At 32.1% G+C, this 136,555-nt stretch overlaps 6 protein-coding genes across 13 annotated transcripts in view; 4 read left to right on the top strand and 2 right to left on the bottom strand.

Moving 5' to 3' along the window:
- Positions 1 to 8,220, top strand: part of LOC148619105 (ubiquitin-conjugating enzyme E2-17 kDa) — a 10,897-nt gene extending 2,677 nt beyond the window's left edge. Inside the window, exons 3-6 of one of the 3 annotated variants that reach the window (XM_088578664.1) lie at positions 1,416 to 1,447; positions 1,729 to 1,806; positions 4,009 to 4,114; positions 7,407 to 8,220. In XM_088578664.1, coding sequence (XP_088434790.1) covers positions 1,416 to 1,447; positions 1,729 to 1,806; positions 4,009 to 4,114; positions 7,407 to 7,546 — 356 coding nt within the window. In that variant the 3' untranslated portion in view covers positions 7,547 to 8,220. Of the gene's footprint in view, positions 1 to 1,415; positions 1,448 to 1,728; positions 1,807 to 4,008; positions 4,115 to 5,187 lie in introns of all 3 variants that reach the window. The other 2 variants (XM_088578662.1, XM_088578663.1) reach the window with 2 other exon arrangements.
- A 10,898-nt stretch (positions 8,221 to 19,118) lies between these two features.
- Positions 19,119 to 67,499, top strand: LOC148619104 (uncharacterized). The gene is made up of 20 exons (XM_088578661.1): positions 19,119 to 19,193; positions 21,870 to 21,964; positions 39,722 to 41,216; positions 44,298 to 44,549; positions 46,515 to 46,775; positions 47,038 to 47,274; positions 50,902 to 51,150; positions 51,955 to 52,176; positions 52,579 to 52,860; positions 53,858 to 54,055; positions 54,283 to 54,449; positions 56,610 to 56,727; positions 57,276 to 57,437; positions 58,126 to 58,245; positions 58,539 to 58,825; positions 60,564 to 60,749; positions 61,140 to 61,320; positions 61,807 to 61,986; positions 62,449 to 62,613; positions 64,445 to 67,499. Exons 2-20 carry the CDS (start codon positions 21,884 to 21,886, stop codon positions 64,651 to 64,653), a joined length of 5,052 nt encoding a protein of 1,683 aa, XP_088434787.1. The 5' UTR covers positions 19,119 to 19,193; positions 21,870 to 21,883; the 3' UTR covers positions 64,654 to 67,499.
- Positions 67,500 to 76,273: 8,774 nt separating this feature from the next.
- LOC148619103 (transcription factor MafK-like) lies at positions 76,274 to 84,556 on the bottom strand. Its single transcript, XM_088578659.1, has 2 exons — positions 84,293 to 84,556; positions 76,274 to 80,916 (listed from the first exon to the last, which is right to left on the bottom strand). Exons 1-2 carry the CDS (start codon positions 84,302 to 84,304, stop codon positions 80,449 to 80,451), a joined length of 480 nt encoding a protein of 159 aa, XP_088434785.1. The 5' UTR covers positions 84,305 to 84,556; the 3' UTR covers positions 76,274 to 80,448.
- Positions 84,557 to 93,140: 8,584 nt separating this feature from the next.
- LOC148619102 (coiled-coil domain-containing protein 137-like) lies at positions 93,141 to 114,053 on the top strand. Its single transcript, XM_088578658.1, has 7 exons — positions 93,141 to 93,299; positions 102,722 to 102,858; positions 103,448 to 103,605; positions 105,058 to 105,125; positions 106,679 to 106,761; positions 111,512 to 111,600; positions 113,825 to 114,053. Exons 1-7 carry the CDS (start codon positions 93,220 to 93,222, stop codon positions 114,032 to 114,034), a joined length of 825 nt encoding a protein of 274 aa, XP_088434784.1. The 5' UTR covers positions 93,141 to 93,219; the 3' UTR covers positions 114,035 to 114,053.
- Positions 114,054 to 117,299: 3,246 nt separating this feature from the next.
- On the bottom strand, positions 117,300 to 118,654 carry LOC148619101 (uncharacterized). The gene is made up of 2 exons (XM_088578657.1): positions 118,083 to 118,654; positions 117,300 to 117,533 (listed from the first exon to the last, which is right to left on the bottom strand). The coding sequence occupies exons 1-2, from the start codon at positions 118,614 to 118,616 to the stop codon at positions 117,477 to 117,479; spliced, it is 591 nt and encodes a 196-aa protein (XP_088434783.1). The 5' UTR covers positions 118,617 to 118,654; the 3' UTR covers positions 117,300 to 117,476.
- Positions 118,655 to 119,644: 990 nt separating this feature from the next.
- LOC148619100 (uncharacterized) overlaps positions 119,645 to 136,555 on the top strand; it is an 87,416-nt gene continuing 70,505 nt past the window's right edge. For 2 of the 6 annotated variants that reach the window (XR_015921543.1, XM_088578636.1), the window contains exons 1-7: positions 119,645 to 120,362; positions 123,151 to 123,217; positions 123,741 to 123,822; positions 124,424 to 124,518; positions 126,943 to 127,044; positions 127,626 to 127,847; positions 135,359 to 135,489. Coding sequence is in view for 5 of the 6 variants with exons in the window: in XM_088578636.1 (XP_088434762.1) it covers positions 120,279 to 120,362; positions 123,151 to 123,217; positions 123,741 to 123,822; positions 124,424 to 124,518; positions 126,943 to 127,044; positions 127,626 to 127,847; positions 135,359 to 135,489 (783 nt within the window). In the remaining variant the exon portion in view is untranslated. The remainder of the gene's footprint in view (positions 120,363 to 123,150; positions 123,218 to 123,740; positions 123,823 to 124,423; positions 124,519 to 126,942; positions 127,045 to 127,625; positions 127,848 to 135,358; positions 135,490 to 136,555) is intronic. The other 4 variants (XM_088578634.1, XM_088578635.1, XM_088578637.1 and 1 more) reach the window with 4 other exon arrangements.

Here is a 136,555-nt window from a genome sequence, read left to right as displayed (position 1 = left end):
ACTTAATATATTTAAGTTTATAGATACAGACATAACAATAAATATAATAAATGTTATAATAAAATAACTGTTATTTTCTATAAGAAAACGTGTTACATAATAAAATAAAATAATTACTGTTAGAATAATAGGTTTTTAAACATCATGACAAAGCTTTGATGCGTTACGTCTAGAAATAGTTACTATTTTGTCAAAAGCTACTATTATGGCATGAGAAAATCCTCCTATCCTTTCCCAAACACCACACCTCAAAAGCCCTCTTCAACCTAAAACTCCTCAAATCAGAGGGATGGATACAGATCTTTAGAAGAGAATAGACTGATGAAACCTTGTTCCTACGATACATGTAGGTCTTGATCAGATTGTACCTACTAAATCCCCTCTCATGGTCTCCAGATGATAAAGCGGAAACTAGACCGATAGAAAGGAGCTTGGCCACATTGACAAAGTCATTTTGAACTCTGTAAGCGGTTGCTCCATGATGTCTTGCTGCTGGGTGGCAATTTTTTAGTAACCTTTGACCCCTGATAATGAGTCGAATTGAAGAAGTCCGTAATCATTGTGATTTCGTTTCAAGAAGAAAGAGAATCGTAAAATAAATATGTATCGTTGATTAATACTTTCTAACTATCCAGTTATTGCGTTAAAAAATCTATTCGAAATCCATTAGATGACCAGTCACACATTGGAGACACTGTTTATATAGTGTGTGCATTTAAATTCCTAAACATAGATAGCTATATATGTGACCTGGTAATTACCAAGTGTGGGGTCATACACTTGTCAAAGCGTTAGGCCAGGTGAAATTATGTAACTTGCGATTGACAGATTTAACAACATTTATATTTAAGGTGACGAAATTGTCAAAAATTGATCTGAAATACTTTTTAAATGGATTTTTTTTATACACTTTTCAAATTTTAAGTGACGAAAACTATCAAAAATATTTTCGTCATCTATGAAATCCTTTTGTAAATGGCGAAAATGACGAGTGCTAGCTAAATCACTGCATATAGTGCTTCATGATTATTTTTGTAGTCTTAGAACATGTATCACCATTAGCAGGGTTTTAGCCAGGATATTTTTACTATTAATCACTTTTGCATACACACTTGTAGTCTGTTTAGATTAGGGTGACAGTGTTAGAAACTGATTTTTTGTCAACATGGACCCATCATAATATTACATAGACAGCACTGTACATTTTAAAGCAACTTAAGCCAATTTCATCATAGACCTGCTTGATTTTACATAGACTCAATCCATAGGTCTACTGCTTAATTCTTTCACTGTGGTAAGGTCTTGAAAGATGGAAGTTATTACATGTATTTCTCTCAGTCTAAAATGTTCGATTTGCATTTTACTTAACAAGTTCATTAAAATGATATGCATTTGTTTTTTTTTCTTTATTTCAGTATTTCATTGGCAAGCCACTATCATGGGTCCAGTAAGTATATATAGCTGGTCATTAAAACGTGTTGATTTGGGTATTTACTTTCTTCAAAATTATGCAGTTTGTGATTTCTCAAATCTGTATAACTTAATGTGCATGGAGAATAAAGTAGAATTCATAGAAACCTTGTATGACTGGCTTTTATACAGTAAATTATCTTATTATTGTGTCCAAATGGGCTAAAAATAGGACAAAACCGAAACCATATAAGGAACTTATAATATATTGACTATCAGTTATAGCATGCAATATGATTCAACAAATTTATTTTGCAGCCTGACAGTCCTTACCAGGGAGGAGTATTTTTCCTAACAATACATTTTCCAACAGATTATCCTTTCAAACCCCCAAAGGTAAGTTCAATGTAAGCTCCTTCATAGAGCCAAACAAAGCTCATAAAGACAGGTGACAGTCTATTGACTGACTTGAGATTGTTTGCCATATTTTGGTTGTCAGTCCCCATCATGCATAGAAATATTAATACTGCTGACATTTTCATGCCGGTGGAGTTGTTGTCTCCTTGACATCTACACCATACCTATTCTCGTTATAACAAAACTGGTAAGGAGTACTGAATGTAGAGGCAGTTTTTTTCTCTTGGCAATTTAAATAGCTGATAGGCCGAAAAAAAAATTCTGGGGTCAGTGATATTGTTACCCTTTTATTGCAGCTGAATATCGGCAGTTTCCCTGGAGACTTTTCCCAAAATGTTGAAAAATAGTTATCCCAAATGGAGGAAATTCCCAATTGTCAGGCATATTTTATGTTAAAGATTAGATAAAGAAGCCAGTGAAATGTTCCTCGAGACAATTTCTTGGCTCGGTACTTAGTTCACTTCTGGGCAATGTTTTTTTTTCTTTTTTCGGCATGTTGTAACCTAATTGGGAGTACGTATTTGTCAGTTCGGTATCAGTTTTCAGTTTCAATCAGCAAATGACCTGTTTATGTCCCCCTTTCCATATTTTCCCAATGTGTTGAAAATACTGCAAAAATTTCCCGAAATTAAACAGTTGGGACTGCTTTTAAAACCAGGAACAAAATCATTGAGTTTCCGCTAGAATCTTTTTCAACATTAGGGTCGGTACACATTTTTTTTTTTTTTAAATTTATAGATTTGCGGGACATTAAATTCTACTGGCTTTGCTCCCTCTATTATGACACCCAGTGCTTTCATTAAGAGCCGGTACCCGGAACTTTTACCCGGCTACAGTAGTGTCTGGTACCGGCAGAATGAAATAAAAGCAAAAAATAATCATGAGGAAAAATCTAGTAAATAGATCCTTCTGTGTGTAGGCTGTCTCCAAAATCGTGATCTCCTGTTTATGGGTGTCTACGTCAAGGTCCGCATTGGAATCTAATCGGTAAAGTGCTCTAACCTACGACGATTTAACGTACAGTGTCCATAAAAGAAAACATGGTGACTTAACAAGTGACTTAACAATGTCTAGATTAAACAAGACAATGTTGTATTTTCATGAAAAAAAAACTAAATTGTTATAAACACTGTGATTCACAGGGTGTTTTTGAAGTTTCCTCATACCAGTCGAAGAGATTCACAATAAGACACATGCAATTGCACTACATGTCACAGTAATGATTAGGCAATAAACAACAACAAAGTTTTATTATGAAAATTATTTAATCAGGATGAGGAACCACCTCATGTTATTGAATTTCATTTGATAAATGATTAGTTTTGTTCCTATGCTTTTATTTGTGTGTGTTAGTGTTCAAATTTTGTAACAGGCAAATAAAAGCCTAAGAACAAAATATGACGTTTATCAAAATTTCATATAAAATGAGATAGTATTAAATAGTCAACAAAGTTTATCAGCATTAGTCTAGAAATGGATCTGGTGGGAATCATGGGGAGCTCTGGATTTCAGGGTTTATATTCAAGTCAAAATTTAAATCTCAAAAAGGCTAACATCCAGGAACTTCTGAGTGGCTTCGGGCCCCCACCAGGCCATTGCCCTTGACCCACTGGGGGCCTTTTTTGGCCCCCAGACCCCTTGCCAAATTTATTTGGTTCCTCCTACTTTCTGTAAAGTACCTCCTGCCTGAAAAATTAATGAAACCCCTGGACATTGCCGAATTCTGAACTTATCGAAACCACTGTTTCATTTTTGTAATAAATTTTGATCCTCTACATTGGAGAGCAAGGCAATTCTATTAGAAAATCAATGAGGGGAATGTTGAAAATCCATTTTTTGGGGGTTGGGTTTTAACACCATAGAAAAAAGAAGGTTGGTCAGGTTACTGGAAAGAATTTTTTTTTTAAGCCTTAGAAACATTTTACTTATATTCATTCTTAGTTCTGTCTTAAATTTCTTGTATTCTCATTTATTCTGCTGCACTCCAGATATAAAGCTACTGAATTTCTCAATTAAGTAGCATGGTATCTCATCATTATTTACAGTTAAGCATATAGGTTTCAAGTAAAAACTTTTACATGTTCAAAAGTAATGATTAGAAGAAGTGATGATAAAAACCTTATTTGTTTCAATTTACACTTTATTAGAATAATTTATTTAAATCAAAACTTTTTTTTTCAGGTTTCATTTACAACAAAGATATATCACCCTAACATAAACAGTAATGGTAGCATATGCCTTGATATATTAAGGTCACAGTGGTCTCCTGCTTTAACCATATCTAAAGGTAACTCATACTATGCTATGAAATAGATTTCTTTTGATTTGTTTTTTCTTATTTAAGCACTGATTAGTATTCCCTACTGCTTTCTCAAAAAGGTAATTCATTGGTAAATGGTAAGAAGCATTCCTTTACTGAACGTAGAAAATGATTGTCCTTCCAATTTTTGGAATTACTTTCTTTGGGATATTAATGAACAATAATATACTGCATCAGAAATCACTTGTCTTTTACATAGCCTGAAAATGTATAAAATAGATGTGACCCCACATTCTTTGATATTGTAAGTAGGGAATGCAATGTTTTCCAATGAAATGCACCAGTCTTCTGATAGTCTTATACACAAAGAAAAACCCAATTTCACCAAATCCCTTAAGTTTCATGACTATCCAGTAGTAAATATAAAAGCATTGGCTTTAGGACATTTGGTTTATTGTAAAGGCTTTTTCAAAGATTAATATACTTATGTATGCTTTAATGGTTCTTATCACTAGAAATAAAGCACAGGAAATAAATTGAAACTGGATTAAAGCTGAAATCATATTTACAAAGACAGGACTGAACGAGGTTGTCTTGTTGGAAACCTACAATTAATGCCTCCTGGTAACAGTAATAGATGGTTAAATTTTATAAATGATTTAGAGATTTTATCTTTTCTAAGAAATTGAGCGGTATTTTTATGTTAAACAGTCAGAAAATATGATTTCTTAAGAGATCTCATACAATGTTATTTTACCCAAAAAAAATTTTCAGTGTTATGGTCACTATTCAATCACTCATTTCAAGTTTATACCATGAATTAGACAATATAAATTACCGTGAATTAACTCTTGTATATATATAAACCTTACAGTTCACTATTTCTGTATAGAAGCTTTACATTATACTATTTCTCTATTAGAAAGCATTGTTCATCATTCATATTCCTTTGCATGACTTTCAGAGTTATAGTTTTCATGGATACTTCACTGTACAGTACATCTCAACTGATTCTGTATATCTTGTAGAATTTTAATTAGCTACATGTATATCATTAACCACATGTTCTAGCATGTAAGGATATGTTATATGTGTTTCAGTCCTTCTGTCCATTTGTTCGTTACTAACAGACCCCAACCCAGATGACCCGCTAGTACCAGATATAGCTAGAATTTATAAAACTGACAAACCCAAGTATACTGAACTTGCTAAAGAATGGACAAGAAAATATGCTCAGTGAATCTATAGACTGCATACATTTGATAATGGAAGCTGATTAACACTTAGTGGACCATATACTACATCTTTTATGTTAATACTGTAATCATAGAACTGTTCTTTCTTGAAATAACAAGATTCTAAAATTATTGTTTTTTTAGGGGATAAGCATTTTGGTTTGCTTCCCAGTTTAGTGCTATTTTGTCTTTATTTTTAATGAACAAAAGTGACAAGTGACCATAGCTAGCTTTCTAATTATTGTGTTCTGATTGTATTCTGTTTATTATTATTCTCCTTATATGTGCCTCTTGTTTTGGGCAAATGTATGCAGCCATAGTTATCTTTTGTTATGTCTCCTTTAAAAGAAAACATTTAGAGTATATCATATTTAATTATTCAACTTCATTTGTAGCGCTGCTACACAATATGGCTTATACTTACTTTGTGCACTGCATTTCATATACAAAACTAATGTCATATATAAACACAACTTACATGACCAATTATTTAATTGACTTTTAACTTGATAATGGCTAGATTCAATTGGAATATTAATCACAAGCTGATAAATCAGTATTGTTATTTGATTAAAAAAAAAAACCCATATTTTTCTAAAGTTCTAATTATTTGTTCATGCATTTATTGTAAAAAATGTTGCCCAAAAGTCAAAAAAATATTTAAATTTTATCAAGGCTTGTATTCCTATTACAACATTATTTTCTTTATGCTAGTAGAGTATTATTTTGATGGAAGCTTATTTCTTTTTGTATAAGCATATAATTAGCATAGTGATTTCTTATTCATGTTTTGTGTGATATATTTATATCAAGCAATTTCTGAAAGGAGTGTGGTTAAAAAGCAATTTACTTTTGTCTTTTAAATGACTGCACGTCAGTTGTCTTGAAAAACATTTTTTTAAAATTCAGATTTCAACAAAATGAACAAAATGCAAAAGAAAACAGTAAAAAAAAAATGTTTGTGACTTTGTTCAAGATTTTAGAAAATTTTGAAAATGAAAGTAAACTATCAATAATACAGTTTTCAAAAATTTTATTTCTATGATTGCATTAAAGTGAAAGATGTGTAAGGAAGTTGTTCCAATCTTTATGTATGGACATATGGACAGTTATATTTATTGTCACATACCAGTATGTCATAAGTAATATAGGTCTGGCATATTTTAAGCATCCAGAATATTTAGGGTTTTTTGCTTGGGTTGTGTTCTTTTTTTCTTCATTTTTTTGTGCATTTTGTAAATCATTTTTATGAAAGTCGTACAGAAAAACAAAATTATTTGTCTGGTGAAGTTAATTCTTCATATATTTTCAGTTCTTCTTTCAATATGCTCGTTACTCACTGACCCAAACCCAGATGATCCATTAGTGCCAGACATAGCAAGAATATTTAAAACCGATAAACAAAAGTACGCAGAGTTGGCAAAAGAGTGGACGAGGAAATATGCCATGTGATTCTACAGAAAGCAACTTTTTTTACACAGATTTGAAAATATATGAAGAATTATTATGTACATTGTCGAATGTTAGAAATGAGAAGCATTGCAACTTATGCATACCAGTTCATTATTGACCATTTGCTGGTATTTTTACCAAGTACATATTTAAAGATAGATTTTCAGTGTAAAAAATAACATTCTAAACAATAAACAATTCTGTAAATATTATGTGTACAATGTATTAATCATTTTGAAAAGGTCTTTTTATTTTTGTAACATTTCCAATCATTAAATATGTACTTTCGTCACTTGCTTCCAATATCTGCATAAAATCTAATTTTGACTTCTAAAAATATTTTTCTTTGTTTTGAATTATATTTGAAATCTTTCATAATAATATTGTGATATTGAAGGCTACAACTGATTAAATATCATACCTCTCGATGTTGTGATAATTTTGTATTCATTTTTTGAGATGATACAATTCAGGTATTTTTAGAAGTTGAATTAGGTAGTGTTCAATGTTCCCATGTTTTTGCATGTCAAACAGTTTGTATACATGTTCCAATCTGTGTGTAACAATTTAGTTCAGTCTCTTGTTGGCTCTGTTTGTATAAAGTAAGTCTCTTTTTCTAAATACTTTTTCAGTGCTTCTCTCCATATGCTCGCTATTAAATGACCCAAATCCAGATGACCCTTTAGTACCAGATATTGCCAGAACATACAAAACAGACAGACCAAAGTATAATGAAATAGCAAAAGAATGGACACAGAAATATGCTCAGTAATTTATAGTAAACACTAAAACAAATCTGTATTTAAACAATTTTTCTTTTTTGTTTTTTTGTTTTTTTTTTTTAAGTTTCTCGACAAGAACCTTAATGTAAGTGCTAGAATAAGTTAGTGCAAGGATGAATATCCAATTTGTTTAAGTTATTTTTGTTTTTATAGAATATCAAATTGAATATATCTCTTAAATTTGGACTGAAAGAAATTCCTTAGTGTAATGTTATCTTTTCATGGGTGATTCGGCATTAAGTCCTTAATATTGACCCACAGATTTGTCCTGATACTTTCATTTGTGTTCAGTCGTCAATGGATATGAAGTAAACAATGATATATATTAATGATATGTATGACTAATATAGTACACTTTGTACTATACTGTACTATTGTTTAACACCTCTTTGTTCACTGAGATGAGGAGTGATCATTTTGTACATGAGGAATCTGAATGTTAACCATTAAAATTGTACAAAAATGTGGAAAAAAACATGAACAGTCAAAGATTGTAATGATTGCACAATTGAGGTATTGTTTTCTCAGAATTTAAAATGAAAATAAATAGACTATTATTCCTTAAGTTAGCTTTGTAATTGATGCAATACTTTATTGAAGTTTGTACATTTCTGTGGTTACATTGTCACCTTCATGTTTGAATAAAATCTGATTTCATTTATAATGTTGTTATTCAAATGTTTCCAAATAGACAACTGGATTTTGTATACACAATAATGTACAAAGAACTTCTAGAATGTTCATATTAAGGTCTCAACTACTAACATGCTGGAGATTGGCTTTTTTTGGTTCAATTTACCAGTAGATTCAAGTAGACAGTAGAAGTACAGTACTCTTATACATGTAAATTGTATAAAATATAATACATGAATTCAAGATCATCACTGGCTAGACAATTTGAAAAAGTAAATTCAGCAAACTGCATTGCCATATCCCTTACTAATAATCCACGAAAATACTGAGGGAAAACTTAAGTAGAATCTAACCTGAATACAAAAGGGTACAAGGTTTCTTACATTTACTGGTATGTGCCTGATGTATCAGTAATGGCTGAAGTGGTATAGAATTTGTATTTCCATGACAATATAACTACAATTGTTCCATTTAGGGGCTACATCCAATCTGCTTTTTGTCCCCTTTCAGCAAATGCTGAAGGGGACTTAGGTCTGCACTCCGTCCATCAGTCAGTCAGTCCATCAGTCACACTTGGTTTTTCTAGACTTTTTTTTGTAATGCCTCATCCAATTGATTTCATATTTGGTATATAGTCTTATCATAACAAGTTACAAGTTAAGTTCAAATGACATTATGGTTGAACGATTTTTACAGAAGTTTTGGCCCTTGGACATAGAAAATTTCATGAAATTTTATGTTTTCTGGACTTTTTTTGTAATGCCTCATCCAATTGATTTCATATTTGGTATATAATCTTATCATGACAAGTTACAAGTTAAGTTCAAATGATGTTACAGTTGAATGATTTTTACAGAAGTTGTGTCCCTTGGACATAGAAAATTTCATAAAATTTTGTTTTCTAGACTTTTTTTTGTAATGCCTCATCCATTTGATTTCATATTTGTTAGCTAGTCTTATCCTGACAAGTTACAAATTAAATTTGAATATTATTGCGGCAAAATGGTTTATATAGAACTTATGGCCCTTTGACATAGAAAATTACGTAAAATTTTATGTTTCATCATTTTGATGCAAATTGCTGCTGTCATTCTAGAGTTATTTGCCCTTTAATTCATAATAACGAAGTTTTTTTCAACTTTCCAGGTGATAGAAAGAGAATGTCTTTATGCAGATTTCTGTAATGCAAAAATGTTATTATCTACTGTAAAATGAAGCTCAGGTTTGATTTTGATGGAATTTGCTTTTGCTGTTCAAGAGTTATTTTCTCTTGATTGTTAAAAAATAACACCATCCATTGTTAGTTCACATATATAAAAAAAAATCTCATAAAGGCAATGAGTTCAAAGGCCGAAAGGGGACGCTGTATTGCATCAGCAATACTGTCAGAATGCTTGTTTAAGATGAACTATTCAGGTAGAAGGGTATATTTGTACTATTAAATACATTTTATATGATTTCTAGGAATTAAAGGGTGCCATTAGCAGGCAATAGGGGAGACTTTTACCCCAAACATCTGCTTCCAAGTAAACAAAAGTAAACTTGTTTTGTTATGACTTAGCACAGTTTTATCTAGGAAAATGAAGAGTCACAATTGAAAGAAAAAATCGGTAGCACTGTCATTGTTTTAAGAGGATAAATTTTAAAAGTTTTACTTTTGTCGCCTATGGGGAAAAATAGTACCATTCTACCTTTTGAATTCTTGGGTTTTTCCCTTTTATTAATGAAAGCTGATGTGTGATTTACTGATAAATGGTTTTCTTGTCATGTCTAAGTGGTATTAAAATGGTGTGTTTTCTTTTGTCTTTTTTTACAAACTAATGGTTTGTCAAAAAATATGAACTATAACTTATAGAATATAGCAAAAAACACTATAACAGGACAAACTTTTTGATAGGAAATTTTGCCTTGCCTGATGGTACCAGTATCGTATTGCATATCCCTGGGCGGGTGTACATCAAAACATGGATGCTATAAAAATATAGTGCATTTTCTTTTTGCCTCTCTACAAACTAATGTTTTGTCAAAAGATATGAACAATGACTTATAGAATAGAGCAAACATCACACTGTAAGATGAAGAACTTTTTTCAAAGAAAATCTAACATAGTAACATGAATATGTTCCACTGGAAAGGTTGGTTTGGTGAGTGCAAAACGAAAGTGAAAGTAGGGAAAATGGCTATTTATAGTTCAAGACTACTTCTCTGTCCGATCTTCGTGGACTCGCCCTATTTTCTTTGCGGGAAATTTTTTTTTCACATGTCCTTAGAAATGCTACATAAGTGAAAGTTTTATTGAATCAATTTACATATTTTTTTTTAAAAATCCTAAAAATATGCACTTCACTATATAAGTCTATGGGAAAATTAATACGATACTGAGAGCTAATGTTCGGGTATGGTTAATGAGTGCAGAACGAAAGTGAAGTATAGAAAGGCTATTTGTAGATTTAGAATACTCGGTGAGCACCCCTTTATTTTATTTTTTGTGGGACCCTGTTTGTTGACATTATGAATCTAATACATGTAAGGCGAAAAGTAGGCGTAGCTTATTACTTAGGGTAGCCGACACGTAATTTTCTGTTAGATTCCGGTTTTAAAGCCGACATATCAATACCCACATAAAAAAGAGGAGGGTTGCTGGTTCAGAGGAAATTCGGACTAAGTGGATTGTAAAAAAAGTTGACGTTTTTTATTTATTATTTTTTTTTCAGTATTTATCTTATATCTTAAAAACGATGATAGATTGAAAAAAAACAAACCTTTCATTCGATGTAATGATTCTTATAGTAATCCTTCAAAAAACTCTTTCAAACGATGTTTGGATGTGCATCTGTAAATAAACAAGAGGCTTTAGAAGAGTCTGTTTTGCTCACTTGCAAACCATGCCCTATTAACTAATTAAGTAAATGTATCGATCATGCTTTGTTGCCATGCTTGACAAAAAACTGTTGAAAAAGAGCATATAAGATGTGAATGCTTTAAGTTCAACTGAGTATCTAAGGCATTGTAAAATGTTGAAATTGCCTTCAATATGTTTTTAGAACCTCTGGGAAAAAATTGGACAGAGGTCCCCCTATGCGTTGTTATTCTACCGTGTCAGAGGGGGTATCAGCCCACTATTTTTTTGCTCCAAAAGAACATAAAATGGCTATTCATTTTCATCATCACCCTTTAACTCAGGAGACCATGTTTACTATTTAAACCAAAAATTGTTGAAATCAAAGCAGATTTAAAAAAAAAAAATATGCGGAAAAATGACCATCTATAGCAAATTTTCGTCATCACCATTCAACTTAAGACACAATATTCCCTTGAGAAACCAAAATTATTGGAATCCGAGCATCGGTGAAAATGGCCATCAAATGGCCGGCTAAAAATTCAATACTACCGGTCAAGTCAGAACATTATGTTTTATCTTATGAGTAGCTTCCATCTTCATAATTCTTCCATAGTTGAGGGGAAAAAAAATAGCAAAAAAAGCCAAAGTATTTTGACCCCTATGTTTTATTTCTAGTAACAACGGCCATGGTTTGACCGATGAAAAAAATCAAATAATCATTTGGTGCAGGATACCCTAAAAATAATTATGCCAACGTTCATTGAATTTTCTAGCATGGTTTCTGGGAAGATTTTCAAAGTTGTTCGTGTGAAAAACGACAAAACAGTCTGTTTCAGGGGCCATAACTCCTACATCTTCTGATGGTGAACAATATTTCCTTCCATCAGAATTTTTTCAACTTTTTTGGGGGGTATTTGCAAAAAAAAAACTATTTTGACCCCTATGTTCTATTGTCAGTAATAGCGGCCATATTTTTTTCACAGATCATAAATCAAAGCGGTCATTTTTTGCAGGATACCCTTAGAAACAACCATACCTATTTTTATTTAATTCTGTACAGCAGTTTCTGAGTAATAACATTAAAAACAGCAAAACGTCAAAAAAGGGGCGATAACTTCAACATATGTCAACAGATTTTCACCAAAATTTGACCACAGATAGATCTCATTGTATGCTAGACACTTTTACCGTCACATCAGAATTTAGTTAACATTTAGGGAGGTATATGCAAAAGACTGTATTTTGATTCCAATTTTCTATTTTTAGAAACGGCGGCCATATTTTTTTTTATTGGATCAAAATTCCAACATTATTTTGTGCGGGATACCATAAGAGACAAACAAACCAACTTTCATTGATTTCTGTACTGTAGTTTTTGAGGAGAATATTTTTTAAAGTAATAACATCAAAATCAGCAAAAACCGTCCAAAAAGTAGATTTCATCATGCTGAACACTTTACCGCCATCTCAGAATTTTGTTTAAGCTGACGGTTTTTGAGATATATGTCAGCAAAACAGCTGTCACGCCCAAACGTTCTATTTTTAGTAACGACGGCCATGTTTTTTTCACGAATTAAAAATCCAAACAGTCATTTTGTGCGAAATAACCCAAGGAACAATCATGCTAAGTTTCATCAAAATCCATTTTGTAGTTCAGAGATGTTTGAAAAATTGTTAACGATGACGACGACAAACGACGCCGACGACGGACGTCAAGTGATGGCAATACCTAACACGGTTTACAGCAAGGTTTAGCTAAATTAAGGTGATTCATACTATGGCAACAATATTTCTAATTTTCTAATTGGATATATATAGGAATTACCTCATGACCTCTTTTTTTGGCTATGTATCTTGCTTAACAAACACTTTCCTAACATTCTGGTAAAATTTAATTAAAGTGTTACACTATTATGGCAACTTAGTGTGTGTGATATAATGTTGCATGTTTTATAGAACAGTAAGTACAGTTATTGACCAAGGCCGAAATTTAAAAAAAAAGTGATTTGGCACTTAAATTTAAAGGAAGAGATCATTACTTGATCACTTCCATTCATATTGTGTAAATCCAAATAGGGAACTGTATCAAATTTGAATGTTGTGTCTACACTTGTCCCAACTGTTCAGAGTTCTACATCTGTGGTCGTATCAACCTGCGCAATGCGAAGCATTTTATTTTCATTTAGAATTCAGATATTCATTTGTTTGTAGGATTAGGTGGACAAGTAAGTTTAAAAATTGTGCAGACGAAAATACCTTCTTAAGTATTGAACTCTGTGATGATTCAAACAAACAAATAAAGATTTAAATTCTACAATGATTTCTAGGTAAATTTTGTTTTATCTGGTGTCTTTTCTGTCGAATAAAATGCAGTGGCGGAACCAGAGTTTTAGGTAAAAAAAATTCTTGACATGATCACCGGTGAGGATGATGAAGTGATCCGAATTTGTTAGAGAGTTTGGGGGCATGCCCCCCTCGCTCAAGAACATTTTGAAATATTAAACCTCAAATCCTGCATCCTTAGGGTATCTTGAACAATTTCTCAACGATTTTTAATAATTGCAACTTTCTAAGGGGGCAAAGACCACCGAGGCCCCCACCTGGTTCCGCCACTGAAACGATCGAGTGTTTAAAATATGGAACACAGACTGGTCGTAGCAGGGTGTGCTCAGAATGTAGGGAGAACATTTTTATACAGACTGTAGCGCAGATGTTGGACAGATTGGGGCAGTTTATTGCCTATAGTGTTATTAAGATGGGTCAAATGACAAGAAATGGCGTCGAAAAGTTCTTCAAAATATTGCAAACTTTTTTCCGTTTGTTTACATTTTCAAGCATACATAACTCGAATCGGATTTGAAAAAAAAAAAAAATTAATGCAAGTGCCAGTTGAGAAAAAATATACTACATGTATTTAATAGATAACAACGTCCTTTGGGGTTGTTCCGGAAAGATATGGTGGACCATTAAACTTCAGTAGTAATTAAAACCAAAACGTACCCAAATTATTGGGCATGTAGGAAGTGAAAACATACATTCCTTAACTGTGTAACAGACACAATTTTTTTTTGTTCCAAGTATCTTATTCAGTTAATATATTGTACTTATATCATAACATTTTAAAGAAAAATATAAGGCTCAGAACAATATTAATATTCAAGAATATGTTACACCAAATCGACGAACCCTGTATTTTTCATTAAAACGGTTGAGAAAGCAGTTCTTGCTATAAAAAGGTGGAAAACACATGTTCTAAGATATAGAAACCAAGAGTTAGCGAGATCAAAGTTAGTTCAGAACATGACAGAGACTGAAGTTATTATCACATGCGATTGGGCTATGTTTCTACCTCGGAAATATAGAGAGGGGTAAGACATTTTGATGATTCTGTGAATACAGTGAAACTTATCTAAACCGAACCCTAAATAACCTGAACACCTGTCTTGGTTGTCAAATCTTCCTACTAAATTTCATCCAAATCTGTTAAGCAGTATAGGCCAAGTTTAGCTGACAAGAAATGTAGACAGGCAGACCGAGTAATTCAAATATACATCTAAAATTTATTATTATGGGTATAAAAAAAACACAGTCATTTATCTCTTAAATATTAAAAGTGTTTCTTTCATGTACTGAGATTATTATGCTTATTATGGATGGTTTCAGATAATATTTTTTATTGGTTTTATTTAAATAATTAAAAAAATATTATGAATATAAAAATATAATTTTCTTGGGGACAATACTGCTCCTACAACTTTAGTGAGGCGCAAAATTAAAAAAGATAGGTTATGCAAATTAAAGTATACAATGAAAACAATATTCATCATTCGTTGTTAAGCATAAAAAATAAGATTTTACTATATGTTCTCATCTCTTTTTGGTTTGATGTCTTTCATTTGTTTTATTTGTTTTATCTGGTTTCAGCCAATTATTTCCTTTTAATATTGTAGTCAGTTGGTCGAAAGTCAAGTTAAAATACCGAATCAAATATATTATTTTAAGGGACAACGTAACTTCAGTTAGCATTAGGGAATTAGAACTTATTTTGCAGTGATTACTGTATGATGAAGCAAAAGGGATTATTGATAAATGTGTAACCTTTGGATTAAGCACAAGGTCACCTAAACTGGAAATATATTTCTAGGCAAGGTTGACCATCTGTCATGCTTTTATTTAATAAAGCAACCAAGTAGACTTGGTGATTTTGACAAAATCCACCACAAAGATGAATTTTAGATAAAATAAAAACTGAGTGACCTGGATGAAATATCAGTCTTTCATCATTTATATATTGTAGGACCTTGCGATAGACATCACATATAAAGTCAATCATTTCACGACATATAAATAAAGGCAATGATGTCACTTTAGCATTTTACACGGGGAAAGTATGAGACTTAATCAGTTTTTATTTGCAGAAAGAAACAAAAATAAGTTTGCATTAAAGGACAAGTAGCTTTTATAACCACAGAGACAATAAATATGTTCGTTGTACGTTTTAAAGTGTTAGTCCTCCATATTACTTAGTATTTTTTATATTTCCATTGGGTTTTGCTGTGGACAGGGATATATGATCAACTGGAAATCAGGTTGATCCATATAAAGCAGCAGAAGAAATGAGAATGTCTTGAAAGTTTAATAGAAATGAATATTTTTCTGGTCAGCAGATTTCTTCATTTTTGTCGACTTCCCAGCAAGACAAGAAAATGAATGATAAGGATTATTTGCTGCTGTCAGTGAGGAAAAGATCCAAAGTCTAAAGGCTGAAATTCAGAACATTATTTCCTAAACTATTGTTAACTATCAATTATTTTTCTTTACTAGCAAATTTCCATTATGAGATTGGTTAAACTTTGAAAACTTGTTTGGCTTTGCACTGAAGTTTTATGCATAATTATACCACCCACAAACAAAATTTTCGGGGTTTTATAGGTTTCACCCTGTCTGTCTGTCCGTTCGTCTGTAACTATTTCCTAGCAGCTTGCAAAATTGTCATTGAACTTTGTGGTATGTAGTTAACCACGTGGAGAATGCATACTGTAAGGAATTAGTTTGGGCAAATATTGTAGAAATAGTGGCTAATGGACTTAGGGTTTTTTCCAGCAATATTTGATCAGATGCGTTGTCCGCAATTCCTCAATGATTTGCAGGCTTGTTGTGAAACTTGGTGGCATATTTTAGAAATTACCATATTGGGGTGTGCATTTTGTCAGAAATTTATGTTTGCCCTTAGAAATGACGGCTGTTGGACTTAGGCGTTTGTCAGCGAATCTTGGTATGACACGTTGCCCTCAATGACTTGTAGGCTTTGTATGAAACTTGTTGGCATGTTAAATTACCATTTTGGAATGTGCATATTGTCGGATTTTATATTAGGGCAAAAACTGTAAAAATAACGGCTGTTGGACAGGCGTTTTCAGCAAATCTTGGTTCTGGTGCGTTATCTGCAACTCCTCCTTAATGACTTGCAGGAATGTATTGAAACTCAATGGAGTGTGAGATTAACACAGAAACTTGTTAATATTGTCAGTAATTTATATTTAAAGTAAATTTGCGGTCAAGTTCAGTTATTGTGTTGTCAACAACAACAAAAATATAGTGCAGATTTTCTTTTGTTTTTAGTTGGGTGTAATAGAAAGGCAGCAAAATTGTGTACAATCTGCTGCGTTTGCTCACTACATATTGAAAGCCCCCCTTACGACCGTTTTTCTTCTTCAAAAATATATTTTGTTATAGACGTATGTCTGTAAATGGAGATAATTCAACGTAGGCGTAAGTGTTATATATATATATATATATATATATATAAATTGCAAACAGAAATCCTCAGTAAGTTGGACACCATCAAACTTTCAAAAACTAAACGAATGTAGTTCACTTTGGAAGCAACAATTAAAATAATTGAACTCTTAGTTCTACCTAAAAATGAATACCTAAAATTGTTCTCTTGTTTGTTTTGTTTTGTTTTTTGTTTTTTGTTTTTTGTTTGTTTTGCTGATTTAAAACATCAATTATACACAATTGTACTCCCAAGTTGGTAAAAATAACTTTAATTTCAATAAAAATTGTTTCCGGAGATCATTGTTATGTAATTATGATGAATTAACACCGTTCTCTAAATTATTTATACCGCCAGTACTGCCTCTCTTATTGCAAGTTTTTTTCATAAACTTTTATCAATATTTTATCCCGTGTCAAACATATCCAAAATCAGGGCTGTATCAAGTTATAATGATGTTCTGTTTATACTAGCCCGTGCAACAGTTCGGGCTAGGGTCAAGCTGCGGCCGGTTTACAGGTGCACCAGTAGTATTGGACGTCGACTCTGACACCCGCTGAGTTGCTCATGTCACTGTTCTACTCCAGCAATGCTAGAGATTGCCTGGCAAGCTATTTTCTGACTTGGTGCCATACGGAATTCCAACTACGGCCTCTTATGTTGTAGGAGTAATATCAGGTCATAGTCTTCAAAATTAAAAAAAAAGTAATGTGCCTAAAAAAGTTTGTATACTTTCAGCAAGCCCTTGAATACCCATTAATTCAAAGATGAAAATTTCATAAACATGGGTAAATCAGTATTTTTATTAACAGATAATTGCCCCAGAGAAAATTAATGAATTTGGTCAACTTCACATGGTTAAACAAACAGAAGGGCGCAATGGCTAACAGCTTACTGGGGTATAGTTTATGAGGCTACGCCTCAGTCCAATATGGCTAGACTCGGACCAACAACTAAGCCAATATGGAAAACCTTACGCAATAATGCTATAATACAAGTGACTTCTTCCTCCAATACACACTCCCCGTTAGTTACCTCAAATACATTTTGTCTATGGTGAGTACTACACACATGATATTTGAATTTCTCGAAAATCTTTCAAGGATTTTAATAGAAAACTAAAAAAATCACCGATAATTGAAAGAAAAAGGTGTGAGTTTGCATGTGGTGTTTGAAAAGACCTCATTCTGTTATTATTCTCCCCACAGGCTGCCGCTTCTGTAGTAAAACTTCAATTTTCAGATCTCATGAGTATTTGCGATATGAAACTACATGTTTCCAAGAGTAATCTAGGGAACCAAGGTTATAGTGGTAATAAAAAGAATGTAATCCAGGGACAAAGACCAGACATGGAAAATAGACACACACAACAAAGAACATAAAGTAACTAAAAGCATACATACAAAGTAACAAAAGCAAATGAGCAACTAGGGCTCCACTAAAAACTGGGAGCATGGACCAGGTGCACCGGTAGGGTAAGCGTCCTCTGCTTTTCTAGAAACAACCGCCGAGTTGCTCTTAAAAAGTCAAGTCCGGGGTAGACGAAAGAGGAAAGAAAAACTATGACAACGGTTGAACAAATCAGTTTTCATGGCGCAGATGGATACACCGTAACGATCCACGAGTTCATGATGACGGCCATAAAACTTTTGTTGTGCTGACTTCAATCTTGTATCAATATAACCCTGTTCCAGAAGCCTATTTGTTAGAATTCTAGCGCGATACAAGTCTGCGTAGTCTCGGCAAGCTCTGGTATTACGTATGAGTTGTGATATGAACACTCCATACGCAAGTTCTGAAGAGATGTTGCCACAGATGAAAGGAAAATTGACAATTTTGAATGAAAAGTCATCACGTTGGTCGTAAAGTTTGATCAATAGTTTTCCTGTACCGTCGATTTCTAAGTGTAGGTCAAGATATGAGGCCGACTTCACAGTGTATGTAGTATCCTTTATCTCAAGTTCTTTGGAGTAGATGCGATGTATCAAATCCCCAAACTTAGGACTGTTTAAAGATAATACGTCATCTATATAGCGGAAACTGAGATTAAAGGATATAGCTAAACGATATTCTAAATTATGTATAAAGTTTTATTAGAGTTACCCCTCTTTGAACGTTCACTTATTAGTTTTGAAATTTGGATAACATATTTATTTGCCTTGATAGAAATCGTTTTATAATTTTATTACAATTTATTTGCGATTTTGATGTTTATGCTTCCTGTAACATATAAATTTTAAGAATTGGAGATCTTTGCAAAAAGATCTTTATTCGAAGCGATATAATTATATTCAAAAATCGATTCCGGATAAAAATAACGGTCCGGTAGCCATTTTACATTTATAATCATTAGTCAGTGCTTGCAGCAGCAACAAGGAGGCAGGTGAGAAAATGTCACATTAATATCATATTTATACCTTAATTCTTCACGAAATCATAATTTAGAGTTTCTCATAGTCACACAATCAAATTTAGGTTGGTGACTGTTCGGTTACTATTTTCGATTTATTGCCGAAAATCCTTGAATCTTGCCAATTCTAACAAAAAATAAATAAGAAAAAGGAAATAACAAGAAACAAAGCAATGAAGACTATGGTTTTATCATTAAACTATTCTTATGGAATTTTTTATTATTAATTTTTGTTATTAATTTCTTATATCCCAGAAAACTGTTCCTTGTTTTTTAAAAGGATAATAAAATATCTGAATATAACATTTGATCTTTGCATGTGTTTTTGATCGTCATGTGAAATCAATCATAAAAAAACATGCATTTAACAGCACGCACTGACTTACTTCTTTAAATTTGCTAAGTTTGATAATGCTGTAATGCAGCAGAGTTGCTTTATGTCTGAATCAGACAAAATTTTAGAATTAAACAGGTACAAAAAAATGTAAAACATTTATAATTTTTTTCCTCTCTCAATGTTTTTATAACAATTTACTTAATTACATTCTATTTGTAACTTTGTGCCTTAATGCTCTGAACTTTCCCATTCTGTTTGTCTGCAGACTTTTTTTAAATAGGCCTAATGTACTTGTCAAGAAAATCATAGGGCCATTCAGACCAGTGAACTTTTCCTTTTTCAACAAGGATCTTATGGAGAAGGATCTAGATGTAAATATTTAATTTGATCTTGTTCTTTAGTCGAAGTTCATTTTTTAACTTTCATTGAGTTTTATTTTGTGAAGTTACCTAACTTGTTTTTAACTTTCCTTTGTCCTCTTCTCAATCTCTAAAAATCCGAATTTAGAGATACAGAAAATTCAGAAAAAAATCTTTATATGGTTTAAAACTTATCTTATATATCTTTATATTGACTAGACATACATTTTGTACACATTTAGCATATTGACTGCATATTCATTGCAATTGCTAGATGTGTGTTTTCTATTTCAATACCCCACCCAGTGTGGGAAACCACCGCTCGCCAGCTCGCCAAATACAAGTAGATGTGTAATTTGGCGAGTTCTCATTAGCTTACACTCATCAATTTGGCAACCGTCATTAGATTGGCAAGTTCCAAGGAAAGTTAACCAGCCAACAGATTATTTAGTTAAACATCCCTTAACATCATACATTAAAAAAATGTTCCTTACATTTTAAGAAGTATAGCTTGAATATGTCAAGTGAATTTTGCACAATTTTATTGATTTGCAAAGCATTGTTTACGATCTGCCATTTTAATTTCTGGTATTAGGGATGTGCCAAAACCTATGCAACGGTCCCGATCTTGTATTAGTAGTCAAACGAAATTATCTTGGTAATTTATGAAATGTTTCCTTGCAAATTAGTTGTTTATTGTCAAAATAAAAATGAACAGGAAGCAAATGATAAACATTTTCTTGTTTCATGATGATGAATCTGTTGAAATGTAATTTTATTTTAAAATATGCGTTCAGAAATGGAGTACTTTAAGTACTTGAAAAACTTAAATGGGAGGGAATATTCAAAAATGGAAAAGTTCTTGATAAATTTAGAAACAAGTGAAAAGATAGTTGAAGAAAGAAAAAGAAAGGCAGAAGATCATCAAATCCAAGAGAAAACAGTGTTCTAGGATTCCTATTTCCCATTACCCGGAGCAAGTGAAATTTGGGTCAGGGAAAGTAAGGTACTTATTTACACTTTCCCGTAGCAAGTTGAGTACTCCAAATAATTTTCATTGCTTTTTTTCCTTCAGGTAATCATAGCATAGTGTTCACCCCATGAAATGGAAATAGATAAGTGCTTACTGGCAAAGCACAGCTTTTAAATTTTTTAGACATTTTTTCTGAAACCAAAACACAGTATCCCTAGGGCATTCTTCCTTATATTATTTCCAGGTAGCACAGTGCTGAAAATTATTGCACTGTCAAGCTCAGCACAGTTGTTGCTCAGAGAGAACATTGATGGCCATAGAGTTCCTTACATTTTCTTTGTGAATGGAGGCTAGTTCAATATAGTCTATTTTAGAAGTCATTAAAGCTGAGTCATTCGGAGCTGGGCACATACTTAACCATTGGATTTCCCATCCCAATTTGTATTGCATCAAACTTAATAATGAATAAAACATAATTTTTGATGTGGGTTATTGAGACTGCCATATCATTCAGTAAAAAGATTTAGGAAAAAAAAACCTTTATATGTTAGAGCAAAAGACAATCTAATAAAAATTAGATTGGACCAGTGGTCAGTAATAGTTTATGCTCTTTGTGTCCAGTAGTGTTTTGGACCTCATATTCTATTCCGTGAAACATGTTACTGTCAAATAAGGTCCGTACTAGGCTGAATATAAAAAAAAACTTTGAATGTATAATGATATCTGAATTTGGCATGCACAAAGTTTACTTCATATATTTGATATCAAATATACGTAACATGCATTTATTGCAGCTAGCAAGTATAGATTTGCTATCATTACTTGTCAGAAATTTGTTAATTCTGTTATTGGAAATAAAACCATTGGATATCCCTACTGTAGAGCTGTAGTCAGTGAAGTAGAGAAAACAGGATAATTGATCTTCTGTATAGGATTGTAGTGCAACAAAAGGGAATCATCATTTATTGTTTCTGTTTTAGATGAAACCGTTGCCATGGCTGCGGCAAGATATACTCTAGTCACGGTCACTGTGTTGTGTTGTCTGTCTGTCGTCCTGTCTCGACCACATGGAAAGGTCAGTACTCTAATACTTTTATTATTCATTAAATGAGATTACATGTATATATACATTAATGATAATCATGACAGTCTTTCATATTGTCTGGAAACTTTAAGAATTGCTGTTTTATTGCCATGACACCTCTTTAAGATAAGAGATTTGTGTGCCACAAAGAAACTTTGATGAAATCTTTACAGTTCCCAGGATCTTAAGAAACTTAGCTCTCAAGTGAAAACATGAATGTTAATAATGTAAATGATAATTTAAATCTGAATATTACTGTGTACCACTTGATTTGTATGTAGCACTCCAGCTAAAAATCATGCAGAATGTGGGTGAAAAACCTACATATTTTTATTTCTGCTATTATGTTTGGATTGCCAGATTTTGCACGATTCTTACAAAAACTGCTACTTAAATATCAAATCCTTTCTTCCTGGTAACAATACTAAACAGCTGTTTACTCTTGTAGAAATCATAGTAATGGTCAGTGGTTTGTAATGTATAGCATAGGCCTGAGGTTTTATAAGGTATCCTTGTTATTAATCACAGCAAAGAACAGTATGAATTTTAACTGTATTTAGGGCTGTATCAGCACCAGTCATTTCTTTCCAGACACAGATTAGATTTTTGCAAGCTATTTATGTTTGTAGTTTCTTGTCCAATAAAATGTTGATCTGTAAATTATAGTTATGATTGATTGGTTGTGGACCAAATTTCTTACATATACCCCTGAAATAGAATTATGTTAGATTTCACTATTATTGGAAAAATAATTTTTGTTTCATTTAAAATCATTTGTTATTGAAATGACCCCAGCTTCTCCTTCACCTCTACAGTGTTAAAACTAACTCTATGAACTTAACCTTTAACTCCCAGGATTCATTTTAATAAGGAGGGCCAAAAAGATGGACTTTTTATGAAGAGACAGCTTTTTTCTCAAAAAGTACATATTTTATCCCTTACACATTTATGATCCAACTACTTGTATGTTTTAATATGTATGTCTGAAAGAGGGATCAAAATGATAAATGAATAACTTACATGTATACATATATAAATATATATTACACCATACTTCAATGACAATATTGCATGATCCCAAATAATGAAATGCTATCTTTGTAGAACTCAAATAGAAGAATTAGTCTTACACTTCCTTTGAATTAATCAACTCATCAAGGGTTCAAATTAGCAGTGGTCCAAGGTCCAACACCCTTAATTTCTGAACCTTTGGATTCACCTTAGTCCTGGATTTTCAAATCCTTACCTGGACACATTATGTAGGAACTTTCATTTTCCTTTAGTAGTCCGAAGATGTTATGGACCTATTTGTCTCTTTGAACCCCTGCTCTATAGCTACTGAACCAACAGCTAACATATTCATCTGAAGTTCAGCCACACTAGGAAATGTTTTGTTTGGTAAGGATGAAATTCTGAAAGCTACAATGGTGAAACTTGTACCTGTCAAGTAAAGACAAATTGATTAAGAAAGAGCTTTTAGTTTTCTTATCCAATTTTAATTTGTAATAATCTTAGAACATGTTTCCGTGTAATGTTGAACTTCTTCCATTTAATCATAGTGTTTCAGCAGAGTGACTGACTGTCAGAAAAAAAGATGTCAGAATAGGTCGTATATTTTCCATCAAGTTGTCAACGTCAGTTGTTGTATATCTTTTCCATTCTGTTGTTAGACATTTAGGTAATCATGAGACTAGATTTGACCACAATTTAAGAATTCCTGACTGGAAATCAATTTCCTGACAATTTGTAAACCACTACCATTATTTCAGATGGTCAGCATGTATAAATCACAATATTTTGCAGAATTTAATATGATGTTTTTGATGCAGAATAATTTGATAGGGATAGATATTGGCAATAATGGTTTCACTGTGGAATATCTCATTTATCATCCAGACCATATTAACTTCAAATTATATCAGCAGTCAGACAGACCAGAGAAAGAAGCTCAGCTTTCTAATCTAATTTGCCTAAAATATGATTTATTATTGTTAGGTACTATAGCCACTATTTCTAAGACTAATCATTCCACACAAGAGCAGGATTCTCAACTTTTATACACCTGCCCTTATGCCCAATGGGCATTAACTTTTTTACTGCTGTCCATTTAACAAATGAAGACATATTACTACATACTGTTACATGTGAGTCTGTGTTCCATCAAACAAGAGTGGATATTTCAATTTCGATTGAGTACAGGCCCACGTTGAAATGATGATTTCCAATTAATCTCCTCGAAAATAGTGACTGATTGACAAACAATTTCCGACCATAGTCTTTTATTTTGCATTTTGTGTATTTGTCTCATCAATTTTTATTAGGTAAAATTTTGCTTAGCAGTATTATCTCTACATGTTTCTGTTACCAAACATCTTTTTATGTACCCAGCATCAAGTTTGATATATATGTTTTATGGATACATTTCTTTTTATTACTGGTTTATCATTCATACATATAATTTTTTTTATAAGTTGGAAGTACACATGTAGTTTATGACTCTTATATGTTTCACACATTTTAAAGTTTGGAGTCAATTAGTTTTTATATTCAAAAAGAATTCATTTCACCAGAATAATTTGAATAAGTTTGTTTTTATCAGTAGAAATGTATTGTGGCCCAACATGTGAAAAGGTCTCAACAGAAAAAATCTACAAACAATCTCTTTATGACTAGAGACCCTCAAATACTGATCTACAATAATTTAATGCAAATATGAATTGTTATATGATTTTAGGCTTTGTCTATTAGGCAAGGAACTATTTCAACTTAACTTTGTTAATAGTGAACGTACCACCATGTTTTGTTGTATTGGTAATGTCTACACAGAAAGGAGTATACAAGATTTCCTAGAACTGTTCTCAGCCTGCATTGAAATTTATACAAATACATCCAAATTATGTATGCCATTTCCAACAGGACCATTTTGAACCATTCATGTGTGAGACTCCTACATATATAGAACATTGCTAACACTCTATCCCTATCAGTGTTAGAACAATGTAGATTTATTTGGAATTCTCATTACTTGAAAAAGAAGAACCAAGTGGGATGGTTTCATGTTAATAAGGTTTCTCTGTATGATAAACAAGTCATGTAAGATACCAGTAATCTGACCATAATAGATTCAGTTTGTAATTCAATTTCATTGTTTGATATTTTACCAATCAACCCAACAAAGTCAGGATAGCAGATATTTGTTGAAGTTTGGCTCATGTTAATTGTCAGTAGTAAATCACAGTCCAATTTTGAATTGAACAAGTGCTTAATACTTGCCTGGAATCAATAAGATCCTGTGTTTTATGCCGTTCTAATAACAATCATTACCATAATTGTTTGATTCAGGTTTAAACAGCCATTGGTAGGAATACTTGTGCTTGGTAATTTGTAAATGCCTCATTTCCTCTTTGCATCATGACTGGTTGTAAGACATTTCTTAACATACAGATAATTATTTGTTCCAACAAGTCTTTGTCTTAGGGCTAATATAAAAATCATCCTTATACTACTGTCCTGGTAGAAGCCAATTAAATTTGCATGCAACAAAAAGTTTCCAAATTTTGTATTACTGAAAACCTCTTAGAAGTTCTTAATAAGTTTATTTGTTAACTAAAATTTCAATTAGGGTTCATTCAAGTTTTTGTTGGTAAATGGCTTCGGGAGTAGTAAATCAGGGACAATGTACATTATTTTGTAAGTTCCTTACTTCCTATTGGTTTAATCATTATGTTTCTGCTGGTGGAATGGAAAGGAGTTATGGTATTCCCCACACAATTCAGTGTTGCTTTGCTAAACCTTAGTTCTGTTGGTAGATTGGAAACGAGTTATGGTATTCCCCACACAATTCAGTGTTGCTTTGCTAAACCTTAGTTCTGCTGGTAGATTGGAAACGAGTTCTGGTATTTCCCACACAATTCAGTGTTGCTTTGCTAAACCTTAGTTCTGCTGGTAGATTGGAAACGAGTTCTGGTATTTCCCACACAATTCAGTGTTGCTTTGCTAAACCTTAGTTCTGCTGGTAGATTGGAAACGAGTTCTGGTATTTCCCACACAATTCAGTGTTGCTTTGCTAAACCTTAGTTCTGCTGGTGGAATGGAAAGGAGTTATGGTATTCCCCACACAATTCAGTGTTGCTTTGCTAAACCTTAGTTCTGCTGGTAAACGAGTTATGGTATTCTTACTACAATATTGTTTTGCTGTTTTTTTTGTATGGGAAAACATTGACTTAAGCTGTAAACAATGTACAACAGGGTATATTACAATAATATCAGTCATTGTCTAGACTAAGAACTGAATTTGAACTTGGTTGTATTTAAAACTTTATCATAGAAGCATTGATAAAGTCCTTTATAATAGATTTGATTTCCCTTCTCTTTGCCTTACTGAGCAACAAAGCTTATATTTGACAGATTTAGATTGAGAAGAGAAATGCGATTTATTTTATTGCTGAACTTCTTGACAGTTCTGAATTGGTGAAAATTATAGTCTATTGATTTAGACTTTATATTCAATATTAACCATTAGAGCTATTGTTTTTTTCTCCCTAGCCTTTAGATTAATACAATATTCTGCTCCTGCATACTGCTAACTGTAATGCTTTCCCTGGTCAGGTTTGTAATGGAAGTTCAATGGCTAGGGGCCATCCTAATGGCTATTATTATTTTAACATATGACTGTGTTTGGAATATATCCTTAATTTGTTTAATTTTTTAATGATTTAAGTTCAAGGGAAGTCAATTTCTGTAGTTAAACCATTTTGAATTTACTCAAATTTAGGGATAATGCCATTGTGCACCTGACTTAATGAACATGGGGTTCAGTAGTATAACATGGTTGATTAAATGGCTTGAAGTTTGTGGTAGAACAGAACATTTTTGATGTACATGTATCTTTGTCACTTTAAAAAAAAAATTATCCACTGTAAATGAAGCTTTGGTGGTATATAGGTTTCACCCTGTCATGTCGGTGTATCCATCTGTCTGAATTATTTTCTAAGCAGGTTGGAACATAGTTATGAAACTGTTGGATGTAATATAACCACAATGAAATGTGCATACTGTCAGTAATTTATGTTAGAACAAAAATTGTACAAGTGATGGCTATTGACCATAGTATTTTTCAGCAAAACTTGGTCTGATGGTTTTTCTCCAACACCTCCTCAATGACTTGCAGTATTGTTATGAAACTATTGAGTGTTAGATTATCATATTTGGATGTGCATATTGTCAGGAATTTATGTTTGAACAAAAAGTGTAGAAATGATGACTGTTACTGAACAGCAAAACTTGGTCTGATGTGTTGACCACAACTCCTCCTTAAAGACTTGCAAAATTTATGGAGATGTGCATATTGTTAGGAATTAGTCATATTCTATTATTGTGTTGTCAACAAGAAATAGTACTGATTGCTGTTTGGAGTGGGGTGTTTTAGAAATGGCAGCAAATGTGTGTGAAAAGTGGGTTGTCTATCCACCATTAAAATTGTGTCCAATGTGAATCCTATGTCCATATTGGTCCCCAAATGTACAGGGTTCAACAGGCTGCGGGGGTGTAAGTCCTGTTAGGGACTATTTCTAGTTGAATCTTAATTACATGTATATGAAGGTCTACTGTGTGTTGCATCATTTTAGAATAATTGTCTGTCCCCAGTTCTAATCTGCAACTCCTTTTAAACAGCTGAATGGAAATTGAAGAAACTTTTACAAAATTTTCCATCTTAAAGACTGATGGGATTCTATGGAAGGAACTGGGGGTATCAGCAAGAGAGTTGTGCTCAGTTTTCTTCTTTTTGTAACAATGCGATTGCGATTCAACAAATTTTTATTCAAGTTAAAAGGTTGTAAATTGATCACAATTTATCAGTATCAATAATGAAGTCTTTGATTTCTAGTACAATATGGCAGGATTCCACACTGTAAATACTGATTCCATGTTTACTCGATATTGATTAATGATAAATTCAGAACTATTTTATTCGATAATATAATATCGATGAATGAAGTTGAATTATGTAGTCCTTAAAGACTGGTTATGATAAATGTTGATATCACTGCAATAATGGGTGATACTGTGTGACATTCAGTAATGATTTCATGTTCCTGATCAGATTATTATCCTTCTGTCCTCAGGCTTAGTCTCTAATCACCGGTCTTTACATTATATTTTCATGATATTGTGCAATTTATATTTTAAAGAGCACTTTTCTTCCTTCCACCATACTGTAAATTTAGCACTTTTATAGTGTACTACTGATAGTTTTCACAATTTTTGCATTGGACAAAACCAGAAAATATGTTTAGTAGTTCAAAGAAAGTAAAAGAATCAGTTGAAATTTCTGTTTTTGCAGTATATTAGTAATATTCATCTTGGTTTATTCAAGTATTTATACTGTCTGTAAACCACTTTCATATTTTCAGTAATGTTTACTTCTGACCAGACTAATAGTGTAGATTTATTTTGTCATCAGGATTTGGAGCTTATATACTATTCAGTTTAGGGAAAATTTTCTATCAAATCCTCCTGTTTCATTCTTGTCTGATTCTCATGATTTCCTTTGTGGCAAAACATTTTAATAGTAGATTCACACTTAATTAGCAATGACTTAGCTCTGATGAAGAAAGTACTCCCAACTCTTCAGTCTACTGTACTATTGGGACTGTTTGATAAATCACTTTCTCCATTCCAATTTTCCGTCAGTTTTATTGCTGTTTTACTATCGCCATAATCTTGATGAAGTTTCCTGCTTTTGTTCCTTATATAGCTACAGACATGACAGAGTAAAAGATCAGGGTCTATTCTCATTTATCAGTAACAAGTTATTCAGAGATGATACTATGGAGCATACCTGCTCAACCAATATGACAGATAGATATACATGTACATGTACTAGCTCTGTTTCTGTTTTTTTTTTTTATTTACAGCCCATATAATGATAATGTTCAAGGGATAGATATGGTCTTTTCTTGGTAAAATAAAGATTACCTGATAGACTAAACTGAATAAATGAGAAGAAGATTTAAAGATATCATATCATGCATATTCAAAGGGTATTTAAATCTGAAAGTCTAAATTTTCCAGGTAATTGTCCTTAGAAAGTTCATCAGATGTTGATTTCTCAAAGGAATACCAAGTCTATCAGGGCCTAATCTAGATTTCAATGACAAAGAGAAGTTTTAATTAATTCTTTTCAAAAAAATTATTTTGACAGTTTGGCTTTATAATCAATTACAAAAACTTCTCCCTGTCAAAAACAATGGGAGAAGTGAGAACAATAGGAGAAGTTTTTACTCATTTCTCCCTCTGGATTATCCTCTATCACCTTGACATCATTGTTGTTCTTACAATAATTTGTCAATTATTAGACATTGTGCTCCCCCCAAAAAAGTTTCTTAGGATCAAATTGATTTTTATTTGAGGCAGAGTTGTAAAAAAAATTATTTGAATTTAAAAGATAACTCAAACATTTGATAAAAAACTAGTGTAAACAGTACATGTATTACATTTTTTTTTCAATCCCACTATTCAGCCATTTCAGCTACATTAATACCAGAAATCCCTATGAGTTCTGCTGGATGTAACTTCCTGACAGACTGAAATCAGGCTCTCAGTAGTTCTATATTTATATTGATCACAATTATGAAGACTTTTTCCTCTATCTAGTTGCTTTATACTATAATTTCTCAACATTGGGATTTGAACAAAGCAATAGTTTTCCTTATTGGCTTTGATTTTATTAATTGGTTTGTTTTGACATCACCAGAGAAACATTTCAAGGTGACATTTACAAGGTTTTTATGAGAGCCCCACATTGTGGATGCAGTTGTTTAATGGCTGTTACTTTGTCTGTGCATTTCACATCAGTTCTTGTGAAACCATATACCCAAAAATATACAAAATGGCAAACTTGAATCTCTCATTTGCATATTAGGGTTTTGAATCAAAATGGTATGCATGTGTAATTGTGGTTTTGAGTGAAAAAAGAAACCAATTTTGAAAGCAAAAAAGCTTAAAAGGCTCCATATTAGTTCAATTTGTACATTACTTTATTACAGTATGAAAATATCAATTTTGAACTAAGGTTGAAGTTGGTAAATAACTATTTGTAAACACTTCATATGAAAAGTTTCCACTATTTTATTACCAGTGATTTAAATCTTAGTAGACCTTTCATGCAACCAGACTTTTTATTTGATACTGTTTTGGCACTAAATCATACTAGAAAATGAATTCAACTTACATTAGATGATTTTTTTTGCATGTTGACTTTAATGACCAAATTAAACATCTGAATAGATTAACTTCTGAACATGATGAGCCAGGATCATGGTATAATTTTGGTTTCCTTACTAGAATCAATGCATTAATTATGCTATACTGAAATTTACTGTAGAAACTGGTACGGAACAGGAAATTTCTGAATATCATGTGTCCCATTTGGTTAATCATACAAATGAGAATGGACAACCTATCAAAGACTAGCTAAACACAATACCAATATATAGCTGAGCTAATTGGGAATACATTGTAGGAATTCTGATAAAGATTATGGTTAATATTTTATTTATTTTGTGATGTTTATTGATTTAATGATCTTTATTGGCAATAGATAGGAGAACCATGAATAGATAGGACTAAGAAGGCCATTTATCACAGTAGAACATCCTGGATTTACTCCCAACTCCTTTTGAACTGGCCACTTTTTAAGCCCATTTTCACAAGTCCATCAGAATTAGGGATGGGTTGGGTGTGATCACAACCCTCTCAACAATTCATGAAATATCAGGCTCGTAAAGCATAATTTAGAAGTGCCATAAGTGCCCAAAATTATTCTGTTTTTATTTAAAAAAAAAATTAATATTTGCAAGGGGATTGCCCTCATAAACTATCTCTTGACCCCCACCCCTTTTTGGCAAAATCAGGAAATGGCCCTGGCATCAAAATGAGACATGGTAATAGTGTCTGTCCAATTGTTGATCTGTTCATTCATCTGTTACTCTTTATAGATGTTCTGTGAAACTGCTTGGCCAAATGTTTCCTGAACTGGTAGGATATAGTGTTATCACTTGTATACTCCTCTAATTCATCAAATATTGTGAGTGTTATAGGACAGACTATTTTGAACATTGATCTACACCATATGACCTTGTTTTCTGTGAAACTGCTGGATTGAATGCTTCCATATTTTGTGGGATATTTTGTCATAAAGAGTAGACACACTGCCATTTAATTCTTTAGATTTTGTAATGTTACTTGGCATTTCACCAACAGAGGGGGAGACATATCTTGTTGAAATACATATTCTGCAGATTCCTCTATAAGTTTTCACCTTGCTTCATAATATTTATCTGTTCTGTTCTGCTACCTTGTACATTTTATGACCAGATTCTGCAAAACTAGCTTCTTTTCACCTTCATTAGGACATTCATACCTGTTGGTATGGTTTGTGAACAGAACTTTATAGGCAATATGCTTAAGGGGTCAGAAGGTCAAAGTTGCTATCAGCTGTAACTGAAAGTGTTTTTGTGTTGCTTATTATTGATGTGAGTTTCTTCTCCATGTTTTGTTCTCACAAATTTTATTGGGAAAAGTAAAGTTTGCAGGATCAACATTTATCAGAAGATGTGAGATAGTTAGGTAATGAAGTTTATTATCATTTAATGACATTTAAAATATCCAATAAATGTTAATAATAAAATGACCATATTGGGAAGTCTATGCTGACTAGACTGGTAAAGTGAGGTTTATTGCTTAAACTTCCTCCTCTTTATACCAAGAAAGATATAAATTCTTAATAGAGGTTATTGTATTGTGAAAAGTCACACCCATAAAATGGAAAGCTGGTATTTTCAGACTGCATGAACAGACTGTCCTGTCGAAATTAGAATTATAAGTAGGATGTATTATGAAATATTAATGCAGTCTTGGTGTCCACTGTCAGTCACCATCTTTACAAAGCACCACTTGACTTATTTATGCTAAACAATGACACATCACTTGGCATAAAATGTTTTCATTGATTCATGGGATTAAGTATTTTGTTTGATGAATCCAGCGGAACTGAAAGGTTCATTGGATGCCTGGAGCATGGAATTAGCCATCTCAGTCAGTCAACTCATTTTCACCAGAAGCTGCTGATTCTTGCTTATGATATTTCATAAACTTTCACTTTGCTTCTGCGAAGTTTATCACTGGTTTTTTCGTGGTTTTCTTGTAAGGAAATTTTATTCAGACATCCCAATAAAAACCTCAAAAAGTGATACCCTATCAACAAAACACTTACTGGGTACTATTATGATATATGTATATTAGTTTCTCTTTGTCCGTCTGTCTGTTTGGAAGAATTTCAGTTCAATTATCTCAACTGCAAGCATATGGATTGATTTCAAATTTGGTATTGTGAATACATTGTAAGTAATTTTGGTTGCTGTCCCATATTAAATTCCTGTTTAGTGGGACACTCCCATTTTTCACTACTAAGAATGAGTGACGTTATACCCATATTCACATTTACCTTTCGGTGAACTGATTGTTTGATGGTTATGTGTCTATTTATACCCCCACTGTGTGGAGAGGTAGATATATTTTACCCTTGTCTGTGCTTATGTGGGTCTGTTGAATAACATTTTTTTTCATCACACTTTTCTCAGCAACTACTCATCACAGTAGCTTGAAATTTTAACACATTCTTTCTGTAGGTATGCCATATGGTTAGATATATTTTTGGAGAAATTCTACATCATCTTCCTGATTACTGAGGACCTTTTACCATATTTGGATGCAGGGGTATCACTAGTGAGCCATTGCTCACATAGTTCTTGTTAAGATTAGTTTTTCAGTTTTAAGTAAGTTTTAAATACATGCTTCTTATCAATTCCTTTGACTGTCTAGTAATTTTCTTCAAAGAAAGACATGTTATTTATAACCCATGGTTTATATAAATGCAGCAGCATAGGGTTTTCATATACGGATAGGTTTTGTAGCTTTAAATGACATTAAATCGTACAATAGAGCTGTTATGTACAGAACATGTATGTGTTTTTGTCCTGATTGTTTGTATTCATTGATGTTAGATTTGAGTTAGATTATTGATCATATAATGGTTAAAAATTAGTGTCTGGAATTCTAGAAAATATTGAGTTTTAAGCATTGATTAATATGCTATAGGAGGCAGCCTATTGATGCTCAGTGATGCTTGCTTTGATTTAAAAACATATAATAAATATAGGATCAGCAATGGATTTTTTTTAGACCTTTGAAAGTCTGGGTTTCCCTTCAGGTGGCTGGAATGGTTGATCATTAATGGTTAATAATTTCTGTATTGCCAGGGTTGTATTTAGATCTGGACCTGTGTTACAGAGTAGCCATGGTATTGAAATCAACTCCTATTGTAAATATCTTCCTGAGTAATATACACTGTTGTTTAGAGATGATTGTGATAGGGGTTTCATATTTAAACCATTTAAATGGTGTTTGTTCATTCAGTATTCTGTAATTAATTCATAGACCTATTTAAATCTTATTCATCCTCATAAATTGATATTAACTTACTAGTGGTATAATTTGGGTATGAAAAGTTATTGGAAGGATATAATAGTTCTTAAAATCAAAGTTTAACTCAATAGCTGAAGTAGACAATAAATTGTGACAGTCATGATATTCACACATTTAAATTTATGTTTCTGGATGAAACTGTCTTAATTATGATGAAGTGCTTTATATATTCAGTCGCATAAGAAAATTCTAATAATGAAATGATTTATTCTTCCATTGTATGCCAAAAATAACCATAATTTCATGTTTTGAAGTAAAAATGAAGATGAAAAATAGATGATTTATTGAATTCTTGGTTCCTTATTTCATTGTTTGATGCTCATACATGCCGATTTAACATAAAAGTTATTTTATCAATTATTTCATTGTTTTAAAATAGTTTTGTATCTATTTGAAGTGTCAACTGTAATTGTAGTAGTACAATTTCCATCCCATATGAGTGTTGACTTCTTCTGAGGTTCTTTCTTCAGCTTGTTTCATGGCAGTGTCCCAGATAGTCTAAAATAGAGGGATTCAGTGCCCTACTTCCCTTCTGATGTGCCCCTCTTCGATCAAATTATGCCTGTCATAACAGCCATTTAATATAAAAACCTCTGCTTCTAATTCTCCTTACACTGTCATGATGACTTGAACCAAAATGTAGTCAAATTTAATACCATTTAGTTATAATTTTTGTTCCCCACCACTTTGTTGATACAGGTGCCATCCTTGCGTATGTGTGTGTGTCCGTCCATCCAGTCACACTTGTGGACACAATTCCTTGGAAAATGCTGGATGAATTTTATTCAAACTTGATGGATTCTTTTTCAAACTTCATGGGATTGTTAGTCACCATTTGTAGTAGATCATATTGTGTTGCCATTTTGATTCAACAAATTTTACAGGAGTTATGGGACTTTGTTGAATTTGTTCATTCTACACTTTATGAAAACTTTGTGGACGCAACTCCTCAGAAGACGCTCAACAGTTTTTGTTCAAATTGTGTAGGATTGATAGTCACCATATGTAGTTAGTCATTTTGCCCACCATTTTGATTTGACATATTTGACAGAAGTAATGGAACTTGGTTGAATTTGTACATTCTACACTCTAGGAATACTTTGTGGATGCAACTGTGGGGTAACCGCTCAGTGGATTTTATTCAAATTTTGTAAGTTTGTTAGTCACCAATATTTTGCTCCACCATTTTAATTTGACAAATTTGACAGAAGTTATTGACATTTGTTGGATTTGTACATATTTCAGAATAGGAACACTTTGTGGACACAACTCCTCAGAAACCGCTCTATGGATTTTGTTTAAATTTTGTAGGATTGTTAGTCACCATATGTAATTAATTATATTGTGCCACCATTTTGGATTCAACAAATTTGACAGGAATTATGAGGCTTTTGCACTTAAACTTTTTTTGTTGTTGTGGTGGGGACATATGGCTACGTGTAGCAATCTTGTGAAATATATGTGTGCTCTTTTGATCCTTGTTAAAGCAGAATAACATGACCTCTTTTCCAGGAAAATTCAGACAAGAGTACTGTTAACAAATTTGCTAAAAAATTCAAATAAAAACATGTCTCAACTCACAGGTAGCTGCTTCTTTTCAATGTTAGTTACATAAGTAGCCAAGCATTGATGGAAATATGAGTAAGACACACCACAATAGAATAGCTGTCATTTTGTTAAACATATTCTTTTAATAAAACTTTTTCTAGTTCAAGTTTGAAACTGGAATTACGTTTTGCTTTTGAATAAAATGCTAAAATGTACAATTATAAGTAAATTAAAGTTTAATGCATAGGTTTATAAGGGTAATGATGTTTTGCTTGTCCTTTTTAATCGCTTATCAATTTCTTAAGACTACCGGTAGTTATACTCGTTTGGATTGTTTGTTTTGACCATATCTTTTCAAATCTTATAGTCTAAAATAATTTTATTTCAGATATTGTCTTGTTTAATATTGTAAATAAAACTGGAAAGTATAAAGAAAATTTGATACGGCCAACAAACATTTAATTGTTATACAGTGTATTTCATATAGTGGTGCTGACAGAGGATTTAATTATATGTGTACAGATATAGGAAAGTTTCACTTGAATGATCAAGCAGTGTTTAGTTTCTTCCAACAACCTTACCACTGACAAACTTTTAAACAGATCCAATATTTTTGATTTATTCTTAGGTTGGGTTGCACACTATCTTGCATCTTGGTTAGTGCTAAAGAGCTTGTGTCTGACTATAAATATAAGTTCTATGTATATGTCTCTGTGTCTATGATCTGGTCACAACATGTAAGATAGCAACAAACAAGATATCGATGTGGAAGTGCGATGAATTGTATAGTACTAAGATTACTGGTTTACAAAATACAGGCAGGAAAAAAAATTCAAACAAAAGTCTTAAAATGGGGCAGGATAATTTGGTGGGGAATGAGGCGATAAGAATCCATCAGTTAATTTTCTTGTACTGTGTTGAAACTTTTAAGTTTTATAACACAGATAATCAAAATGTTAGTTGAAAATTATTTTTTTAAGATTGGATATACTTTAAGCTATCAAGCTTCCATGTTACCATGGATACATTTTTGCCAATTGAAATAAAAAAATGATATATTTCATATAATTTCCATGAAGCAAAGCATATTATCAATAATTTGTCTGATATTTTCTTACTTGTATGCATCTCTCTACAATGGTATTGATCAGTTACAATCAAATCTAACAAATATCACAAATCTCAGCAACATTATGATATTCAATTTTTTTTTTTTTTTTGCAACTTTTGGTATGGCTCTTTTATCCTATCTTTTAAAGATCTTTCATTGACTAACATGTCAGCTTAAATGGTTTCTCCCTTTCAAAGTTGAGAGTTTGGTGTTTGGTGTGAAAACATTAGAGTATTATGGGGCTGTTGGGAAATGTCTGTCTAGATAATGCTGCAGCATGGAAGTGAATACTTAACATCCAGGCTGTTTTTATGTGAAAAAAAAATCCATTTGCATATTGGCAATACAGTTGTATTAGGTTTAGATATTTTGTTTCCCTTCATAACCTAAAACAATTGCTTAAGTAATCTGATTTTAGAAACTGGAGTGGGTCTAACTGTGAACAAAATTATATGTAATTTGTCAGAAATATAAGCTGATTCCATTTTACTGAAAAGTTCACCAGTTGTTTGTTTTCAGTATGAAAACATATCCTATACTATAAGGTTTTTTCAAGGACATGTATTTGTCAATAATTTACAATTTTGGTGGCATTACCGGGTACTGGGTATTCTTAGCTTCCTAAGCCATTGATTTCATATTTAATATGTCAAAATGTTGACATGACAAATTTCATGTTGTCTCTAACAGTTGATTTTTATATTTTCCGAATGCAAGCCATTTTAGCAAGTTTTTCAAAGGGACATAACCCACCAATACCTGACAACCTTGTTGGTGGTCTGATGGGAGAAAGGAAAGACAGTAAATATTTTTTCTTTGTAACTTTAAACTATTTACACTTCAGTAAGTAGCAAAATTAAATTAATTATTCATAAGTAATCCACTACTGACTGCAGCTCAGTAAGTCAAATACAGTACTTACTGCAGCTCAATAAGTCAAATGATGTCCATTGCTCCAATCAGACAGTAAACCTGTTTATCATGTTGGATAGTTACTTCCCATGGCCTAAAATGTTTAAAAACAAAGTCAAAGGTAGGAATATGAAAAAGGTCTATTTTCGAATTGAGTAAGGTCTTGACAAGATTTAGGGTATGCTAAGCAATTTAATGTTCCAATAGTCTCATCTGCAACATATCCCTGTGGCCCCAGTAAACTTGGATAACTGTACTGCTCTTCTATTATCCATTAAAACAATCTTCCACTTGCTTGGTTCTGTTGGTGAATCATAACATTTATATCATAATGAATTGTCTTTATATGAGAAGATAACATTGATCTGTAGTGATTTTAGGATCTCTAATTTTTATGACGTCATTACTTGATTATTTACCTTCATCACCTTATGTTACATGAGTCACTTGAATATTTTTACCATGATAAATAATGTAGGACCTTTCTATCAATTAGATTTCATAGAAAGTGAAATAATTGAATGTTGGTAATGCATGCCTTTTCAATCAATTATCAATCACACAGATAGTGGCCCAAAGGTGAGAGGAGAGTTATGTTTATATTGATGAGAATGAAAAGGTTTTAATTAGGTTATGTGCATATGTAAATGATTTTGAAGTCAAAATACAGATATTTTACCTCTAACACTAAAAAACATTTCCAAAAAAAAGTGAAGCAAAAGTCTGACTCTGTAATGTTTGAATTAATGTACTGTAGACCAACTAACTTTCATGAGTAATTAATGTACTGTAGACCAACTGTAATGTTTGAATTAATGTACTGTAACTTTCATGAGTAATTTGTTTTTGCTAATTTCTTAAGCAAAAAAAAATTGTGAAAATTAATTGCTGCAAATAAGTACATTTATATTTGATACATGTGACACAGAGTAGTAATTCTGAAAAATAAATAGAAGTGAAATAAAAGAACCAGTCTGAAACACAAAATTAACTAGGTTAATTTGCAGTACTTGTTTTCTGGAGATATGATACCATGTGTACCTCCTGTTTATAACAGTGTACTTTGTATGATTGTTGGGGTACATATAGTGTCTTTTATAGAATTCAGTTCTGGCTGAAATCAATCAGTACTGATTCATATATATATAAAGTAGGATGAGATTTTCCTAGCTTTGTATGGCTCTGTATGTTTCACTGTCAGTATCCTGGCAAATGTCTATAAACTTCATGCATTTTAATGAGCAGTTCTGTTATCACCTCAATCTAGCTTTCACAGAAACTAATGGTAAAAACCAATGTAATTCAACAAAACGGAAAGAGAATTATTGAGTTACTGCCATGGAAATATAAATGCATGAAAAATGGAAATCAAATAGTGAGATATTTTATCGATTAGTAAATACAATTCAATAGAAGTGTATGTTAAACTGGTTGATGGATGAAATTTGGTAGTCACCTTCAGGAGTTTAATCAAAATTTACTATTTCTGTGTTTGAATTGTAATGAATTTTAATGATGTTACAAATTTTGAATGTGAAGACTGGGTTGTAAGAAATCAGTCAAAGTATTAGTTTAAGTTTTCTCCAGTTCAGTATAGTAAGTGGTGGTCATACAAAATGACATGTTGATTTATGAACCCTAGATAAACAATACTTGAATTTGGGGTCAGAAATAGTGGCTAAGATTTCAGCTAGTGATAAAAAGGTTGCAAAAGATCATTTATTAGGGCCCATCACAAAATACAGATACCTCATAATGATCTGTTCTTCCCATAATTATAATTAGACTATCTTAACAAATAGTCACTAGCATTTATCTAAGATGGGACCCCAGGTCTTAATTTCATCTGTTTTTCTTAGGTGAATAGGTGACTATTTTCTCGTTTTTTGGCCCTTACTCCATACTGGTACTTATTTATTATTTTTTTTCTATCAATTAAATCAACACATTGTAAGCTATTTTATACAACATACAGTTTATGAGTTTATTCATACTGTTTATTCCCAAACTAGTTAATTTCATAATTTACATCAAGTTTTTCAGTGTTGTAAAATTTTTACTAATTATGGTATGTTAGTTGTATAAAGTTTTAATGACTCTTACCAATTATTCACAGCCTTTTGATACTTTCAGTTCATTTTCTCTTTCTTATGATTCTCAACTTTCCATTATAAAGGTATATAGTATATACACTGACAGTGAATTATAGAAATAATCATGTCCATGGGAAAGTTTGGCAAGAAAACGAACTTTCCGAGAACAGGTACTAGCCAGACAAACTTACGGATGATCCTTTTCTTCAGGCTTAATTTCTCAACCCATTGGCAACTTAAAATTAAATTCTAGAGCTCTCACTGTGCTGTTTATGTTAGTTGATGCTATTTGTTATCTTTCAATTTGCCTTAGATACTTTTTTGTCTGCCATAAACTGGTCTTCTCCTTCTGGAGATTAGAGGCATTGACAAGTTGCTCTAAGTGCCCTCATGACATAGGCTGCTTTGTGTCCATGTGATAAACCAATTGATTTCTCATGAATTAGATAAGGTATTAGTATCTTCTTAAAGGCTGTCATGACTAATAATTTTTGTAAAACCTTCATTTCATGAAAATTTTTATTTCTTGTCTTTCAGAAACACAAGCACAAATTGAGAGGGCAGATAGAAATACCTTTAGTTCTGGATCAATCAGGAAAGGATGTTGTAATAAATGACAATGGTCACCACCAAGAACTTGTATTACCCAAACATAAAAGCAATGCTGAAAGTTTAGCCTTTGATATTTTGACACCAAATAGTATTAAAAATGGGAATCCACCAGATGTGAAGAAAGCTCCACATGATGTTTTTGTAGATCAAGAGACTGTATCATTTGATTCGGGTAAAAATAAAAATGACACCAGTGGGAAAGATGAGCTGTGGCAACATTTGTATGAGATCAAGACACCGGAAAAAAACGTTCCAGTAGAAAATAAAGTACTTAATAAAATAGCTGATGTTAATAAAGCTCAAATTTCACAAGAAAATAAATATGCAAATGATGACTCTCACAAGTTGAAAGATAGAACTGAGGATCTCGGTAAAAAGAATAGTGGAAAAGAAAGTGAGAAAGATGATGATGGTATTAAAGATGACTATGTTGATTTATATGATTATGATGATTCTTATGGTTATACAGATGCATATTATCACTACTATGAGTATGAGGAAGATGGAGTATTTAAAGATCAAAATGATAAAAAGAAAGAGAAAGCCAAAGAAGAGAAAAAGATAGATGTTCCAGTAGAAAATAAAATACCTAATAAAATAGCTGATGTTAAAAAAGCTCAAATTTCACAAGAAAGTAAATATGCAAATGATGACTCTCACAAGTTGAAAGATGGAACTGAGGATCTCGGTAAAAAGAATAGTGGAAAAGAAAGTGAGGAAGATGATGATGGTATCGAAGATGACTATGATGATTATGAGGAAGATGGAATATTTAAAGATCAAAATGATAAAAAGAAAGAGCAAGCCAAAGAAGGGAAAAAGATAGATGTTGTGCCTCTCAGAAAAAAATCTGGTTCAAAGTCTCAGTCATTTGAGGAATTGATCAATGAGATTTATGGTGGTGTATTGCCTTATTCTGTTTCAATTGAAAGTATCAATAAAAAAATTGGAGGGAAAGATTCAAAACAGAGAGGTAAAAACACAAAGAAATCACATAAAGGAGTAGGTACATCAAATTCTAATGTGAAATTATCCAACACTATAGGAGGAGGGAAGGATAGAGGGGACAAAAATGTGATTAAGTTGAGTGATCATAATCAGATACCTTTTCACCAAGACATGCTCGAAGCTGTTGAGAAACTCCAAAAAACAAAAACAGCTGAAAATATTAAACCCACTACAAAACCAATGAAAAAAGAGGTGATGAGTTCAACAAAGGCTCCTCAACTAACCACCACAACAAGAAAAAATAAAATAGTGAAAGTACTAAAGAATGAAAGAGAACAGTCAAAGATAAATGCTTCCTTTAAAACACCAAATGTTGCAGAAACAAGTCCAAATCCTCCTACAACCAAGGCTGTATCTGTGACTGCTGCACCAATAAATGGTGTGAAGGAATATATCCAGTCTAAACCATTACGTAAGTTTATTGTTTATTGACAAATATGGTGTTGTTCACTTTAATATTTTCTGTTTGTCGTTTTCAAATAACACATTATAACTTGATGTTAACAAAAAAATTTTGTATGAAATGTTGTAAGGAGTTAATATGGAATATTTGTATAAAAAGTTCAAGTAATAAAACAATTATATCCATAGGTATAAACTAAGTTTTCTCAGAGTTTTTTTGATTGATTGTCACTACGTATATTCATAAGTGCTGTACAAGATTCAACGATAATGTCTAATGAAGGTTCTAATATATAACTAATGACTGTAGACAGAACCTGTTGTACCTCAGTTCTTAGATCAATAGATTGTGTAATACCACCTAAGTATTACCAGAATTGTATATACTTCACAATCACAGTCTTATTCACCATGTCTGTGGAACTAATTTCCACCGAGAATTACTTGGCTTGTATTTTTATTTGGGTTTGTTGTCTTTTGACCGATTCTGTAATGTATGATATTGCTATGCAGCGTCAGAAAATCATTAAATCGGCTTTTGCTTGAAGTTTCTTCGCCTTTTATCAGGAATTGCAGACTGACTCACAGACTCATATTACAAGTTTAGTTACTCAATGCTGAGTCAGTATAGTTTCCAGACAGGTGAATAAATGCAACAAGCTGTATTGATTGAGAATAATTTTTTTTTAATTCAGATTTTTGCCAGTCATGAGTTATGTCACATGTTCTTCTTTAGCATTCATTACATAGGAGTCTTTTGTGTCAAAATCTTATTAATCTATGTAAATAAATCACTGTATGCACAGAATCCAGCAATCATTATCTATTGTGAGTTTTCTTGATGCATTCTGCAGTCAACATTGAGTCATAAACAATAATGGTAGTTGTTGTATACAATACTGAGACATTGATGAAAAAAAAGAAGTGTTTGTACAGGGATGCTTTAGCTCTAGCTATCATTTTCATGTTATTTTTTTGTTTGTTTTTCTTTTTTTTGTTTTGCTTTTTATACTTCCAACAATTATTTTGTACATGTACTGTTTGTACTCTGACATAAAACTGATGATTTGGAGTAAAACATGACTTAAAGTTTTTTTTGTGACTGATTTGAATTTAGGCCTCTAATTAACATTTAATGGTCAGATCAACAAATTCTCTCCATCACTAAGTTTCCTCCAAATCTTTGGAGTCAATAATCTAATTTGGTTTGCACTATATGTACATACCCTTAGTATAAACTTGTTAATGAGACCTTGGTTACTGAATCTCATCCTTTGATAAAGTTTGATTTGTCGGTAATATTGTGTTTTTTTTTAATTTATTAATGATAAGCTTTATTAAGAAAGTTATGTATCCACACTCATATTGATTCGTTTCTATTCATCTATAGGGTACATAACACAGTCAGCACACAATCTCTGAAATTACTGAACAGAACTTCATGAAACTTGTTAGCTAGTAAAACAGTTTATGCATTTACCAGTATGCATATTTTAAGGGACAAGGGACACAAGTTCTTGGAGGCAAAACTAAACTTTGATTTCAACTCAGTGAAGCACATTTTTGTGTGATTTTTTGTTTTACAAAGTATGACATTGATAAAATGAATCCAGTTAAGGTAGAATTTATTACCCAAAACCAAATGAATTTTACATGCACATGCATTTCTGATGTAATGAAGTGATCCAAAACCATTCCATACCAAGCATTTTATACCTTTCATAGATAACCATAAAATAGTGTATTTTTATTACTTAGCTGAATTGTTACTAAATTCTGTATATGATGGTCTCTTGTTAAAATTCATCCCCAGAGTGATGTTTTAATACAAGAATCATTTAAGTTTGTACTGCATTCTAGGAATGTAATGATAAAATATTGATGTTATTTTATGGAACTTTTACTAATGATAGTTAGTATAGATTTCCCAGAAATTTTCATTTCTCAGTAACTGTGAACAGTAATTAATGACATTATACAGGAAGACACTGCCATGATATACCACTGAAATTATGTGTTGTCTGAAACACTTTGTGAAAGAATAGCCCATAAATTTCTCAACACCAGACTAGTTCAGTCACAAGTTTTAACTTTTAATGGTTATTCCCATAGTTTATATGCTATGCCTTTGGTTTGTTTGTTTGTTTGTTGGGGTTTAAGGTCCGAGCAGCAATATGGATTTAAAATATAAAAAAATCACTTTTTATAGGGACAAAATTTATTGGAGTATTGGGAATTTTTGTTTACTTTTTGTATTTACTGAAAGATAAGATTTAAAAACTAAAATTGTATTCAGACTATTGTATCTTAGACAATAATAGATAAAGTCCCTGTCTTTATGTGACCTTTAATTTACAGAATACTCATGTATCCTTCTGAATATAATTTAATTTCAGATGTAACACATTTTTGGATTGGATAAAAAAATTTATCCATCATCTCATAGACCAAATTTTGTAATGTGACTGTGACATCATTAAACTTTTTTTATATGATTTATTTATTGAATTTTTATACTAAAATTAAATTATAAGGAATGACTGTTATATTTTTTCGGTCTTGTGCAGGTTATTTAGTGTGCACCACATGATTGAGGTTATTTCTTCATAGACCTGAAAATATAACAGTCATGTGAAATAACCTCAATTCCATAATGCACACTTGAAAATAACCTGCTACACAGGTTATTTAGTATGCACCACATGATTTTTTTTATTTCTTCATAGAACTGAAATATTACTTGAATATTCCTTGTTTTAGGTAGGAAATTTTTCTTTGCATTTTTTAATCAATAACGTATTCATCATTGAAATCCAAAAACACTCGTCACACTAACTGATAAATGTCATAGATCATGTTAGTTGAGTGAATCAGTAGCTTTTAAATTATTTCTTGTTTGCATTTTTTTATTTTTAATTTCTGGATCAGATCCCAATTTTGTAATATAAATGCATGGACAACTAACTCATTTATAATACACTTTATAATTCTGTACTTCAAAAGAATGTTTTCATTGTTAATACATTTATAACATTATTTATGTAGTGTCCAGATCTGTTTATACTAAAAACCTTAAATTCTCTTCTTTTAGAGCTATGTATGGACAATGGTGGCTGTTCCCCAGGAAGGATGTGTCACAATGGTGTGTGTGTGTGTGGAGAAGCAAGTATGTGTAAGAGTCATCATGGTGTGTCTGTGTGTGGTTCTGATGGACAGCTGTACCCTAGCCACTGTGAGTTACATCGTCAGGCCTGTCTTAAACAGATCCACATCAGAGTAAACCGTAATGGACAGTGTGGACAGGATATACAGACAATCTTCAAAGTACAACCAATCTATGGAGGTAGGGTTAATACATCATGGGTAGAGAGTTCAAAGTGCAGCCAATCTATGAAGGTAGGGTTAATACATCATGGATATAGAGTTCAAAGTTCAGCCAATCTATGAAGTAAGGTTAATACATCATGGGTAGAGAGTTCAAAGTACAGCCAATCTATGAAGGTAGGGTTAATACATCATGGATATAGAGTTCAAAGTTCAGCCAATCTATGAAGTAAGGTTAATAAATCATGGATAGAGAGTTCAAAGTACAGCCAATCTATGAAGGTAGAGTTAATACATCATGGGTAGAGAGTTTAAGTACAGCCAATCTATGAAGGTAAAATTAATACATCATGGATAGAAAGTTCAAAATGTCCATTTTACTCAATGAATAAAAAAAAAGACAACACCCTATGTAATTTCACATTTACAAAAATCGAAACTTATGTACAATGTATGCAAATATATAAGAATGTCATATTTTAAATCTATGAAAACATGATGGATCAGAATATGTATGTTATTATCAGTCATGATTAGGATGTGTGATGTAGAATTATAATTGATTATAAAATGTTCATTACTTTTACAGTTCTTGATGAGAAAATGAAACCAGTTGGACTTAAAAGGCTTTTAGTAAAAATTTTTGCCCATATAAGCTAGCTAAACATTCCATATAACATTTGAACAAAAAAATATGTCAGGGTGTTACACATCTATGGATGTTAATTCATTGTGCAAGTTTAAGTAGTCTGTAAAGTGTTTTTATTCTTATTGCTGAATTAAAAATATCAAATTCTTTCAATTATTTACAAAACTTGATGGAGCATTGAAATGATGGTTTAAGCCATTTCAGATGGTGGTCTATATGATGTTTTCCTGTAAGTGTTTCAGCTAATTTTCTAATTGTATTAGATTTACATCTGTTGTAAAGTGGGTAATAAAACAATACACTACTTGTTGCATGATACTTTACTGTTATTCTTATACATCATGACACAATACTAAATTATCAAGTCAGTCGCCCACTTTCAGCCATTTCAAGTAATTTGACAATTTTTGGTATTTCCAAGTAGTTCTGGAACAGAGCTATGCAGTATCTGTTATTTAAATGGCAGTTATATCAGTGAGTCTATAATCTATACAATTATTGAAAGTGCAGTGTTTGGGTCTCAAGGGGTGGGAATTATGGAACTTAATGATGATCTGCAGACTGATATTGGTTGGCTACATCCAATGGGAGCATTGATCCGATTATATATATATGATTATGAAGTATCAAATTGTCGATACATGCAAAATGATGTTATTACTGGATATGTTGTTGACTGTATCGTGAACTAGTAACCAGTCATTTTCAGTTACATTGGGCTGTTCTTAAGAGCAAAGAATAAAGATCCCAATAAATCCACTCTTTTGACTCAAGGGTCAAATTAAAATTAAAAAAAATTGCCCTACACTGCATGAAATTTTGAAGTTCTTCCTTGAATTTTGATTCCCTTTACAAAAGGTAGTGCCAAAAGGACAACCATAATTTTGACTAAAAAATCTTTCAAATAGGAGCCAGTTAGGCCAAATAAAATTAATTAGAAGATTTTCATCCCCTTCTGCCCCTAAGAAATTGACAAAAATTAAAAAAAGATAGTGGCGGGATTTTTTTATGTCAGTTTTTAGCATAGAAGTACAATAACACACATCTTTCATTTCTTGGTGACTAAAACGAAACTTCTCTGAAACTGGTGTGGCTACAGATTTAGAACATATCTATACATCAAGTAGCTAAATATAAGCTAGCAAATATCTGGTAAGGAATATAAAATATTGAGTAAAATCCTCCCACCCACCCAATATTTTTTCTGAAAGTTGGATGAAAATCAACCATTTAGGTTTACGATGCTTTATCAAATAGGTTAAGGTCATATTTTTATTATTGAAGCTGTCTTGCATGTGACTTGGTTAAATGCTTCTTTTTTAACTATTCAAATAGGCACTCAGTGTGAGTACAGGAAGTTCATGGGTCAGGAGGGAATCCTTTGGGGAGATCTTCTTGTACCTGTCCAAGTAAAATCCTTGTTGGAGTGTAGTGATCTCTGTGACAAGAAGTCTTACAATGGTGGATGTTTTGCCTTCCAGTTCTCCATGGAGAAGAGTGAACAGTGCTATCTATTTGAAAAGCCAACAGACATAATCAGACATCCTAATCCTGAAATGGACTTTTATGAACAGAAGAGGTGTAAGCCAAACCCTGGTAGGTTGTCTGATGAATGACCAAAAATGTGTGTCTGGCTTGAATTCATGACATCAGCAGTTAGAGTAGTTTCCTTCTCATCAAATTCTTCCTACTGATTTGTTATCTGTGTGTCATTCTTTCTGTATTTTTTCTCCCTTCTTTCACATAGAACAGTTTTTATGGCATATAAATAAAACATTTGTCTCCAGATTAGGGGTCAGTTACTGTGAATGAAAGTAGAGGTATGAAGTTGCCTATGGCTTTCTTTTTATTTCTTTAGATACAGAATGTGAATATGAGCCAGTTAACCTTGTAGCTGAGCACATCTATGCCATGTGTAATGTTAAAACACATACAGACAAGACATATGATGAATGTCGTGACATATGTCAGAACTGTACAGCCTTTACCTACCATGAAGAGGAGAAGAAATGTGAGATACAACATAGCAAGGCCTGCATAGATATGATGAATGCTCTAGGAATTGTACATTACATAAAGAGATGTAATGAGAAAGGTTGGTGCTTTACCCCACTCTTTGACAGTGTTCTAACTATGATTTGAAAAGGGCAGGGTGCTAGAACCAAAAAGGGTGCTTTAGCGCATGAAACATTATTGAAAAAGTGCATTTTCTGAAAACAGTAATATGTGTATTAGGCTAGACATAAAATCCAAAATGTTTGTTAGACATATAACAAATTAAATACATATGTTCAACACTTGTAATAAAACAATATGATTTAAAATATATCAGTTTAATTAATGAGATTTTAAAATAAAAAATTGAATTTAAAGCAGTATTTAAAATATTGACTGACTAGTTAGTAGTACACTGACATATTGCTCAATATTGTTTCACTCTAAAAAAAAAGTATCTAAAAGTTATGTGTTTGACAGTAGTGGAATGCACTTGACCATGGATCTCAGCTCAGCTGGATTATCACTAATAACAGTATTAATGATGTCTATTCAAAAGACAAATTGTCAAATTCATAACTAGTCTCATGTTCTTTTACTTTGTCAAGGCGTAATGCATCCTGTTGTGCCCCATACACTTTTCTTGTTGAATTTTGTACATAACAGACTAACCATTAAATCAATAACTCATTCTAGCCAGTTTCTATTAGTTTTCCATGTACTCTCAAACCCTACTTTATGTCAATTTGAGTGGGACTGTTGTCTGAACTTTTGTCTGTACTTCCTTCCTTCCATTACGTATAGGGATACCCTTTTCTTATCTGTTACTCCTCCAACACCACTCTTTACTAGAGTTATTGCCCTTTAAAGGTGAAACATGAACCAGATAAAGAAATCAGGCTTTTAGGAGCCTCTAGTTACAAATATCCATTGTTTACCTTCTAGGTACTTGATAAGACTTTGATCCGAATCAATTTGAAGGTCGAAAGATGCTTGTTATCAAATGGGGGAGTGTGGGGTATCACATTAATCAGCATTGTTTGAAGATTGTCACATTTTAAGATGATAAAATAGTCAATTATAAAAAAAAAATGAACCATTTAAATTAATATTTAGAGAATCCTTGATAAATGATGATGCTTTAAAGATATTCATGTTTCTTATATAAAGGATAGGTATTGTTTAAATCAATACCTTATTGCATCATCTATGCATAGAATGACAGGGTCCTTTCTGGTTTTTTTTTAAACTCATCCAATACTTTCTTCCAGATTTACTACTAAGTTTTATTTGCTATTCATGGGAATTTTAAATCCCTTGTTATTGCTAAATTAGAAAATCAAGTTAATCTTGTTGAATGTAATGGTTTAATGAGTTTCTAGATCGTTAAATCTAGTCTGTCTTAAATGATTTCCTGGCAGGATAGACATTCGATTGGGTAGCTAATACTGGCAATACTCAAGGAATATATCTGTCATAATGTCCTATATAGAAAGTAGTTCCTTATTACATATTTTGCAGTTGTGTGCAATTAATTGAGAAGATCATGGATTATTATACCATAGTAGTGGTAATTGCTATTGATATGAGAAAATTTTTATGCTTATTACATAATTTTATAAATGAGTACAAGTAACATCTTGTCTCTGCTCAAGGGCTATAACTAGCATCTAATCTTATCCTATGGGCTATAACTAGCATCTAATCTTATCCCATGGGCTATAACTAGCATCTAATCTTATCCCAAGGGCTATAACTAGCATCTTATCTTATCCCAAGGGCTACAACTAGCATCTTATCTCACCCAAGGGCTATAACTAGCATCATATCTTATCCCATGGGCTATAACTAGCATCTTATCTTATCCCAAGGGCTACAACTAGCATCTTATCTCACCCATGGGCTATAACTAGCATCTAATCTTATCCCATGGGCTATAACTAGCATCTAATTTTATCCCAAGGGCTACAACTAGCATCTTATCTCACCCATGGGCTATAACTAGCATCATATCTTATCCCATGGGCTATAACTAGCAACTAGCATCTTATCTCACCCATGGGCTATAACTAGCATCTAATCTTATCCCAAGGGCTACAACTAGCATCTTATTTCACCCAAGCGCTATAACTAGCATCATATCTTATCCCAAGGGCTACAACTAGCATCTTATCTTATCCCAAGGGCTACAAATAGCATCTTATCATTGACCAAGGGCTACAACTAGCATCTTATCTTATCCCAAGGGCTACAAATAGCATCTTATCATTGACCAAGGGCTACAACTAGCATCTTATCTTATCCCAAGGTCTACAACTAGCATCTTATTTTATCCCAAGGGCTACAACTAGCATCTTATCTTATCCCAAGGGCTACAACTAGCATCTAATCTTATCCCAAGGGCTACAAATAGCATCTTATCATTGACCAAGGGCTACAACTAGCCTCTAATCTTATCCCAAGGGCTACAACTAGCATCTGATCTCAGCCCATGGGGTATAACTAGTATCTTATCTCACCCAAGGGCTATAACCAGCATCTTATCTTATCTCAAGGGCTATAACCAGCATCTAATCTTATCCCAAGGGCTACAACTAGCATCCTATCATTGACCAAGGGCTACAACTTGCATCTTATCATTGACCAAGGGCTACAACTAGCATCTAATCTTATCCCAAGGGCTACAACTAGCATCTGATCTCAGCCCATGGGGTATAACTAGTATCTTATCTCACCCAAGGGCTATAACCAGCATCTTATCTTATCTCAAGGGCTATAACCAGCATCTAATCTTATCCCAAGGGCTACAACTAGCATCCTATCATTGACCAAGGGCTACAACTTGCATCTTATCATTGACCAAGGGCTACAACTAGCATCTAATCTTATCCCAAGGGCTACAACTAGCATCTGATCTCAGCCCATGGGGTATAACTAGTGTCTTATCTCACCCATGGGCTATAACTAGCATCTTATCTTATCCCAAGGGCTACAACTGGCATCTTATCTTATCCCATGAGCTACAACTAGCATCTGATCTCAGCCCATGGGCTATAACCAGCATCTAATCTTATCCCAAGGGCTACAACTAGCATCTAATCTTATCCCAAGGGCTACAACTAGCATCTGATCTCAGCCCATGGGGTATAACTAGTATCTTATCTCACCCATGGGCTATAACTAGCATCTTATCTTATCCCAAGGGCTACAACTAGCATCTTATCTTATCCAAAGGGCTATAACTAGCATCTTATCTTATTCCTAGGGCTACAACTAGCATCTTATCTTATCCCAAGGGCTATAACTAGCATCTTATCTTATTCCTAGGGCTACAACTAGCATCTTATCTTATCCCAAGGGCTATAACTAGCATCTTATCTTATTCCTATGGCTACAACTAGCATCTTATCTCACCCAAGGGCTATAACTAGCATCTTATCTCATCCCAAGGTCTACAAATAGCATCTTATATCAATTTTATGATCAACTGATTATAAAAGCAAGAGAGGGACTTACTAATCTCAAAGGTCAATTTAACTTAACATTTGCTACTTCTATACAATTCAATAAATATGCACCACATTAGATAAAACCTCTGATCTCTGACCCATGAATCTTTAATACGGCAACTTCTCCATAAATATGAATGGAGTTATAGTTAATTTTACCACATTTCAACTTTAATGTAAAATCTTACAATTTTAATGACTGAATATGATTTTTGCAGGTAATATATGCCATGTACTAGAAGTGATTCCTGGGAAATCTCCTTTTATGTGTAGCAAGGCTTCTAGTAGTGTATCCAGCCTGATAGAATGTCATGATGCCTGTGTCCATGGTCGGTGTGAGGCATTCCAATACCTTACTAGAGAGGATGAAACCACAACATGTGAAATCTTCTTTGACAAATCCTGTATAGACCTCCTAGATAAAAAGAAGGAGAATTACTATGTAAAGAGATGCACTAACCCTAAAGGTAATCAGAAATCATCCAAAACATTATCTGCATTGTTCTGCATCTGTGCTTGTCAAGGTGAAATAAAGAAATAAATACTTTATCCTCAAGATACTTTAATTTTTGTAGCAGTTTTATTTATGCTACTAATATTTAGTGGTTAGACCTGTGGCAAAAAAATTAAACTGTCATGCATATTTTCTTTGAAGAACATAATACTGTAAAAATACTATTGTTCATGAGGTACAAATTTTCGTGATTTTCTTGGGTAAGCCAGACAACGAAATTTGGTACCTAACTAAAAGCAGATTCCCATTGATGTGTTTACTGAAAACCTCAAAACCACTAATTCAAGCATCCATGACCTTCTGTATGTATCTTCCCTAATCCACAAATATTGGCATCCACAAATAAAAATACTTTCACAGTGATATGATTTGAGGAACAACTGTGTGAAAGTAGATTTTAGTACGCAGCACTGTTCATAGCACAGTATGAAGATTTTGTCTCTCATTAGAACTCTTTAATATTAGATTACTCTAGCAATCACTGATGTTCTGAATATTATATAGTGGAAACCTAATTTATCAAGTGATAAGAACATCTCCATCATCAGGATAAGTTGAATCAGAGTTTTGAGAGATGAGTTTGTTGAGCTAGTACAGACTATCTAGATTTCTTTTTTGAACAAAGTACTAGTACATGTACATATAATCAAGTTTTTTATGTTAAATTATTTTTGAACAATTGAATTTGACAGTGTACTTGTATAAGTTGGTGTAAGGTTGATTGTTCACTGGCATGATAAATATTATTCTGTTTCAGACTGTAACTACCACAAGATTCAGTCAGCCAGTATGATGCCATGTAGGATAACGTCTAGTGATATGGATACTATGGAGAAATGTCGTAACCTGTGTAATGTGGACAGTTGTTTTGGTTTCCAGTATGACTACGATAGTTTGAAGTGTGACCTGTATAGTGACCAGTCCTGTGTTCTTGGAAAGAACTTGAACTTTGTTGTCAGAAAATGTCACAATAAACAAGGTGAGTGTCAGAAATGTTACAGTGGCATTTTGATCTTTGATTGCATGTATATTATCTTAAATCAGAGACCTTTTATGGATTAAGATATCAACTAAGCATTAGGTCAAACAACTTTTTTTCCAAATTTGCATTGTGTGTATCTCATGTACATTATGGTTATGAGAAGCCTGATGTTTAACAATCTTTAAATATAGTCATAAACTGCTTTCTATTATTTCATGACCCTTCACTGGTAAAATGTGTTACGTCTGGGGCAGGAAGGGAGGGCATTTCAATATTTAGTTGATAGGGCTGTCTTGTATTGCACTGGTATAATAATGTCATGCATACAATTTTTGAGTAGAGGAGATGAACAGAATCAATTAAAGTCAAAACACTTATATGTATTGTTTTGTTTTTAAGCTAAACCCCAGAGTATTGCATCTACATTAAATGAAATTCCAACAGCCAAAACACAGGTGAAACAAGAATCTTATAAGACATCAAAACAATCACATTTTGTACCAAGAACCACAACTCCATTACCTAAGCCTGTTGATAAACCAGTCAATAACAAGATACCAGTAGAGAAGAAGGATGATGTATTCTGTCATGAGAAAGATTATAGACAGTTTAAGACAGATCTATTGAGATACCACTGTGTCAGGTTCAGGGAAAATCATTGTGATGGAAAGCAAATCAAAAGTAAGAGGCAATTATTTTGTTTAGTGGGCAAAAGCGGTACTTCAAACTTAGAATTTTTTTTGCAATCATATCAAGCTGCATCCTGTGAAGTAATTTTATTATTCCCCTACTGGTGACTTTCGCTGCAGGGGACTTTAGGTTTGCACTCTGTCCGTTCATGCATTAGTCCGTCAGTCAGGCAAGTCAGTTTTCCGCCCTTTTTATTTGTCCTGCTTGCAGATATTCATTTGATATCTGGAACATTGCTTTACCATAACAAGTTATAGATGATCAAGTTTGAATTTTGTTCTGTCCATTGATTTGTTTTGCTGAGTTGTGACCCTTTGACTTAGAAAATCCATGCAACAACTTTTTTAGTCATGCTTGCAGATATTCATTTGATATTTGATACGTTGCTTTAATGTGGCAAGTTATATATCAAGTTTGAAATTTGTTCCTGTCTGTTTACTTTTTGCTGAGTTTTGGCCCTTGGACTTAACTCAGTTTTCCACATCTTTTTTTCATGGTACTTGCAAATACATGTTTTTATTTGATATTTGGTACATCACTTAACCATAGTAAGTTCAAATTTTGTTCTGGTCTGCTGATTTTTTGCTAAGTTATAGGCCTTGGACTTTAATGTAAACTAAAAGTTTCTGCTCTTTTTTGTTAACAAATTTTTTTATTAATTTTGCATTCTGTTCTCTTCAAAACAGAAATTTCTTCTGGAAAGGGACTTAATATTTTTGCCATGTAATATTCTCAGAATGATTGTTGCAATTGGAACCCCATCACATTGTATTCCATAAAAAAACATTGGAATAGTTTTGATTTAGGTAGCTGATGCTCTGGATATACTGAATAACTGCACTATGTGATTATAATTATCAATGCCTGCAATTCAACAATAATTACACAACTTATTCTCATTTAACAGTTAATTGCTCATACGAAGTATTGAATTTTCAAACTGATCTCTTATTTTAAATTATACTGTGAATCTTCTTTCATATTTCAGACAAAGGCTACATAGCATCCTTGATGTTCAGTTACTACGACCGTGACATGAATGGTGAAATTAGTAATGATGAATTATGGGAAATGCAGGTAGCAGAGAATTTAGAACATATATCTACCTTATGTACACTGCTGGACTTACTGGCAAGGGAGTCCAAAAATGAAAAGTTGGACAAGTCTACATTCTTAAATGCTTTCAGTAAGTTAATGATTTATGATTTGCTAAAAAAAAATAATGAATCATCATGTCAGAGAGAAAAAAGATGAACTTACTGATTTTTATGGAAACATATTTTCTAGATTCACAACAAAACTTAGGTGAATAAATTTTCTTCATTTGAAGATCTTTTCTGCAGCTGTAAAGGCCTTGTTTTCATGAACAAAATAAATATGTTTTGCAACATTTGACACATTGATTTGTTCCAGCATTAGAAGAATCTGTCAAAGAGGATGAGGTAATACTTGTCCCTGTCACATCAACTGCTGAAAATGGACTGGAAATCAAATGTAATGTCCCAATGCTAGACAAATCTATGATTGTATGGAGAAGAAATGGAGTGGACCTTACCAGTATTAGTATACCTGACATGGCTGTATGTATTGTAGGAATATAAAAATGATGTTGGGTTCTTACAACTGACATGGCCGTTTGTATTGTAGGAATATAAGAAAGATGTTGGGTTCTTACATCTGACATGGCCATATGTATTGTAGGAATATAAAAATGATGTTGGGTTCTTACACCTGACATGGCCGTATGTATTGAAGGAATATAAAAAAGATGTTGGGTTCTTACACCTGACATGGCCGTATGTATTGTAGGAATATAAAAATGATGTTGGGTTCTTACACCTGACATGGCCGTATGTATTGTAGGAATATAAAAATGATGTTGGGTTCTTACACCTGACATGGCCGTATGTATTGTAGGAATATAAAAATGATGTTGGGTTCTTACACCTGACATGGCCGTATGTATTGTAGGAATATAAAAATTATGTTGGGTTCTTACATGTATGTATTTTCTGTTGGTTCTCACACCTGAAAACTCCCAGGAACTAGTAATATTCCACACAACAAGATGTTGGGGGTACGATGTTTTTTACTTATACATCCAACAGTTCATTCATGTGTACATGTATCTGTCCTATCTTTACAATGATAATTTATATATTCCACTCAGAAATTATGCTCAAGTGATAGGTCTTTTTTTATAGAACTTCTTAAGTTTTTAAATTCTATTGATATAGCACCTTCATGAATGTTTTCAAAAAGTTTGCAGAATTGAGTTGACTTATTTGTTTGCTTGAATCAGGTGTTTTATCGTGTAACATTTTATTATATTATACTTCATATAAAAATCTTGAATTCTGATTGGGTGATGGGTGATGAGTTATTTTAGTCTATTCCCTGCACATCCTTACTTGCCCCACCCCAACTGTGATTGGTGGATCGATATATCACCCTGACAGCAGCGATATATCACACAATATATCACCCTCCTCTAGAATATATCAAACTCTCGTATTCAGTATAATATAACACATACTGCCTGTATAGTAGAGGGTGTTGCGCATCATATCACACTCTCTAAATATATCACCCTCGACTTCATCTCGTGTGATACTACAGCGTAATACCCTCTACTACAGGCAGTATGTGTGTACTATAAAACTGAATCGTTTTCACTGGCAAACTACCATTTAGTGTGAGTATTGTTTAGTGTTTTTTTCAGGAGATTTACTTGTACATTATCAATTTTGTTTATTGCAAATGAAATATGTTGAAAGTAAAAATATTGTATTTAATATTAAAATGTGTCTTTCTTGTATGTTTTCCAAATTTTGTTATTAAGTTTTCCAGCATTTCTTCCTTTTTTATGCGACCACACAAAAATTGCCACCTATATTGTTATGGTGCAGTTGTCGTCTGGGGACACTATGTGATAACTTAAGTTGTGATTGACCTATTATTCTGAACTTATGATTTTACTTACCACTAAAGGAAGCTTTCTATGTAATTTTGAGTTTGTGGCCCTTATTGTTATTGAAAAAGGGACCAAAAAGGGTAGAATCAGGTGTTTTATTAATACCCACGTAGAATGTTTGTTGTGTTTCAGATTTTGATAATTTTTTTATTGTGTTCCCTGTTAATTCTGATGTACAAATGTATCAGCAGATTTTTTGTGTTTTGGACAGTTTGTCAAAGTTGGGTAATACCAAAAAATTCTACTTTTCTAATATTGATCCAATTTTAAAAATTCCTTTTTTATAGGTTTCCTCATAAAAATCTCTGCCTGCATTTATAATCAGATTTCAGATATCTCTTGTGACTTTTGATTAAGAGGTCATAGGGGCCACACCTAGAAAAAAATGCCTTTTTTATTTTTTGTCCTATTTCAAAATTTTTATTTATGGGATTCCTCATAAAAATCCCTGCCTGTGTTTATCAATCAGAATTCAGATATCTCTTGCAGTTTTTTTTATTTTTGGTCTGATTTTGAAAATTTTTCATTTAATTTAAAATTTTGTGCAAAAAATAATGTCCCAACCATTTAATGTGTCCATTCTTAAGTATGTCAAAAACATATTGTGTCCACACTTGCTCCAGGGTTCCACTACTGCAGTCATATCATGCTGTGCTCCTTAAAGTTTTTTTGACAAATGATCATATAAATATATATGAGATAAAACATTAAAATCTACTGTTTTTTTTTCAAAAAATAAGTATACTTTTTATTTCTTCATTACTAGGTATTCTCTGATGGAACATTGTATTTTGAAGCAGTAGGATTACACCATGTAGGGAACTATTCTTGTAATGATAAGGCTAAGCCAGGCATGAAAGAGGTCCACCAACTTAAAGTCAATGGTAAGAGTTAGGGAACTTTTCTTGTAATGATAAGGCTAAGCCAGGCATGAATGAGGTCCACCAGCTTAAAGTCAATGGTAAGAGTAGGGAAGTATTCATGTAAAGATAAGGCTAAGCCAGGCATGAAAGAGGTCCACCAGCTTAAAGTCAATGGTAAGAGTAGGGAAGTATTCATGTAAAGATAAGGCTAAGCCAGGCATGAAAGAGGTCCACCAGCTTAAAGTCAATGGTAAGAGTATGGGAACTATTCATGTAATGATAAGGGTATGTCGGGCGTGAAAGAGGTCCACCAACTTAAAGTCAAAAGTTAAAGTCAACTCACAGTTAAAGTTAAATTAAATCCTGAAGTAAAAGTAGATCAAATGAAAATCAGCTTGAGAAAACGGAATTTAATAGGGAAAGTAGAACATAAAAGATCAGGATATGTTACAATGTAATTTTCAATATTTTAAATATTAATTTTAAATTTTACAATAATTTTGTTTATACTTGTCAGTAATATTATATAAGATATAATACATCCTGACTCTATATGTTTGTTTTTACAGTAAAGCCAAAGGTTCGAGTGTCACCAACATCCTTAACAATGGAGATGAATCACTTGGATATGTTTATAGATTGTCATGTAGATGGTATTCCTCAACCCAGGTTAACATGGGATGTCAATGGAGAGCCACTCTCCAGTAACCCGAAACATTACATCACCACACGTAAGTTGATTACAGAAGAAACACCTTCCAGTAACCCTAAACATTATATCACTGCCAACCTCTGAAGAACCATTATCCGGTAACCCTTAACATTATATCACTGCCAACCTCTGAAGAACCATTATCCGGTAACCCTTAACATTATAACATTTTATGTTACTTGATGATTCAAAAACTACTTTCTAGTAAATGTAAGAAATACATTGGTGCATGTACATGTAAGTTTATCATTGGAAAGCTACTGTCCAGTAGCCCTAAATATTACATCACTACAAGTTAGCTGATTCATGGAATTTTTTTTGTTCAGTATCCCTTAACATTACATTACAATATGAAAGTTGTTTGAAGGAGAACCACTGCACAGTAACTGAACTAAAAAAAATAATACATGTTAAGTGAACATTGAACTGTTAATAACCCTAAACTTTAAATCACTTTGTAATGAGTTATTATGAATTTTTACATTTTACACATGGATAAATGTACCATGATACAAAACTATAGTTCTGATCAAATACTTCCAAATAGAAGTATTAAACTGACAGAGATGGTTAATTGTTGGATATTTTCACAAAAGATAGGATCGTCTACCCTTTAATACTTCAATAATTAAAAATTCAATGATGATTTCTGAAGATTCATTTCTACATTAATGGGGATAGATCGTTGATTATGTTTCTGTTTACAGACAATAATGGAACCCTGATGATACAGAATTCTGACCTGGACCGTGACATTGGTGAATATAGATGTACTGCAACAAATCAGGCTGGATCTAACTATGCTGAGGCTGTCATCAACAAACTAGGTAAATATGGTTACAGTGTTCAACACCAGACATGGTCAATAAACTGTGTCTGATTCAGGTCAAATTATCATAATAGATCAAGTTTACAAAAAATATATCTATGACATGTTTTCTTTATATCAAGATCATGTTTCTAAGAATTTGCATTACAGGTGTACTTGTATTTGAAAATGCAACTTTATAAAGATTAATTTAAGTTCTGTAGTACAAAAGAAACTTATTTGAAAGTCATATCTACAAAATAAAGACGATTTGTTTTTTCTTTCATGAAATCACCATATTTTCCAATTCAGGCAGTCCAGAAAAAAAGAAAGTTGAAGCCTTCTACATTTTTCATAAGGATGGTTATACTGCCTATGAGCCAACTGGTTGTGAAACATTACGACATGTTCATGGTGACTTTGGTAATCTGAAATATATCCCAGAGGAACTGGATTTGGCCCCTTCAATGTGTGGGATTGGCCAGGACTGTGTGTGGGGAGAAGCTGTTAATGTACGGAATAAATATATCTACTCCAGTCAGCCAGAACATAACAGGATTATTGTCATAGAAATTGGCAACACATTCAATCCTGTGCAGGTAATAACTTTGTCTGACGGTAGTTTGTAACTTGTCTTTTTCAGTATATCTTCACCTGAACAAATAAAAACTCCTTATTTCCAATAGTATAACCCATTTTGCAGTATAAGGCTTATGCTATTGATGACTGGAGTTAATATAATTTTTTGTAAACCAAAATATTTTGTACTGTTTTTATCATTATTTTGTATAAATCAAGTATGTGTAAAAGTTGGCAGAAAAAATGCATTTCAAAATTGTATAAGTGTAATCCATCTGGTAATAAACATATTTGCTTCATGTATATATAAATTTGGAAGAATAATTTGCAGACACACATTATCATTTTCAATTGAAAAAATATTAAGAAGCTTATTTGACAATTCAGCTAAATGCATTGGAATCATTTAGTTGTGACAAGTTTAAAATTTTTTATCATCAAAATATAGTTTCGTATTTCTTCGATTATTCAGTGTAATACTTCCCACTTTTTTGTTGTTGTTTGCTTTTGAAAAAGTGTATCAAAAACTTTGATTGCTCTTTTGTATTTTATACCCTGCTCCAAAAAGGAAAAGGGTATACTATCTTACCTTTGCCCATGTTTGTCTGTGTCTATACTAATTTTTCCATCACAGTTTTCTCAGCAAGTCCTCTTCATAATGGCCTGAAATTTGAACACTTTCTTCCTGTAGATATGCCATATGCTGGAATCCATTTTCCGAAATTTTTACAACTACTCTATGTTTACCCAGGACTTTGTTTATTTTTTGACTTTATGTTTTTGAAAAATGAAATTCTGAGCAACTACTAATCACAGTGGCTAGAAATTTTAACACATTCTTTCTGTAGGTATGCCATATGCTGTGCTTTCATTAAGAGCCGGCATCCGGTACTTTTACCCAGCTACGGTACCGGCAGAATAAAATAAAAGCAAAAGTAAAAATCATGAGGAAAAATCTAGTAAATAGATATCTAAGATCGTTCCGTCAGTACGCTGCAGGTATGTCTCAAAATTCGCGATCTTCAGTGTTGATTATTGTTTATATTGGTATCTTCGTCAAGGTCCGCGTCAGAATCTAATCGGTAAAGCACTTTAACCTACAACGATTTAACGTAGTGTCAATTTATAGAAACATGTGGTGACTTAACAGTGTCAATCACCGATTATTTTGTGCTGAACAAAAAGCTAATCACTGGTGAAGATTCTATGAAAACATGTAAAAAAATGCTGTTCGTATTTGGAATTGCCCCTTACCCGTCATTTTTCCCGATATTTGTTGTGATTTGTGCAGACGAGTGCAGGAATTTTTAGTGTTGACAACGAGTCAACTTTACAGAATTCAAATATGATTTAAGGGACGACCATTCGATTTGGCGGGGAGGGAGAGTGTTGGTAAAAATATTCTGGCAACCCTAAGTTTGAAAAGAACATGTCTGGCCTTTGCTCACAAGAATATATGCCCCCTGGACCCACTGGGGACCTTAAGCAGCCCCCAAACCCCTTGCCAAATTTATTTGGTACCTCCTACTTTCTGTAAAGTACCTCCTGCCTGAAAAATTAGTGAACTTTGAGGACTTTGTTTATTTTCCTTATATCGTGATTGAAAGCAGGGGTGTCACTGCTGAATTTCTCGTTTTTTACATATTTCATCTGATCACTGACTTTATGTGAAGAAGCTTATCAGCTCCCTTTTGAATTTTACACTTATCAAGTTTACATTTCTTCACCAATCATAGATAAATACTGTTTTGATTACAGATTGTGAAGACAGATAAATACCCAGTGAAGTTATACTATGTAGAACATTTGGATGAAGTGTGGATTCTCTGCTGGAATGCTGACCATAATACTGGCAGTAAGACTGTCGTTGTGATCCGTGATGCCAGTAAAGATATCAGACATCACATTGTACATACACAACCTATTGGTTATAGGTTTGATTTGGTAAGTATCTCAATATGGGTCTTAAGAATGAAATTATTTTAGTTTACCATAAAATAGTATTGTCTACAAGTTGCAGATACAGAAAAAAATAAGTTTTGAGGATGGGACTTAATTTCATTTATTTATGACAGCAGTCATTGAAATATATTCTAAATAATTATGCTACTTTGCCTTTCTGAATTGTGACTTAATACCATTATTTGGTAAGGCATGCCTATAACCTGCTTTTCATGAGAGAAATGTCTCTTGTTTTTATTTTGGTTTGTTTTTTGTTGTTGTTGTTTTTTAAATTTTGTATTACTCCCTCACTTTGTATTACTTTTCATCAATTAAGGTACTGAATGGTTAGAAAATGTAAGTTTTTAAGAAAGGGATATGATTTTTTGGCAGGTAGAGGACATCTTTATCCCTCCTCAGAATGACCTTGACCATAAGTTCAAATATGGCTATGTATCCCATAGTAACCAGAGAGGATTGTTTAAAATAGACTTGGAATCAATGCGATACATCAAAGCTATAGACTTAGAGAAACAAGACTGTATACCTAAAACACTGGTTTACATTCCTATAGGTGAGTAACATTCAAGGGCAGTTAAAAAATTGTATATATATTTGTTGAATATTTATCCCTCAATGATCAGTAATCAAACATGTAAGTGTTGAGAAGTTCAATTGTTCATTGCTTGGCATTTGATGCATGATATATCATTGACAATCATACTACTTCTATTTATATGTTTGTTATAATAAAGCAAATGAGGATATTTATAGTAATTTAGGGTGGAGCAGTCTTTTGAATTATTTTGCTGATGATATGCATAAGTACATAGAATGCAGTTTAAATAGAATGCTATTCTAGATTCATGGTGTGTAAGCATAAAGCCAAATCTTTCTGTGTAAACAGTTACTTCCCTTTGACTGGTAGTTTGTCAGTTTAACAATTTGAAATGTTTGCTTTGGCAGAAATTTTGATATTTTAGTATTACAAGAATTTTTATTGCAGTACCTTTAGTATGAATCTAATTTGAATAAATGAATACTATTGAGATTTATTTAGGTGGATACTTGGTCATAGAATGTCAGGGAAAGATACAATTGGTCCTGGATTACATCACTGACACTATACTTACCTCCCTCTCTGTAAGTGGTACCCCATACATATCTCCTGACTCCAGACATCTTGTCTTTGTGCAGAAGAATTCTGGAATGGTGACAGTTTATAGCATTACCACTGAGGGTAAGTATCTGAAGCATAGCCCTGAAGTTAATTTATTATGTTAATAATTGCTTGATTAGTGATGATGACAAGAAAGAACTGCAGTATACAGTAAAAATAAAACAGTTGAATCTTTTTATTCTTGCACTCTTTTGAATGTTGGAAATATATGATTTAGGACAGATGAAATGTGTCATTAGAGGATTCAGTTCTGTACAACTGTTGGTAATGGATTTGAAACATTCCACTGAATTATGTTGTGTATATGACTACTGTAAACTAATTCATTTTCACTGTTTTTTGCAGATTCTGTAAAGTGAACACATTTGCGGGTTCCAATTTTCAGTTTCAAAAATAATTATTATATTTCACAGGATACTATTTTTCGCACATATCTGTTTATCACAGAAGTAGCGAAGATTAGTACACCCTGAAATTTGAAACATTTACACAAATCACTTAAGTTTAATTCCTGTTTTTTAGGTGAGATCATGAGGTTGTATGAGGTAACAACAGCTAGACCTGTCAGTGAGGCCACATTCTTCCCATCAGACATCAGGCCTGGATATGATTTGTTCTTGGCTGGTTCTGGTGATGAAAGTGTCTATCCAATACAATTAGACAATGGCAAGGTCACTAGTATTGTAGGTAGGTACTCACGATCATAGGGTGTGTCTTAGTAACTATAGGTAGGTAGTCACTTCTGTAAGGTGTCTTAGTTACTGTAGGTAGGTACTCACTACCATAAGGTGTGTATTAGTTACTATAGGTAGGTACTCACTACCGTAAGGTGTCTTAGTTACTGTAGGTAGGTACTCACTACCATATGGTGTGCCTTAGTTACTATAGGTAGGTACTCAATACCATAGGGTGTGTCTTAGTTACTATAGGTAGGTACTCACTACCGTAAGGTGTCTTAGTTACTGTAGGTAGGTACTCACTACCATAAGGTGTGTCTTAGTTACTATAGGTAGGTACTCTCTACCATAGGGTTTGTCTTATAGGGTTCTCAATAAGTTTTAAAGTAGGTGGCACCATTGAGGGCCCTCATTTACCAAATGATGCCTTTTTTTTTTCTTTTTTCTTTTTTTTTTCTTTTTTTTTGAGCAACAAAATAGCCGGCGCCAATGTCAAGGCTAATGGCGAAATCACGGGTCGCCAGCACTTATTGAGAACCCTGGTCTTAGTTACTATAGGTAGGTACTCACTACCATATGGTGTGTATTAGTTACTGTAGGTAGGTACTCACTACCACAGGGTGTGTTTTAGTTACTATAGGTAGGTACTCACTACTGTAATGTGTCCTAGTTACTATAGGTAGGTACTCACTACCATATGGTGTGTATTAGTTACTGTAGGTAGGTACTCACTACCATAGGGTGTCTTAGTTACTGTAGGTAGGTACTCACTACTGTAAGGTGTCTTAGTTATTGTAGGTAGGTACTCACTACCATAAGGTGTGTCTTAGTTACTATAGGTAGGTAGTCACTACCATAGGGTGTGTCTTAGTTACTATAGGTAAGTACTCACTACTATAAGGTGTCTTAGTTACTGTAGGTAGGTACTCACTACCATAAGGTGTGTCTTAGTTACTGTAGGTAGGTACTCACTACCATAGGGTGTGTCTTAGTTACTATGAGATACATTAGATATATATTTGTACATTGAGACAATTATCCATAAAACGAGTACATGTATCAGGAGTTCTGTTTGTCTTGTTTTTCAGGAAATATAAATTTGACAAAACTGCAATAGAAAAAGCTGTATCAAATTATCAAGTAAAATTTGAAAGATTGTATAGAAATATGGGGGTATTCCATTTATACCATTATCCTTAACTAATAAACTTCCAAAATGAAAACATGGTTCTCCTGAACCTCTTATATTCTTATTTACTCAACTTGACCAATGGTCAATGTAAGCATTTGTTGTCGCGTGGCCTCCGGTGTCATTTCCCTGCTAGTTGTCTATTGTCTGTCATTATAATAATTCTTTGAAGATCAACTCCTCAGAAACTACTGGGTAGATTTTAATTTAACTTGGTAGGAATGGTGAATGAACGGTCTTCTACAAATTGTATACTTTTTGTTCCTTTTTATTGAAGAGAAGGCAATGGAAGGATTTGTTTGGTTGATTTTTAAAGATTAATTTCTCTTTAACCTCTTTGTTCTCTACAAATGGTATGGTTTTTTGTGTGGCTCATCTGGCTTTGTAGGTGGTTGGGCCAGTTCAAAGTTACCATTGAAACCGTATTGAGAAACTTATTTATCTCTGCTAATGTGGTAATCAAAACATAAAAGGGAGGAAATCTGGTTTGTCCTTTGCTTACTTGTATATAAAAAAAAAAAACTTGTGTACAGTACAATATCCAGTTGAGCAATTAAGGTTCTCAGGAAACTAGTAAAGGGAAATTCTTGAATTACAATATGTAGAAGACCTGAAATTACTCAAATTTTAGAATTAGTAAATTTTTATTTAGGTAAGAATGAGGTAAGATCATCACCAGTGTGGCCATGGTCAAAGACAAGTCGAACCATAGTGAGTGGTGATTTCTTCAGCCAGTATCTAGCTTCTCCATCCAAATCAATGGCTGTAATATTTAAAGGTAGAGACAAAAGTGTACATTGTAGTTATCCTGGATTGGATAGTCCTGATCAGATTGTATATACTTCTGCTATGCTACAGTAATGGAAGACCAGGAAAAGATCATTTTAGTCCCTTTTTTACATAAGTATATCAGAATTTTGTATTCAGTATTTCCTTCGCTGAAAATGTATTTTAGTCAAGAATAAAAAGTTGGAAGGTATATATCATCTTCAGTCCTAGGTATATATCATCTCCAGTCCTGTAAATCAACATAAATATATTTCCTCTATTTATAGTGCTGGTATTTTATTAAAAGTCCTGCTCTTATTTTATATAAGTCAAGTTGTAACATTCTATTTGTCAGTTATCAGAAATAGGCTATAGATGTTCTACTTGTAGCTTTTACTGGAAGCTGAATCAATGGTTTTTGTGATGTAAGTGGAATAATCGATTTTGTCACCTTTATATGATATACTTTCTGGGTGGGGATTCTAAAGGTCATGAGTCGTGTACATTGAGCCTACTTAATTAAAAGTTTTGCATTGTATTTTTCTTTAATATATTGTGATTTTGAGATAGAATTATCATACTGTCAATAAAATAATAGGGGGTACACTATAGAGTCATGAATATTTTATGTAATGTACAATTTATAAAAATATGATTTATTATTCATTGATTTATAAATATAAACATTTAGCAATGCTGAAAACAAATTATGGCAATTTAAATGCCACAAAACATGACATGCCTCTTTCTTTTTACTGAAAATGGTCACAACATATTTTATAATGTGATGAACTTTCAAATACATTAGCTTAATTTGCAATTCTTGAAATTTTGATATACATTGTACTAATGTGAATACTTAAGATGTTTTGTTTTACTTAATCCATTTATACTGTTTTACTGTGTATTCACAACTCTCTTTAATCATGGATTTAGTTATCATATCAAATTTCATCATGTTTTATTGACTTTTACTATGTACTTACATATTTTTACTTGATATTTTTGTTTTTTACTTATATTTGGTGTTTTACTTACATTATATAAAAAGTGGTTGTTATGTTTTGTGTCTTGTTTTGTTATTGTTCTATTTTATTTATTTTTAACTAATCCATTTTTTATTCTATTGGTGATCTTTTATAAATCATTCCATGAAACATTATGACATTGTCATTTGTCACATGACAGTCACATGTAGGGAAGATAGAGTTACTATTAGTCCAGGTTGTTTTTGAATAATCATCATTTATATCACAATTTTGAACATGATTATGACTCAGAAACAAAAACATCTTAAGAATAGCAACAATACAATTGTATAGATTGAATTGACAACCTGCATTTAGGTACCTCTTTACTTCCAGTATATGAAAACCAGGTATATTCCCATAAACTGCATTTCTATCTGTCTCATTATTTTGACTATCCAATCAGGTACATTGTATCGTAATCACATTTCATTGTCTGTCTGTAATCCATTTGATGGTAAGAACCATTTGTCATTAGCATACAGCTGTCTCTGCAAAAAATTCAAAATGAATTATTTAAATCTTGACATTCTCTGGACGATTATTTTATTAAATTGTTATTTTTCTACTGAACTATGATAAAGTATCAATTGAAATCTGTAATCTTCTATGTTCAGATAAACCTTAGTCTCTTTATTGTGCCTTTTGTAATTTGTTAATTTTTTAAACTGTTATTTTTAATAAACCCTGTTTTAAGACTGGTCCATATTCCAGTAGAAAAGTTAGGTTTCCAAAACATATTAAGGCTTTACACATCAAATGATGATGAATTATTTCAGTATGTTATAATGATTATAAAAAATATGAAATGCTTCTTAAATATGAATCAAGTTTATAGGGCTAAACTAAGTAACTTTTGTTGTAGGATTATATGCAATATAATTGTTAAAGGCTTGGTTGTTGTTAACAGTCTGTGATGCTATGGGTATACTTTATATTATACATGTTGTCTGTGGTGTTGGGGTTCACTTTACTGTTGTATTGTTACAATAAAGTCTATGGTTTGAATGCTGTCTTGAAAAGTAAAAACAATCTTCTGGAAACAAATTATTAAATGTCTTTCTTTTTTAAATATGGACCTATATAAACTGTTTGTATGCTGAAAGTCCAGATGAAAAAGGTGGTTTTTTTTTTGTAATATTATTATTATTTAAACTTAAACAAACATCCAACATACAGACAGTTAATACTATTTCATATAACTTGGTCATAACATTCCTGTAATTCTAATTGTTTAATGTCTTTGATATCATTTGTATATTCACATAATCATTTTTTCATGACTTTGTGTGTATTTAACGAGAGTAGAAATTCCTTACATAATGTACACAAACATCTAGTCACTATAATCTAGTCTGTTGCTATGACAACTGTTACCATGGACCTCTTTTTTTCATTAAATGTTGTGTAGGTTGTAGTGCTACATCCCCAATGTTCTTGCCAGTTGCTGAAGTGTGTCTTTGAAAAAGACCATGTTTATCTGTGGCTTTTTCTATTTAAGTTTCCCTTTTCTTGAGGAAGTTAGGTTTAGAATCTTCTAGAGTTCAAGGGGACTCTACATGTTGAGGTTTTGTCCAATGGGATGTAAGATAAAGTTCTTAAAATGTCATAAAATATTCACAAATCTGAAACTACTTAAAAGTAGATACTACATGTATTTATTATCATCAACTTTCTAGGAATTTTGTATCTAACATGTGTAGTTCTTGATGTTTTGTTTTTATTCCAGCAATGAATAAGATTGCATCAAAATATTGAAAGTTCTCATAATGTTTATATAGAAGGCAATATAATTTTTAAATGTGTATAGAGTACACCCCACTGCTTGTGTACGATACATGTATTGCAGTAATACTCTGTGTGTTTTGTTTTTACGTCATATTTTTGAAATAAATCATAGTGCTTGTGCTAGATAGTTTCTGAATTCTTTGTTCCAGTCAACACATTCAGTCAATTAACAATATTCCTGAAAACAGAGTGCATGGTTATTTTATTGCCCAAGCAAACAAAAGTTCACCCTGATTTTTCCCTTTATTGCCCAGGTAAACAATGAAAGTTCACCCTGATATTTTTCCTTTATTGCCCATGAAAACAATAAAAGATTTTTTCCATTTATTGCCCAGGTAAACAATAAAAGTTCCCTCTGATTTCTTCCCTTTATTGCCCAGGTAAACAATAGAAGTTCCCTCTGGTTTCTTTCCTTTTTTGCCCAGGTAAACAATAGAAGTTCCCCCTTATTTTTCCCTTTATTGCCCAGATAAACAATAAAAGTTCACCCTGATTTTTCCCTTTATTGCCCAGGTACACAATGAAAGTTCACCCCGATATTTTTCCTTTATTGCCCATGAAAACAAGAAAAGATTTTTTTCATTTATTACCCAGGTAAACAATAAAAGTTCCCTCTGGTTTCTTCCCTTTATTACCCAGGTAAACAATAGGAGTTCCCCCTTATTTTTCATTTTATTGCCCAGATAAACAATAAAAGTTTACCCTGATTTTTTTCCTTTGTTGCTCAGGTAGACAGTAGGAGTTCCTCTTGATTTTTTTTTCCAAAAAGACAAAATCATGTTGAATTATCTAGTAAGTGGTATCTTAAATATTCACTAGACTACCAGAATCAAGTAAAATCAGGTGACAGTTTGTTTCTATAAATCTTTACCACAAGGGGCCACACTACAATTGATTGAAGGGGTTGTGACTTGAAGTGTTTAGAAATCATGTTGGAAATGGATACACCTTATGGTTACTGGCCATCAGCTTTCATGATGGAGAATGGTTGATATTTAGAAGCAGATAATAATCATAACCAAAGATAAAGAAGTTTCATTGTACTGAGGAATGCTGTTAAATCAAATCTTTTATAATCTCATGTGCATGAGACATGTGTAAAGATGATCTTGCATGTATGATATGATAATGTGATCTTAGTAGGAATACATTCTGGGGAAGGATGAACCTGAGTCTTCCCCTATTATGTCTAATAATATTTTAAGTAAATGAACTTTGGGTTGTTGTTGCTTGTCTGCATAAATGCATTTCTGACATATATAACACAAACTGAGAGCTCTCATTATTTAATGTACACTTACTGTTTTGGAATATTCTTTATGCTAAATCATGGTAATAATTATAAACTGAATTAGGTTGGGAAAACATCACACTACTGATGTTAAATATACCATACTTTCCAGGTGATGCAAACTGCTAAAATCAGTCAAACCTTTTATGAGAAATGTTGTCAATGATGCCATGAAGTGATGTCTCACTGGTGGAATCCAGATTGTAAAAAAGGAGCTTAACAAATGATAGGGTCCTCTAAAGGGGGGGTTTGTTTTTTTAATTATTTGAGCCCATTAAAAACATGGTGATCTAGTCTACTACTTGATAAATAATGTGCCTTTTTTGTGGTTCAAAATTTAAAGAATTAAACCACATGGTTAGATTAAGCACAAAGAAGAACTGAAGAAATACCTTTTTGTTGAAATCAAGCAAGGTTCAATTTTTGACCCATGGACCTCTTTATAATTGAATTTGTAAACACGGGACACAATTCCAATTTTTAAATACTCGGTTATACCCAAATTTAAGAGAATTCAATGTGACCATAAAGTAAATAGACACCCTCAGCAGAGAACATGAAATAACCAAAATAACACATACATTGAAACAAAAGGAAATAGCAAGTCGAACTCCACTAAAAACTGGAAACAAGTGGGTGAGATAAGTTTCCTCTGCTTTTGTAGAAACGTGTAGATTGAGCAAAATAAAGAGCCCCAGAAATTTTCTTATGAAATCAGTTTGCTTAAGGACCCTGAATTTTGTCAAATTATCAATGGACATCAAAAGTCGTGTTCGGTGAAACTTAAACATAATATGCACTTATCAAAATACGTTTTATGTTCAGCATATCAAAGTACGCGATAAAACCCATTGTTTTGTTGTGAAATAAAACAGTTTAATGTTTGGCCCTTGGACCTAAATAAAAAAGATTTAAGTATAAAAAAAACTATGATAAAATATAATAATATATGCTCTCCCATCAGATCATACAAGATTATTTTAAAATACATATGGAGACTGACGATAATAAAAAAAATTTAAATTATCTAGAAACAAAATATTTGAGTTTTAGCAAGAATAACTTATAACTTGTAAGTAAGTTGTTATGAAAAAGAAAGGAAAAAAATGAAATCAAACAGGGTTTTTATTTGCTCGAGTACGTGATAGCTTACAGCAGAAGCAGATCAAGGATCGATTTCAGGTTAAGGGGCGATAATAGAAGCCGAGTGAAACGAGCAAAAAAAATGGAGATAGAAAGAGTAATCAAGGGAACCAAGGTTATAGCGATAATCAAAAAAATGTAATCCAGGGACAAAGACAAGGCATGGAAAACAGACATACACAACAAAGAACACAAAGTAAGTCATACACACAAAGCAACAAAAGCAAATGAGCAACTCGGACTCCACTAAAAACTGGAAACATGGACCAGGTGCATCGGTAGGGTAAACGTCATCTGTTTTCTAGAAACACCAGCCCGGTAGTTTCATCAAGCTCTGGCATAACGTATGAGTTGTGATATGAACACTCCATACGCAGGTGCTGAAGGGATGCATATGTTGCCACTGATGAAAGGAAAGTTGACAATTCTAAATGAAAAGTCATCACGTTTGTCGTAAAGTTTGGTCAATGGTTTTTCTTTACCATCGATTTCTAAGTGTAGGTCAAGATATGAGGCTGACTTCACAGTGTCAGTAGTATCGTTTATCTCAAATTTTTTTTGGGGTAGATGCGATGTATCAAATCCCCAAAATTAGGATTGTTTAAAGATAATACGTCATCTATATAGCGGAAACTGAGATTAAAGGATCTAGCTAAACGATATTCTTTCTTTCGGATCAGAACAGCTATAAAGTCAGCCTCATAAGAGTGACGGAATAGGTCAGCGAGTAGAGGAGAACAATTTGTTCCCAATGCCGACCTTTTGTTGAAAAACGCGTCCACCACACTAGACAAATATGTTATCGGTTAAAAATTCCAGCATTTTGCAAATATCTTCTTCTGTATATTTGGAAGATGATTTGGAATTATTTCTCACAAAGTTTGAGGAATCTCTACCAGAACTATATATATTTGTATCTAGGTGTACCATCTTTTTTTAAAATAATGATGTATAATGTTTTTAAGTCGGGATTTTAACTGAGTATGGGGAACAGAAGTATACAGTGTTGAAAATCATAGGTTTTAATGCTATTGTGTTCTGATAATAGTCTTGAACTGATTGTCTCCAGAAGATTTTTCGAATATTTCAGGATCCACATTGAATAAACACCACTACGGGAGTAACAAGTATTGTGGTAGGACTGCAGACCCTCTTTGACAGCTGTGAGTATGGAAGTTAAAACTTTTGAAAGAGGTTTGGTGGTACATTATGCAGATCTAACTATGTAACATTATTTGTATGGATTCTTGTGGAGTTTAGGAATCCAGCACATAGGTGGTAAATCACAGTCATCGGCCTTGGTAGAGAGACCAAAAAGAATATAGCACAGATTTGTGGTTTTCCACAATCTCTTCTTTGGAGAGTGTGGTAGCAGTATATGTCTTGTCACTGCTATTATTTTCTACGTCTACCTCTGACAATAAACATTGGATGTAAAACTTTTGCAGACAAAAACAATGTTGTTTTGGGCTTTGTCTGCTGGTACGACAACATATTTGTCATGTATAGTAGACAATGTTTTTGCTACATCGTGTTCTTTGAAAACTGATGTAGCATTGGCACTCATTGACCTACTTAAAACTTTCATTCGTTTCAAAATTAAAGACCTCACGGCCTCTGACCACTCTGACAGAGAATCGATGTCTTCTTGTTCTCGTTTTGTCAATTTTTTTTTCTTTTGCGTAGTCCTCTACGGCATCCATAAGAACTTTAAAGTTATAATTCTAATTTATGGAGCGTGGTTCACGGTACTTGGGACCTTTAGAAAGGATATTACGCAGAGATTCGTTTTCGATGATGGATAAATCTCCCGTAACGGTGTGACTGGACGGACCATAATTTGTGAAAATCAGGATTTCTTTCCCAGTTCTAGGGGCGTACGCCCAGCACGTCCGTCCATTGATCCGCGCATGTACAGGTGATGTAGTCCAGTTAGGTCTGTCATCAGCGTCTGTCGTTGGGCATTTTGTTGACTGGTAATCTTGCATTTTTCTTCTGCTAAGCTCTCATAGCGGATATCCTAATGTCTTCAGATGATCCAAAACTTTTCCTAGACCATGACACCTTCAGTTGGAAAAAATAGTCTTTACTCTACTAATCTTTCCCCGAATTCCAGTTCAGATCATCTCTACACTTTAGGTCTTAATAAGGTACTCCTACAACGTCAGAGGTTGGAATTCCGTTTCTCCATGGCACCAAGTCAGAAAACAGCTTGCCAGACAACCTCTGGCACTGCTGGAGTAGAAATTAGACTGATATTTTTTTTCAATAATGGTCAATGGCTTAAACGGAATCTCTGTCTCCAGTCTTTGTGTCTCTAATCATGTTTGGTAAAACACCTATCTAAAACGGCTATGTTCCAAATTTAAAACACCTACAGAAATAGGCAAATGAAGTTGGCAAAGATTACAAAATAAACAGAGAATATACCACCTTTGTTTCATGGGATTTGGGAACGAACTTCATTATTAAATTTAATGTGAAAACAAAACCGTACTAAGACTTTCTCTGGTACCAACTGCCATACAGAACTACATATATCTCACTTAGAAATCTCATAAAATTATAGTGTCTCAGTAGTCAAACTATTGACTAACTATAACTACCTTTCTTTTATTCACAGACTATTTTATACAGTAGTGTCAAAAATGTCAACTTCAATAGAGTGCATCTCTCTCTTTATGCAAGTCCTCTAGAAACAGCTTCGATATTTTTACCAATGTCAGACTGTAATGAGGCAAAGGATGTGTCACGACTCACATCCATCAAGAGTTGAATCAACTTTTTATTGTCATTTAATATCATTCTTTCCAGATCACTGTCAATATCTTGAATAGTAGATCGCCATGAGATCATATTAATCGGACTTGTTCTGTCTTGTCACAGAGCAGCAACAAATGTTCAAGATCTTCATCGTTCTGCTTGCATAATAGGAAAAGAGGACTAACTTAATACTACAACGTACACTCCAGACAGGCGGCTCTCGATTTGTTATGCGTTGATCCAGAGACCGATAGGTCTATGATTGATTTGTCATTGATTTAACACTGAGAAATTTCATAGAAGACTTTCCAACTAAAATCTCGTCAAGTTTGTTTTGGTTTTTCTTTTACCTAGAGATTACTAGGCATATTATCCAACAAGTTAAAAACTGAGTTTAAAGTCATATATTTCTGGAATATTTTTACATAAATAAAACACTTATTGGAGTCATTATTTTTCATAATTAAAGCTGCATTAGCTGCCAAATTTGTTCAGTTTTGATTCTACTGAATTTTGCTGCTTTAACGATATAATGCAATTGAAGCAATTAATGTCAATAATACCTACAGAATATTGTGAAAACAACATTTTTTTTAATAAGAGAAGATCGACAGGTCTGATCTAATTATTTTTCGCCATTTCTACCGGGGATTGCCGACAGGACATTCACCAGGGTTAAAAATACTTTAACCGTGGTAACAAAATAACAATAACGGATACACAGGTGTGTTGTTTTCATTTCATTTCATTTATTTCTTGATTAGTTTTCAAATAAATAATGACCTTATTTGAGCCACATTATATTACAATACATAAATTTCAAAAGAATCCTTGCGATATATTCGAACTTTTTTTTCTTTTACGGCTGGAGTCCATCGGCCTTCCTTGCCGTTGAATAACCACTTTCGCTTTGCAATCAGATTTTATGATTAAAGAAGCGACCCTTACAATACATGCACCAGAAGTCGTATGCATATATATTTCGATTTTCTTGTCTTGCGAGACAATAAATATATTTTTGTCTTGCAAGACAACAAATATATAGTCACCTATTTCATGTATTCAATGTATTTTATTTGTGGATATCAAATGAAATTGTACAAGTAAATTACAACTTAGTAAAAATAATTCAAAGTTAAGGTATGTTTCAAAAGAAACAAAATATTACGAAAATGACAGCTAATGCAGCTTTAACTGTCTGTCAAGTCCTTAACGTTGTTTTGGTGAGGTATATTGCCGAAGTTGACACCCGCTGTGCGTTCCGGTAAATTCATGAGAATTTTTAGTGTGATTTTTTAAACATATTGAGCTACTTCAACTCTCTGACAGAATCACTGAATCAAGTCTTGGAAATCTTAGGCGGACGTATGTGTTCTATCTCACTTCTGTTTTAATACGTTCTCTCCTTCTAGTACTGTTTGTTCATTCATCATTGGTGTTTAACTTCTGTTGTGAATGATTGTGTGTAATCCCTTTTGGGATTCAGTGTCCGGAGCTGTTTTCTGATTTGGCCGCCCACTGGTTTCATGGTGTTAGTTCGTAAGCTTTTTATGAATAACACACACTGATAAAATCTCTAAATACGAGTTGTATTTATTATTAAAACATCACAAATGACCAAAGAACAGAACAAATTAACAACTCATACGAAGTGTATAACAATGTTTATTGACGACCCCATATTCATAGTAGGAGAGATCTATATCCAGTTTGCCCTTTTTGCACCACATAATTACTCCTATGCAGTTAAGTCAACCATGCAATAAATTCAAACCAGGTAGAGATCTTTGTGTAATACTTATAATTTTATTCAAGTTTTTGCCCAGAAAATGGGAAACTTTATTGTTCATCATTACCAGAAAATGGCACTTCAAAGAGATCAATACTCATATACTTAATTTTAAATGTTAAGTTAATTGTCACAACAGCCAAGGTTTTCCCTTATTCCTCATAAATTCGGTCTGTAACCCCTAAAATGAACCAAAACCTTACTTTGGAGGGATTTTGAGAAGTTGCACTTGTGAGGTTTCAAAATGTAAAATCCTTAATTAACATCCCTAGGTAAAAATTAGTACTTCTCATTTTAAGTATTGCAAATCTTGCTTGTTTTTTACTTGACATTACTACTCCAAATCCGGTCCTCTTAAATTTTAGAGACCAATGATTTACGATTCTGGTAATTTTTATGGTATTGTCATTTTTTAATATGTTCTGAGCTAGCTTTCAGTAACTGGACATTCTTTTAAGTGGATATCTCATTTTGTTTATATGGTGTATGTTTGGGTATTTCATGAAGAGAATTGGATGTATTATGAGTAAATTCTATGGTTTGTTTGTTGGTTGGTTGTTTCAATAAATTCTGACCTTACGTCAAAGGAGGACGGTTAAGGCCTTATAAACCTGGTTAAACCTCGCGACAGATATTATGCGTCTGTCCAGTCCAATGTTAGTTATTAATGTGTCTGTTTTCTTATACTGTAGTACTTTTAGTTTAATTTTGAAGAGTTTTTCGTGGATTTTATCATTTTGTTGTCAGGGCCTTTTAATAAAGCTTACTTAAAGTCAAGTTAAATATGTGTTTACGTTCGGTATTCCAGTGGGAACAAATTGTGCTCCAATACTTGCTGACCTATTCCTTCACTCTTATGAGGCTGACTTTATAGCTTATCTGATCCGAAAGAAAGAGTATCGTTTTGTTAGATCCTTTAATCTCAGTTTCCGCTATATAGATGACGTATTATCTTTGAACAATCCTAATTTAGGGGATTTGATACAGCGCATCTACCCAAAAGGATACTACAGACACTGTGAAGTCAGCCTCATATCTTGACCTACACTTAGAAATCGATGGTAAAGGAAAACTTTTGACCAACCTTTACGACAAACGTGATGACTTTTCTTTCAGAATTGTCAACTTTCCTTTCATCTGTGGCAACATCCCTTCAGCACCTGTGTATGGAGTGTTCATACCACAAGTCATATGTTATGCCAGAGTTTGCCGAAACTACGCAACTTTTTGTATTGCGCCAGAACTCTATCAAATAGACTTCTGGAACAGGTTATATTGATACAAGATTGAAGTCACCACTACAGAGGTTTTATGGACGTCATTAACTCATGGATCGTTATGGTGTATCCATTTGCACCATGAAAACTGATTTATTCAACGGGTCATAGTTTTCCTTTCCTTGTTTGTCTACCCCGGACTTGACATTTTATGAGCAACTCGGCCGGTGTTTCTAGAAAAGTAGAGGATGCTTACCCGACCGATGCACCTAGTCCATGCTCCCAGTATGTAGTGGTCAGAGTTGCTCACTTGCTTTTGTTACTTTGTGTGTATGATTTTAGTTACTTTATGTTCTTTGTCGTGTATGTCTGTTTTCCATGTCTGGTCTTTGTCCCTGGATTGCATTCTTTTGATTACTGCTATAACCTTGGTTCCCTTGATTACTCTCTTACACTTGTTGAAAACGTTTTCTTCATCTATGATGCAATCACAAGCCTCCCATGTTTGATGTGTTTCACCATGTACATTTTTTTTTGGTCCAAGGAGTCTCTACAATTCAGTCTTCAACAAGGAGACCCCACAACTCAAATTTCACAAGGAGATTCATCCACTCAAGCTTCAATTTTCTAGGTCTGGCAAGTAACTCTCAAAGTGCTGCATCATACACAAGAATTTACTGGATAAAACGAATCATTTCACAAGAAGAAAATTCTTTATTAAATGCAGTTTGATGTACAAAGTTTCTTCAATAGAGTTTTTTATATTCACATTTTTGATGGAATTAATTATTCTATAAAATTTTGGCATTAACATTTCACATTTACAGGTATCAATTTGAAAATCAAATTTTGTCCATTATTGTAAAACTTACATCACAAATTTAGAAATGAATGAACATGTGAAGAAAATGTCATATCGGATAAACTAATCTAGACAACGGTCCCATTTCTTCCCTTAAGTTAAATTCTTTCTCAATAACATTCAAATGAAAACAATTGTAAAATACATGGAAATGTTGAACCAATCACAGCAATCATATAGCACTACAATGAATCAATGCATAAATTTACATTAATTATAATTTTACATGTTTCAAAGAATAAACAAAGTCATCAAAAATAAACAAAGTCACCAAAAGCTTTATCAATAATTAATTTTAAATCGAAAGTTTCAAATTCGCCAATATATTCCATTTCAACCAATGAAGATCGTCAACTTTGACCTCAAACAACAAGTATATTTTCTCTGAGACTCTCCATTTTCCTCAGATTATTCTTTGAAAATATGTAATACCAGATACATAAGAACAAAATAAAAGTTATCATACAAAACAATTGTTCCTTTAGCTGCCCCATGAACTCATAAACACATACATTAACATTCATAAATAGAAAATAAAACAACAAATATTGCATCCCGTCCATAAACCTCAAACCCTAGTCAAACTAAATGCAAATGAACACTTTCAAGCCATAATAAAAGAAGTTATTAAAATTTCACATTTTTTAGCATAACCTGTACACCTCAGACACATATTTTAACAAATTTGATAAACTGATACAATGTAATTAAAACAGGTATCTGGATTGACCAAGTAGGAATGTTGTTTAAAACAAGATTAAATAAAGCATAAAAACTGACTACATGTATTAGATTAACTAAGTCCTCTCTATGTCAACTATCATTGACAATGTTATTTGTCTAAGACAATATTTGAGCTTTTTAATTTACATGTATATCTTAATACTACCACAGGTAATAAAGCGAAAAATGTAATTTAATAGTTGATAGTGATTAAATAAAGAACTGGGATCGATATAGTTTCATTAATATGTCAGTCACTGTTAACATATCTGATCATCTATATATCAATAATTCCACTACTCTTGACAGTACCAGGGAATTAGATCAACAGGTCACATGGTATGTTTACCTGTAGGTAGATACAGGTAAATTTACCTAGAATCAAAATATGCATTTAACAAGTCCTTACAGATTGTCCTATAACCAGTTTTTGTCAGATTTTATCAATAAACATTTCTCGTTCAAAAGTTCAAAGGTATGCCCAAAATTCTTGACGATATCAGCTTTAAATATATGCACTAATGACAATGAAATATGTATTTCTTCTTACATAATGTATAAAATTGACTGTTCTAATTTTATTAATAAATATGGCTTAAATATAAAAAAATCTGATCACCAGTATTTAAGCAATAAGTTACCATGAAATATAAGAAATTCCTATTAAATTATCATAGTTCTTTGCCATCAAATTATCAATTCAATCCATTATTCAATTAAAACAAAGTTCAGGACCAAATAAGAACACATGTTACGTACACTGTACAAGGTGTTACACAGATTTCTTTCTTTAAATGATTGATTTACAGATAGGCACAATACTGTTTACACCTTGTCAACATACCAAACATATTTAGTGGTGTATTCAGACACAAGACATCATATAAAGACCACATTGAATGACCTTAGTTAATTACCTGTACACCAAACTTAATGTCACTTATATCAATCTCAACTATTTCAAATAAAAAACCCTTTGTCAAGATACCAGTAATATTTATTTCTTTTAATCAATTTAAACTTAAAATCAAATTCTGCTGAGCTAACAAATATTTCAGACAGAGAGTTCATATTCAGTAAAATTTTTAGCTGAATTGACAGAAGAGAAATTCTAGTTAATCCCTCAGGCATGAACTTAATAGGTAAAGATAGGGTATGATACTTTATCTTTTGTATACAGGATAAGGCATGTCCGACTATTTAAATCTGAACCGTTTTTTTAATCATCATATCCTAGTGTGAAGTGGTTTTATAAACCACAATAAGGATCCACCCAGTACAGTCACATAAAGTCCTTTATCATATTCCTATCATATTCATTTTCTTAAAAAAAAAACAAAAAAACAACGAAACATCTGATGAAGAAAATCCAATAGTACATTCATATTTTTATTTTTGAATAAAAAAAAATTCTCTTACTTTCATAATAGATCTCCAAGAAGAGGTGTTAGAAGCACCTGTCCCACTAAAAAAGTGTGGATTCTAATTAAACATACATTACATTTCATACAATGATACAGTCTCTAAATATATATACATAATCTACTTGTATGGACGGCATTACGATATATATTATGTTTTACATATTTGAAGGTATATTTTGGCCAGATTGAAATCATTATTTCTTTGTTTACCAGCTATATTTATAAATAGGAAAATTTAAACTTCTTCTTCCTGGTACATAATAATTGTCCTAAATTTAAACCATGTGCAAACAGACAGATGTGGGTATTTCTAAAAAAAATTATTGAACAACCAGTGAACACTCATGAGCAAATTTCTCTCATTAATGAGTTTTGAGGCAGCACTCCTTTCATAAAAGTTATTTAGTACATGATGTAACAACTTAGTCACCACCTAACACAAAAAAAAACTTTACAAATGAGTATAGCCTTGGTTCTCCATATCATTTTTTTCTTATCTCAATAAAATCTTGAACCAAGCCGAACAGTATTCTTTTAAGTAAATATCAAATCTTTATCTATAAAATCTGCTGATTACTTCATTTCATTTGAAGTGCTATGTAGAGAAAAGTACATTATTTTCTCTTGAATTTCACAATTAATCCGACTTCCTTGTAAACCATCCTTGGTAAAGCAATTCAGTACATTACAATCATACCATTGTTGGATCATTGGAATGTTCATATCTTCCTAACCTCAAATCTAGGCTTGTCCTTATATGCATTCTAACTTTAATACCTGGATTTATGAATAAGCTGATGATTGTCAAGTTTCATCAGAAAAAAAATGTTCAAAAAACAATTTTTGACATTAAATGAAATTCCTATTGTTATACGGTTGTAACAACTGGAGCGATAAATTACTATTTGTTCAAAATCTGGTTACTCTTCAATGACCAAACAAAACAAAAAAAATTAAAGAAAATAAAAAACAAATTACTTATTCCAGTTGAAATACTGGAGAAATATCTCTAACATAATTTTGTGTTTTTTTTTTCTACTTCAAGTCACTGTTTTCACATACCCAACCTTTAATATAAGTCACAACCTTAGAAATAAATAAACATCCGCAAGATAAATAAGGAAGGGTATGCGGAACACACTTGCCTCTAACACTACAGCACCATAAAAATCGGTCAGTTACAGAACTGATCATTCATCTTTACTTCAAGGTATAATAATCATGAAAACAGGACGAAAAGAAAGAAGTTTCTGTCAAACCCTTGCCTATAAATTTATCATTGATAATGGGTAAACAGACAACCAAAAACAAGTACAAAACATGTACTTTAATGAAAGGTAAATTTAGTACAAAACTATCAACTGAAGCTGAAGTAAGGTGTCATAGAAAACTTTTACTGATAAGCAATTGTATTTTGCGATGAAAACATTACACAATCATGTAACTGGATTACAAATGTCAATGAACTAAGTAGATAGATAACATCCTACATACATGCAACAGTAGACATTCACTGGCTGTTTATAAACATTAGTCATGTGAAAGTCACCAGATAGTCTAAAAATAGCAAGCCAATATCAACTATTTCAGAACAATAATGAATGATCAGCTCTGTACTTAACTTTGTCAGAATTTATGTAACATTGTTACACAAACCCAGAATCAATGACCCTTCCATTGTACATACATATAAAATTACAAAAAAATCTGAACACATATAGAACCTTTAAGGCATATGAGCAACCAGCAATCTTCCTTCTGAAAATTGTCCACATTGTGTTGATATTAACACTTTGTAATAAATTAATGACAATAGATAAATGTTATTTACAATGGGTGATGAGGAATGTTTGACTAAGGTTACCCGAGACTGGGTTCCGTTTTTACAATGTGTGGAAATCCAGTAGAGTACATGATTGGTGGGGATAAAACTCTAATCCTGTTAGCTTCAGCAAATCTCTGTAATGCGTCATATTTATTCTTCAATGAACTTAGCTCAAGTTTGACCACATCGTTTTCTCTTTGTAGCCTTTCCACTTCAGCTCTCAATCCATCTTTTTCACCTTCAAGTATTTCCTTTTGGGTCAAACGCTTTTCACGACAATTAGCTGCATATCCTCTATTTTTCAATGTTCTCCTTCGTTGTTTTAACTTGATCATTTCATCCTTTGGCAAGCCTTTCAGCATTTTATTGAGCTCTTTGACAGTTAAAGCTACAAGCTCGTCATCACTGATGGGCATTGCTGAAGGAGTACTACTACTACTAGGTCTGGCTGGTGGACTATGGACAGCCAAGGCAGCATCAGATTTACACTGTGACAAGAAAATCTATAAAAGAAAACATATCTTTTCTAAGTCAATGAAATACATGTACCGGTACACCATAAAACATTGGCATAGTATCTTATTAGCAACGATACTACTATGATGTATACTAATAAACAAGGTTGTTTCTAGTTTCCCTATGGTACTGAAGCCGGAGAAAATTTGAAGTGTACATTTACATATACCATATAACAGCGCATTCATGTACATGTAAATGAACTTAAATTTCAATATTATACAATAAAACTTTAATAAGATATTATCATACCAAGTACATATATGTGCATGTACTTTAAAACAGCCCTGGCTTCTTAGCAACATTTCACTATAAATGACAGATTAGTTTTAGTTCAAAGATAACAACTACATGTACATGTACTTGTATCAGGGATGATTTTACAATGTCTACAGACAAAGCAGAAATTGGCAAAATTGGAAGTAAATATACAGTAAAAAAAAAAGCAATCGTAACATTAAAATCCGGATTTGAAATAACGGAAAAAATTCAGTTGTTGTACTATGTGATGGTTTTTGGCATGTATTAAAAAATGGAACAGATCAGATTGCATGTTTATATTAGAATATAGATTCATGTCAAGTTTAACAATTCTCAAGTTCTACTTTATAAGAAAGCATGCCCTGTTACAGTAACCTACATTTTGTATATACATTTGTACATGTGCATGCAATTCGTACTCTAAATTTGAAGTAACATCAAATGCAGAATGTAATTTTCCAAAGTAAAGAAACTTGTAGTGCATGTACATTTAGATGCAATCTAATTTAAAAGAGCCTTATTTTCTAATGTGCAAATTTTTATACAACAAACACTTGCGAAGTAAAACAAAATACAAAATGTACACCAAATTCTTGACTTTGTAAATTTGTGGCTGCTTTCTCTTCAGAAATTGTACATGTACATCTTAACATGTATCATACCATGCCATTCACTGGGATAAATTTAGTATGATAATATTTGGTGCACTAAATTGGCACTTATAACGAGACTTGTAACAAAGCCAAATGTGTGACTAAATGTCACAATGCTGCCAATTTATCAATACTGAAAGGTTTTTTGGATCAAAGACTGTTGACATAATTAAGGTACACATACATGTACATGTAATTGCTAAAACAGACACAAATATATACATTTATTTTTCAAGCAAATACATTGTACATGTACAAGTTGGGAACTACGTCTTAAGAACTACAATGTATATGTAACATACATGAACATTTGTATTTTATAATGGTTTTTATTTCAGATTTCAACTTCATGAACCAATCTTATTAAGTTTTGACATAATTAATTCAATAGTTTAATATCATTCTGATTCATTAATTCTTAAGCATGTACAATGTTTTTTTTTTTGGCTTTTCAGAATTTCCTGTAAGTGACCTAGAAAGATTACTTCTTACATGTACAATATGTAAAAGTGTACCTTACAGTTTACAAGGTCTTTTTTTATAATTGGAAATAAATAACACGATGATCAAACCTTACAGTTGACCATATTAGTGTCCCAAGACCAATGTGCCATTTACACTGCAGCATTTGCCCTATACATGTATTTACATGTACAGATACATTTTGTACATTCATCATTAAGGAAGTTAATATAGAGAAAATTCATGGGTTCTTTAAACCAAACAAATAAAAAGGTTAATATCATATTTCAGTAAAAATAACTTCATCTTTTCTGATAGTTTTCAAGTCTTTTATATTTTTTTTACTTATTAAAAGAAGTGAATATATGTTTTTAAAAAGTTCAGGAAAACTAATCTGACCCACTAAAACTAGAAAGGATGTTGCTAGAGATGCTCTTAAGGGTTAAAAATTGTCAAGTATGGAGAAACACTTTTTGACCCATTCATAGAAAAAAAAAAACATTTCCCCCATTATTTAACTAGGCAGATTTTCAAATAAAAATATTGATTTCACTCACTGCTGAAATATAAATAAAAATATCGCACCTGCAAAACAAAAATTCTCATTTGATCCCCACTCCTTTGTGCCAAAGAGGTTTTTAATGCCCTTTACTATATTTACAAGTCTCACACAGATGCCACATGTATGGTAAAGCTCACGATGGCTGCTGATTTAGGCAATGCCTACTCCATATTTAAGGATTTTTAAATGCTGTATTAAATCATATAGGTTAATATATTGCAGCGGAGAAAGAAGAAAGTGGAAACAAGGAAGTGTCAAAAGACAACCTTACAACATTGTATAAAAGCACACATTCATATAAAATTAAATTGAGTTTCAACACCTGAAAATCCACTATAAACAAAATAAAATGAATAAAAATCAGCATGAGCAGTTTGAATGATGCATGAATCATAAAGAACATTTAACATATCTACAATACGTGATGACAAAAATGACTAGAAAATTCACATTTTATTCAAAATTCACTGCAATTCAACTTCACAGTATTGTGTAGCAAAGAAACATTGACAGCTAAAGTCTAGGGCGACCACCTCCCTTAATCAATAATCCTTACTCATGTTGTATTTTTCTGATGACTAATGATTTTTACAACCAACATCTGCTGATCAAGCTGATGTCAAAAATCAATGAAGATGATAGAAATGGTTGGTTGCTGCTGCCACACATGATATGATGTAGAAGAAGAAAAACAAACATATGTTACTACTAAGAATCAAAACCTTAGTCCAAGAAATGAAAGTCGAAACTTGTATATATACAATAGGTATGGTACATTGTCATTGATGAACATGCATGTACATTCATAAAAATAAACCACACACAATCTTATTGTTTACACGCACACAAATAATGTTATAAGTGTACATGTAAGTATTTTCCGGTTTCATGTTACTTGGTTTTTTAACAAATGTACATTATAAAAACTGTACGTCGCTAGAAAATTATACAATTCAATTATAGTACAGCGGACCTGTATACAATGTTTACAAACATGAAAATATAAAATAATTCAGTTTGATATTTGAAAATATGACAATAAATATGTAATTTTAATTCAAATTGATGTAAATTTGTCATACTTAGAATACGCTATGTTCTATTTTCGTTAATTATGTCATTATTGTCATGGATTGCATAAACCCAATACACAAAGACGATCTGCGCAATAATCAATGGGGACGAATATCACGTGGTCTACATCAACAATCAACTCAGCACTTATGAAAATCGCAATTTAAAAAATTTTAACATAAAAATACAACAGGAATCCAACAAATAATCAATAAGTTCACCAAAATAAACCTTCAGTATACAGTTTCTTCGTGTAATATCAAAGAAAATAGTGTATTCCAGATGTAAACAAAACATAAACAAGGCCACGCCATAGTACTACACGCATCGTGTTCAAGTAACTTTTCTTACCTTTTTACTCATTTTTGTCTTTCCAGGGACTATCTACTCCTTTTAGTAATGATATATATCCAATATTTTAACAAAAAATACAGCTTTGAACTCAAAATGTCCTCTTATTTCCACACAAATCGTTTATTTTGGTTTCTACGTATTATTTTGCGACTCGGCAGTTCTCGGAGTTGTGCGTATTTTTGCGCCTCTCGGGAAGGATTTTCATTGGCTGGTGAGATGTACAAACTGATGACTCAGCACGGACTTGATCAACTCGCTACGTTTCTGATGATTCAGCAGTAAAAACCACAACATTCAACACAATCCCATAGTGACTATGTAAACAGTGCTATGAAGACCGTTTCTCCAGCAGCAGGCATTGTTTTGTTTTTACTCCGGTTGCGTAAACGTTGGAGTTACTAAAAATAAACTTGATTATTTAATGGAAATTATACGGTTAAACAATTTCAACCAGAAATTTGAAGTTCGTCGATTATTTGACTAAATTTATTTATAGCTCTTATTTACTATGAATATGTAATAACTATTCAATAAGAAAGGAAGTGTAATTCATATAGTAAAATTGCGAAATGAGGAAGATCGAGGTTGGGTGTTCCCACGAAACAACTATATTTTGTATTCAACGTATATTTCTGATGACCCAGCAGTATAAAAAAAAGACAAGTAGTTTCTAGGCGTTTCATTTCAGGGTTTTCAGTACTACTCTATTGTAAATTGACTTCAGTCATTTTTATTTTATTCTAGGTAAAACCATCCTGTACCCAAATGATTAAATTTTCTGTACATGTATACTTAAATATCATTTTATCTTCGGTACGAGGCACATAATAGCAAGCTCCACCTGTAACTCGATATCGAACGTCTGGCGCTGATTATTAGTTCCATCCGCCATCTGTCCGTATACAATTTTTTCACACTTTCTCATTTACCCTCTCTTAACAGACGCTTCGCTTTCGGAAAACGGAGAGCTTTCTTCAAACACATAATATTAATAGTATCATCAAGAGAACACACATGATGAATTCGTTCGAAATCACAAATATGAAATGGTTTCATATGTGCATAAACCTACAATTAAGTTATAGGTCTATGATATAGACAGGAACAGTAAGTTCAATAGGTCTAGCCCCGTGCAGGTCCGGGTGTTAAAAGAATAGGCCTGCAGCAGCGCTAAGCTTGTCGTAAAAGGCGACTAAATAGTGCTCAGAACCCTAGCCCACAGAGCAACTGGGATGTGTGCCCCAGGTGGTGGAATGGGATATCCCTGGCGTGTTACATGCTGGGGTTGTCAGGCTATAATACGGAAAACCTGACCGCAAACCATAGTGGTGCACCGTGTTGGGAAAGATGCCACGTTCCTCGCACGTTAAAGAACCCTACTGTGGTATTCTCCCGGAGTAGGAACCATAGGGCTCCGCCACAGGAGGCTAAATTGCCCGACCCTACCAACCTCTCCCTATTTCCAGTGGCAATCAAAATTTGTCGACCCCATTGTCCTTGTGTCCCATCCGTTTTTCATTTCATCATCATTTCATGTTCATTTTATCATCAATTTCATGTTCATCGTCTGAATATAGCTGAAATATTGCTGCTCGGACATTAAACCCCAACAAACAAACAAAATCAATAGGTCTAGCCAGAAACACTTAGATCACATATGTGGTATAAATGTTACTGGTCTAGCTATCTTAGTGCCGATTACCAGGAACTAAAATAGCTGTCACTGATAGTATATTAACTTCCGCTCCGAACAACGACAACAATTGCCATTCCAACACAATTTTATTCGATTTTTTTTATATAATTCCGTGAGTTACTTTGGTAAAAGTGACTAATATGAGTGTAAAATCCTTTGTGGATCCTTAAAAAAAACTTGAATCACATATGTTTATAATTATGATCCAAACACTTACTTTGGTCATAAGCGGATCCAGGGCGGGGTGAATTCCGAGAAAGGAGTTTGAAACCATTTTTATGGAAAATATTATTGATTTGGTAAAAAAATTAAGCAAAAATAATTGCCAGGAACTCCCTCTTCTAGACTTCCTCTTTCAAAGTCCCTGGATCTGCCCCTATATTTTTTGAAGATAAATACCAGTATCGAATAAAAAACTGAACTATAAGTAGTTCGCACATAAAAACGACTGTCATTTAGTTGTGAAGTAAACACACAAGCTCTTTTTAAAATAAGGAAATAAATTGAAAAAAAAACATTATCGAACTAAGCGAAAAATCAAGGATTTACTATAAAAATCTTTGAAAAATTAAGGAGATTAGAAGAAATAACTACCATGGATCATATTTGATAGTTAATGGTTCTCAGCAGTCAAAGACTGGTATACTACCTACCACTACAATCTGTGATCGGATTTTTTCGATTTACTGAGAGGTGTTTGGTGATTGTTATGTATTTATCATGGTCGTGAGATATCTTACTCCAAAACGATTTTCAAACGAGTAAAAATTTCTTTTTATTTGATTAATGAAAGAAAATTTATTTTGAACATTATTTTTCCAATGGCATGCAAAATGTTGTTCAAAATCTATTACACCCAGGTGCTGAACAAATTATTTCTGGACAAAACTCTGGCCCAGAAATATTTTTTTTTCTTTAAAAATAAATACATGTGGTCTCAGTTTTATATTCTTTGCCCCATAGGCTTCTAAAGTAAACCATAATTTTTCGTGATTTAAAAAAGATAGACAAGGAATTTCAATCTTACTTTTGACCATGTTTTTACCTTACAGAAATATCCAAAATAATTTTTAGGTCCATTTCAGAAAAAAAAGGCACGAACTCTTATTCTGAGTTCATAAAATAAATGACTTTTCTGCAGCATTATTTTTGATGAAAATACTGTTTTCCCCCCAAAAAACAATTTTTTTTTGTGCCATAGCTTCGTACGCCGCTCAGGAATACCCAGCACAAGACTGATACCATGTCCAGGTCGCAAGGATTCTTGACTTCAAATACAAATATCTGAAGATAATCTCATTAAGATCAGCTGAAATAAAAGCTGAAATCTAAAAATATCAGTAAAGTATAATTTACAACAATTCCTCAACTAATCTTTTTTTGCAGTCAGATCTTGTCACTCAAAAAAAAAACATGTTTCAAGTTGCCATAAGCAAGTTTTCATTCTGCATCTATAAGAATGTTGTTACAAACTTAGTTGTAGAAATCAAAATAGCAGTATAAATGAACATTTTTTAGAGGATTATATTTTACTAAACGTAATCTAACAGGGATATACTACTGTTGATAGCATTTTTACATAACATCCGTTGTACAAAATGCTCTGACAAAAAAAAAGAAAAAAAAAAAAAAGAAAAGAAAAATCTTTGCTTTGCATTCATTGATATTGCAAGGGCCTTTGATACTGTTTGGCATCCAGGTTTATGGTCAAAATTGCTTGATATATCTTTTGATGAAATATGTTTAATGTTATTGTAATTATGTATCGTAATATCAGATCTATAATCTTTAATGTTACAGAATACCCTGACTTTTTCCCTTGTAACACAAGTGTTAGGCAGGGAGAAAATTTACCCCCTTTTCAGTGTTCTTTATATATTAATGGTTTTGAAAATTATATGTTCAGCAATAATGTTACTGGCCTCAAAAGTCTCTAACGAAGTAGATAGAGAACTCGATATTTTTGTAAACCATTTTTTATCTCTCTCTCTATCTATCGATCAATCGATTGATCTATTGTTCTATCTATCTATCTATAGATGGACATCACTTAGCAATAAAAGGAATATCTGAAATCTAGAGTTCATTCAATTCAAAAGAAACCCTTAACTATGGAAGGAACAAGCCAAGAGCTTTCAAAAGAAAATGCCACCACAAATCTATTATTGATAACTCTTGGAAATAGTTTCAATAAATTGAGTACATACCATAACTCCTACAAAATTCGTGGAATAAAAATGACATTATAGTACGCACATCCACACTTAATAACAAGGTACCCTACTAATTATACAAATAATAATTTGTATGAAAATTACAATTTGTACACAACATATAAAAGAAGAAGAATTGTTTATTAAAGTGCAACCTGAATTAATATAGCATTATTATATGTGTACATATTTAAATCTTCAGCCAGCCAAATAGGGTTATGGTGCACTTTTAAATCATCAAGTTTAAAAGATAATAAAGAGACTTTAACTTAAAATTGTCAGGTGTCATGTTAAATGAACTACATGTATTTATCTCCAATATCAAACAGGAAATATTATCAGAATAAAATTAAAGAAAAAATATTCTTAAAAAAATATATATACTTATACAGCTATATATAAGTTACATACATTTGTAGTTTAAGTTAATAAAACAGCTTGTTCTTGACCACTTCTGCCAAAATGATTGGGGTCATAACCTTTAAAATCAATGTCAGCCTTTCCTTTGTGGTATGGAATCTTTTTGAAAATTTAATCAAGATCTACCTATTAAATTTTCAAGTTCTTGCATGAAAGTGTCTATGGATGATAACAACAGCAATAACAGCTCAATAGCATTTTATGACAAAAACATTTGTTTGCACTAGTATAACAGTAATATTTTTTAATGAAGCTATATGGTACATGTACATGTATCAACCAGAAACAGGCACATTCAATTTGACCTCACTGGAAAATGAGGAGAAAAACATAGAATTAAGAAAAAATATATGTAAGAATAATGTTTTATTAAAAACCTTATAAATATCACAAGAAAAACATGTTGATTTCAATGAGGTAACTTCAAAACTGTTGAATATGAGGTACAAATGTGTAAAATAAACATCACACTATTGATACTACAAAAGGCAAGGATTCCTAGATAGATTAGCATCCATTTTCCTATCTGTAGTTTCAAGGTAATTATTCTCTGAAACCAAGAAACAGGGTAAATAAAGTACATTTGTATAAAAAAATTTAAATTAAACAAAAGAAGTGTTATTTAATTTTCACCAGACTAGATATCAATTGTTTATTCATCTAATTTGATGGATCGATATTCCAATACAAATCTAGGGGGAAAATAGAAGCTGTGTGTATGTGGATGTTAATCCAATAATTTCATTATTAACACAGTAATTTTTAAAAAAAGAAACAAAGTCATCAACTATTAAACATCACCACAACTGAGTACATGTTTGTCTAGAAGATGACCATGCTCCTATGAGTAACTACAGTGAAACCTGTTTAAAGTCCTTTAATATCAATTTAGATGTATTTTGAACCTTGGTAAACTGAAACCTGTCAAAACCCAATCAATTTTAAAGTTCTAAAGAGGTTTGGTTTAGATAAGTATAATTTTCAATAACAATTTACAATCTTTCTTTGTTTATTAAATGTAATTATAGGTTTCATATTGAGTGAAAGTTGAATACCTAAAAATATCATCTCAAGTAATTTAATTTCAACATCATAATAAATGAGCCTTGGCGAATTAAATAAAAAAGAATAAAATACCTAAACTACATTACATAAAATGAAATAAAAATGTGACCTTTTCTTAGAATGAAATCACTGAATTTTAACTAACTCTCCAATACTGGCAATAATAGTCTTATTTTGTAAGCTTGAGATAGCAGTGCTTCCAGTTCATAATTATGATGCCCTAAGCATAAAACTTAAGGGACTCAAACAAATTTTAAAAAATATGGTTTGTTGTATAGTCAATTAAAATTGCTATTGATATTATGTAATTGAATTGATAGACCCACTTGTAAAATCATTAACATTACCATTCTACTAGTGCATTTTTCAGTGGGGAGTTACCTTTAAAAAAAAGACACATCTTGTACAATGTATACGATATTCCATTCAAAACTTTGATTACTTGGAAATTATAACCAGGCAACTTCCATTAATGTCCAACATTCATGTATTTGTGTTTGAGAGTAAAAAGTTCTTTTTTTATCAACCAATCTTCACTAGAAAGATAATCTAGTGATTATAGATGCCTTTGCATACCAATTTTACTGAGTGAAAAAAGGAAGATTTATCCTGAGCTTAGTGCAATTCTCACTATAAATAAACTTGTAATTTATGGGCAAAAGCATGGTTTTTTAACTTAATTGAACAGGTCTTTTAATCATCATCCAGGAAACAAATCAGTGAAGGACAGCCAGACTTACAACTGGATCATTCCCTGCTAACTGAGCTTGGCTATTTTGGAATGAAAGAAAACATCTGAAAAATTAATCTGCCGACAATGCAATGTTTAAATAATTAAAGCAAGAACTTAAATAAACATGTTGTAAGATCTCACCACAAAAACAAAAGTAAGGGAAATCAGATCACTATAATAGCAACTAATTACTACAGCAACCCTAACTCCAGTTTTATGAAGGCCTTTAAAGATTGGTTTTCTATTTTATCAATCTCTTTTAATGCTCTATCAGACCCATCACTATAATACTGTTTGAGTTCCTCAGCATATTTTATCCACACACAATTAACACAGCCACTCATACAGCAATCTACAGGAGGTTCAGGAGGTCGGCCTTTACCTGGGATAACATCACTACTAATCATTTTATCACAGGAGTTTTCTACAAATGTTTGTAGACTAGGTGAAATGTCTTGCTCTTGACAGCTTCTTTGATCATTCTTTGTTGACAAGTCTGACTTATAATTAGGTTCAGAACAATGATTTCTACTCGATATGGAACTGCATAATGTAAGATAATGCAAACTACTGTTGACAATAGGCAGGTTGAATTGACCTTTATATATCCTTGTTACCGAGATAGAATGTTTTAAAACAGCTGCTGATATAATGCATAGGTTCATTTTTACCCATATCTTTGTATTATTAAACAGGAACCAGTACTCTACATCAAATCATGTTTCTTTGTGTCACCTGGAGAAAAAAGTAATAGTTCATTACACTTTTCTTGATTTATGTAATCTGTAACATATAAATGCTCCTAAATGTAACAGACCTGTTACCAATATTATTAGAAAAAAAATGAAAAAGTTCCTTACTCAACCCTGATCCCTTTAATTCATGTTTCAATCCATCCTTTTAAAGTCACTACTTTTGTTGACTTATGCACTGGTAATTTCAGTACTTTATATTCTTTATATATTTATACTCCACGCTATGCTGAAGATGCGTGCCGTGTTTACCACCATTGCGTGTCAGTTCTAGCTTCATACGAGATAAAAATATACCTCTTAAATATCATACATGTGTGTTCTACATGTGTTTCTTGCTTGTATGAGAACAGGAAGTTTACAAGAAATGGTTGGTTAGCATTGAACATTACCCAGTTTCTGATTCAGGCACAGAGGCTTGTTACAAGCCTATATAGGTCATATACATTAGCAGAGCCCCAATATCTATGAATATTCATTGCCAGTTGTTTAATCTGGTTCCATGGTCAATAAGCTACCCAAAGATTGCTAAAATGTACCTCTTTTTAACAATATCATACCCATATCTATGTTTGTTTTTTTGCTTGTATGAGAACAGGAAGTTTACATTAAAAGATGAAGTGATCCATTAGCATTTAATTTATGTAATATCACCCAATTCTGATTCAAATAAGGACTTGTTACAATTGACTATATAGGTCATATACATTATCAGGATCCTGATATCTACATGTATATAGCCATTGCCAGTTGTTTAATCTGGTTCTGGGTAAGTTACTAACCAGTTGTTTTGATTGAAAACATTAGATTCATCATGATTATGAAAGACTACGCAATCATATCAAGGGAAGCAAGATTCTAGCAGAAGTCACCCAATTTTAGAGCATATTGCATTTGCGCCATTTCGGATGTTGAAAGTAAGCCAACATCAGTGGCAGAGAATATTTGATGATTAGCAACTTAGAATAGAAGACTTCAGTCCTTGATTTTATATTATATTGACTGTACATGTAGTTTTCACTGTATTGAAGAATGAAACATGGTATTTGGCAGTAAAGTAGGTTTTTGATCAAATTACCAACAACCAAATATTGTCTTGGTAACAGAATCTAGGCCATTTTGATAATGTAAACATTGTGTCACTGGATGGAAATGTCACAGAAATTGAACAATTCAAAATTTAGGGAACATTGTTATATGAAGTGATTAAGCCAATACAAAAAGTCTGTAGTTACTGCAAGCTCTGGCATAATGTATGACTATGAGTTGAGATATGAAAACTCCATACGCTGATGTTGAAGGGATGTTGCCACAGATGAAAGGAAAGTTGACAATTCTGAATGAAAAGTCATCACTTTGTCGTAAAGTTTGGTCAATAGTTTTCCTTTATCATTATAATAATCTCTAAGTGTAGAGATGAGGCTGACTTCAAAGTGTCCGTAGTATCCTTTATCGCAAGTTCTTAGGAGTAGATGTGATATTTTAAATCCCAGAAACTAGAACTGTTTAAGGATAATAGGTCATTTATATCTGTTATAACTTATATAGAGTAGACTCTCATTGATATCATGCACCTCTTCAGGCTCTTGCTTATGACTATGTGTCCTTACATAGATACACAAGATACACGTACCCCATTTTATGAAATAAAATATTAACGTTTCAAAGTTCAATTTACCCGAGGTAGAGCTATTTACTCAATAAACAAACCATGGTTTGTGTTTCTGTTCATGGGCTGTCATAGCACTGGGTTCTTTCAGTAACCGGAAATGTGAAAAACGTCACTACCTTGTGTGTATTATGAAATCGGTTGTGTTTGATTGTTTAATGCAGACGGAAATTTCATTTAGGCGTAAATTATTTCGGGCTGAAATGTCAGGAATAAAATCATGCAGAAATGTTCTGTATGAACATTTGTTTACTTAATGAATTAATTTCATGTTTAAGTTATTGAATATACACAACAAAGCAGTGAAAGTCAAATGCAATCTGGCTTTGCACAACGAAACGCAACCAAGGGGGATAACTTTTGTTGATAAAAAAAAATGGGAAGACTACAGAAAAGTAAAAAGCACCGAAAGATTAAAGCGGTTGACCCATTCTACAGCGGTAAACGAAAAACTAGGTGAATTTTCAGTCTATTATGATTACTGCTTAACTTCTACACTCATAATCACCAAAAAACTAAAATTACTATACTCGGCGTCACATAAATAACATACTGTTAAAATTTGAATAAAAATATTTTCTACGACTTTATTGACACCAACCGTCGTTTAAATTGTCTTAAATGACTTGCTCATGTGAAATGGAAAAGAACATTAATGTACACTACTGTCAACACAAATTTTAATTTCTCCGCTCTCCACAGTGGAGATATTTTGAGTGGAGTCAGTGTCTCCATTCACCACAGTAGAGTCACCATTTCCAAAATTGTCTGTAATTAACTTCTCCTGTCTTTATGCCAAGATATATTTTGTGGTTCTAGTAGTTTAATAACATTTCTGTAAAGGGTAGAAGAAAATATGGAAAAGTATTGAAATTTGGCAATTTTATCCTGGTTTCTACTTTGGTGGAGCCACAGTGGAGGACATGAGTGACTCCACTGTGAAGAGTGGAGAAACTAAAATTATGGTTGATCGTAGAGTATTTTATCAGTTGACTTGAAATCTTCAAGTTTGTGATGTTTTAATTCTGAACCAAGTCCATAAATATATCTACACCAGGGTTTATGATGAAAATGAGAAAATCACTGATGGATTGGGAGTTAAGTAGAGCATTGAATTCACCTGGATGAAAGCAAGCCAAAATCAGTGGCATAGAATATTTGACGATTAGTGACTTCAAAGACTTCAGTCTTTGCTTAAATATTGGAGATAAAACCACCTCCTTCCAAACATTAGAAATACAACTTTCTTCAATGGATTTATTGAAAATAATATATAAAAGATAGCATACATTGTACTGTACTACAAACAAAACTTCCGGATGGAGTTTATCTGGCCCAACCAGCTTATTTGTTTTAAGTTGTTTAGCTTCTTAAGAACATCATCTTGACTAATAATGATAAAAGTATAGCGCATCCAAGGGGTGGTCCCAAGACAGCTTTGTCAAACCTCTTTTTTTTTTCAAAGGTGTCATTTTATCAATTTACAGTGGTAATCTTTCATAGTAATACTTGATTGGATTGCAATATCCCATGGTGTCATAATGTCAATATAGTGATCAGTATGGTTAAGTAGGTATTTTAATACTGTCAAAGTAACCTCTAGACAGTTGTTTTTTGGTCATCAGGATATGGTGACCTCATACATGTATGTCCACCTTCTTAAAATTTCTGCTCCTACAGTAACATTTTCTTATTTTGATCAGACGTTTGATTACAGGTGTTGTGTCATCAAACCACTAATTATTACACATGGTCTGTGGACACAGCCAGCTTACAAAGCAAACCCCCCTCCCAAAAAAAAAACAAAAAGGCTTCAACTTGATCTGCCTCACTAGTAACTACTAGTGTCCCATCGGTTTTTTCTAGAGAACCAATTCCTGACCAAGATCTGGTCTTCAGCCATTCACATACAGTCAAACCTGTCTGTACGACCACCTGTATTTAATGACTACCTGTCTTATCCTACCTTTTTACTATCTATTATAACTGTAGACCACCTGCCTTATGTGACCAACAGCCATCTTTTTATTTTTGCTCATAGAAAGACAAAACCTGCCTTATCTGAATTTCAAAAATGAAAACATTTGACCAGAAGCCTTGAAGGGAAGTGTATCAGAGAACTAGAATTTATCTGTTGTTATGAAATCATGACAATATGGTGCCCAAACATATACAGAACATTTTACTTTGATAAAGTGTTGAATAGGCTTAGACTGCGGATGAAATAGGGAAAGAAGGTGTTGCTAAAAAAATACAGAAATGACAAAATGTTATAAAATATGGCAGTGGCTTATCCATATCAAAAGGCATCAATTATGAAATATGCACAATAATAATTTAAAATACACTTTGTTTATTTGGAACACAACTGACAGAGCCTGATGAATGAATGCGTTTTGGTGGCTATCACTTGTTTGTTTTTTTTTAAAGGAATTGAAAGACACAAGCTTACAAAGTTCCAATTTTTAATCATAATAAATTGTAATGTGTAAGTTTATTGTAGAATAAATTTATTTCATGATTTCAAATAAAAGCAAGTTTTCCAAAACATGGCAAATATATGAAAAAAATTATACAGAAAAAAAATGTACCTGTATTCAGAGACCAACTGTCTTATGTGACCTTTTTCCTTGTCATGTAAGACAGGTTTTACTGTTGTTCCAGAAAAGATTTAACATGATCATGGGTGGTACATGAAAATTCCTACTTTTTTCAAGATTTACATTTCTTGATTATAGCTGATTTAGTAGCTCCTTACATCCAATAAGGTGGTTTTTTTTTTTAAATATTCAGTGTCAGTCCTCTAATTGGAATAAATGTCTTCATACCATCAGACATAATTGATCAGAAAATATTCCTCATTTCCTCCACACTCTAATCATTAAACAAATTATCTTAATCAATGTTCAAATACGTGGACATTAAATTCTTTGAAATTTCCTTTGAATTCCTTAATGAGAAACAATCATAAGATGCAGAATTGTCCTCGTAATTAAAGCAAAATTTAAATCCAATCAAACAATTGTCACCTTTCCAATTGGTGAAACAATTTGTGTAGAATCTTTATTTATCATACCCTCTTCATCTAAGAAACTAGATCAAGGATGTTAGAGTTTTGTACAGAAGCCCTGGAGGGACATTTTGATGTACTATTTAATAATTATTTGTTAACACTTATTGTTTTAATACTTATAACCTATTTGTTATTAATTTATTTATTTGATTTTGAAAAGAGTATTGAAATGGGCAAAAGATGACAACCAACTTTTTTTCTGACTAAGTTAGTCTAACAAAAGAAAGTCGTACTTAGAATTTAAATCTTGTCACTCTGAATCAGAAACTCTGAAATAAAGAGCCTGTTTAATCTTGATTGGCGTAATAGTTGTTTTTGGTATGTGGCCTTATTTGTCTCCTGCAATGCATCGCGAGGGGACATGGAAATGGCGGGCATCAGACTGTTCCTCTGTCCGCATTTTCCTCACTTTTTTTTGTAATGCTTTTACCAAATAAGTTTGTTTTTGGTATGTGGCCTTATTATAAAGAATTACAGATTATTTTTTAATTTGGTTACGGTTGAATGATTTTTATGGAAGTTATAGGCCTTGGACTTAGAAAATTTCAGTGAATTTACAGTTTTCTGCACTTTTTTTGGTAATGCTTTTACCAATTAATTTTATATACTGTATGCAGTCTTACTATGAGAGTTGCAAGTTAAGTTTGACTTTGGTTATGGTTAAATGATTTTTATGGAAGTTATGGCCCTTCGACTTAGCAAATTTCAGTGAATTTACAGTTTTCTGCACTTTTTTTGGTAATGCTTTTACCAATTGATTTTATATTTTGTATGTAGTCTAACTATGAGAAGTTACAGATTAAGATTAACTTTGATTATGGTTGAGTGATTTTTATGGAAGTTATGGCTTTTGGACTTAGAAAATTTCAGTGAATTTTAAGTTTTCTGCACTTTTTTTCATTCGCGGGGGCATTTGAATGCTGTTCTTTTATTACTTTAATTATCTTACCATATAGAGAACTAAGAAAAAAAATTTAATTCAACATTTTCAAGCACAGCATGATAAGTACGCTGCCTGTTTAAATCCTGGACCAATGTTGACATACAATTCTTGTTTGACTATTGCTTAGAACAGTGGATCTATTAAAAACTTTTGACACTCAATATATCTTGGATAATCCTTCAGTTTGATTGTGTAGGTTTTAATCACTAAGATCCAAATTTGAATATAAAACATACAGTGTGTGTTTGTATGGCCAACATTCAAACCCTTTCATCTGAGAAAAAGTGGTTAATGTCCAGTTGAGATCTTGAATAAAAGATGTTTTTTCCAATTCATGATTGGTTTACTTATCTGACTGGGGCGAAGTTCTGTGTGCGCTGGATGAGGGGCACGATGCAGGGCTGGCGCCTATTTGATTATGTTGGTGCCTCCTCATCCTGGGGTCAGATTAGTCCTTAAAGGTTGTTGGGGGGAATCTAGCTCATGGTGAGTGGTTTGATTAGTTAGCTCCTTTTATCAGACACATAACCAGTAATAGTTAATAATAGTTCAATACTATGTACAAATTAATTAACAGTTATCCATATGTACAAGTCCAGAATATGGAAAACTGTAACTACATGTTTTATGTTGCAATCCAGTATATAATACTAATTTCTAAAATACATGTTGCCTGTTCGAAGGCCAAAACTGAACTCCCCTTTTAGGTCCCTGACAACTGGGATTAACTATATACCCATAAATTTTAATAAGATAATTAAGTTACCATTTAGAAAATAGCAGCTTTATGTAATTTAATTATAATCTTGATGCTTAAATAAAAATATGTTAAAACCAGTTAATTGGCCTTGGGCATCAAACACTTTGCTCAAAGGAGATTATGAATAGCCCAATAATCACATCCCTTGACAAACATGTAAAAAGTATATCTAGCAATTAAGAAGTCTAAATCCTAATCCTTATTGTCTAGAAAATGCTAAATATTTTGAAACTGTGGGAAAGTAAAAAGTACTAAATACCATCAATAAGTTTAAGTATTGACATAAGTTAACATATCAATATGCAGTCAATAAAATCAGAAACCCAAGGGAGACAAATTCCATTATTTTTTCTAAAATGCCAAATTTAAGCTATTTTGCATGGGTGATATGCTCCCCCTTGTTCACTATAAAGATTCTCCGAATCTTTGCCTATAACTTATTTTAAAAAAAAATGTAATAATACCATTATACATTGGGAAAAAAGAAGGTAAAACATGTAATGAATCTAACTCCACATTCAAACTAAATATAAATGCAATGTCTACTGGAATACTTCCTGTCCAGTTTGTATAGGTAAAAGATAATGTCAAATACATGAAACACATAAAAAAAATATAATTGTCTCTGTAAAAGCCATTTTCTGGCAAACTGCTACACAATCCATTGTTAAACTATGGAAAAAGTCCACTTGATTACTATCAGGAGAAAATACATGGAAATAAAATAATGTCAGAGAAAACACATGGAAACAAAAACAATATAGCAGAAACCCATGGAAATAAAGCATCCTTCTGTAATATGGAATATTCTTAGTGTGAATAGTGGAAAATTGATTCCTTGAAAACAGTTATAAATCAACATTTGTCAATTATTGTAAATTTTTCTTATCTCTTTTGATGATGGCTTAAGCCCTTTACACAGAGTTGGCTGTCCTCTTTAGTACCATGAGGTTGGCCGTCTCTGAATAAGTTACAGGATCTATCTATTCCAACCAATTGCTTTTCATTTTAAATTTAGGAATTCATTTATTCGGATCAAAATCGATTTCTCCTGGCAACTTGCTAATCTCCCTTATGTAGATCTGTGATGGATCCTTCATCATAAGGTCGATTAATATGATAAGGTTTCCCTATTTCCTGTACAGGAGGCTACATGGAGACTAGGAAACATTTGATTGAAACATTTTGATTGCGATACTGATAACTTTTAATGTGCTCATTATCATTTATGATCTAAATCTTTAACTTGCACTTTACTGCCATATAGTGCATACTACTAAATGCCTTTACCTAAAACTTGATCAAAACGCTACATATTTTCTGTCATTTGTAAAATGTGTGCTCATTATATGTGATAGTGTTTTCCATACACGGATGGAAAACCATTCCACTTGTACCAAGTATTTGATAAGATTCTTTTCTCATGCACAATTTGTAATTAGCTTTTTGTTAATAGTTATTTGTTATTTGTTTATACTTCTTTGTAATTAGTTATCAGTTAATGCTTATTTGGTCATACTTATTTTCTTTTAATTAATACTTTTTTCTTGAATACGGAAAATATGGAACGTATTTAGTTACTTCTTATTCATTTTTAGCGGAAATGTTCTCAAATATGGCTGAAGTCAATTTCATTTAAACAGAAATATTGCTTGTCCATTCTTATTGAATATTAACTAAAACCTATGAATTTTGACCATGATATCTTCCAAAAAATAACCAATAAAATCATATTAAACAACAAATAAGTCATAACAAATAAGTCATAACAAATAAATCCTAACAAATAAGTTATAACAAATAAGTCCTAACAAATAAATCATAACAAATAAGTCATAACAAATAAATCCTAACAAATAAGTTATAACAAATAAGTCCTAACAAATAAATCATAACAAATAAGTCATAACAAATAAGTTATAACAAATAAGTCATAACAAATAAATCCTAACAAATAAGTTATAACAAATAAGTCCTAACAAAAAATCATAACAAATAAGTCATAACAAATAAGTTATAACAAATAAGTCATAACAAATAAGTCATAACAAATAAATACTAACAAATAAGTTATAACAAATAAGTCATAACAAATAAATCATAACAAATAAGTCATAACAAATAAATCCTAACAAATAAGTCATAACAAATAAGTTATAACAAATAAGTCATAACAAATAAGTCATAACAAATAAGTCATAACAAATAAATCCTAACAAATAAGTTATAACAAATAAGTTATAACAAATAAGTCCTAACAAATAAGTCATAACAAATAAGTCATAACAAATAAATCCTAACAAATAAGTCATAACAAATAAATCATAACAAATAAATCCTAATAAATAAGTCATAACAAATAAGTCATAACAAATAAATCCTATCAAATAAGTCATAAAGAATAAATCCTAACAAATAAGTCATAACAAATAAGTCATAACAAATAAATCCTAACAAATAAGTTATAACAAATAAGTCCTAACAAATAAATCATAACAAATAAGTCATAACAAATAAGTTATAACAAATAAGTCATAACAAATAAATCCTAACAAATAAGTTATAACAAATAAGTCCTAACAAAAAATCATAACAAATAAGTCATAACAAATAAGTTATAACAAATAAGTCATAACAAATAAGTCATAACAAATAAATACTAACAAATAAGTTATAACAAATAAGTCATAACAAATAAATCATAACAAATAAGTCATAACAAATAAATCCTAACAAATAAGTCATAACAAATAAGTTATAACAAATAAGTCCTAACAAATAAATCATAACAAATAAGTCATAACAAATAAATCCTAACAAATAAGTTATAACAAATAAGTCCTAACAAATAAATCATAACAAATAAGTCATAACAAATAAGTTATAACAAATAAGTCATAACAAATAAATCCTAACAAATAAGTTATAACAAATAAGTCCTAACAAAAAATCATAACAAATAAGTCATAACAAATAAGTCATAACAAATAAATACTAACAAATAAGTTATAACAAATAAGTCATAACAAATAAATCATAACAAATAAGTCATAACAAATAAATCCTAACAAATAAGTCATAACAAATAAGTTATAACAAATAAGTCATAACAAATAAGTCATAACAAATAAGTCATAACAAATAAATCCTAACAAATAAGTTATAACAAATAAGTTATAACAAATAAGTCCTAACAAATAAGTCATAACAAATAAGTCATAACAAATAAATCCTAACAAATAAGTCATAACAAATAAATCATAACAAATAAATCCTAATAAATAAGTCATAACAAATAAGTCATAACAAATAAATCCTATCAAATAAGTCATAAAGAATAAATCCTAACAAATAAGTCATAACAAATAATTATTAAGTAGTAAGTTAGAATGTCCCTCCAGGGCTTCAGTAGTTTTAATCATCTCTAAATCATCTTGGTGAGGAAATGTGTTCAATGTTGAAAAAAAAATAGTTATGTTAAACACAGTCAATTTTTTTTTCCTTTGAAAGTCTATTACCCAAAAACATCACTGTTCTCCTAGTCAGTTTAGTGGAAATTAAAGTATACAGTTTTCTTTGACTGTCTCTCCATCAATGATATTTTCTTCAGAAATTGGTTTCCAGTTACAATGCTTGACAAATATTTCTACATATATTCTTTTCGATTTTATATGATTTATTTGTATCACTTTTTTAACCTATGTCCTTTTATCTATCTTACTGTCTTAACAGAAGATAATTTTTTTTTATTTTGTGGTTCAAACCACAAAAATTAGTACCCAATAAATAAAAATTCAATCACAGTACCTTATGAAAGAAAAAAAACCCTGTAAAATGGCTAATAGATTAACATAAAAAAGAGTGTATCCTTGTCTTGACAAACAAATATTATAACTTAAATGATAAAAATTTGTTTTCCAATTTGTACCTATCTTTTTGCTTACTCCTTTGAACTTGCTAACAATAAAAAGACAAAAGAATCAGTAAGATGTATTTAAGCAATTTCACAAAAAAATGTACTAACCAATAATTCTAAAATTGACTGTTAAAATCTGATGTGACTATACATTGACTAATATCATTTTCCATCAAAAGTAGCTATGGTCCATATACTTTTCATTAAACATTCTTGAACCAGTTTCTTTCTTGATTTAAGTGTCAGTCCTGTGAGAATCAGGCAGTGGGTGAAACATGGTACATGTATGAAAAAAAAAACGACCATTTTGAAAGTGTATTTGAACTATTTGCACCATCCAAATAAAGGAAAAGATTTTTTATATCACTTTGGTAAGTTGAATTATAATTCATTCCAAGGGCAGATAACTCTGTCAGAAACCTAATTTTTCTAACATTATGTTGAAAATTTCTGAACAACTCCAGTGATGCATAGCTCAAATGGTGGTTTTTAAATAGAGAAATTGTTTTTGAATGAAATTATATTGTCAGATCTGTGTTTTTTTTAATAATTTTTCCCAGTTTCCCTGATTCCTACAAAAAACTTAAACTATCTTGCATCTTCCTTTGACATCTTCATTATACTATATGGCAGAAAATTTTCCTGAGGCTCTAACTTTCATTGTATTCCCTGTGTTTGGGAAATTGTGAATATAAAAGCTTACCTAATTTTATTCAAGTTATTTTTAGATTCATTTGTATCACTTAAGTTCAATCGGAATTACTCGTCCATAATAATAATTTTCTTTTGTGTAACTAGAAAGGCTAAGAAGTTCCAGTTGCACAAAAGTAAAGTGATGATACTAGCTTGGAAATAAGTTGCAGGCATTGGCTGAGTGCATGCAAGTTTACTGACTAGAGACAATCACTCATATTATTTAGACTACTGTGAAAGAACTAATGTTCGTGGGGTACCAATATTCATGGTTTTTGTGGTTGAGCCAAACCACAGAATTTTGGTTCCCAATGAAACAGAGATTGTCATTGATGTGTTTACTGAAAACCTCATTACCATGAATTCAAGAATCCACGAACTTGTGTATCTTCCCTAAACCACAAAAATTGGTATATATGAATTACAGTACTTTTACAGTATTGTAGATATTTCAGTGGTTGTAAAGTAACAATATATTTTATTCTTTTTTCAGTGAAAAAACACATGAAAATTCAGCCCCCAAAAATGATGATCATCAAGAAATCCCAAGGAAAGTAAAGTTCTACATGGATAACAAAGACAAGTTCAAATCTAAAAGGCAAAGAACTAAGAAAAGAAACCAAACATTAGGTTAAGTTATTACATGTACATACATGTATTATAATAAAAATGTTAAACTAATCCTTTCTAATTTATACATTTTCATGTATGTACAATGTTGATTTGCTAACAGTTTTGAGAAGGTGATATCTATAAGCAAAATTAAAAAAAAAATTACTGGCTCAGCAGATTTTCATTGGCCAGGGGCTAGTGGCAGTCATACACTAGATTTGCATTTTCACTAACCAATAATATTGTTTACAAACATGCAGTATAGATTTAGAATAAGTATCTTGCTGATTTATACAATTTATATTGACAGTATGGACCAACAATTAATTCTTACAATATAAACCCAGTCTCATTTTCCTGAATGATTTTTGAATTTGGAGGGTTTCATGATACACTTTCATTTTAGTTTATTGATTTGTCATGATGTTTTACTATAAACGGTATGTATTTATGTGTTTTCAGATGTGTTTTACTTTTTTTATTTTCATAGTACAGTAATTGGAAATACCAAATATTTGATACTGCAAAAATTTTCTTTGAAAGTCAGAGCTATTGATTGATGTTTTTTGCACTTTATGTTTGTAAGTTGCTTTGTTCTTTTAATTAGATGCATCACAGGTAATGCTACCTGGACAAACAAGACCTATGGATCCTGCTCCACGGTTTATACAGAGAAAAAATGAGAAACAAAAAGACTTCTTAAACAGAGTAGAGAATGACACACACAGAGTTCTGCTGCAGGCTAAACTATCTGATAAGTATGGAGTATGTATCCTCCAGATACAATATGATATGTGTGAGCATGATTGATGGTTGCAGTGTAACATTAAGCATCCATGAGAACAAGATAAAATTGAAAAAAAAAAATGATCAGTTACAGCTTACCTCCATGTAAATTTTTAAAAAAAATCACATATTACACAATAGTTGCTTATGTAGAGGGTATTATCATTATTAATTGACTGTCCAAGGGACTAAGATATAGCTTGAAAGGTTGATAATGCTTCAATCTACATGTGATGGCATTATCAATGTTTAAAGCAATATCTTTTCCCAAGGATAATAAGTTTAACAATAATGTCCTGTACATAAGTGACTAGTATGTTTATTTCACTTAGTACTAGTCCACATAAAATTCAGACACTACCAATGGTAAAGTGATTCATGGTAAAAAAAAAACCCACCAAACAAACAATGTTTTTTAGGCTACAAACCACTAATTCCACTTCCCATAGGCTTCTATGCAAATTTCACAATATTCAATGGCTTCTCTGGACTTTACCTTAACTTTAACCTGCAGAGGACTATATATCAGCATGATTCTACATATGTCAGCTCACACTCCTCAGAATGGCATGTGGGGTTAGCAGACTTGCAGTGCAGTACTGGTCACCGGAAGTGAAGTGTCTATAAATAGCATAGGAAATCCCAGTGTTTTCACAAGATAGGGGTATATTTAGAAATCATTATGGAGATTAGGCTTCACATCACGAGAAGCAAAATGCACTTACAAAATGTATAGAAATGTTTTTCCTTTCAGAAAGTGTTTAAATTTGTTAAATAAGATGAGAACTTTTTTCACAGCACCATGAGGAACAGGGGTAATTTCTGCATAGGACTATTTTTGCATACCTTCCAAATGCTCATTGGTTGAATTGGTGGTCTGTAACCTAAGTCTACATATGCTATACTTTCACATAACAACAACCTTTTCTGTCTTCAGATTTGCACTTTTGAGAAAATCATACATTTATCTCCCACTAAAAGCAACCAAATGAAGCCAAATCAAGAACGATTACTCTTACAAAGCACAAATTTCATGTACAATCTACATAATTTTTATCTCAAAAGCGCAACAACCAAATGAAAAACTAAGACTGGTTTCATGATCAGTTACTGTTTATCAACAAGAAATAAAACTGAATTTGGTGGGGTTTTGACTTGCATGAATCACCTTCTGTCTGATTTTTAGAAAGACTGACACTTAAGAATCTAAAGCACTATCATGTGGTAATGCCCTCCCGACATTTTTATGCACATCAGTGAATACCACATGACCATGTTTAACCAATAATAATAGCATATTCTTCTCTGATCTGAAATACCAAAATTTATTACATTTATGATGTAAGTTTAGTTCTAGTTTAATATTGTATATTTTCAGCCTATCTTTTAAACTAATTCTACAAGTTTACAAGTTGATTAATGCATTTGTAGATCAGTATTGATGATGTTGAGAGAGGGAATTTACAGAAGAAAAAAAAGATGAGTAATAGTAGAAAAGAGTGAGTAAGAGGTTAGAAAGGTTATTTACCATGTTTTCTAAAACACTAATGATTGAAAACAAGAGTATTCATATTTCCAGTTTGTATTGGTAATACTTACAGTTAATGGTAAATATGTTATAAGTAACCATTTGAAAAAGTTACTGTTTATCAATCAGAAATACTTGAATTCTCCAACATGACAAATTTCAGGTTGATTGTGAAGGTTATCTAGCTTCATCTACTTGTACTCTTATTATCTAAGTTCTCTAGGTATATTGTTCATGTTACAAACTGCATTGGTCAATCTTATATCTGCTAAGTAAACAATAACCTGTACTTTAGGACCATTGTGACATCTGTTATTAGTATTTATCTCGTTTGTATAATGCCTGCTCATAGAAAAAAGGTAATATTGGAAATAATTACAGAAAGAAATAAAAAAAACACAATGGATTTTACATTTGCTTGTAAATTCAGGACTGTAGTTTATACAACCATACTGGTTAGACAATCAATTGTAGTCTTTGGAATGCTGATCTTGTGCTTGTCCTGTTAATGTCTTTCTGTGTAGAGTGTTTGATACATTTTTTTGTTGTTCTTCTTCCTTGTTATTAAGTGTATGGTTACCAGGAATAAAATGTCACAATCCTATCTTACCCAAGTCTTACTTCAGTCACTAACTTAAACATTTTTTCCTGGTTTAAAAATTGTTTTTACTCTGTATAATGTAATGATTGTCAAAAGTGTCTGTCTGTGTATACTGTTGGAATTTTTTTTTATTATATTGATGAAATTAATAGAAAGAATTGTCTTCCCTTCAATGCACTTCTTAATGGTGAACTGGTCTGTGTCATCTCTTCTTTAATGAAACCAGTTTTCTCTTGTCTCAGTATTTTATCATTCCTTTTTTGGTAACTTTGTTCTGAAATTATCTACAGAAGGTTTTATTGTGTAGTGTTACCCTTCTCCACTTATCACAGTAAAATGTTCAAAATCTAAATCACCAAAATAAACAAGAGGCTGACATGGCATTACTGGTAGCTTCTTATCAAGTTAGATTAAAGATCAAAATTGATGTAACAGTGGCCATGTACGTTCGTCTAAAGACAGGATTTATTTCAATGATTGTGGCTTAAGTTTGAATTGTTTGATAGACAGTTTCGAACTGAAGCTGAAGGTTAATAAATTTAATTTCTACTTGAAAATTTAGAAAATGGGAAGGGCCAACTAGTAGTTTGTAGTTCGATTATGCAGTTTGTTGGAGAGTTTTGTGTTCATTCATATAGGTGTTCCATGTATTAGTAAACTGACTACTTATTCTTTTAAACCAAATCTGCAATATGAATATTGATGACTCAACTTTCTATGTCAGTTTCAAATAAAAAATGTCAATGGATACAAAAAGAAAATTATTCAACATCATAACAACATATCCATGGTTTTAGACATCTCATATAAAATCCATACCTCAAATGTTCAGTTGTTCTTATTAGTTTTGATAGCAAAAGTATTAGCTATAATAACTTAAGCTGTATTTTCTCCTTTTTTCATATATTTTCTTCAAACTATAGGAAGTTGAAACATAAAAAGGACAAAATGAGACAGAAGAAACAGGACAGAGAGGTTGACAACAAAGAAGCAGATTTCTTCAAAGGTATTTGTATATAATTCTTTATGTAAATTGACATTGATTTCTTAAAAAATACACCATTTTAATCCCTCTGACATCAAAAGTATTTAAAAGTTGATTTTTTTCTATTTATCATTCCAGTGGTTATGAATCAGGTTTTTTTGTTTAGCTCTTTAAGCCTTCCTTATAACTGAATGGTAGTTTGTTTTGCCCAAATTTGTCTTCTAAGGTCTTTGAGTTTGTACATATCTAAAGTTTCTTTTCACCACATTGACACATTGGAGATGGTACTGCATTCTGTTTTCTATATAATGTTGATTAAGTCTATTGTGCTTAGTTTTGAGACTGAAAATTCCTTGCTCAGATCTTGTCAGCTGATGGTAAATATCATGTGGTTGAGATGTATGGAATGTTAATTTTATAATCATCTTCATCTAAGCTATGGTAACTGGGTCATTTTGTTGCCCTTGTTTTGCTCCTTCCTTTACTAGTCTATCTGCTTCCTCACTGCCATAAATTCCACTATGGGACGAGATCCATTGCACTACTTTTCTTATGCCCTTGATGTTGGAAAGAGTGTTCCTTAGCTTGGGAAGCCAACATGATTATGTGAAATGAAATGTTGGACTATATAGTTATCTTAAGCCTGTTATTTCCTACCTCCATTATTTCATTGAATCTTTGGGAACATTGGATAAAATATCCTTCAAACTTTTAACACACATTTTGTACTTATTCTATAAGGTAATTTTGAACCATATTGATTTTTTTCAAAGTCAACAGTAATTGTCACAGGGTCAGATTATGATTCTGTAACAATAACATCCTTATGCTTGTGAACACTGTAGAATAACATCCTTTAATTGATTCAACCAAACTTAGTCCTTAGAAACAGTTGGAACCTTATTGGTTTTCAAGGTCAAATAGTGCTTGCCTGCTGTGCTGGAAGTCGTGGATTCCATTCCTGGCTGTGTCTTTCAATAGACTTTTAAATTGGTAATCCTCTCTGCTAGGAACACAAAATATAGAAGAAAAAATTACACTGGTTGGCTCAGAGTCAGAATGCTTGCTCCACATTAAAAATGTGGCTCAGTTTGTAAAACTTTAACAAAGCTGGTTCTGTTGGATTGATTAAACCTTTTTGTCCTGAAATGCATTAAATATCTGCCATGGGAGGTTAAATTACCATCTTTTTCCTTGTTTGGTAAATGTTAACAAAATTGAAAAGGTATGACTAACCCATCTCAGGAAATGGTGAAGTATTATGTGATACTCCCCAAGAGTTGGGTGTTCATCTGTCTATCTGTCTGTCCATTTTCTAGATGATAATTTAGGATATCAAAAGATCTTTTTCATGACTTTAAAGGGAACCAAAAAGTAATGAATTAGTGTTATTATTATATGAGTCATAGGGTTTCACATTTGCTATTATTTCTTTGTACGTGTATTTTTTTTATTTATTGTGTGTGTCTAATTTCCCTGTCTTGTTCTTATATTCTTTTGATATCCTTTAAAATTTTTGTTCCTTTGATTACTCTTTCAAACTTTGTATAGTTATTCCATATCATAAAATAAATTTCAAGTTCAAATTTCAGTTTAATCAGATTTATTACACCAGAGTTACGGCCATTTTAAAGATGGTTTTTACCTCCCCCCAGTAAAAAAAATTAATAAATTTGAGTTATCTTTCTTTGAATATTAAAGAACTGTGAAATTTAGTTCCTTTTGGGGTACCCGTAATATGGTTAAAATTTCATTTTCATTTCATTTTACCTGCCAGATTTTGTTTTTGATGAATTAGAGATAACTTTCTTGGCATATAATTGGATGAAACTATTTTTTTTATCTGATTAATTGGAAAATTCTTTCTTGGAAGGCTGAAAAAAAGGTTAATTATTTTGAGATTATGGAGTCTAGATAAACATTTTAATTGAATTTAATTTGTTCTAATCTTATGTGATTATTTGTAGTTTAGTTTGTGTCCATGGATATTAAATACAACACAAAGTGGCAGAGTATCAATGAATGTCGCATTAGATGTCCTATTTCAAGTCCACACAACTTCTATTACTTACCAGAATATTTCACAAATTAAATATAGGTTAAGTCCATTCTTTCAAACATGAATAGAATTAACTTTATTTCAGGTATCATGTATATAATTGGGAGACAGCTGTACAAAAGGATAGGTACAGAAAACCATTTTTTGAGAGACATCCACATTTTTTTTGTTCCCATATGTCAACGGATAGATTTATATTTTTTTACGATTTTCTAAAGGTGTGGTTCATTTGAATGCAAGAAGGGAGTAACAGTGTTTGCTCTTATTATTTTACCTCTGTAACCAATGCTGAAACCATGTCTACTTATAGCTGCTTGACTCTGTGCATCTGTATGTCTGTCACACTTAGGTGGTACCCACTCTGTACATACATACGTACCTGTAATTCAAAAAGTGATAAATCAATATTATTATTATATAACAAGAGTTATAGACATCTACTTGGAGAGATTTTGTGGCTTATTTACTCTGTTCTCTTTCTCAGTAACATTCTTTTGGAAAATTCACCCTCATATGAGGGATCCAGGACTTCCAGTAGTGGCTTGCAAGGGGATAATGAACAGTTTGGGTTTCATTTGTAAAGTCAATATTTCATACAATAGTCTCATACTTTCCTATTTCAGGGAAGATTCCACAAGAGACACTTCAATACCACTACTTTGTCTGTTTCTTATACTCTCATAGTGTTCAGATTCACCTATTGATCCAATTGTTACAATGAAATTTTCTCATGTAAAGTTTGGGAGTTGTTCAGTTTGTAATTTTTAATTGCTTTTTAAAATTGTTACATAATATGATTATTGAGAGTTACCTAATAGAAGATTTTAAGATTTTTTCAACAAATGACTATTGAGTTTTTGGGAGGGGTTGAAATAACATGCTTTTAATAAAGACATGAATTTCAAGTGTTCTAAGTGGGGGTTTCACCTATCTTACATTCTAAAGTACAGTTATTGTTTAAAAGATACTTTTTGACCATTAAAAATAAATCTAGAGTTTTGATTGGATGAAGCCATGGTGGGAAAAGAATTTTAGTAAGATGCCAGTTTGTCAAATTTGAAATATTTCATTTTTAGTATTTCAACACTGATTTTGTATAAGAGCAATGTTTATTGTTTATTTTTTTGGCATGTGCAGGTTTTTTTGTTTGTTTTTGTGATACCCTTTTGAGATGTTTTAAAATGATTTAGATAATATTTTTCATTAGGTCACCAGGACCATAGATCCACAAAAGCTTATGTTTTCACTTACGATCCTGTAAGTGACATCTGTTGTCTGTCATCATGAATTTCTCCTCAGAAATTTGGTGTAGACTTCTACTTGAAGCAAACCTTCTAAGAATGAAATCTACTTTTTGTAATAGTATTTCAAAATGTTTGTAGTCGTTATTGCTCTGTCATCATCCATGTTGTCTTTTTTGTCATCATTGTCAGTAGACATTTAGTTTTTGTAAAACTTGAATATTAGTTTGTGGATCTTGATACATTTTGAAAACAAGGTTCAATACCAGGAAAGAAAAGTTGGTATTGATTTTAGGGTTTTATCCCAACCATATAAGATTTTAGGGTATAAGGGAGAAAATAAAATCTGTGTGTCCATCATAAAGTTTGTCAGCGCAACTCCTCTGAAACTACTGAACCGAATTTCATGAAACCTGGTTTGAGATCATTATATGCAGTTATGCATATTACCAGGAAATTTTGTTCCCCCAATTTTTGTAGGAGTTATGTCCTTTTGAACTTAAAGATTTGCCAAAAACCCTCATAAATGACCTTGTCAGCGCAATTCTTCTGAAACTACTGAACCCAATTTTATGAAACTGGGTTTTGAGCAAGAACATCATATGTAATTGTGCATATTACCAGGAAACTTTGTTACTTTGTTTTTGTAGGAGTTATGCCCCTTGTCAGCACAACTCCTCTGAACGGGATGGGGGAGAGGTCTGTTTTTGCGGACAAAAACAAACTTTAATTGACTTTAACCTTGTGAGTATTTGGAGTAAAAAGGTAAAAAACAAGCATTTGTCTTGTTGATGGACAATAACTTGAGTATATAAAAGTATATTGAACTCTGTATGAAACTGTATTACCACGAAAAGGAGGTTTTGATTGACTTAAATAGAATAAGAGTTGTTACATGTACACCTGTAAAACATTAATTAACCACTGTAAATCTTTATCAATTGTTGCTTTGATTTGTTAAGTAGCTGTCTTTGTAAGAATCATGCAAAATCTGAAAAATTTGATACACCTAAAAAGGCTATATATTTTTGTTTTTGTAATTAAGTTGTTTTATGGGTGTATATTATGAAATGTGTAATTATTCGTTCAAATCTGCCTGCTCCTAGGAGATAATCAACATTGAAAATCCAATAGATTCTATTGTATTTGAGTGTCATTTACAGAGTTATTTCCCTTTATTTTGAAATTTACAGTGCATTCTATATAATTTTTATCTCTTATGAACACAGGATATATGAAAAACTGAATGTTAATTTCTGTTTACAATGGCAATTCAAACAAAATATCAAAAATAAAAATATGTAGGCTTTTTACCCATGAATCACATTTTGCATGATTCTTAGCTGGAGTGCTACTTAAAAAATCTGTGTGTTCTTTGCTACCAAACAAATATTTATGCTGAATTGGTGCTTAAAAAGATGAGATTCTTAAGTTTTAATCCTTGATTATAAATCAAATTTTGTGTTTTCAGATGAGGTAAAATTTGGTGAGGTTGTTTCTGCTCCACCTACTCTTACTGCCAAACCAAGGAAAGCAGTAAAGAATGAACAGTTTGCTAAGGTAACTCTACAATGTATATAACTAATTGTTTGCACTAGTTAATGTGGAATCATCAGTTGAATATACCATCTCCATTTTGCTGCTCACTATGTCAGTTAGTTAGACTCAAGAAATATTTATTCAAAAAAAAAAAAAATACCTGATCAAATTTTAAATAGAAATCATACTTGAATAGCAGAAAACAAAATTTCCATCAATCACTTTATTCCCTAACAACCAAACTATTCTAAGTAGATTCGGATGGAAGTTTCAATCAATAAAGAGCATGATAAAATGTTCTTAAAGAATTTACGCTAACATATGCTAGTTACTGCAGATGAACATACAAAGGTAATTTTAAAAGACTTTATTGTTTGAATGGTAAGTCATTTCAGGTCAATACTCATATATGTACATTTGAACAATGCCTTTGTGGTAAAATGCAACCTGTTCAGGTAGTGATTTTCATGTAAGGGAGCCAACCTTTCTATTATCAGTAATAAAAATATACGAAAAACATTAAATTTTCCAGTAACAGCGGTTTGGCTAGCTTTTATTATAATCAATCCAAAAATGAGGGCATAGCTGAGGTTTGATAAACCAGTAACAATGGCACAGCTCAGGTATGATCAGTCTATAATCATTTCCGCCCATGATTTTACATAAACTATTTGTAGCAACCAAGACTTACTGTCTTTTTTTTGCTTTGATAATGAGGCCCTATTGTATTCTAAGGGAATTCAAAGATTTGCAATATATAGTGGAGCAAAACAATAATGCCTTGTCCTGTAAGATGTTGAATAAATCAAAATATTTCTTGATTCTATCTATAGAACAAAGGGACATAACAAGTGTTTTGGGCAATTTAATTTCAAAGTGATAAACAAACTAATGACATAGAGTAAATTGTCCAGAATGGCAAATTTTGAATTTCTTACCATGATGCTATTATGACCTTTTCCCTGTGAAATTATACTTTACTTTCTTGATTTAATCATCTTGTATCTATAAAACTATAATAGATTATCAATCAAATATTCGATAACCATATTGACACTAGATATAATTCTATGCACTGTCAAATATTTCATCAAGATCCAAATTATGAGATGAGGTTAAATGTAGTGTCCATACTAGGCTCTGAAATTGTGGTGGTATTTAACTGTCTCTTATAACGTATTTTATTCATGTCGGGCATTGTGGAAATATCTAGAACATGTGTTATAAAATTATGGGAGTATTCTCTCTTTGGTCAATTATTTTTAATTATTCCTAAAATTACAGACAAAGAGGGTGACCCATAGAAATTAACCATAATCATCTGTAGATGAGATTCCTTTAAAAATAGTAACGAAGTAGATATGAACCAGATGCATTATATTCACACATGTGAGAGTGTAAATGAGGCATAGAAAAGGAATTCAGGTGTTTTTATGTACTTTTAAATAACAATCCAGATTATTTGTGTTTTCCTGAAAAGCAGTACTTATTTCCTAGGCTTAGAGAACTAATTGACAGATATAAGAATTTCAATTATTTCTATCAAACATCCCAGTTTAAAGGTCATTTTAAAACAGTTGCATTTATATATTGGTAGGTTTTTGTTGTCTGTAAACATTTTGTTTTCCTGATACCTGAAGTTTTAATTTATTGTTCTATATAAATTTTACATGCAAGGTTCTTATTAGCAAAATATAGATTGGTATTGATATTGGAGGTTGTGGCTTCTATTGATATTAGGAAAAAGGGTCAGACATTTTAACTTTTAATTAATTTTATTGGGTTATTGCTAACTGAGTTTTACAAGGTTTGAAATGAAAAGCATGTTCAATACAAATGAAGTGTTGGTTTTAACATTTCAAAGATGAGAGGAATAAATTTACCTTGGTTTGTTTTAAATATGACTGGAATATATATCATGTATTTTTATTTAAATTGTTGATAAATGGAGATGGTTGCAAGTTGTTGACGCCATGAATTTTAAGTAAACATATTTTATCATAAAGGTAAATTGCTGTTTTTGGAAACAGCAGATGTTAAAGTTGTTTATGATGGCCAAATCAGTCTATATTCCAATGCTTTGAAACATTCAAGAGTTATTGCCCTTTGAAGTTGTATTTTATTGATTTTCAACTTATATTTCTTTAACCTTATGGATTTAATTTTAATGTTCTATTACATCAAAGCATTCTTCTTCTTGAATCAGTTCTGTTTTATTATTAACATAATATTTTATTTTTTGTAGCCAGGAAGAAAATCCCTCCTTTTAAAGGAGATTATCACAGGTAATTCTCAGCAGAGCCCTATGACCAGTCTACAGTCAACAAGAGAGATTGGTCAGTCTACAAAGCGGAAACATTTATCCATGGCAAAACAACAAATGATGGATGCTGAGCGACAGAAAGCTATTGACTTATATAGAATGTTAAAAAATAAGAAAGTAAAAGAGTCATGATTTTTATGACAAAACAACATTGTTACTATTTCACTTCTCATCAAAATAATAGGTAGAATGGGATACATTTTCGTACCAAAATTAAAATAGATTTTATTTCCCTTTTTTTTCAACAACAAAAATTAACCCAGTACTTGAGTCAGGAGGGATTCCAGGGATAGGAACACCCCTTCTTTTTTTTTTTTTTTTTTTTAATTTTTCAAATTTTGTAGAAAATGTGAGGAAAACTGAGCAGAACTGGATCGCTTTCTCTTAAAATCTCTGGATTTAGGCAGTGCCCCACCTAAAGCTGTCATTGATTGAATTGAGTTTTATCATTGTGTTTCACTCCTACAATATAAGATTTTGATCTTCTATTTCTCCATAACCCAAATGACACTAAGTCATAAATAATTAGTCCTTTTCAAGCTACTGGTTACAAATCAACCTACTTTTACAAATGTTCCCGCTGATGCACAGAAACACCAAGTTGATGTTATAAGTTTGTTTATTTGTATGTATCATTTTAACACTCAAATATCTTTATACTGGATACCTTCATCAAAACCTTCGAAAAAAAAGAGTAAATATAGAAAGGTAGATTCCTCCAGTTCATGACACAACAAACAGTACTCAACTCATTACACCATAAATGTGATTATGTCAACTAACACCTATAGAAGCAGGGGAGGATCCAGGATTTGAGTTTAGGGGGGTGTTAATTGAATTAAATGCCATGCAAAGCAAAGCAAAAATATTGTGGGGTGGAACTTGTGAACATTTTTTCTTACTGATTTAGGGGGGAGGGGTGTACGCTCGGCACGCCAGTCCTTGGATCTGTGCCTGAGAAGAATAATATATCAATCCTAAAACTTGTGAGACCATTATTAGAAACTTATCACACATGACATAATATAATATAGTATAACCCCCCTTTTCATACACAGGATTCGGCCCTTTCTTTTATTTGTACATGATAATCCCACATGCGAGTACTGGATTCAAGAGATATCTTAAATTGGACTCAGATGCAGAGTTGTGAATTGCATGATGGACTCGAAGAGGGGAGGGGGTTACACCACCATATCAATACAGGTTTCTGTATGCTGAAATTAAAAGGAAAGCAAGATCCTCCTAATCACACACCTTGAACAATGCTACCATACTTACATCTATTAAAGAGACATGCACATAGTTTATACCTCTATGACTGATATGTAGATATGTTATTATGTGTTCATTCAAATTGGTAGAAACATGAAATGTAACTCAGATGAACAGGGCACATCAATCACAGGTACTGATAGACAACCCCTTCTGCCTATCCCATCTATAAAGTGAATACTCTTGCACTAATAAGGCATCAACCATTTTATTGAACAGGGGGCTTCAAAAAAAATTGTAGGCGTAAAATGGTATCACCCTGTCGTTGGCATCAGTTAACATCCTTTGATTAACAATAACATTAGTAAAACTTACCAAATCTTGTGTGTCCATGTTAGGGTAGCCAAGGACTTTGAAGAACATGTCAGTCATCGAATCTTTGAGTTCATGATGTTTTAAAATTTCTTAAATTTCGTGGTTCATCGTTCCTAGGTACTTGGCAAAGTACTTGTACTTTTTTTCTGCATTACTCAATCAGATTTCAGATTCTATTAACTACAAGGTTGGTGATCCAATTTTTGAAGTCTTTTTATTGGATTCCTCTCGAAAATCTTTTTTTTTTCTCCAGGATTTGCATTTCTTGCGTTTTTCATTTACTATTGGGATAGGAGGCAAAATTGTTCAATCAAGTTTTTTCACCTTTAATTGAATTTCAAATTTTGTTTTGTTTCCTTAGAAAAAAAAAAGAATGTTGTTCAATACTTCCCCATTATAGAACATTGTAGAATTTAAAATAATAAGTAATTCAACAAAAGATTCCTGTAGTATACTTCTCCTCAACGCACGCTGCATATTTATTATACTAAAATATAACAAAGTTACTTTTTTCTTATCGGAACACGATGTATACTTATTGGCATTGAACGCAAATCACTGTCCAGTAATTACGAGTTTAGTTTCTTGAAAAAAAATATTTAATTCTTTCACAAAATTTGACGGTGGGCAAATTTAGTTCCCTGCCAGGCGTAAGTGGAAACTAAATTTTCACTGTTGTCAGTACAGTTGCACTTTTTTCATTTAGTGTTTTCTTTTACTTCTATCCTAATGAGCTGATGGTGTATTCCTGGAATGGTTTTTCAGACAGGAGAGTTGTGCAGTGCAGGTTTCATTTCTGTTGTTGACAATTTTTTGCAGACGTTTTTCTATTGGGAAATTTAGTGTTTGAATAGAAATTAAAGTTCAAATTAAATACTTGGATAAAAGAAAGCACTAATAATCACTTTTGACAATTGATGGGTGGGAAAAAAAAACCTCTTCGACTTGACAGCACGATATATTCGGTTTTTTTTTACTTTAAAGAATAGAGAATAATCACGATTCTTCAAGACCACACCTTATTTTTTATTGAAACTTTTTTTTTCAAAAGACATCGTCTGTATATGAAACTGAACTACAGTCGACGATTCAGATGGAAAAACAAAATAGATGCACAGAGGCATCACGTGATAAAGAATTCGTGAAAGTTTCAAGTTATCTTCAGTGTTTTGTTGAGATGCAAATTAGAACGATGACAGCATGGTTCTCTATACACCTCCCGCTTTTCAAGGGTGGGGTATAATGAGAGGCAAGATACTCTTGTAGCCATTTGGAGACGGTGGGTGTGGTCCTTTTCGGTATCGTAGTAGAAATAAGAACACATTAAACGACTGTCGAATATCGTCTATTTCTTCTGCTAGGATGGGCGCACATGATTAAATCTGCACGTTGGAAGTGTTCATATTCTACCAAAAATAGCATGACTATGTTACCAGTAGATTTTTCAAAACACTTGAAAATCTTCAGTTTTTTTTTCAAACAATATGACAATCGGATAAAGTACGTAAAATCATTCACTTTTACTCCACTTTACAAGATTCTTGCATTTTTTGAGAGGGCTGGCTGCACAGTGAATTTTAAACGTCAGAGGCTTTTTCGGAGATTGACGCCTATCATGCAGTCATATTACATTTTTGTAGTTGTATATACCAATTATATTCCACTTGTATTTTTCTGTCCGACTACTAAAACGTGAAAAAAAATTCCCCATAGCCAATACTTTGAAATGTTCTTACAAAAACAATTCAATTGAAAATCCAACATTGATGCGTCCCTCATGGCGAAATTTCAGGAAAAGAGTGAACTGTTACAAGCTAAACTATTTTTAATCATAAAATGTTCTCACAAGTTAAAACAATAAAAGCACATTCATTAGTCAAAGCACGTTAGATTAAACATAATTAAAAGGGCCTATTTCATTTAAAAATTAAAGTGTTAATTAAATAAGTTTGCATTGCACCATTTATTCTCTTCATCACTGCTCTCATTTCCTCGATTTGGTCTGTTTTGGTGTCTTTGGAGTTTTTGGTGCTCTTGGAAGCTGAAAATAGAAAGTAGAGTATTATTATTGTGGTAATGAATGTTTTAAGCCTAATTCCGATAACTGATTTTCCATCAGTAATGTACATTAGTTTTCTGGTCATACTTGTAAGTCCTGACCATGTGTTTTATAACATACGGAACATCAACCGTTCGTACAAGTCTGTGTCATTTTTTTCCTTTTGGATTAAAATAACTTTACCAAGGACATTGAATATGTGTGAAAAAAAATAGTATCACGTAAGTCTGAAGAAATTCCATTTCCTCCCCTTTTATCACATAAAATACTATCTTACAATTCATTTTGAACAATGAAAATTTTATTTACAATAAATTTTACGCCGCAAAAATTAGGTTTTTAGCATGTAATCGGGCTTTTAATCACCTCTATTGAGTGTCACCCTTAATCCGGTCTGCAATTGATTTTATTTACGCCACCCCCCCCCTCCCCAAACCTGAAATCTTGGGGATTCACTCTGCAATATGCGTACTCCTTCGGAATATCTACACCTTAACACTAACGAAAACTTAGACAATTGACAGTACTCACTCTAGACTTAGGCTTTGCTTTAGCAGTTTTCTTTACTGGAGTTTTTGCCTTTGTTTTGGTAGCCTTTTCAGGTGTTTTGACCTTCGTCTTCTTGGCCTTAGGCGATTTAGTATTTTTCTTCTCGGATGCGGTTTTTGCCTTCGTTTTCTTCTCCACGACTTTGGTTTTCTTTTCTGTAGATGATTTAGTCTTCGACTTTGTTGATTTTTCTTCGTTAACTTTAGGTTTTGTTTTTTTCTCCGGTTTTTGTTTTAATACTCTGTATCTACTCATTAATGTGGATCGATCTTCCGTAGATTTGCTTTTGGCAATTAACCCCTTTTCAATGGCCTTAACTAAAGCTTGGCGGAGCCTTGGTTTCAAAGAGGTTGGGTTAATGTCTTTGTATTTCTCACAGATGTATAACTTGATTCTTGCAGCTGGGACACCTTTCGGCTCTTTCAAAGCCTCCAACGCATCTAGTACCATTTTTACTGTTGTTGGGTGGGCTGAAGGAGGCCTTGGAGCCTTGGCTGCAGCGGTCTTTCCATCCATTATGTACTTGTTTTACTTTTGTCAAGGTCAGTGAGCAAGAGGAATAATTGATTTATATACTGTTCGTGCGAACCTCGCGGAAAGCATGGATCGAACTTTAATTCTGTTGATAAACCAATCACAATTAACGTTTTAACACGTAGACAACAATTCAGGCCGATGTGTAGAAAAAAAAATGCGGGAAAATCGAGTAGAGTTATGACATGGCTATAAATGTTCACCCGAAGGGTGATGTGGTGGACCTTAGATATTTCTTTGGATCAAAATATTTATTTTCTTCGTGTTAACGGTTAAAATATCTATTTCACATATAAGTCGAATCAGATTATTTATTATTTTCATTTATGTAAAAAGGCGTAATGATCAGATCAGAGTGCATGAACTGAAGGATCACAATATTTTCTCCCATCTTTCAAAAATATTTAATTTAAAATTCTTCCAAGCCCTCTTCAGATATATATTTATCCTCTTACTAGAAGTAAGAGTGTCGATTTTTCGTAAATATTTCAATTGGTTTAAAAAAAAATTAAAAGAGAAGGTACGATTTCCCTTTTTTCGAAAATATTCCAATTTGTTTTAGAAAAATATTAAGAAAAGTTTGATGCAGTAAATAATTCCAGACAGATACCACTTTTCCAAACGTTTTAAGATCGCATTTCGCTGGCTCTCTAGATATAATTCCTTTACTGTATGTCATGTTTAAATGTGCAAGAAAGTCAATAACACGGAATGATAAGGCATAATGGAAAAGCCATTTTCTGCACTTCTGATGCAATTATCATGAAAATTTCTGTTCATTTTTCATCCTTTGTCCCTTAGGAATTCTTATTTATTGTTATTTAACCCATCTGTGTGCAAATTGATAGGGAAAAAGTGGACCACACCCAAGCTATATCAATAACGTTATAGAGTGTACTTAAACTAAGGTTATACAATTTTAATCACGCTTCTCATTATTCTTTCAAAGGACAATGTTTGGGATTTAAATGGAGTTAGTTTAGCATTTCATGATACTGATACATATATAACAAGGACCACTGTCATATTATTAACAAGTATATGCATTATTTCATAACAGATATATTAGTTAAGACTATGAATGAGTGTAGTGTTGTAATTTCATTGGTTAGTCTTTGTTTGCGCCCAGTAAATATTCCTGAGGCGACTAGTTTAGGGGGATATTCAAATTGTGTACAATAATAAATCATACTAACTTTATCTGATATTAAATGTGAATATCAGTGTTAAAACAAGACAAATTGTGTCAAATTGGCACGGACAAAAATCTATTTATTGATCGAGCAATTGAGCTATAATAAGATCCTGTACTTCCCCCGGCAGTGTGTATTGGATCATATTTCGACTGATCTGTCGCTTTACTATATACAAGTCATATACATGCCGGTATGACGGAATACACTTAATATTCAATCGTGTATTTGGGATGCTGACAATGTTAATTTTAATTTTCAATAATGAAGGAATTCAACCGGATTAAAATCACGTTCTTGTTTTCTGTGACAATCCAACTGTAGCTATTTCTGATATGGAATTACATGTTAGCATCGATTCTGCCTGACTTATAGAGATTCTGGAGACGTTTATTTGCCGAGACGACCCGATGTCGCCCCGGGGTGGGGATCGACTTTTCTGTTCGGTCAGATGGTCGGGCTGATGTCCGTTTGCAAATTGATTTTACTAATTTTATGGTCAATTGGATTACTTTTATTTACATCGTGTGTCAAGGTTGGTACCATTCAATGTAGCACGTGCTTTTATTAACGCTTTTTCTGTTTATATCTTGTTTTTAACATCGCAATATTTTCATTATTTCATAACGGTGTTTTCTTTGTAATATCAATTGAGGAAGGAAAATCTTCAACAAAGTGCATCTCTTAAATTGTTCACATATATAATTACTCTACAACATGCTTGAAAACCACAGCCTACACAAGTACGTGTGTTGGTGTGTGTACACGATCTGTCATAAATTGATCAATATCAATAAATTTTATAAATGTTGTCATATGCTATAAAATTGTCAAATTAGTAGCTCTAGTGTGACTATAATTATTGTGTGATGGGTAATCTTTCTTAAATCGATGTGTCGTGCGTGGAACGGCTGAATGACCCATTTACGTAGCCTTTGTCCCAACGCAAGCACATGCTCTTGTATACATTCTTAGCTACTTGATTTTACGTAGTTCATGTTCTGAGTTTGGATTGTGCAACTAATCTTTCCATATCTAAATTTGCTTTGGCATCGACCATGATATTTTCTCTGCCACATAAAAGCTTGTGTATTGTGACCAATACAGACTCTACTCTTGTAAGGTCCAGTCATTCTTTACAATACTTTCACAGATTTTCCACGTTAATTATTATTTATATTCATGAGTTTTTAAGTTGCATAACCGATGTGTAGATTTTTTTATCCGACACGAATTTACGGCGAACAATCCATTGGCAGCATGCAGCTTGTGCATGTGCAACTACAGCATTTATTTAGCATATGATTGCCGGTAATTTCAAAATGTGTTTTATAAGGGTCCCAAACTAAGATTATTTCATCACCTTTCGGTTCCCTAAATCGGAATATATATTCAATCTTTAAAGGCAAGAGAAAATTTTGCAATTAATCTTGTCTACTTCAATGCATAGTGTCCGCAATGACCATTTACCGGAAAATATACCGGACGGGTATTGGTAACCAGATTAGTTTTTTTGTTTCCGGTGGAAGACTCTGCAAGGAGTAATGGTATTTGTGTTAACAATTGCTAATCTGTGTTTTGAAATGCCTCCTTAATGCAATACTCACTTCAGGTTATGCCTATCCAAATCTGTAACATATTTTGACGCTAAGAAAACTATATTTGATGTGTTTTAAACAATTTAATGCCTGTCTATAGAATTGCTAGGTATTATTAAAAAAAAAAGAAAAAAAAAAAAGAGTTGTTAAAGCAAAGTACTGCTTGATTTTTTATCACATTTGGACCCTAGTCTCTAGACCTGTTCCCCTTTACCTCATCAGAAGGATCCATACGAAAAAAAAAATCTAGATCCACAAAAACCTTCCAGGGGTGGATCCAGTCACTTTGGAAAAGAGGGATGCCAGCTGGGGTGCCTCAGAAAAACGGTAGGTGCTAGCATTGAAGTTAAATTGACATTATAGCTATAATGAAGACTTTAATAAAGAAAAGTATTAATAACGAACAACATGAAATAAATATACATTTTCATTTAGCAAAAAATGTGTGATTAAGACTTGAATAAAAATGCTTCTAATAGAACACACATTCAGTTATAAGAAGCAGAAGCTTCAATATAAATGTACATTGTATACAAGCTTAAAAAATTGTTAAAGTTATTATTTGATTTTCAATGTGAGGAAAATTCTACAAGAGACAAGGAATCAACATCATGTTGCTGAGAATGTAGAATGTTTTAAGATACTGAATAGGGGTAGATCAAGAAATTTAAAAAGAAAAAGAGCGGGGGTGTCCAGGTTATTATTTTTACAAAAAATTTGTACAAGGTCAATAAGTTTTTTTAGACTCCCCTACCACTACTGTAAAGTTTGAGTGCACTGCCTATGTTGAGATCAAAGTGTACCAGGCTGACCTTCCATATTTTATTATGTGCAACATGACGATAGGATAAAGAGAAATTATCTGGTCATGTGACCAACATGTATTCTAGTCAGATCTTAAACATATTTTGCCAAACTTAAAAATCACATTACTAGCACGAAGTTTTTCAGAATCCTCATTTCCTAGTTTGCCATCTCAGTTTTTGGCATAATTGCCAGTTTTACTGGGATATAAATGTATTTTTTTTATTTTTTGTTGGGAAGAAAAGATCTCTCTTCCATAAACATTTTCTGTCCACACTCACTTTGCTATTTACATAAATTGAAGTTTTATTTAAAAATGTTAAAACATCATTTTTCTGTCTTAAAAATGCTTTGACTATATTTTGTAACAGTAGGTGTATTATCTGTAGTTGCATCATGAATTTAAGACATGATTTTGTTTTGTGTTCATATGCCAGTGATAAGAAAAGGAAGAAAGATAGGTCTGTTTGACTCAAATGAAGGGGTATTATCTAATCATTTTTTCCCTGTTTTAATACTTATTTTCATATTTTTGTATTGATTAGTCAGACATAATTCAGAGAAAGAATCATTGGATGTTTCTCAATCTGGTGTTGCATCTCTTTCAACCACCAATGACATTATTCCATTATATTGTGTTCATGTTCAATTCTATGAACCAAATAAGTTTTTTTGTACAATATTACTATATAGTGGAAAATTTTTGTAAGGTTTTAATTTTTGCTATATTCTTGGGGTTCTGGGAATCATGAAAATAAAAGCTTGCAAAATTTAAGTGCAGATATTTCACTGTTATCTCCTGTAGACTGTATCTATAGACATAATTAATACCCTGATTCATAGAGCAAATCATGAAATTTGTAACCAACAAAAATTGCACGCTATACAGCTACTGGAAGTCCAATAATATTTTTATTTCAGGTTCCAGAAAAAGAATTTGACCTTCATCTTTATCAGGTTGACAAAACTTTATTAGAATGTCCATCAGGTAATGACATCTATAATGTTAAGTTAAATCTTTAACTTTTTTTTAAATTCATTGCATCTTCAAAAAATATTTTGGTAATGGATTTGATATAAATGTACTAAATAAAATTTTACATTTAGTGAAAGAGTCATACATATTAAGCTTTGGTTAAAATGCATAAAATATTGAAATATCCTTTAATGACTTCAAAAGTTGCATACTGCAATTCATTATGACCAGATTACATGTAATTTTCTTGTCAGGTACAAACTATCAATGATGGAAAAAATTAGTATATATAATAACAAAATGCCATTTGACATGATATGAAGTATTACACAGTCATTTGTTTTTGTAATTGTTTAAGTTAAAAAAAGGAAAATGCTTAGAACAGGATAAGGGACCATAAACTAAACAAATAAAAGAAAAAAATCATGAATAAAGCAAACTTTGAAATTCATTATTAACCATGCAATAAGTGCAAAGAAAGAGGAATATGTCATTAAAATACATAGTACTCAATTAGTAATACTTTCCATTACAGGCTGGCTTAAATATAGAAACCATTGTTACCTCATTGTTACAGAGGAGACTACTTTTCAGCAAGCTGATATTCTATGTAAAAGGTAAGTTAAGGATTATTTGGATCATAATAGATTTTGAAACAAGTACTATCTTTAAAAATAAAAGATAGCTGACACAGTAAAATTTGTTCTTTTTACTTATAATTTTCTGCATTATTCAGGAAATAACATGTTCAATTTTCATACAGTTTTTTTTAAACACCCCTAAGTTATCAGTATTTGGCCAATCCTGAAACATTATTGCAATCAGGTGACTTGTGTTTCCATGAAAGAACTTCTTTAAAATCAAAGGATAAAAATTGAAACTATACCGACTGGGTCGGGGAAAATGTCTTCATTGTATATCTGATTTCTTCAGAGATTGTAAACTAAACCTTTGTAAATAAAAATAAACAGCCAAAATCATATTCTTTCCATTAACACACAGACCTGCATGAATCATCTTTTATTTTTGTCTTCACATGTTTATTCTGTCCAATTCTCAAAGGAGTTTTTCCTGGTTTTCAGATTTTTTTTTATGTAACATACACATGTTCTTATCAAATACAGAAAAGGGAGATAATTTATCTTCTTCAAAAAAAAATCTAAAACTTCCACAAACAAATTATATACAGTATAATATGTGTATTTTTCTGATTTTCAGATATGGTGGCTACTTGGTGAAAGTTAATGGCTACAATGATAATAACTGGTTTGGGAAACTGATCACAGCTCATAATATATCAGATGTTTGGCTTGGTAAGGTGTATTCATTAATAACTTTAGATATTAGTCTGTAAACAGTTGGATTTTATGTTATTAGGTAAATCCAAGTATTTGAATGGAAGTAATTGTCTACTGTCAGTTTATACTTACATTTTAGAATTTTTGTCCGATTGAATATTAAGTAATTCTGTATTGAAATAGTAATGTAATAATATTGATTAACTATATCCAAAGTACATCTGTACCAATTAGGAGAAATAAAGATGTAACAGTTTGTAGTATGTAATGTAAATGATGGAGTGAAAACTAACATATCGTCAGTAGTAATACTTTAAGCTGGTCAAGATCATCCTACAGTGAAACTTCTCTAAACCAAACCCTGAATAATCTGAACACCTGTCTAAACTGAACCCTGAATGATCTTAACACCTGTCTAAACTGAACCATGAATGATCTGAACACCTGTCTAAACTAAACCCTGAATGATCTGAACACCTGTCTAAACCAAACCATGAATGATCTGAACACCTGTCTAAACTAAACCCTGAATGATCTGAACACCTGTCTAAACCAAACCCTGAATATTTTAAAACATGTTTAAACCAAACCCTAAATGATCTGAACACCTGTCTAAACTAAACTCTGAATGATCTGAACACCTGTCTAAACCAAACCCTGAATATTCTAAAACCTGTTTAAACCAAACCCTGAATGATCTGAACACCTGTTTAAACTGAACCCTGAATGATCTGAACACCTGTCTAAACCAAACTCTTAATGATCTTAACACCTGTCTAAACCAAACTCTGAATGATCTGAACACTTGTCTAAACCAAACCCTGAATGATCTGAACACCTGTTTAAACTGAACCCTAAATGATCTGAACACCTGTCTAAACCAAACTCTGAATGATCTGAACACCTGTCTAAACCAAACTCTGAATGATCTGAAGACCTGTTTAAACTGAACCCTGAATGATCTGAGCACTTGTCTAAATCAAACCCTGAATGATCTGAACTCCTGTTTAAACCAAACCCTGAGTGATCTGAACACCAGTCTAAACCAAACCCTGAATGATCTGAACACTTGTCTAGACCAGATATTTTTTAAAGTCTGTTTAGGTGCTATTTTTTACCTTGGTATACCAACCACCAGTCTAAATCAAACTAATTTTAAAAGTCCAAAAGGGGTTCTATTAAGACAAGGAAATATAATAAGTGCAATATATGAATGCTCTTACTGTAAATGAGAAAACAAATTTAGAAAAAGAAAATAATTGTATCTTCTATGCTTTTGAAAATTATTTTATTTAACCATAGTATGCTCTGACCATTCTGACCTTTGGTTGACTGGTATGACCATAAAACATAAAAAACTTGTCATGTCGACCAAACATTTGTTTTGACACTTTATTGTTTCTATTAACCTTCTTTTTATAACAAGTCTCCACATATGTTTAAATTCTAGTCCTACTTTTGACTACAGGTCCCAAATTGTATCTGTGGTCAGAAATTTGTATGTTTTTGTGTGAAGATTTATTAAATATATTAAGATGAGAATTATGTGCTAATTATTAATTGTAAACTGTGTTTGACAGTAGATTACCGTTAATATCTACCATACCAAAGTTAAGGCCTCCGTTTTTATTAACCAGCATGGGGTTTTAATAACAAAGTCAGGGACCTTGGTGCAGATTGAAACTTTTATCATTACAGACCCTTTTGTTTATAATAATTTAATTGATAAGGTCTTGGTGAAACAATTGACATTATAGTAATGGGAACTTGGTGGAATGATTGACATTATAGTAATATGATTTTGGTGAAATGATTGTAGTGTATAATATTATTGTGACATTTAATGGGAGTAGATGTGAAATAGACATCATAATTAACCCTGAGAATTAATTAACAAACAGTACATGGATGATTCATTTTGTTTCTTTGCATTTCTTTTATTTTTTGTGTTGTTAAATCTAACGGGACTTTTCCTTGAACATAAAAACTTGCGTATGCAAGTCACATAGTGGATAGTTTCTGTAGAACTTTATAACTTATGTAATAATATGGTTCATCTGAGTATATTTAGACTTAATGGGAAGTTCCTTATTGTCCTAGATCGAAGATTATTATTTTTTCTTTGGGTCATATATTATGATTATCTTAATCAATTTACAAGCAACACATGTGATATTAGCTATTTGATTGTAGGCTCAAATCCCTTCAAACATCTGTTCCATCTCAGCTTTTCATCCATCTGCTCCAAAAATATTTTCGTTCAGTGTCAAATATAGTCCAAAAACTGTTTTTCCCCTTATATGGCTATAAAAAGTTACAGCAAATGTTTCTGACTTGTTTGGTTCAACTTTTATAACTCTGTGATATGGGACTACACACATACATAAATTCATAGACTTTTTTCCCTAAAATTATTTTGTTTTTGTATCAATAATTCAGGGTTACAAAGAAAGAAATCTGGTGACTTTCTATGGTCCAGTGGACAGCTAGCACAAGTCGAAGATGGGTTCTGGGCAGAGCAGTTACCCATCAAATCAACAGGTTTGTGAACATCAGTTTAATAATTTAAAAATTCTAAAAGAATGGAAATTATTGCAACATTTGAATAAGGCTGAGGTAACAATAATGTTTGGAATATAAAAATATTTTTATATCTATAAAACTGAATAACTGAATCTTACCCTGTAGCTAGAATTTTGACTTCAGGCTCTATGTTAATGGCTTGATTAATTTTCAAGATTTAACTTTAAAAAAAAAATGAATGTCTAGGGTTCTTCATTTGTTTTATCTACATTGTATATGTAATTGTGAATTGATATTTTATATTTTAGACCCATTTTTGACTTAGTCCACATTGAATTTCATAAGGTTTGAAATTAACATTTGTTTAATTTCTACAAAAATGGAAGTTTTTTGTTTCTTTGATGTGATGAATTGAATTATTTCTTTAGATTTTTGGCCCTGTTTTCGAAGTTGTCATGGAGTTGATTTAAGATTCCTTTTGCCTCACATTGAAGTATCGTTATAATTTTGCAATGCTATTTTTTTTGTTATTCTCTCCAAGTAAAATATCTGTAATATAGTGTTCACTTTATTTACCTTAAGTTCTTACATAATTTCAGGATATGACCTGTGTACAGTTTTGGGTATTTCTCTGACAGATTTTGGACAATATAGATGGAGACTAGTGAATTGTGAGATAGGATACAGTTCTATCTGCCAGAGCACTGCCTGTGTTGCTGGACATTTTAGGTGTACTGATGGAAGCGGATGTATTAGTAATTCTTTAGTTTGTGATGGGATTTACCAGTGTGATGATCACTCTGATGAACATAATTGCCCAGGTTTGTTAAGATAAGATATAATTTTTTTGTTGCTTTTGTTACCTTTAAGTGAACATATTCCATCACTTTGTGTTAAACTTGTCAAATTTGCTCATTGACATTGAAATCCCTTGATTTATTTCAATTAAACTTGGCAGAAATGATGTACATTGTATGGAAGGGTCTCTACTAATGATTTACTTTTGGTTTTGTTTGATTATACAAGACCTAAGCATCTCATTTGCCAATTTTTAAACCTCTTTGAAACCACAAAATTGTTGACCTGTATTGCCCTCTACAAAATTTGCACAGTTTGCTCAGTAGTTGACTTTGGATACACAGAGTTTTCATTGAAATTGATTTTGGAAACTACATTTTGTCCTATATATCTTCTGATACTTGACTTACGTTTAGTGTAAAAGGCAAGAGAGTCTCTACAAACAATCTACTTGCGGTTCAGCTTAATTTAACAAGATGGCTGCCAGGCTAACTTACCTACTGATTTTCAAAGATCAGTTTATCTGAAACCATAGATTGCAATGTTTTGAAACTTGATAGATTTGTTAATCATTTTTAGGAAACATATTTTGAAATTGCTACTTTGTATATCACTGTGCATAGTACTTAACTTAGGTTTATAATGAATGTAAGGAAGAGTATTTTCCTGATGAACAATTTAGGATCTTTAAAGCTTGATACATGTAATTAGGATTCTAATTTTGTTATCCATTTTGTAAGTAAAATTTGTTGGCCCATTACCCTGTTTGTCAGACTATCTGTTTGGCCAAATGGTTTTTGCTAGCATCAAACTGTTATCTATTAAAACTGGATTATTGTTATGAAACTTCGTGCATGTCTACACCATGTGATATGAACTTTTAAAAAGTTATACCAAATTGGAAATCAGTGCTGTATGACTCATTTTCTTGTTTTAGATGTGAAAAATAATTTATTGTCTGTGTGAAATTGCTAAGAGTAAGTGTCAATTTAGGTTAATTTCTTATTCAGCAAAAGGAGAAAGGCACTTCCTCTTTTGGAACTTGTGAGAAGTGTATGTTACTTGACTCAAGTTACAATATAACTTCAAGGTTATTTGTTGAAAATGCATTTGAATTATAGAAAGGAATGTTTGGGGACAAAGCGGGTGTTATAAATGATAGTGGACAAAGTTACTCTGAAGTAGGAAAGGTTATCATTGAAACCATTGTATACTATCACTTGTTACAAATCAATTGTAAACAAATCTCGGATTACAGGTGTTAGTTTTACAAGTATCATTTCTGTACAGAATTAACTTTATGTCAGTAATAAGTCATTGTATGAACCCTCATAGATAGACCTAGTCAAAAGGGTATGGTACTGTGTTCTATAATATTAGGTATTGTCTACTTTTTATGGACTTTTTCCACAACAAATGCACCTAACAATGTTCTGTGTGCTAATTTTTACTTCAGATTTTGGACTTGTGAATTATTTGGCTGTGATGAAAAGAGAGTTGTGCTCAATGATTGACAACTAATTTTGTTACAAAAAAGTAAATTTGTCTCAGTACAAAACAAATATTGTCCGCATTAATCAGTGATTGAATTTGATTGGAAATACTTGCTTGATGTTAGTTGAAATTCAATTTTGCTGGTAGAAATTATTTCCAATTGCTAAAGTTTGCTAGTGGAATTCTGTATGTCATGTAAGTAAAGTCCAGAAATAACCCCAAAAATTTAAATTTAGTGATTGGAAATTTTCAATACTTACTAAATTTATCTAGTGGGAAATATTCTGAAATTCAATCCCTCTTGATGATAAGTCAAACAAAAAAAAAACTGAGCGAAGCTCATTTAGCCCACCCTCTCCCTGCTTCCAACTGAAGTCAGCATATGATCCAGTTCTTAACAAAGTCATCAAACAAGATGTTGCTTCATTCTTAAATCAGATATCTAGATTTGGTATAATGTGTACATGTTTAAAGCTTCTGTCAAAATATCAGGTGTATGTAATAAGTAGTTCCTTAGAAAACTGTATCATAAAAGTTGTGGAAAAATGAACCAAAAACAGACAGACATACACCATGATCACTATATACCTCATGGTGAGTCGTGATATAATTAAGGTGCTGCTTTGTCTGTGACTCTCCTTTAGTAATGGATGGAAAGGTTAGGAATTCATTGCATTGTAGGTGTAGAAAGAAGTTTTCAGATATAAGTTTAGTAGGATTGAAATTTCAATACCTTCACATAGGTGTACAGTATCTTTTCTGTTGTCAAACTTTTAAAAATCCTATATCACTCAATAAAAGATTTCTTTTAAGAAACGATAAGGTGTTCTCAGAAAAAAGCTTTTGTCAAGTAAATCTTCTGCCTTTCAGGTTCAAGTTTCAGGATTTTATGAACAGAAATCTTAAACTTTCATTGATTGTTATTTAAAAGTCCTGACTTCCTTGTTGAATAATAAATAATGTTTGGTAAAAATGGATCACCTAATACTTTAGTTTAATTTTCAAATTGAAGATTCCCAAAGAGATACTAATAGCTTGAATAATGAATCCTCAAAGCGATCCTGCTGATTATAAACTGTAAGAAAATAAGACTTCTGTATGGTTTAGATGTGCTGTTTGTATATATTTATACCAAGTTATGTACATCGCAATGTATAAAAGTGGGTGTAACCTGTTAATGCCCTATACATACTTGTTATCACAGATCTCAGGAAGTCAGAGCCAGAAACACATAATAATGCTCCTTATACTAAAAAACTTTGTTAACTTGCCTCGTAAATCATTTGACAAAGAAACCTTTAATTGTCAGGTGTTTTCTTGTTTAACTTTTTTTTTACTCATCGAATGTCACTTGTCTTTCTTGCCATAGATTTTAGTTTTGAGTTCAAAGAAGTTTGATTAATAATAGGATTTGTTTTTTTGTTGTTTTAAAGATACATCTTGTCTTTTTTTTTCTCAGCTTGTTTATTTAAAAAAATGTCATATTTTAGACTATGATGATCATTATAAAAAGTTGAGAGTGACCTACATGATGTGTTTATCCATTAAGAATGACCTACATGTGATGATGTGTTTATCCATTGAGAGTGACCTACATGGGATGATGTGTTTATCCATTGAGAGTGACCTACATGTGATGATGTGTTATCCATTGAGAGTGACCTACATGATGTGTTTTTCCATTGAGAGTGACCTATATGTGATAATGTGTTTATCCATTGAGAGTGACCTATATGATGTGTTTATCCATTGAGAGTGACCTACATGATGTGTTTATCCCTGTCCAATGATTTTGTTTAAATTGCTGTTATGCTGTTAAGGTTACTTCAGAGAATTTTTTAAATTGTATTAAAAAACTTGTTCTAAATTTCCTTGTTCAATAATGGAAACAGGTATCATGTTTTTTTGACAGTACACACCCTTAGGTCTACACTTAGGATAACTGGCGCTGCAACTAAATATAAATAGAGCATAATGTGTATCTTATCTTTTACTAAAGCAACTGCAATTGTCCTTATTAAGATGTGGAGATTTAGATTTTTAGCATTTAATATCTTTGTTTTAAATGATTCATTTTAGTATAATGCAGAATGCTTCACCCACAGTTCCATATTGTAGCCCTTGCTCTAACTAAGATAACCTTTAACTAAAGATTGATGATAATGAATTAGGATATTTATATAAGCTGTCACAATTATTATATATCTACACAATAGCTTCACCTTTCTTTCTTTAGAATATGATTTTTCACAAAAGACATGACTTTAAAGTCTTTTCATTTCTCACCAGCAGGTGTATTGGCAAAGAATACCAGTACAGAATGGCTTTATATTCAGTAGAATACATAACTCAATAGACTTAGAAATTTAACCCAGGAAGTCATGACAAAGTAGTATTTACTTTTTGGATAGGTTACCAGAATTATCGGTGATTTATTAAATTATATATTGATCGATCTACTTAACAATACATCCTTTTTCTCCATTTTTAATAGTAATGGGCGTTGGCAGTCACTGAGGGGGTAGTGTTCCAGATTCAGCATTGTTAATATACAATTTAAACAAGTAATATTCTTGAAAATCAATCATTTTACGTGTAATAACAAAAAAAAATGTCAAAACATTTATTGATGCATTGCTGATGTTTGAAAATAATTGTATAGGAAAAGAAAAGCCAATAATATAAACAAAATTATGGAGGCAAAATAGAAAATTTCACAATTGAGTAATATTTTTTTATGCAAAAATCAAAATTCAACTCTTGAGACAGTATCTATTTTATGTATTTTTAATTGCTTTCAGCGAGATTTTAACAGTATTTTTAAGTAAATATTATTCACCACAATAATTTGAAACAGAGATTTTAGTTTTATTCCCGAAATATTAGTGTCATATTAAAAGCCTAATGTACTACATTTGTACTTTTCTGTCAGAACAGCCTAATGGATTTATTCATTTCTTTTCAAGGCAAAATATCCAATGGCTAAAAATGCATGTTCTTTTGTAATGAGTATAGTTGATATACAAAATTTTCTGATTTTACTTTCAACTCCTTAAAAGATTGCAACTTAGGATTATCTGGATGAAGAAGGAGCAAACTGTCTAAAAGTTCAAAACCTATGGAATGTATTCTGATTAACTTCTAAGTCATAGGCTAAAGGTCTCAGTATCGTATTAATTTTCCCATAGACTTCTATAGTGAAGTGCATATTTTTAGGATTTTGTAAAAAATATGTAAATTGATTCATTAAAACTTTCACTTATGTAACATTTCTAAGGACATGTGAAAAAATAATTTCCTGCAAAGAAAATAGGGTGATTCCATGAAGATCGGACAGAAAAGTAGTCTTGAACTATAAATAGCCATTTTCCCTACTTTCACTTTCATTTTGCACTCACCAAACCAACCTTTTCCGTGGAACATTTTTATGATATTATGTTAGATTTTCTTTTAAAAAAGTTCTTCATCTTACAGTGTGATGTTTGCTTTATTTTATAAGTCATTGTTCATATCTTTTGACAAAACATTACTTTGTAGAGAGGCAAAAAGAAAATGCACTATATTTTTATAGCATCCATGTTTTGACGTACACCCGCTCAGGAATATGCAATACGATACTGGTACCTAAAGAAGTATAGATATTGATAGCTGTAACACTTAATGATTGCTGTATATTTACCGAAGAACATTAATTTTCTTAAATAAAGATTTTGAAAAGACTATGATAATTGACACTTTGTCCCAATTCAAAAGTCCACATCAGTTTTTGTTTTCTTTCTTTTTGTAACGATATTCATTTTGGTTCATAAAACATTTTTATACCAGTAGCAGAATCAGTGGTCTTTAAATTAACAATATTGGAATGTCACTTAAGTCAGTCACAGTTTTGTCTATTGTTATTGAAAACACCCTCATGATGCTTTATTGTGCTACCGGAAATAATGTTAATACAAATTGATTTTCCCACTCTCCACAGTGGAGATTTTGGAGTGGAGTCACAGTGTTTCCACCTAACACAGTGGAATCACCATTCCAAAATATGTCTATAGTTTACTCCTGCTGCATTCATATCAATTATATTAAATGACTTCAAATTTTATAACATTTTGGTTATAAACAGAAAAATTAACTTATAGGTATTGAAATGGTGCACTTTTACGTTAGTTTTTTTTACTTTGGTGGAGATGTGGTGAAGTAACAGACTCCACTGTGAAGAGTTGAGAAATTCAGATTAAGGTTGATTATAAATTGTATATTTTTGAACAATTTAATACAAGGGAAAATTAAATTAAGGTACTGTAAAATAAGAAATAAGAAATGATTTTATGATTGCAAAAAAATATGATTGACAACAATTCACAATAATTATAACTTGCATTGTTGAGTTTTAAACATTATTGAACCTGGTAATTATTTATTTAACAAAAAAATCATTCATTCATTTATTAATAAAAATGTGTTAATATTACAAAATTGAAAGATTTAATACATTTTGTAATTTACAATTTACAGTACCTATACTTAGTGTGAAATTTATATCTTATGAATATCTGAGATGCACAAATTTTTTTACCTAAATATAGTCATTTTCAGAGGTTTCATTTGTTTTTGTCATTGAAGTACATGTAGTTATAGATTTTTCTGTGTAAAGTCATTCAGTTTGTTATGATTAACTCTGTAAACATTTAAAAAAAGTTTTAAGTTTTCTTTGTTACAAAAAAATCTGTTGACCAAAAAAAGGAGGGATATTTCAAGTCCAATTAAATTATTATGATAAAATGCTGATGAATATGTCAGAGAATTGAGCAAATGTATTAAGGAGTTATTATTGAACCTGCTATGCAAATACAATCATTACCATGTCAGCTTTAATAATAGGAGACTTGTTAACAAACACCTATGGAATTTTACCTGTATCTATGAATGCCGCTATAGATTACAGGGGAGGAGTGTTATGAAAGAATCGTCTCAACTATCATTATTACTGTGTAATTGTTCTATATAGGCGGCACCCATCAGCTATTGAGGCTGTTTGGCAAGGTCTCCTACCTAGAGCAGTCATTTGGTAACTTGTTTGTCTCTTTGGACAGATATTTCAGTATCTGATTACACTCCTATTATTGCTCCCATTTGAAAGGAATTTTGCTATTGTGCTGATCATGTATTACCCCAATCAATTAAAAGCTGTCATTTTCTATGAATATGTGGTGCAATTTTTTGACATAATGAAAAAAAAACCTCCTTTTTAAAATGGTGCAAGATTGTACATATTCATGGTATATGACTATGATATGTTAATAGGAGATATGCTATATCATTTTGAAATTGAAACATTATGTAATGTTATTGTAAGTATTCAAATATGAAGACGTTGATGAGATGTTTAAGGCTACATTATTCTTGAAAACCTGTCCTCCATTACAATTTGTCTATGAAAAATGACATAACAATATAATCCTAAAATGAACAAAAGATATTCAAATTTAATCATTTAATAAGAAGCCAAATGTTATTTTGGTTTATGAGAAATTTAATTTGACGCATGTTAAACTTTAATGAACATGTAATCATACTAGATAACTTAACACTGAGGGGAAGCAGATAGCATCAAAGTATCACATTCTGCCAAAAACATCTCATTTACCTATATAGAAATAGCTTATATGTGTGAAAAAATATCTACCGTTCTGACATTAGACAAAAACTGATGTGTGAACCTGCGCCATACAGAATCACATATCTACAAGAAGTCTGACTACACCCAACCTATCATGATATCACTGGATTTCTTGTCTTACCTGCCCAAGGACTTCACTGACCTTACAGACTTTTAAACTGTAAATAAAAAACATTCCTTAAGTTCTTCCCTGGCAAGCGTCAGAAAGCAATAGAAAATTGCATTTCATGGTTGTTTTTTTGACAAGATCTTTGGACAAGAACTTCATTTAAACCCTTTAATTCATTACATTAAGTTATAAGAATAAAAGATGAAAAGAAATCAATATTTTAAGAGTCAACAACTGATTCTTTTTTTTTTCAGGAAGCTGTGGAGGACACCTTCAGGGAAGATTTCATACATTCCATTCACCTCATTTTCCCAACGACTATCCTCGATATTCATCGTGCATATGGAAATTGGAAACTCAAATAGGAACTAGGATCAAACTCAAGGTTTGTAGGAAATTAGTTCAACCTCTTTAGTTTCACCAATTTTATCACGTAGACAAAAAAAATGCAATAGTTGCAGCATCTAAGATAAATAAATACACCCTTTTCCATTTACAACCAGTTCATATTCAGTTAACATGTAGAAATATCTATGTAATCATGTTGAAACCTTTAAAATTTATATTAAGATTTCAAAAATATTTTTTGTATGATGCAAGTTTGAAAATAAATTTATGTTATACAGTTCTCTAATTTTAAAACTATCTTTCAAGAGGAATTATTGTCCTTGACTTTAATCAATCCTTATTTAAAACAAAATTGGTTTATATTTAGACAACTCGGTATAAAAGTAGAGCAGGAATCCTTCTTTGTGCTCGTAACTGTCACAATGGTTCACCTCAGTCGAGATTTAGAGAGAGAGTATAGCTTATATCTACTGAATACTTACAGAATCAAAAGAAAGATGCATTAAATAAATTAAATATGCTCTCTCAGTCACATACTTACTATTAGGCACCAGTTCAATGATATTTGAAGATGTTGGTAGAGTGAGAAATATTAAAAAATTCACAATGAACTTCATTGTTTCTGAAATATGATATTGGAATTTGCTATTTGATATATGAGTCCTTTGATATTATCTTCCTGTACACAAGTTCTGTTTACAGAAGCTACTACTTAATGTTTGGAAGGCAATGAAATGATTTTCTGTCTTCTCATACAAACTAATTCAAATTAGAGGATCAACATTGCTTGTCTTTATAAATTGATACAGAAACATAGAATAAGTATGTTTAAAGTTATAAAATTTCAGGTGCAGGGTCTGGTTTTATAAAAATATCATATTGAGACTTTCCTCAAATCCTTGAGTTTGTCCTCAAATCTTCAATTTCAACTGTTTTGATTGGTTGTATTTTGAGGAAGGTTTTGAGGAAAATCACTATTTGAGATTTTTCATGAAACCAGGCACATGTATATCAAGACGAAATTTTTAAAGGTATATCAAATGAATATTGTCATATTGGAGACTATATTGTCTCTCCTAAATTTTAGACTATATTGTCTCCCC

This window comes from Perna viridis, chromosome 4 (assembly GCF_037379345.1).
Source record: "Perna viridis isolate PV_CMFRI_1.1 ecotype Kerala chromosome 4, ASM3737934v1, whole genome shotgun sequence".
Taxonomy (NCBI): Eukaryota; Metazoa; Mollusca; class Bivalvia; order Mytilida; family Mytilidae; genus Perna; species Perna viridis.
The sequence above is the reverse complement of the archived record's forward strand: the minus strand, read 5'-3'. Positions and strand labels throughout refer to the sequence as shown.

Coding starts and splice junctions, on each gene's coding strand:
- LOC148619101 (XM_088578657.1), bottom strand. CDS start 118,616: ATGGATGGAAAGACCGCTGCAGCCAAGGCTCCAAGGCCTCCTTCAGCC. Junction 117,534..118,082: donor AAGCAAAGCCTAAGTCTAGA/GTGAGTACTGTC, acceptor TTCTATTTTCAG/CTTCCAAGAGCACCAAAAAC.
- LOC148619104 (XM_088578661.1), top strand. CDS start 21,884: ATGGCTGCGGCAAGATATACTCTAGTCACGGTCACTGTGTTGTGTTGT. Junction 51,151..51,954: donor GAGATGCACTAACCCTAAAG/GTAATCAGAAAT, acceptor ATTCTGTTTCAG/ACTGTAACTACCACAAGATT. Junction 52,177..52,578: donor AAAATGTCACAATAAACAAG/GTGAGTGTCAGA, acceptor TTTGTTTTTAAG/CTAAACCCCAGAGTATTGCA.
- LOC148619102 (XM_088578658.1), top strand. CDS start 93,220: ATGGGAAGACTACAGAAAAGTAAAAAGCACCGAAAGATTAAAGCGGTT. Junction 103,606..105,057: donor AACTATCTGATAAGTATGGA/GTATGTATCCTC, acceptor ATGCATTTGTAG/ATCAGTATTGATGATGTTGA. Junction 106,762..111,511: donor AGAAGCAGATTTCTTCAAAG/GTATTTGTATAT, acceptor TTGTGTTTTCAG/ATGAGGTAAAATTTGGTGAG.